The sequence below is a fragment of the Leucopleurus acutus genome, assembly GCF_964270905.1.
Source record: "Leucopleurus acutus genome assembly, chromosome: 4".
NCBI classification, from domain to species: domain Eukaryota; kingdom Metazoa; phylum Chordata; class Mammalia; order Artiodactyla; family Delphinidae; genus Leucopleurus; species Leucopleurus acutus.
The window spans coordinates 132,724,767-132,868,945 of record NC_139146.1 but is presented as its reverse complement, the minus strand read 5'-3'; the positions used below and the strand labels follow the sequence as shown (position 1 = coordinate 132,868,945).

The 144,179-nt window shown below is 40.9% G+C and overlaps 1 protein-coding gene across 3 annotated transcripts; it reads left to right on the top strand.

Annotated features, from left to right (window-relative positions):
* The first annotated feature begins 41,254 nt into the window (after positions 1–41,254).
* SMAD1 (SMAD family member 1) lies at positions 41,255–118,272 on the top strand. Of its 3 annotated transcripts, none has more exons than XM_082838765.1 (7): positions 41,255–41,274; positions 71,221–71,798; positions 99,840–100,097; positions 102,953–103,069; positions 106,184–106,405; positions 112,750–113,006; positions 116,915–118,272. In XM_082838765.1, the coding sequence occupies exons 2-7, from the start codon at positions 71,399–71,401 to the stop codon at positions 117,056–117,058; spliced, it is 1,398 nt and encodes a 465-aa protein (XP_082694891.1). In that variant the 5' UTR covers positions 41,255–41,274; positions 71,221–71,398; the 3' UTR covers positions 117,059–118,272. The 3 variants fall into 3 exon arrangements, with proteins under 3 accessions (XP_082694891.1, XP_082694892.1, XP_082694890.1); XM_082838766.1 differs by lacking the exon at positions 41,255–41,274 and adding an exon at positions 41,289–41,450 and having other exon boundaries at positions 71,277–71,798; XM_082838764.1 differs by lacking the exon at positions 41,255–41,274 and adding an exon at positions 41,289–41,450.
* Positions 118,273–144,179: the final 25,907 nt, after the last annotated feature.

Below are 144,179 nucleotides of genomic sequence, written 5' to 3'. Positions count from 1 at the left end.
TCCAACTATAATTGTGGGGTCATTATTTTTCTTTATCATTCTATCAGGTTTTGTTTCAAGCACTTTAAAACTCTTACTAGATTAAATATTTAGAAATTTTAAGTCTTAATGAATTGATTATCTTTATGAAATGACTCTTGATCCCTGGTGATTTTGTTTGTCCTGAAATCTACTTTGTCTGAAATTAATTATAGCCTCTCAGTCTTCATAAAATTTATGTTAGCATGGTGTATATTTTTCTATCCTTGTACTTTAATTTACATGTCTTTATTTTTAAAGTGGGTTTCTGGTAGACATTGTATAGTTGGGTCTTGCTTTTCATCCAAGCTGACAATCTTTGCCTTTTAAATTGGGTATTTAGCCTAGTTATACTTAATGTAGTTATCAATATTGTTGGTTTTAAATCTACCATTGTCTTGGTTTGGACTGCTATAACAAAATACTGTAGACTAAGTGACTTACAAGCTACATGAATTTATTTCTCACAGTTCTGGAGGCTGGGAAGTCCAGGATTAAAGTATCTGGTGAGGACCTACTTCCTGGTTCAAAGACTACTGTCTTTTCACTGTGACCTCACATGGTGGAAGGGGGCAAGGAAGCTGTCTGGGGCCTCTTTTATAAGGACACTAATCACATTTACAAGGGCTCCACCCTCATAATCTAGTTGATCACCTCCCAAAGGTCTCAACTCTAAATATTATCATATTGGGGATTAAATTGCAACATATGAATTTTGGGGGGACACAAACATTCAATCTATAGTAACCATGTTCCTATTTGGGGTGTTTTTTTTTTCTGTTTTTTGTTACCTTTTTCTTCTTTTCCTTCCTTCTTTTGGATTGTGTGTGTGTGTGTGTGTGTGTGTGTGTGTATGTGTGTTTATGGTTTGATTTTATCTCTATTATTGGCTTGTTTCTTCGTTTGGCTTTTTTCTGGGTTTTGTGGGGGTTTTGCTTTTGTTTTTTGTTTAGTGATTTTTCTGGGATTTACAGTGTACATCTTTCACTTATTAGAGTTTACTTTCAAATATGTAATTTTTATACATAGTATAAGAACTTTATAGCAGTATATGTCCATTCCATACCTCAACCTCTGTGCTATTATTATAATACATTTCACTTTTTCTTATGTTATAAACCCCACAATACATTACTACTTTTACTAATTATCATTTAAAGAGATTTAAAAATTAGGAAAGAAAGCTAGTATACTTATTCATATATTTGCCATGTCTGGTGTTCTCCATTCATTAATTTGTAAGATCCACATTTCCATCTGAAATAATTTTTTCCTTCTGCTTGAAGGACTTCCTTTCTTATTTCTTGTAGTGATAATGTGTTAGTAATAAATTCTCTCAGATTTTATATATATGAAGTCTTTTGAAAGATCTTTTTGCTGAGCTTGTAATTTTTTTCCTTTGAATACTTTAAAGATGTCAATCATATTCTTTTTTTTTAATGAGAAGACTACTGTTATTCTTTTTTTGCTATAGACTGAATTGTGTGGTTCCCCCACCCTCCAAGTTCATATATTGAAGCCAAATGTCACTGTATTTGAAGATAGAGCATTTAGGAGGTAATTAAGGTTAAATGAGGTCACAGGGGTGGAGTCCTTATCCCACAGGATTGGTGGCATTATAAGAAGAGGGATATCTCTCTTTTTCTCTCTCCCCTTCCCCACGTGTATGTACAGGGGAATGGCCATGTGAGCACACAGCTAGGAAGCTGTCATCTGCTAATCAGGAAGAGATCCCTCACCAGAACTCAACTATGCTGGCATGTGATCTCAAACTTCCAGCCTCCAGAACTGGGAGAAAATAAATTTCTGTGGTATAAGCTACCTAGTCTATGGCATTTTATTACGGCAGCTAGAGCCGACTAATATATCCTAATTCTTCTATATGTGATATTTCTGTTTTCTCTCTATTAGGAGTTTCCAGAAATTCGATTATGATATGCCTTAATGTAGTTTCCTTCATGTTTTCTGCTTGGGGTTGATTGAGCTTCTTGGATCTTTGGGTTTATACTTTTCATCAAATTTAGAAAATTGTGGCCATTATTTTTTCAAATAACTTTTTTCTTCCCCTCCCCAACCTACCTTTTCTGGGACTTTGATCACAAATATGGTAGGCTGCTTGACCTTGTTCTACAACTTACTGGTACCCTGTTTGCTGTATTCCAGTCTTTTTTCTCTGTTTTATTTGAATAGTTTCTATTTCTAGGTCTCCAAGTTCACTGTTTTCTTTTCTTCTGAAGTATCTAATCTGCTGTTCATTCTGTCCATGTTGTTTTTTGCCTCAGGTATTGTATATTTCATCTCTAAAAGTTCCATTTGGGTCTTTTTTTATATCTTCCCTTTTTCCCTTCTTATGTTTATGATTTCCTCTACCTTCTTGAATATAGGTAGTATTTTTATAGATAGTTTGATGTCCTTTTCTACTAATTCTATCATCTGTGTAATTATATTTTATAAATATATTTTGTCCAGTTTTATATTTATTTAAGATGGGGAAGTAAATTTGATGCTTATTATACTATTGTGTTTAGAAGCTGAAGTCTCTAATGTTGTTGGGACAACTGTTGAAGGGAGTTATCTGTTTTATGTCCTCAGGGTATGGGCAATAACTAACCAACTAGGAAAATATTAAAACTTATCATTGATTTCATTCCAACATGGTGAAAACTGATGCTTGCTAGAATTGAGAAAAAGCTATGATTAAATGATTAGAAAGCAGAAATTGATTATGTTTTGAGGGCTCTAAATTTTTGCCTTAAATACAATAAAACATTTTTATGTCACCATTTTTCTTCTCACTTTATACACCACCACAGTCACTAAATTCCCATAAGGTTGATGCCATTTCCTACATTTGTACTCTTGCGTGCCTCAGAAATACGCCTGTACCACTAGAAGAAGTCTTACTGTTAGCTGCTAGGTGTTCAGGTCTTCATTTGCAAATGCCTAGCATAGTTTCCCTACTGAAATCCCACAGATAGAGTTTCCGAACTCTGGTTAGTAGGTATATCCCCAAATTGATAAATGAAAAGAGAGCTGTAAAAATCTTCCCCTTTTGCACAAAGCTCTATTACTTGGTTATTTGAGATTAAAGTACTTGCTTATTACTTGCTATATGGTAACTTCTTTGGGGAAAGGAATATGTCTTGTGCATGGCTGTATCCACAGAGACCACACTGGGCACATGGTAAGTGCTGTGAATATTTGTGGAAATAAGTGACTAGACTGCTGTTTATACTGGATGATGACAAGAAGCACCCTGATTGTTTTGCTATTATCTCTCAGAGTCTACACAGTTGTTAATTCCTACATTTTCAGCTGAGCATCCAGAATACTGAAAGGCAATAAAAATGACAAAGTACAACCTTAGGTATTGAAGGTTATAACCAAAATGTGTTAGGGGCCCATCTGCAGTGGCCTATGAAAGCCTTGATGCAAAATTTTAAAAGACCAGGTTACTAGCACAAGAATGAATTCCCAGAGGTGAATTCTTACTTAAAAGTAAAACTTGACTCTGGTAGTATGAATTTTCATGGAAGCATACAAATTTAGCTCATCTTAGTTAAGATTATATTCCATAATTGAGTCTTCCTGTTACATTTTGTGATTCTATATTTCACAATTAAATTTTACAGAGCAAGAGGTAGTAAATATTTTGGCACAGTCTTAAAATGTTTGTGGAATTTTACTTGTCAGCAGCTGGCCATTGCTGTGTACTTTGTGTTCTTTGAGCCAAGCCCAAATTTGAAGGAAAATAACAGATGTCAGTTAATTATTTTCCCGCATGCGTGCGCGCACGCGTGCGCGTGTGTGTGGTGTGGCTGCCTTCAAAAGACATCAAACATAGGCATTGCTCTTTTTTTTTCAAATTTATTTATTTATTTTTAACATCTTTATTGGAATATAATTGCTTTACAATGGTGTGTTAGTTTCTGCTTTATAACAAAGTGAATCAGTTATACATACACATATGTCCCCATATTTCTTGCATCTCCCTCCCTCCCACCCTCCCTATCCCACCCCTCTACGTGGTCACAAAGCACCGAGCTGATCTCCCTGTGCTATGAGGCTGCTTCCCACTAGCTATCTGTTTTACATTTGGTAGTGTATATATGTCCATAGGCATTGCTTATTGATGATCATCTTGTTTGGTTCCAGACTACTTGATGGAAAATAAAATAAAAAATAAAAAGAATCCTACACAGGACATTTGGAAAACAGTTTATGACAAAAATTCCAACAGCAATGTTCATCAGTAACCAGACCATACTTTGTATTGCATGCTTTGGGAATAAACAATGAAGCTAGGTAGTTACGTGAATCTTAAATGACTAACATTAATATGCTGGATGACGTAGGAAGTTGGCCAATTGTTCTTTCACTTTTGAAAGCTTGGTTCCACTATATTCTGTAGGTCATAGGTGTAAATAAACAGAATGCTTTCTGCATTCAATTTATTACAATTGTCTGTAATTCTAGATTCTACAGTTACATTCATTAGAATAACTATGTAACAAACAGTTATTTTTTCTTTTTCAGTTTTAGAGACTTGCATGGTAAATATGTAACAGATTTTTAAATCAGTATTTCAAATTGGTATTCAAAGACAACTAACTAGCTGATAACTCAACAATACACTTAACTATAATATTTATATACGCAAAGCTACCTTAAATGATTTGCCACCCTTGATTCACAACTTGAAACAGGGCAGGATCAAGGCTAAATGAGCTACGACTGTGACATGACGAGTTTTATATTTTTCAAGTAAGCATCAGATGTTACTAAAATTAGTGTGTTCTACTTTAAAGTGGGCACCATAAAAGACTACACACTTATTTTAATTGATACCACCATTATTTAATGCATTTTTGACACTCCTTCTTTGAAATTGTGTTTTTAAACTACAAAAAAGCAATATTAGTATTATCATTTTACTTTTACCTCAAGTATAAGTACATAGGTTAGTCACTCACGCCCATGTATTTAATGTGTTTGGCTATTTTCCTTAACCATATTCATCTTAAAATTTGGCCACAGTGAGCACATAAAAAGGAATGAACTACAGATTCCAAAGAAATTTCTATTTTAAAAATTTGAGCACAGACATCATAAGTAAATGTCTTCTCTAGAGAACCCCTTCACACTCTGTATATTTATGTTGTAGTGTCTTTTAAAGTCATATGTTAAATACCAATTAATCAGAAAATATTTATTAACTACGCTAGAAAAATAATATGGCATGCTGTAAAGTATTTGGTCTTTTGAGTCAGATTAACTACTTTGCCACCTATTCTGTTATCTTGATAAATTTAACCTTCAAATTTCAGTTTCTTAGTTTGTGAAATGAGAGTAATAATGCCCACTTTGCAAGGTTGTCCTGAAGATTAATAAAGATGAATTACCCCAAAACATCTAGAACTCAAAATGTATTATAGGTCAGTTGCTTTAAGAAGGCATCTAATTTTAGCCTTAAAACAACCCTTTCTAGAGATTATGTAATGATCAAGGGATCAATCCAAGAAGAAAATATAACAATAGTAAATATATATACACCCAAATAGGAGTACCTAAATACATAAAGTAAATATTAATAGGCATAAAGGGAGAAATTAATAGCAACACAATGTAACATCCTATCAATGAACAGTTCATCCAGACAGAAAATCAATAAGGAAACACTAGCCTTAAATGACACATTGGATAGGATGGACTTAACAGATTATATGTAGAACATTTCATCCAAAAGCATCAGAACACATTTTTTTCCAGTGCCCATGAAACATTCTCCAGGATAGATCATATGCTAAGCCACAAAACAAGTCTCAGTACATTTAAAAAAAACTGAAATTATATCAAGTATATTTTCTGACCACAATGCTATGAGACTAAAAATCAACTACAAGAAAAAACTGCAAAATACACAAAAACGTGGAGACTACACAATATAATACTAAGAAACCAATGGTCACTGAAGAAATCAAAGAAGAAATAGAAAAATACCTGGAGACAAAAGAAAACAAAAATACAATAACCCAAAATCCATGGGATGCAGCAAAAACAGTTCTAAGAGGAAGGTTTAGAGTAATACAAGCCTACCTCAGGAAATAAGAAAAATATCAAATAAATAACCTAACCTGACACTTAAAGGAACTTAAAAGAATAAAACCCAAAGTTAGTAGAAGGAAAGAAATCATAAAGATCAGAGCAGAAATAAATGAAATAGAGCTTAAAAAACAATAGAAAAGTTCAATGAAACTAAGAATGTGTTCTTTGAAAAGATAAACAAAATTGATAAACCTTTAGCCAGATTTATCAAGAAAAAAAGAGAGGACCTAAATTAATAAAATCTGAATGAAAAAGGAGAAGTTACAATTGACACTCCAGAAATACAAAGGATTATAAGAAATTACTACAAACAACTATCCACCAAAAAAAGAAAAGGACAACCTACAAGAAATGGGCAAAATCCCAGAAACAAACAATCTCCCAAGACTAAACCAGGAAGAAATAGAAAATATGAAAAGACCAACTACCAGTAATGAAATTGAATCAGTAATAATAATCATAATAAACCAACTTTCAACAAACAAAAGTCCAGGACCAGATGGCTTCACAGGTGAATTCTACCAAACATTTAGAAAAGAGTTAACACCTATCCTTCTCAAAATATTTCCAAAAATTGCAGAGGAATGAATACTTCCAAAGACCATCATCATCCTGATACCAAAATCAGACAGATATTAAAAAAAGAAAATTACAGGCCAATATCACTAATAAACATAGATTAAAAAATCCTCAGCAAAATATTAGCAAACCAAATCCAACAATACATTACAAGGATCATACATCATGTAAACTGGAAGTTACCTCAGGGATGAAAGGATGGTTCAATAGCCACAAATCAATGTGATACACTGCATTAACAAATTGAAGAATAAAAATCATACAGTCATCTCAATAGATGTAGAAAAAGATTTTGACAAAATTTAACATCCATTTATGATTAAAAACTCTCCACAAAGCAGGTATAGAGGGAACATACCTTAACATAATAAAGGTCATATATAAGTCCACAACTAACATACTCAACAGTGAAAAGCTAAAAGCGTTTCCTTTAAGATCAGAATAAGACAAGGATGCCCACTCTTGCCATTTTTATTTAAATAGTATTGGAAATCCTAGCCATAGCAATCAGACAAGAAATAAAAGGAATCCAAATTGGAAAAGAAGAAGTAAAACTGTCACTGTTTGCAAATGACATGATACTATACGTAGAAAATCCTCAAGACGATACCAAAAAACTACTAGAGGTCATCAATGAATTCAGCAAAGTTGCAGGATATAAAATGAATATACAGAAATCTGTGGCATTTCTATACACTAAGAACAAACTATCAGAAAGAGTTATTAAGGAAACAATCCCACTTATCATTGCATCAAAAAAAAATACCTATGAATAAATCTAAGGAGGTAAAAAACCTATACTCGGATAACTATAAGAGGCTGATGAAAGAAATTGAAGACAACACAAACAGATGGAAAGATATACCGCGTTCATGATTTGGAAGAAGTAATATTGTTACAGTGACCATACTACCCAAGGCCATTTAAAGATTCAATGCTATCTGTATTAAAATACCAACAGGGCTTCCCTGGTGGCGCAGTGGTTGAGAGTCCGCCTGCCGATGCAGGGAACACGGGTTCGTGCCCCGGTCCGGGAGGATCCCACATGCTGCGGAGCGGCTGGGCCCGTGAGCCATGGCCGCTGAGCCTGCGCGTCCGGAGCCTGTGCTCCGCAACGGGAGAGGCCACAGCAGTGAGGGGCCCGCATACAGCAAAAAAAAAATAAAAATAAAAAAATACCAACAGCATTTTTCACAGAACTAGAACAAATAATTCTAAAATTCGTATGGAAAAAAAACAGACCCTAATAGTCGAAGTAATCTTGAGAAAGAAGAACAGAGCTGGGCTTCCCTGGTGGCGTAGTGGTTGAGAGTCCGCCTACCGATGCAGGGAACGCGGGTTCGTGCCCCGGTCCGGGAAGATCCCACATGCCGCAGAGCGGCTGGGCCCGTGAGCCATGGCCGTTGAGCCTGCGCGTCTGGAGCCTGTGCTCCGCAACGGGAGAGGCCACAACAGTGAGAGGCTCGCGTACCGCCAAAAAAAAAAAAAGTTTCTTCCTGCTCCTTTTCTAGTCTGTACTCCCCCTTCCCCCAAACACTCACTGAACTGCTTTCTGACACTATGGGTTCCTTCGTATCTTTTGGAAATTAATACACATGAATATGTATATTATATATATTCCCTGGGGGGGAGGGTTGGAGGTCTATTCATGTTGTTGCATGTATCAAGAGTTTATTACTTTTTGTTGCAGTGTAGTGCTCCAGTGCATGACTGTACCATAACTTGTTCATCCATTTCCCTTTTCATGGACTCTGTGGTCTTTTCAGCTTTTGGCTATTACAAATAAAGCTGCCATGAACAGTTATGTACAAGTGGGCAGAATGCTCTCTCTAAGAATGTCCTCTCATTTCAGAATGGACACATGCTTTCATGTCTCTTGGATAAATACCTGAGAGTAGAAGAGCTAAATCATATGATAGGTGTCTGTTTAATTTCTAAACTGCTTTGCAAAGTGGTTGTACAATTTTACATTCCCATCAGCAGTCTCTGAGAGTTTCAGTTATTCCGTATCCCCACCAATAGTTTATATGGTCAAACCTCTTAGTTTTAGCTATTTGAAAACGTGTCAGACTAATAATGATGAACATGATTTCATGTACTTATTTGCCTAATATGTTAAGTGCATCTGTTTCAAATCTGTGCAAATCTTTTGTTCAGTTTTTAATCTGATTGTGTGTTTTCTTACTGTTGAGTCTTGACAGTGCTTTATATATTCTGGTTACAAGTCCTTTATTAGATGTTAGACCCCACAAAGATGCCCATGTCTCAATCCCCAGCATCTGTGAACATATTACCTCCTATGGCAAAAAGGACTTTGCTGATGTGATTAAGGTTAAGGACCTTGAGACAGGGAGCTTACCCTGGATTATCTGGGGGACCACCAGGTACTGTTTCCTCTGATCTTTTCAGGTGGTTCTTTCCCCAGCCTTGATTGGTTTCCTCACATGCATTCATGCAGTCTCTGGAGTTTTCTCTCTGCCCCATTTCTCTCTTCTCTGTTTCTCTGTCTTATGAACTCTAACCATCTTGATGTACCTGGACCCTCAACTCCATCTCCTCAGCTCAGAGAGTGCCAGGCTCCACAGACATGGGCTTGCACTTCCTGCCCCGCAACCTGGAATTTCTCTTAAATCAGTAAACCAACGCAATCGCAAGGCCCACCTTTTTGTTTTCTGTGTTTCAATGACCATCTCCAGCGTTCTGAAAAATCACTGTTTCATATATTTTGTCTGGTTTTTTGCTTGTTTCAAGCGGGAGGGAAATTTGATCCCTTTTTCTTCATTTTGGCCAACAGTTGAAATCCAGTTTCTAGTGTTTCAAAGGTACAGTGTCACAGCAGAACTGCAGCCTACTTCAAAGTGTGTATATTTACCTTATTAGTCCAGAATAACAAAGAGGTACCTAAGATAAGTATGTAAACCCCAGCAATTATGTCTTATTCACTGTTGCATACTTAAGCATCTATCACAGTTTCTGGCCCATAGCACATAGCAACTGCTGAATAAATATTTTAGAAATTAACCATGATCAAAGTAAAGTGAAAAGATATTGTAGGAACACTGTATTCAGATGTTGCCTCACTGACTTCTGAATTCTCTGTTTTTGTATACGCTTGACTGTTAGTCTTTCTTACAGAGCCAGGCTTTCTCCATGTATCAGGGAAGATATTTCCAAGCAGCTATATTTGCACATCCTTCCAGCTATGTGACTCTAGAGATAGGACCCCTTCTCTTTCAGTTCCAAATGGAAAAATCCTAGGGAAGAACCATAAGCAGCCCAGATTGGATCATATGCCCATCCATTTGCCAAGGGAGAGCAGAATACTGTATTTTTTTTAACAAAGCACTTTTCATATTAAAATATATGTCATTTACAAAAATTGTAGAAATGTTAGACAAGTAGAAAAAAGAGAATATAAGTATCTCATCCTCTCTAGAGAGACAGTATTAAACTTCGAAAACATTCCTTTTGGGAATTCCCTGGCGGTCCAGTGGTTGGACTCCACGGTCTCACTGCTGAGGGCCCAGGTTCAGTCCATGGTGGGGGAACTAAGATCCCACAAATCGCGGGTCGTGGCCTAAATAAATTAATCAAACATTTCCTTCCTTTTTACAGATAATTTTTTTGGAAAGTGGGGGAGGGTCAGCAGGTTATTTAATGTGTCATTTCAGTTTCTGCTTCTGAATGCTTGGTTTCATTCTTTCTGAGGAAGGTTAGACGGAATTGGAGACCAGTCAGACCCCATAATTTACCTGTAAACACCATAAGTCTATGCTTTAGTTAAACACTAGAAAATAAGGAAAGAGGAGAGGAACAAGTCAACCCCTTTGCCTGTATTGAGAAATGCTGTCTCTTTAAGAAACTCACAAACTATTTTGTTCCCATTGCCACTCTTGACTCACCTGTGTTAAGAAACACCTGTATACCTTCAGGGTAGTCTCTTCTGAACACTTGTATAAATTAAGATTTGCCTTTAGGGACTCCAAAGTTCTGGGTCAAAAGTTACATTGAAAAGGAGAGTCTCAGCGAATCAGCTCTAGCAATTCTCAAATGGCATACACCTTATGATACGGGTTTTAAAACAAACTCCCCATTTCATCTGGATGAGCCATCCACCAATGCTTATTGAATATCTACTTTGGGCTTAAGACTCTACATGCTGCTTTGGGGAACATAAAGAAAATGGATATGTGATTCTCACTCTTAAAAAGGAAACCAGCCATGTAGCTGGGCAGTCAGGTAAAATGGATTCATCGGCTTCACTGTGAGTGTACTCTTGGAGACAGGCGCTAGGATTTTAAAGCCACACATCCCAGTCTGACAAGCATTCAGTTCAACAGACTTGTATTTTATTGCCAATCACCATGTTATTCACTGCACTTTTCACAGAGGGCTAAGATATGACTGGCACAATGTCTCTCCCCCCAGGGCTGTTCCTAGAACATAAAGTACCCCTTAACAGAGGAGATGGAAATCTCATCCAAATCCCTCCAGGTGGGGCTTTAAAAAATGTGTCGCCTTTTGACTGACCAATTAGAAAAAGGTGCCCCTCTGGTTGGACTAAATAGAAAAATGTGCCCCTTCTCTTAGAGCCCTGGGCTGAGCAGAGGGGAGGTTGGAATTTGGACACTGCCTGTTCTCCAGTGGTACAATCTACATGAGGAACCTGCAGTTCCTTATTCTTTGCCCCTTACATTTTTAAATAATAAGCAGTCCTAATTCTTTGAACCAGGTAAATAAGGGTCGCTCTTAGAGCTGTAGAACGCTGTTACCTTAAGTTGTTACTGTGACTTCTTGTTAACCCCTTGGATTTCCTTTAGATTCCCCAGCCTTGATGCTGTGCTTGTTATTTCAAGAGAGATAGGTACCTCTTCTTTTTCCACATGTTGTTGGATATGATGGCAGAAGATCTAAAGGGCTTGTCATAAGCATTCCGGGGCAGCTGGAGTAGTTTTTGCCAATACATGCATTTCAATGCTATGACTTATGGGCAAAGACAAGAGGGTTAGAGTATCTTTGAGCAAATACACAATCCTCCAGTGACCCCTCTGGCAATACATCAGAGGTTCTGCAATATAGCTCCAGGCAACAAACTGAGGCCAGCCAGAATGGATGGGGGAGTCTCCGCTGTGCTCAGCTTTTAAAAATACCTGCACTTCAGTGCAGCACAACTGGCTTCTGCTTGAGTGCCTGTGATGACTCCAAACTGGGCCTGATTGTTATTCAGGCTGGGCAGTCCTCAGGAGTGCTTTGGGGAGATCGCTATTGTCTGTAAAACTTTCTTTTGAGTCAGGGTTGTCTCAAGGGTGTAACAAGCGTGTTCCCATAACTGATTCCAAATAAATGAAAGCTTATTCAGCCTTTTTACAAGCCTTGTTATAAATTACCTGGGATTTGTCAAGACTACTAATTTTACTAAATTTGTATCTTGAAAATAAATATTGTTTTGTAGTGCTATCATCTTTAGTTAGGAAATAATGGGGTTCCTGGCCTCCTACAGGTCTGGTATCCAACAGCTTTTTGGAAAGCATGAGATTTTTCCCTCTTTCATCTATACTTGTTTACTCTACTCAACCTTCACTAAATAAATGATAATCTCACCAAATGAGAAAGATAATTTGGGCTCCTAGAAAGAGGATTATGTTGTCTGTTGCTGCAGTATTTGTACTGGTGGGAAGTTGGAGGTAACCTCAGGATCTACTGCTGGGTAGTGAATGTGCACCAAAGAATACTGTGCAAGGGTTAGAAGCAATGACTTACATGTACACGTAGCAACATGAGTGGGCCTAAACCACATACTACGTCATGGAAAAATGAAAAGCAGCGGCATGTATCATCAAAAAGTCTACAAATAGGGCTTCCCTGGTGGCGCAGTGGTTGGGAGTCCGCCTGCCGATGAAGGGGACGTGGGTTCGTGCCCCGGTCTGGGAAGATCCCACATGCCACGGAGCGGCTGGGCCCGTGAGCCATGGCCGCTGAGCCTGCGTGTCCGGAGCCTGTGCTCCGCAACGGGAGAGGCCACAGCAGTGAGAGGCCCGCGTACCGCAAAAAAAAAAAAAGTCTACAAATAATAAATGCTGGAGAAAAAGGAACCCTCCTACACTGCTGGTTGGCATGTAAATTGGTGCAGCCACTATGGAGAACAGTATGGAGATTCCTTAAAAAACTAAAAATAGAACTACCATATGATCCTGCAATCCCACTCCTGGGCATATATTGGGAAAAAAACATAATTCAAAAAGATACATGCACCCCAATATTCATTACAGCACTATTTACAATAGCCAAGACATGGATGCAACCTAAATGTCCATCAACAGATGAATGGATAAAGAAGATGTGGTATATACACACAATGGAATATTACTCAGCCATAAAAACGAATGAAATAATGCCATTTGCAGCAACATGGATGGACCTAGAGATTGTCATACTAAGTGAAGTAAGCCAGAGAGAGAAAGACAAATATCATATCGCTTATATGTGGAATCTAAAAAAAAAAAAAAAGATACAAAGGAACTTATATCAAAAACAGAAGTAGACCCACAGACATAGAAAACAAACCAATGGTTACCAAAGGGGAAAGGGGTTTGGGTTTAATACATACACATTACTATATGTAAAATAGATAACCTACTGTAGAGCACAGGGAACTATACTCAATATTTTGTAATAACCTATAAGGGAAAAGAATCTAAAAAAGAATATATATATATATTATATAATATATATAACTGAATCACTTTGTTGTACACCTGAAACTAACACAACATTGTAAGTCAACTATACTTCAATAAAAATATAAAAATTTACAAAAAGAAAAGAAAAGCAGAGGCATGTATAGCACAATAACATTTACATAAATTAAAAATACGTGCATACAATACAACAATACCTGTAATTCAAAAATACATGCAATAAAAAAGGTAATATCCCACAGACATTAAGAGGGAGGCCTATGAGGACAGGAGAGGAAAGGAATAGGGAATGAGAAAGGATAAATAGCATAAGAGCAGGACCTGGCATTGGCCAAAGACTAGCTCAACCTTCTGTTCTTAATGATCAAGAACCATGACATAATGCGATTTCTACTTTTCTCCCCTTGGGAGTTTCAGAAGAATAAGTTGGGATTCCATGAATCTGTATTTAATAAGCATTATCTTTATGTCTTCTGATCAGAAAAGTTTAAATATTTTAAGCAGGAGATTTGTTTCTTATCAAGGCCTAATCAAAACTGAAGTTCTCTTCTGTTAGTAATGTACTTACTAATATATTTATGCAATTTGAAATGGACCATGAAGTTTTTTGCTTTTTAATTTGGTACTCATATGTCGCGACCATGAAAATACACTACAGCCTTGACAAACCTCTGGAACTGCACTGCAGTCCAAGGCTCTTCTTCCCTTCTCTTCCCTCTTTTCAATTCCCTTCCCTTCCCTTCCCTCCATCTCCTTGCTACCCTCTCTCCTTCCACAGATATCAGACCCGCATCACGGTCTGAAGGCTCTCCCTGCCTTCTCCTGCTACCTCTTCCAATACATTGCATGTACATCCAACCTCATCTTAGCATTCGTTTCCCAGTGGACCTGAACCAAGGCAAGTGATCGTGGGAGTGGTCCAAAAAACAGGCAGTCAGATGGAGATTTGGGGCTGGTTTACTCACTGCCCAGCAGGCAAAGAGGATATCATCCCAAATGACAGGTGGGGCACCCTGGCCCAGGGTGGAGGCTCAATTGTTAAAGATGTTAGTGGTGATGACCTGGGGAAATGTTCCAATGTAGGGAAACAAATATGCAGGGCAATGATTCAGACAGGCATGGAATCTGACAGAGCATAGCGTACAAGCAAGAGGCCCTCTTCACAGGGAAGGATGTGAGAGTGGGCCTATGGTCCACTAGTCCATGCATACCATCATCCCCAAGCAGCCAGCCTTATGGAACACTGGACCAGCTCTAAGACAATACTCTGGAAGGGTTAGGTACCATTCTCCAGGATATAACATATGTATTTAATCAAAGAGCTGTGCTATGTCCCCACTAGGAAGAAGACATGGTCCTAGAAACCAGGGGGTGGAAGCATAATGACTTTATCATTGTTCCCAATGACCCACCTGGGATTTTTTTCCTTCTCATCCCCACAATTCTGGGCTCTACAAGGTTGGAAGATCCTAAAAGAGACCACTCTTGGAATCCCATTCTTGCAGGGGACACAGGAAGGTCCTATTGAACTACAAATTTTGACTACCCTGAGTGCCCTTTGTACTCCTTTGACTAGGGACTGGCAGGCGATAGGTCATTTGGCAGGTAATTGACACCAATTAGAAGGAGAGGAAGGCTGCTCTCCTACACGCTTACCCTTTGGTAACTGTGATCAGATATATGCAGCAAACCTAGTCTGGGAAAGGTATGATTGCCAAGAGTTCAGACACCTCAGGAATGAAGGTTTGGATAATCACTATCAGGTAAGCCACAAATATCAGCTGAGGTGATAGTGGAGAGTGAGGGGAATTGGGAATGGATAGTAGAGCAGGTTGAGGATGAGCCCCATTATGGCCCTGAGTCCCCCTACAGTGATGGAGGCTGTAGTTCATCTCACTAACCAATCACTTCTATGTTTGCCCCAGAAAGAAAGGCTCATGGAAACCCTGGAGGAATTTCTTTCTGAACTTGCATGGAGAAGTAGATCTGTGTGGCACAAGGGGTGACTGTGGCAGTCTGAGAATTTTGCTACAGGGAGCATCAATGACGGACACCCCAGCTCCTGCCCCTCTGGACTCAGCACTATGTTTGTTCTGAGGCAACACTTAGTGCAGACCGTTCACAGCCAATGACTGAGCACAGTGAGCCCTAATGTGGACTAATTCTGGTGAGATATGGGGCTCTTCCAATGGGTCTCTCGGCTTAAGGGCTCCGCATCAGCCTGGCTGAACCTCCTTGGAACTGCACTGGAGTCTGAGAGTCCTTCTATCTTCCTTCCTTCCCTCTCTTCTCCCAGAACTACATCACAGTCCAAGGCTCTCCCCTCCTTCTCCTGCTCCCCCACCCCCAAATAAATCTTTTCACATCTACCTGGCATCTGTTTCTCAGTGAACCTTAACTACACGCAATGGAATAAAACTGATCAAAATTCCTATCTTTGTAAGCGATGCCACAAACTATACAACTACGTGAAGCTGTACATTTTATGCATCTCATCTTCCTGACACATCTGGTCTTGTGGCAGATCTAGAAGTTACAGATGAAAATTGTCACTGGTAAATGGCCTGGTAAAATGGCCTGAAGATATAAGTATTCCAACGATGAAAGAGTTTCTCATATTCATAATTGTCAATGTACATATTGTAAAATTAATTTGATTATATATTGTAAAAGTAAAAAACAATTATAGCCCAACATAGTATGGTAGCAATTTTAAAATACATTAAAAATTCTCTTATGTATGCCTTAATTTCTGATTATTTACACTTTCCAGAAATATTGATCACGCCAAAATACAAATATGATGGGAAGTACCCTAGAGAAAACCCCAAATAATTATTTTATTATTCTCTTATAAATATCATAGCAAAACTAAAATCTTTCGTAATCAAAATCACATGGAGAAAGAAAAGTAACAAAATAGACAAGAAAATATAAGTAATGAAAATGACAACAATAAAGATGAAGATGACTAGGAGAATGAGAATCCAGACACTCCTAAAGGGAAAAAAAATTGGAAAGAAGATAAAAGTAGTAGTAAAGAAAAAACAATTTCTTAGTTAACAGGGAACATGCAAAGATCAGCGGCAGCTTTATTTTGTTGAGAGACATGATCTTTCAATTTGGTGATATAGCGATTAGTTAATCAATAGTGAATGAAATTATTAGAGACACTTCCCCCCCCCAAAAAAAATCAAGATCCCAATAATATTTTTAGACAGTCATATAGGACATACAGTGAACAAAAGGAATGCTTCTCAAACAGGTATTATTTGCAAACATTTTAGAAGTGATAAAACTGTTGTGAGATCCTGGCTTCCTCTAAGACTAAAAATTAAATGTTTTGTTTTGTTCACAAACGTTTTTCAACAATATGGATATACTTACATCTGACACATTTTTCTGACTGAATGTTATATGGAGAACCCCCTCAAAAGTCATTTGGGTTTCACAGAGCAGAAGGAAGCAAGTTCACCTGGATTGCACATAAATCAAATAAAGATGTACTGAACAGATGAACAGACCAGGAAGAATAGCCAGTTTTATTTTCAAATAAAAAGAGTAGCTGTGGTTATTTAATTTTAAGTGAAAGAAGTTTGCCTTTCAGACATCATGAAGTAACCTGGTGTACTTTGAACAATGGAAATTTCGTGGACTACATTAAACAAATGGCTAAACTCGATCCTTTTTCCCCATGGTCACATGGAAATGTCAAAATTAAAAACTCAAGTGATCTATTTATCCAAAATAATTTATGAAGAATTCGTAAAAACAGTGTGGAAACATGTACAAAATGAAACAGCAAATTCAATAAATTAACCAGACAACAGATACTATTCCATTCTTGTAGATGCCACAACAGATGTGACAAATACCAATCAGATGGTAATTGTGTGACACAGTTAAGATGGGAAACCCTAAAAACTATTTTTAATCTTTTTTGCCAACTGAAAATCATCTTTCTGTTATTTTATTCAACAAGGTAGGATTCTGAACGATTATAACCTGCCGTTGAACAACAGCCATTGTCAGTCTTAGGACAACACTTCTATTAAGCACGACTTAAAACATTAATATGTTTGCATATATGCCATGTAAGGCTCATTCCTTTTACATCATTTGTGTTTTGCAAAGTTATGTCTTTCCAATTTGCCCCAAAGATGGAGTGTTTTAAATATGTAGGCTGTTATGGAACTGTGTCCCCGCCCCCCAAATTCATATGTTGAGCCCCTAACCCTCAGAATGAGGCTGTATTTGGAAATAGGGTCTTTAAAGAAGTGATTAAGTTAAAATGAGACTGTTAGGGTGGGCCCTAATCCAACTGACTAACGTCTGTATAAGAAGAAGCAATTAGGACACACACACACACAGAGGGAGGATCATGTGAGGACACAAGGAGAAGACAGCATCTGCAAGCATGGAGAGAGGTCTCATCAGAAACCTTCTCTGCCAAACACCTTGATCTTGGACTCCAATACTGTGAGAAAATAAATTCTGTTGTTTCAGCTACCTAGTCTGTGGTATTTTGTTACGGCACCCCTAACAAACTAATGTATATGCTAACCTGGATTTTTCTTTAAAGAAACTAAATGTAATCATATGGTCTACCTCCTATAGGGTTGTTCAAGTCTTGCATTTTAAGGAAATGAATAAAACAAACATAACTTGCGGAGTGAGGTAAAAATGACCCTTCAAATGAGGGAGTGTTGTAGAAAAGAAGAGTGATTGAAAATGAATGTGTTAAATGTCCAACTAACAAGTTAGAAAAAACAGGATAAGCCTGCAGGAAGGAGATAATCATGATAAGAGCAGAAATGAACAAATTAGAAAACAATTACAAGAGAGAAAATCAATAAAACCAAAGTTGGTTCTTTAAAAATATTTATCAAAAGGTCAACCTCTTGTAAAATTGAGCAAGGGAGAGAAAGAGAAGGTGCGCCCAAGTGATCAATACTAACATTGAAAAGATTGTATCTCTGTTGTATGCATGGTTATCATATTAAAAGTACTATGAACAAGCTTATATTAATATAAACTTGAAAATAAAGACAAAATGCAGAAATCCTTAAAAAAATATATCCCAAAAAGTGACTCAAAATAAGTATGTACCTATTATATATGCAATAGGCAAGTTTTACCAAACTTTATGAAATAAATAATTCTAGTCTCATACAAACTTAGACAGAAATGTAAAACGGGGGAAAACTTAAGAATGCATTCCATGGGGCATTTTAACTTTGATACTAAAACTGGAAAAGAATGGTATAAGAAGATTATAGGTCAATCTAACTTGGGAACATGATGCAAAATTTTTAAATAAAACATTAGCAAACTGAATCTAGCATGTACAGAAAAACAAAACATACCATGACCAAGTTGTATGTTTATCCCAAGAATGCAAGAGTGCTTTAATATTATAAAATCTATATATGTCAGTTACCACATAAAATATATTAAAGGAAAAAAGCCATGTGATCATTTCAACAGATGTAGAATAAAAATTGTATAACAGTATCACTCATTTTTATTAAAATCCCTATCAGATTAGAAACAGAAGAGAATTTTCTCACACGAATAAAGGATAACTACCAAAATTTTGTATAAACTATCAGTTTAAGTGGGAAACATTGAAAATATTCCCTTTAAAATCAGGAACAACACAAAAAGTTCCACTGCTATTCAACATTGTGGTAGAAAACCAAGCCAGTACAATAAATCGAGAGAAAAAAATGGGATACAAGGAATGGAAAGAAAGGAAGAAAAACAGTCATTTTTCACAGATGCTATACAGACATAGAAAACCCAAAAAATCTATAGATAAATTATTGGAATTATGAGTTTGATGAGGTAGCTGGCCAAAAGATCAATACACGAAAATCAATTGCATTTATATATACCAGCCCACAAAGAGCAAATGGACTCTGAATACCCATTTACCATGGCAACAACAAGAACCAAAAATACTGAAGAAAAAATCTCACTCCAAAAAATGTTTACAATCCTTATGGATAAACTGTAAAATGTTATTGAACGACATTAAAGAACTAAAAAAATAAGATCCCGTATTCATGAACAGGAAGATGCAAATATTCTAAATATGTAAATATGCCCCCAAGTTGATCTATAGTTTCCATTTTTAGCACAATTAAAATCCCTATATTGCTTTTGGTGGAACTTGACGATCTGATTCTAAAATGCATACAGAAGAGCAACATGCTAGGAATCATCAATACTTCTGATGAAGAGGAATGAGGTGGATGTACTTGCCCACCAGATATTAAGACATCATCAAACTTTAATAATTAACACAGTAACGTCTTGGTGCAAGAATAGACCAATTGACCAGTGGAACAGAATAGACAGTTCAAAAACAGGACATCTACTACATGGCAGAGGTTCTAAAGCAGTTCTGTGGGGAGAAGATGTGACTGTCAGTAAACACGTTACCTGGTTATCTGTAAGTAAGGCTGGTCATCTATAAATAAAGTTAGATATTTGTCTTTGTCTGCTAGGGCTGCCACAAAAAAATACCACAAACTGGGTGGCTTAAACAAGAGAAATGTGTTTTCTCATAATTTGGAGTCCAAGATCAAGGGGTCAGCTGGTTTGGTTTCTGATGAGACCCACCCCCCCTTGGCTTGCAGGTGACACTTTGTCCCTGTGTCCTCACATGGCCTTTCTTCTGTGTGTGCATGCTTTCCTGGTGTCCCTTCTTCATCTTATAAGGACACCAGTCGTATTGGATTAGGGCCCCACCCTTATGACTTCATTTAACCTTAATTACCTCCTGAAAGGCCCCATCTCCAACACAGTCACATGGTGTGGCGGGGGGAGGTGTTAGGGCTTCAACATATGAATTCGGAGGGGACATAATTCAGTCCATAACACCTTCTATGTACTATTAGAAAGAAAAATCTGTTCCAGATTGATTGAGGACTTAAATGTGAAAAACAAAACTTTAAAACTTATTAAAAGTGAACATAGGTGTGAAGTAACAGTTTTCAGACATTGGACATCAGGCGGCACAGGTCCACCATCCCTGAGAAAATGGAAATTAACAAAGTAAGCCCTGGAACTGTCCCAATTTAGTGCCTAAAGAAAGTTTCCAGGTCACAGTGCAGGAAGGAGGAACCCAAACAGAGCTCCTAGAGTTAAGGAGACAGCGTTGAGGATTGAGGGAGGCCAAGGCAGCTGGGATTTATGGGTAGAGTGCCAGAAAGATGGTTGCAAAGAGAGCTCTGGAGATGCACAGAGGTTTCACCTTGAACATTCAGCTGATTATTGATCAGCTCATGCATGTGCTGAGAACCAGGGAAAGAATACCAGAAAGGAGCAGTTGGAAAAATTCCCGAGATCACACAGGGCAAATGCAGCCCAAATGGAAAAACCTCGTACTACACAGGACAACAGAGTACTCAGAAAAGTACTGCTTCAGTAATGGGGTTAAATTAACCACAGACTAAAGGCTGCTTTGGTCCCACCTAGACAAGCTTAAACGCAAGCTTTGAAAAGACAAAACTATTTCCAAGTAGCTTAACTGCATCCCAGAATAAAGTTCAAGACTGCCCAAAGGAATATAAAGATATAATATGTCTGGCTTGCACAATATGAAATTCACAATGTCTGGCATCTAATAGCAAATTTCCAGGCATGCAAAGAAGAAAAATATGCCAAAGAAGAAGGAAAATATGATCTATAGTGAGAAGAAAAACCAATTAATAAAAACAGACCCAATGAAATGAAATACAGAATTAGTGGATAAGGATGTTAAAACAGCTATCATAATATATTCCAAATATTCTAGAAAGTAGAGGAAATCATGAGATGTTAAGAAAAGGCATGAAAGAGGTTTTTTGAAAGACCCAAATAAAACTGCTACAGATGAAAAATACAAAATCTGAGATGAAAAATACACTGGATGGGATTTTAAAACAATAGACATATTTTAAGAAAAGATTAGTAAATTTGAAGACATGGCAATAAAAACTATCCAAAATGCAACACAGAGAGAAAAAAGGCAAAAAACAAACAAACAAAAAACCCCACAGAACATCACAGGTGTGTGACAATATGTAATCAGAGTCCTGCAGGAGAGGAGAGAGGACAGAAAGGGGACCATCAACAGGAAGTGAAGAAATAATGGCTGAAATTATCCCAGATTTCATGAACTATATCAAAAAATTATTCCAAATTTAATCCAAATACCTTCAATTTAAGAAACTCATTGTGTCCATGAATGAATGCATGGATAAAGAAAATGTGATGTATTAATACAGTGGAATATTATTCAGCTATGAGGAAGAAGGGAATCCTACCATTTGCGACAACATGGACAAAACTTGAGGATATTATGCTAAGTGAAATAAGACAGAGAAAGACAAATACTGCACGGTATCACTTGTATGTGGAATCTAAAAGAAACCAAAAAAAAAAAAAAAAAAAAAAACCCCAAAAAGAAAAACGAACTCACAAATATAGAAAATAGATTGGTGGAGGTGGGTAGTGGGCAGAATGGGTGAAGGTGGTCAAAAGGTACAAAACCTTGTTTGTTTTAGAAGCACAAAAATAGGTATTTCAAAATTTAAGTCCTGGGAATATAATGTATAGTACAGTGACTATAGTTAATAATACTGTATTGTATATTTGAAAGTTGCTAAGTGTAAATCTTAAAAGTTCTCATCATAAGAAAAAACATTTGTAATTATGTGTGGTGATGGATGGTAACTAGACTTATTGTGATGATCATTTTGCAATATATACAAATATTGAATCATGCTGTACACCTGCAACTAGTATAATGTTATCTGTCAATTATATCTTAATATTAAAAAAAGGAAAAATTCAACAAAGGTTCCAGTGGGTTCTTTCTTGAAACCCTTCAAGACAATCATTAGAGGGCTTCCCTGGTGGCGCAGTGGTTGAGAGTCCGCCTGCCGATGCAGGGGACGCGGGTTCGTGCCCCGGTCCGGGAAGATCCCACGTGCCGCGGAGCGGCTGGGCCCGTGAGCTATGGCCGCTGAGCCTGCGCTTCCGGAGCCTGTGCTCCGCAACGGGAGAGGCCACAACGGTGAGAGGCCCGTGTACCGCAAAAAAAAAAAAAAAGACAATCATTAGAAACTGCAAACACAGAGAACCTGATTTTTTTATGCATTCATAAAAAGACAGCAGTTCGTAGTTAACTGAGGGCGGGGATATACAGAAGATTGGAAATGGCGGTGTTTCCTACTTCTTCAGGATAGACTGCAGGTGATTTAATTCCAGATCATTGATGATTTTAGACTTGGAACAACTCCCAGACATCATTTTATCTGTGTCCTCTGGTTACACATATAAGAACTGAGAACCAAGGCGTTGACCAAGTTAAATGACTTGTCCAAGGTGACGTAAAATGTTAGTTACAGAATTGCCACTAGCATTTAAGTTCCTTGATTCCCAGTCTTGAGTACTTTCCAGTAAGTCAGAGAAAAAATCTTTTTCTTTTTTTTGTTTTTTACTAAATCCCGGTACCCTGGCAAACCACAGGGTACTCCCAATAAACAAACAAATATTTTTGACCGAAATACTTCCAGAGACGAGCCATGAAAATGTGAATATGTTTGGGGGTAAAGAATAGTTTAACTGGAGTGTGAGGTTGATTGAGGAGACATGAGGGAGAAGACATAGTGTGGTTCTCAATGCATGTTCTGGGGACCTGGGGCACTTTCATAGGGTCTGTGAGGTCAAAACTATTCCCCATTCATACTTACATGTTATTTCCCTTCTCACTCTCCTTCTCTCTAAGTATACAGTAGAATTTTCCAGGGGCTACATGACCTGTGATATCACGACAGATTGAATGCAGAAGCAGATAGGAGAATACAGCTGCCTTCTATTAAGTCAGACACTCGAGAGATTTACAAAAATGTGAAACAATGCCACTTTTCTCACTATTTTTTTTAAAAAGTTATTTTTTTCATAAAATGTGTTATGTTAACATTATGTTACCATGTTTGTTACTATTATTTTTACATATATAAGTAAATATTTAAAAATTTTTTCAGTCTTAACTTCCAATAACAATAAATAGTGACAGATGTAGCCCGTGTAAATGAAAGCTCTTTGGGGTTTTCAAGAATTTTTAAGAGTGAAAAGGGATCCTAAAACAAAAAAGCTTGAGAATCACTGTTATAGAGGATTTCTAAAACTATGTTGAAGAATTTGTCTTTCATTCACAGGCAGTGGCTTTCACTGAAGGGTTTTGAACAGGGAAGTACAAGGTTAGAGTCAGGCTTTGGGGAAGACTTATTTGACTTATCTGTGGGTAGATGGACAATAAAGGGGGGCGGTGAAGATAAAACAATCAGGAGGCCATAAAGATGCTGTTGAGAAGCAGTGAGATGGTGGGATTAGGTAGAAGAAGCAGGCAAAGGGATATAGCAGTAGGATTCATGAGCGAGACAACTGATGGGATGCCAGGGGCACTGGAGAGGAAAATGACCAATGTGTCCCCTAGTTGACCAAGAGAGTGGTGGTACCATTAACAGAAGTAAGGAAGTGGGGAAGAGGCTGTGTTTTTAGGTGGTGTGAGTTTAAGCTCTGACACTTTAGCCCTGGGGCAAAATTGTGAATCTGACGAGCAGATAGCTGGAAATGTGGAACTGGTATTTGAGAGAGGTCAGTTCACGTTGGACATGTGGAGTTGAGTTGTGTTTGAGATTATGAAGACATTCCCCAGGGAGACTCTGGGAGAGATAGAGATCGGGAGCAAAAGACCCAGAGGGGCAACAATAAGGTGAGGGAAGCTCGGATCCTAAAGGCAGAGGAAGAACTTGGATTTTGCAATGTCTCAGAAGCCAGGAAGGGAGTGCTTCCAAAAGAGAGTAAATGACACCCAGAAGCCTATAGGGTTGCGGGCCTAAGGGAATTTCTCTGATTAAGAGATGTCTCCGGAAATTTGAAATGTCATTTTATTGGAGTGGTGGATGTGGGTCAGATCACAAGAGGATGCGTGTGGGCTGAGAAAGTCTGAAAAGAAGTTTAGCAGCAAGAGAAGACAGTGAGAGAAGATGGTAGCCCACTCAGAGAATGGAGAAACTCTCTGAGGATGAAGATATTCCGAGAAAGAGCAGAGATCCCAGATAAGCTCACTCTTCGGAGTCGGAAAGCAGTCTAAAAAAGAGGAAAAGTGTTGATTCGTGTCTAGAAAATGAGTGGCTAGGATGTGAAAAAAGAAAGAATGCGTGACAGTGTCAAAGGCAGCAGAAATCTAGGGATTCTATTCCTGCCAACAGCAAAAACAAAACACAAAAAGCATCTAGGTAGAGAAAAACTTCGGGAGCTTTAACAGTAGTAAACTTTCAAGAGCAGTTTCCTCTGAAAAGTAGGACTTAGGGAGATTTTATTTTTGCATATTCTTCTGTACAGTTGGAAAGCTTTCAATTTTTAAATTATGAGTTTGTATTTCATTTATAATGAAAAATATTCATGCCTCATCTAAATGAATGTGGTGTCCTGGATTGCATGGGACAGCCAGAGGACATTAGCAGGAAAACTGTTATTTAGTTAAGAGTAACATATTGATGTTGTTTTCTTAATTTGGAAAAATGGACCATGATAATGTAAGATGTTAACATTAAGGGAAACTAGGTGAGGAGTATAGTCGTTCATCAGAATCCCAGGGAGATTGGTTCCAGAACACCTGTGGATACCAAAATCTGCAGATGCTCAAGTTCCTTATATAAAATGACGTAATATTTGCACATAGCATGTGCACATCCTCCCATATACTTTAAATCATTTCTAGGTTACTTGTAATACCTCATCTAATGGAAGTACTATGTACATAGTTGCCAGCTTGTGACAAATTCAAGTTTTGCTTTTGGGAAGTTTTCGGAATTTTTTTAAAAAATATTTCCATCCACGGGTGGTTGAATCCACGGTCGCAGAACCCCCAGATTCAATGGGTGAACCATATTATAGGAACTCTCTCTACCATCTCTGCAGCTTTTCTGTAAATCTAAAATTATTCCAAATGAAAGTTTATCTTTCAAAATGAGTTCATGAAACCATGAGTAAACAAATATAACCGAGGCACAGAATTCTGTTAGGAAAATAGTGGCGAACTAAGATGAATGGGTGGGAAAGGGGCCAAGTCGTAGAAGACGTTGCATGCCTGGCTAGAGATTTTGGACTTGGATTCTGCGGTCCATGTAATGTCACTGAATGTAGGAGGATGGTAAGGTGTTTGAAGGAGAAAGGAACAGAGCAGAGCCTTGAAATGGGTGCTCTGTCCCCAGAGAGGCTTGAATGTCATCATTCGTTTGTTCTTGTTCAACACCCGGCTCCCTGAAAAGCAATTCAAATAACACAGTAACATTTTCCCTATCATACTTTCCTCAGTCATTAAAATGCTAATGCTGGGTTAAAGGGAACCAGAGAGCACAGAACCTTCCAGAGTCCATGGAGCAAACTCTAAATTAAATGGAACCAGAACTCACAGAACCTTCTGGAGTCCACTGAGCAAACTGAATTAAATGGAACCAGAACTCACCGGGAGGCTCCAGGCTCAAAGAACCTTCAGGAGTCCACCATGCATCTTTCCCCCGTCAGGCTTGGCACTCAGGTTGGTCACCGCCGTTGTGCTGGGCTGTGCTCACCCGTCCTCACAGCCTGGCTGCTCTGACCCCTGCTGCAGCCCTTGGGCTGCTGACTCTGCACTGTTTTGCGTTGCTGCCTCTCACTGCAGTGCAGTCAGGAGACGAATTCTCCTCCTCACTGTGGACCACTTGCTGGGCCACTGGCATCACCTGGATCTTGTTAAAGTGCCGAATCCTAGCCTTCGGCAGTGGATGGTTAGAGAATCTGCATTTGACAAGGTTTCTCAATAATCTGCAGCTACATAACCAATCGCTCTAGACTGTAGGTGCTAAAAACAGTAAATATTTATGATCTCATGCCCTTTCTTGTTATTTTCATTTATTTTTTAATTGAAGTATAGTTGATTTACAGTGTTGTGCCTATCTCTGCTGTATGGCAAATGACTCAGTTATACACATACAGAAATTCTTTTTTTTACTGTTCTTTTCCATTATGGTTTATCCCAGGATATTGAATATAGCTGCCCGTGCTCTACAGTAGGACCTTGTCGTTTACCCATCCTATATGTGTGAGTTTACCTCTGCTCACCCCACACTCCCAATCCTTCCTTCCCACACCGCCCACCCGTCCACACCCTTTCTGAGGGTCAGGGAGCAGCTTCACTGGACGGCTGCGGCTCAGTCTTTCCTAAGGCTGCAGTAAGACTTGGCCGAGGCCTGCCTGGGGCCCGAGGGCCCACCCACTGCCCGGCCAGTTAATGCTGATGTGGCCAGAGGTGACAGCTCCTCGTCATGGGGCCTCTCCAACCCACGGGACAACTCGAGGGTCCTGACAACATGGCAGCTGGGGTCCCACAGCAAGTGGTCCAGGAGAAACAGGAGGAAGTCCCAGTGCCTCCAAAGTCACCTGTGTCGTTACACAGGTTGGCCTCGCTCAGACGGGGAGGGACAACTGAGGCCCTGACTGCCATTGGGCAGGCTCACTGGGACCGACGTGAGGCTGCCCACCATGCCCGTTACAGTTGTGCAAGCCCTAGCTTCCCCCCGAGCTCACAGCCCTGATGCATGGAGGCTGGGAAAGTTTTTGAGATTCATTGGTGTTGGTGGCATGGGGCCTCCTCAGGGCAGTGGGCTGCTCGCTCCGGCCAGTCCTGGAAAGGCCTCGCTGGCCCCCTGCTGCAGACGCCCGTCGGATGAACACACCGCAGCTCACTGACCCACTGACACTTGGGGCTAATTGAACACCATGGTGCCCCGTGAGCGCCACTGTCTCCCCAAGGTGTTGAAGTGACTCCCTCTCCCACCAGCATCTCCATTCCTCCACATGCCATCAGCACTTGGTTTTGTCCAATTTCTATTTTTTTTACCCCTTGGGTGGGTGTGAAATGGATCTCGTAGTTTTCCTGTGAATTTCCAAGGTTACTAATAAAGGCTTGTTAGCCATTAGTTTGCCAGTGAAATGCCCATTTTTCTACTACACTGTTTCTTTCTTGACCATTGGTGTCCTTTGTATATTTTGGATATGAATCCTTTGCAGTTACATGTGTTAGAAAAAAATTCTAATGCTTGGTAAAACTACCAGATACTGGGGGAGATGCAAATGGCTGATTAACTCTCCCCCAATGAGCCTTCGAGCCCTGAATGATGATTACTTGGCCTCACTCTATAGCCACAGTCTTGGAGCAGACTTTTTATGAAAAATTAGTATTGGAATGGGGTGCCCCTTCTACTCTAGCGCCAAGAACAGTCCCTTGGAGGTTATTGCTTCATTGTAGAGAAGGATTTAAAAGACCCTCAAAGTTATGAAAATGTAAGCAAACAGGCAATCCTTGCCAGTGAAAGTTTGGGTGTAGGCGTAGGTGTAGGTGTGGTTATGTAAAATAGGTGTGTATTTGTTGCTTAGCAACATTTGCCTTTCTCTTTTAGGTGCAAGGGGGAGATCCCTCGTTGGGATGTGCTGAGGTGATCCCATGCAGGGGGAGCGAACCAGGCACCGCAGGGAGGCTGGCACTGGGTTCTTCTCCAGCATGGCCCACCTGGCACTGTTCTAAGCATTAGGGGGAAATGGCTGAGCGTGTGAGAAAAGAGAAGTGTCCTCAGAGCTCAGGGGGACGCTGCTGGGGTGATGGGAAGAAAAGAGCTGAATCAATAGGAGTATCTTAGCAACCATGAACAAGTTTCCTACCATCAGAATGTGCAGGACCACATGTAATCTCATGTGGCAGAGTCCCAAGCCATGGCATTAGTGAACTGGTCACGTTTCCTGGTTTTCTCTCTCTTCCTGGCTTCTTGCAGTAGCACCGATCTTCTTTGAACTAAGTCTGTAGTATTCCTGCCCAAGGAGGGTGTTTGGGGGAGGCCTTGGGGAATAAGAGGACCTCCCGTCACTGTGGGCAGGTGGGTGCTTGAGCAATACACTGAATAAATAAAAGTGAGGTGACTGTGTTTGTACTCCAAGCTAGTAGCTGTGGATCATTCCAGATACACCGTTGACAAGGATTTTTACCAAGTGAGTCATTTCCCTTACGGTCTTTCTCTACATTTCTTAAATGTATTCCCACAACACCTGCAGTTAAGCCCAGTGTTTCTTGGAATATAAGAAGCAAAGTACACAGCCTATCTCTGAGAAAAATGGACCCCGAGGGTAATAGTGAGGACTTTGAGAAAGGAAATCTGCATGTGCTAGTCTGATTCTTTATGCTTCTTCTTCCTTACGTCCCAGCATGCTGCCTGTTTGAAGCCATCTCACAAGGACATTTGCAGGATCTGCTAGGTTGGCCATTCCACGAAAGCAAGAGTCCTGCTTTGCTTATTGACCTATAAGAGGGACAGGTAGAAGCTCAGTAAATATTTACTGAACAAACATGCATCTAGTGAGCTAAGGGGCATGGAAGTATCTAAACACTACTATGTACAATTGAAGATGGATGAGTGTTAATTTCTGTCCATTGAAAACACTACTAGGGAGGGAGAAGTTTCCTCAGGGAGGATTGGTGAGAGGAAGGAACACATTAATACAAGCACACTGGGTAGAAAGCTTGTGTGATGGGGGGCTTCAGTCTATGTCCCTCAGAGCTAAATTGAGCCAGAGAACATTTGTTTACTGATGAGTATCCCTACCAAGAGGAAATAGAGAGCTTCAAAGAAGGGGAAGTAAATCTCAATACCCTGGGCCTGATGCCAGATATTCCAGCACATTAAAGATGACAGACAAAGGAGACAACACCTTAAGACCTATTCCAGACTGTATATTTTCCTCCCTTTGTGGGTTAGCCGGCGTTCAGTAATGTGTGTCCAGGAAGTAATAGAGAATGTGGGGAAAGATGTTTTCTGCTGTTCTCTCTGTAATTCTAGGAGCCACACTGTGAGGCTTGAGGTCTAAGTCATGTTGTGATGTCTAGACTATGTGAGAAGAAATGGGACGATGGTAAGATGTAACTTATCCAAGGATGCTTGTGGCTGAATGTGTACACGTGTACTAATGGTTTGATTCCCCCCGGAGTGGCTGAAAAGGTCAGGGTAGCCTCTACTTACTGGGAAAGAAGAATATTTTATCTTTGATTTTTAAAAATTTTTTAACTTTGTTAGGAAACTCTATTGTTGCAGGTTTCCTGGGACCTTGTACCATGCTTTTTTCGTTTTGCTAATGTAGAAAATGATCTAGTAAATCATCTGTGTCTTGCTACTTGTAGCATGGGAAGAGTTTTGAAAAATGTAGAATTTTGAAAAGGCACAAGGTTTCTCTGGCCTGAAAAGCTTATACCTAATTCAGACAAAAGGGCTTTCTGCAAAAGTTAGAATTTCAAAGCATGACAGTTTGAAAGACTGAAACAGCTACAGGTTCCAGAAATCTTGAGTGGAAAAACAAACACATTTTGAAAACTTACTCATGCAGGGCTGGGTTCTCATTACTGTAAAATTAGAGGTAAGACAGTGGGCAACAAAGTTTTACAATTTATATGCATTTCCTTGTCAGTGAAAGGACCATTTGCTTTATAACTAGGTAAAACATTTCCATGGTTCCAAAACCAAATTCACAAATAGGTTATTTTCAGAGAAATCTAATTTATATCCCTGTTTTTACCACCTTATTCTTTCTCTCTCTTATATGTAACTTAAAAAAACAATAAAAAACCCCAAACTTTTGGTTTATCCTTGCATTATTGCTTTGTTATGAGGAAATATCTATAAATACATATTCATAGCTCTCCACTTTCTTGAAATAGAGATACTATACATAATTTTCTCCACCTTACTACTTATTTATTTATTTTTTGCGGTACACGGGCCTCTCACTGCTGTGGCCTCTCCCGTTGCGGAGCACAGGCTCCGGACGCGCAGGCTCAGAGGCCATGACTCACAGGCCCAGCCGCTCCGCGGCATGTGGGAACTTCCCGGACCGGGGCACGAACCCGTGTCCCCTGCATCGGTAGGCGGACTCTCAACCACTGTGCCACCAGGGAAGCCTACTTATTTATTTCTAAATTTTATTATTTTTTTGGCCACACCGTGTGGCATACAGAATCTTACTTCCCTGACCAGGGATCGAACCCATGCCCTCTGCAGTGGAAGCGCAGAATCCTAACCACTGGAAAACCAGGGAATTCCCTCCACCTTACTTTTTCACTTAACCAGATATCCTGGAGATTTCCCCATGTAGCATATAAAAAGTAGTCCTGATTCCTTATTTCAGCTCCAAAGTATTCCATTATGTTAATTCAACTAGTCCTTGAAGAACAGATATTTGGGTTGTTTCCGATCTTTTACAAAGCCAAAGTTTTTGAGAATGAAGCAATGACTAGTTGTGTCCAATGAATCTGAGCCATCCAATAGAAGATATTAAAGTATTCACTGGATTTGGCAATGAAGGCAATGAAGGTCAATGAAATCTTAACCAGGGCTAAGATGTATACACACAACCTACCCAGCAGCATGCAGAACCTAGCTTAGCAAGGATAGTTTCAATGTCATGGTGCAAACTGAAATCAGATTATAGTGGGTCACTGGGTGAATGTGAGAAAAAGGAGACAACAGGTAGTATAAACTTCTCTTTGAGGAAGTTGGACAAGAAGGGACACAGAAGTGTAACTAGATAAGTATTTGGAAACAAGAGGGGTTTTATTTGGGGGGGGGGTCTATTTTATATGTTTATGAATGTTTGTGCAAATGTGTTTGTAGAATAGAAGATATCACAGCATGTTTATTGTTTGGGGAAGAAGCCACAAAGAGAAAGAGTTAAAATGAGAGGAAAAGAAGGTGTTGATTGCAGAGAGATGTTGTCATTCTTCATTTTTGAAGAGAAGGCTCTTAAGGTTGTTGGAAGTATGGTTAGAAAATATAACATGTAACAAGCATCTTTTTAAAAATACATTTCCTGAAGTTTATAGGAACTCAACTCACCATGAAAAGGCAACTTTCACTGGCCTCATCCTTGTCCCCTTGAAGCTTATAGTATAAGAGGCATTTATCCTTATTACAGCATTCTATCCTTTTTGGTCCATCACTACCACTACTGCCTAGTCCAAGCCACCATCGTCTCTTGGGACCACTGCAGTAGCCTCCAAACTGGCCTACCTGCTTTCACTCGTAACCTTTCTGTGGTTCCCACTTTTCTACAGAGAAGCCAGGAAAATATAACTCAGATCCTGTCTCTCCCCTGCTTTAAACCAGTCAATGACTCCTTATGGCAGTTAGAAAAGATTCCAAAGTCCTTATGAGGGTCTGCAAATGATGATCTGTAACTTCTTCAGCCTCCTTCTCATTGTTCATAACTTGGCTCAAAGGCACCTTTTCTGGCTGCCCTGCCTAAAACAGAACACTGCCTACCCCTTAAAGTCACTGTCTGTCACAGCACCCTGTTTGATTGTCCTCATAGCTTAAATGATCACATCTTCACTTATCTTGTGTTCCTTAGTTCATTGTCTCCCCAATTAAAATATGTGCCAACTGAAAGGAAAACTTCTTGTTCACTGTAGTAAACCCAGTGCCTTAAACAATGCCCAGCACACAGTAGCCACTCAATATATATTTGGTAACTGTATTAATATTGTTCTTTGACTTTTGCAAGGACCTGCTATAGTAATCTTCACATCCTTTTACCTCTTGTTTTCTCTCCTTTTATTTTACACAAAGCATTTCAGTTTAACAGTTATGACTTTGGGGAATAAATACAATGGCAGAAACTTTGAAACGGACAAAATTTGAGTTGGAACTCCTTAACAACAAAATGCAAATTTCAGGAGCTTTATGTAGGCAAAGTGGAGTATCCCTGAGTTAACTGGAAAAAAACCTGATCACCTTGTCTCAAGTGGAAAAGTGCAACATTAGCCTTTCTTTTGAAAGATGAGATAACTCAGTGTATGTGCTGATGCAGAGTGGAAGAATCCTTTAGGAAACCAGAAGGGTATTTTTTGTGAGGGAGTGACCCCTTCTATCTAGTCGTACAAATAAATTGCAGCCTGTGGCTGTTCCACTATGGTAGTGCCTAAGACTGTCTAATTTGGAGGTAAAGTATTAGCAAGCCAGTTTGGCCACAGATCTATGGCTAAATATTCCAAGCTACTTTATAGATAATAAAGATGGTGTTTTGAATTCCATCTGCCTGACTTTGGGGTTTGGTTATTATTTGTCTCCATACTCAGGAGGCAAAGGAAGTGTTATTCGTCAACCATCCTCCAAAAACTCCTGAACAGACAGTGGCTCAAATGTGGTTGATTCAGTTGGATACCCAAGCCTTAGAGATAGATCACTACTGATCATTGTTTTTATTTTCAAATAAGATTCTTCATCATAACCGCTACAGTCAGATAACATTAGCTAAAGCAAATCATAAAAAGCAAGATTTTTAAAAGAAAAATGTCTTGTACAAGAAAAAACTTTATTATGTTTATACAATGGACTCTAAAGGTGATAAACAACACTAAAAATTCCAGTCATAAAAGATATCATCCAAAGAAATAAAAAATTAAAGGAAAGTTTAATGCAAAATTTCAAAGGCTTCTCTTTGTCAGTCTTGTTAGTTTATCACAAGAAAAAGATAAAGAAAAATCTAAAGGTACATTTGGCAACTCTAATTTATATGTGACTTTGTTTCTGGTTTTCATTTCTAAATACCCTAAGTCTTATTTTGGAGGTGAAACCCCTTAGATGGGGTCGTGTTCACAAGCCCTTGAGATTTACTTTTCAGTTTCTGGCTCAACTCCTGAAATCATTCTTCTTATTTTATCCCTCCAGAGGGAAGGCACTCTTTGTCCCTTCAGTGCTGTGTTTTCAAGTGTCTGGTTGTGTTCAAAAGAAAAGCAAAACCAAAACAAACCAAAACAAAACCTACCAAGGAGTCTCCTCCTTAAGAGTGAAAAACTATCAATTCCTCCTTATAATCAGGAGAAGAAAATGTTCCACTGTACACTTTTTCCAGGAATACATTTTGGAAGAAGAAATTTTTTATATCTCAGGAAAGTTATACCTTAACTTAGAAAAGCTGGTCAGTCTTAGCGACAGCTTGATATGACAATTGCCTCAAATACAAAATGCAGGGGCTGTTTCTGCACATGTATGAGTCTTACCAGAACAGAATATTTTTACATAAAACTTTTTCAAGTTCCAGGACAGAAATTTGATTGTTTTATGACATCCCTAGCTTAACACCAAAGAACAACTTTTACAGTCTCTGGGAAAATACTAAAACCCAATATAAATGGATACGCTTAACATCTTTACAGAACAAAAAGAGGGAGATTGTTAATATACCAAGTACTTCAAAAGATTACCTGCCTAAGTGTTCACAAGCCTCAACCATTACGGTCAGAGATAAATGACAAGTGTAGTAAGGAAGATGAAAAGCCTTCTGTAGCACGGTCTTTTAGCTACTTATCCAATATTCAGTGGTATGGTATATGTCTAACAACTGGCTCTAGAAAAAAAAAAAAAAGAAAGCCTAAACTTTTTGGTGTTTGCCAATTTTTGTGCTGTGAATGCTCCCATTGTGACAAATTTCAGGCTACCAATGTGTTTAACAACCACCTTATAAAAAAAAAACCCTGAAAATTTAACCATTGGTTCTCACAAGCCAGAGTGAGCCATCTGGAGCACATCACTGCATTCATCCTCCTCCTCTTCATCACCAGCAGAAATTCCATTTGGTTGCACTGGCAATTTTCTATGATTAAAAAGAAAAGAAAGGCATTTCTTAGTCATTCTTGCAAATAGGCCATAAGACAGCATGTGCTGATGAGAAGTAGGCACAAGTCATGGTGGGAGCTGTGCTCGTGATGTGTTCCTTAAAGGAGCTTCAGACTCAGCTAACCCTTTTTACCCTTAACGTTTTCTTTTTCCTGGCTGGAATGCATATATGATGACTGGAGCTGCAGCAGCCATTTTATGATCAACAATTAAGGAGAGAGGACAAGGAACTCACAGAGATCTTGGCCCTGACATCTTTGAGTTGCCTTACCACCTCTGGAGTTCTTATTTCTGACTTTTTTAAAAATAAGAAATAAAATATATTCCTATATTGCTTAAACCGCTGTCATTTAGGTTTTGTGTCAAAGGCAGCCAAAGCCAGCCTTTCACCTTGGGCAAACTCACCAATAGATGCAGACCTAGTAAAGAGAAATTGCTACCAGAAGCAAAACTGTTTAAAATTTTTTTTCTGGAAATCACATAGTCATTAAAACTTTAAAAAACTGCCCAATGAGGGCTTCCCTGGTGGCACAGTTGTTAAGAATCTGCCTGCCAATGCAAGGAACATGGGTTCGAGCCCTGGCCCAGGAAGATCCCACTTGCTACCGAGCAACTAAGCCCATGCACCCCAACTACTGAGCCTGCGCTCAAAAGCCTGCAAGCCACAACTACTGAGCCCACGTGCCACAACTACTGAAGCCTGCGTGCCTAGAGCCTGTGCTCCGCTACAAGGAAAGCCACCGCAATGAGAAGCCCGTGCACCTCAACGAAGAGTAGCCCCCGCTTGCCACGAGAGAAAGCCCACATGCAGCAATGAAGACCCAACACAGCCAAAAATAAAAACAAACAAATAAATAAATAAATTTATATATATATATATATATATATATATATAAATATTTTGTTGGAATGAATCTACCTAAAATACTTGACTCTAGAGGCAGAAATTGTATTCTCAGCACAGCACTATGAACCACCAGTGAAGAGAATTTTGGCCACTGTTACCGAACACATGCAATGTACCAGATACTGTGTGTGCTAAGCACTGTAGAGACATCAGCACACTTGCTGTGTAACCTTGAGCAGCTCAACATCTTGGTGCTTCATCTATTTATACGACGGAGATAACATAATAGTTATATAATAGAGGGGTTTTGAAAAATAAAGGAGTTAATAGTATATATGTAAGGTGGTCAAAACAATGCCTGGCAAATAGGAAACACTAAGTGTTAGTTATTATTACCATGATTATTATTCCCCACAAACCCTATTGGTTAGGCACTGCTATTACCAGCAGATGAGGGTAAGAACATCTATCTCATAGGGAGGTTCTGAGACTATGAGATGATTCCTCTCAAGTGTTTTGCATTGTGCCAGGTAAATGCTTAGTAAGCTCTGGCTATTATGAGTTCGATACAGAACAGCAGTCAGATGAAGCCCTTTAGTGAGATCTGTGTCACTAATTTAGTGAAATATTGTGTCAGTGTGGAGAAAAAATTAGCTTTTTTTGTGGGAGAGAAGGCTAGTATTATTCATCCATCCCTACAATGTACTTATGGTGCCTTGTGATATATAATTAATATGTCAAAGGATGAGTGATATTTGACATGCAATAGATAAAAACCAAGTATATGGGGCACGGCAAGAGCTAAGGAACAGAGAACGCCTTGGGATGGGACTTTGGTATAGAGGAGAGAGAACTCTGGCCCAGGAGACATGGAGTTGGACCTGATTCTGCCATTTACTAGTTTTTTGACCTTGGGCAAATAACTTAACTTTTCATTTCCCTCATTTGTTAAAATGAGAATTCTGAGTTCAATACATCATCTATCCCAACTTTAAAAAGTAATTTTGTTTGTTTGTTTAATATCCAAGGTTTGATGTTGGACCTTAAAGAATAGGTCAGATTTTGAAAACTGGAGCTTCCGGTTCATACACCAACGCTGAACACAGGAGATACTATTTAGATGCTTTGGGGGAATACCATTGCAAATTTGCCCACGTCTGTGTGAGAGTATGAGTGAGACCAGGCAGGAAATGTGAGTCAGGGTCATACTTTGAGAACCTTGGGTACCAGGCCTTGAAGTTAGAAGTTTGTTGGGAGGCACTGCTAAGCCATTGAACTTTTCTGAGCAGGGGAATGACATGCTCAAACCACTCCCCCCGGGAGATTATTTCAGCGACGAGAATGATATAAGGGTTAACTGAGGCACGGAGGAGGGTTGCGGGACCACCCTAGACGTCTAGGCATGAGATCAAAGTAACTAGGAGCATGGGAAAGGAAGGACATGAGAGGGTTTCAAGAGGGAAGTGAATATCTCACGGAAGGGATGAACCGGTGGAAATTCTCCCATATGATTTAATTGGCAAGGAGTAGATGTGACAGTTCAGCAGTTTAGTGCAGAGCCATTCATTCCTGGCAGAAACTGGGGGTCTGAACATTTGTTAGGTGAATTTGGAAACAGTTTGAATGGTAGGTAGTAAGCTCACAAAATTGGGGATCAGCCTTGTTAATAATGGTTGAATTAATAGACGTCAGATAAGCAAAAAGAATGCTGTCGATTTATTACAGTTTAGGAGTTCAGTAGCTTGAATATTCACTGTGAGTTTTGGGGAATAACAACATTGAAGTTCTGTGTGGCAGGAAAACGGAGGAGGGAACAGTCCTCAAAGGCTTGTGTCTACATGCTGCAAATTCTACCTGACCCTGACTGGAAACGTGGTCTCAGAGAATAATTCTAAGCAAGGATTATAGAATGCCCTACAGACTTCAGAAACTGTTGAAATTCATCTAAAATTCTACTGTCACCATGACATTTACCATCAAATGTTCACATAGAACTTTTTACATAGTATACAGACTGTTTTGAAACTCTTAGAAAAAAGGCTAACAACTTTTTGCAAATTCTTAGAATTATAATTAGATCTGAAATTTAGACTTGAGGGTGAGGATAATAATGGGAAAGAACCATTACTGTGAAGTATTGTCTACTTTAAGAAAGACACCAATTGGAATTTTCACAGCCATTCTATTAGAGATTTATTGCTTCAGCAAATATTTGAGTGTCTACTGTGATAGGTCTGTGCAAACTTTGGGGATGTAGTGGGAAACAAACTAGATAGAGCTCCCACCCACACACAACTTAGAAGGCTGATAGGGTCTTCCCACAAATAGTCAACAACATGCCTAAATACGTCTATAATTACAAACAGTTCAAAGTTCTATGGAGGAAAGGGTGTGATGAGAGAATAAAGGGATTTCAACATCAAAAATATATAATTCCCCCACCACAGTTATCACAGGAACAACCCCCCCTTTTTTTTGCCTCCTGCCTTTTTTTTCTTTCTAGTTTTAATGAGATGTAAGTGACATCCAACACTGTATAAGTTTCAGATGTACAGCATAATGACTTGACCTACATACATCATGAAATGATGACCATGATAAGTTTAGTGAACATCTATCCTCTCACCTAGATACAAAATAAAAGGAGTACCCCTTTTTAATGTGAAGAATACCACACCAGTGATCCTTCGCAGCCTTGTTCCAGGGAAACTAATTCACTTAAATTCATTTAAGGAGCTGATACACAAACTCTACGTTGCATTTATTTTTCTGAGTAGAACCATCTCTTAAAATAAGTTTTTGGGTTCACAGTTTGCATCTATAAAATTTGCAGCCAATTTTAAGGGCTCACTTTATTGTAAATGATTAGTAATTGATTTTGGGCAGGGGGAGACACACTGCTTAAATAGCATAATTAATTTGCTTTTGGTCCCTTGATACCTCCTTTTCTCTGAGGATCCTGTCCTCCTCCCTAGCTCAGCCCATCCACTTTCTCTGATCACACTGCTAGATCTTGGCATTATCCCACACTGTCCCAGCTCCATGATTTTAATCTCCAGCATCCCATTCTCAGACTGTTCCCCAGCTTTTGGGAGTGGTTCCCTGCTCCAGCAATTCTTGGATTCCCCTCCTCCCACCTTCATTCCTTTGATCTTCTCATCTTTCCATCATCATCACACTCTCCCGTGTCCTCACCTCTCTGCTTATCACAGTTCCCCAGAGTCACTCCCCTGCCTACACCCTCTGCTCTCTGACCCTCTTTTCCTCCATCACACCCACCAGCTCTGCCCCTTTAGGTCGACCGAGGCTGGAGGAAAAGCCACAGCCATGCTGACTGGCCTTGCTTTAAATTCATGACCACTAACCTCAAATGGGCACTTAATAGTGCTGCCTGGCAATCCTACCACATTTCCATGGTTCATTTGCTCTCAAACTCTCCCCAAAGATAACCGTTTCATATGTGCTCCTCTCTTTTCCAACCTCCAGCATCTCTTCCACCCTCACCATTTCTCCGGAAGTAGGGTTCATGGCTATTTCACCAAGAAAAGAGAAGCAGAGAGAAGAGAAGGTCCCTGTGTTCCCAGCTCCTCAGCCACCAGCCCTCGTGCATCTGGGCCCAAACACTGCCTTCCTTTCTGTGCTAGCTTCTCCCTGCTTCAGGGCTCTGGCCCCCAGCTCTTCTGTGAAAAGGGGAAGAAGACTCAGCCTCAGGGTCTTTGCACTTGGCAACCCTCCCTGCAGATCATGTGATATGCTCCCTCTTCCTCTAGGACCTCTTGTCAATAAGGTTTTCCCTACCCGCATGGACACAGCAACCACCCCCATTCCCCATCTCTGTTACCCTTTGGCTTCCATCCCATGTATAGCCACCTGGCATATTTGTGTATTTATTCATTATTTGTCCCCCCTGAGGGATTTGTATCTGTTTGCACCATATCTCTTGTGACCTGAACAGTGCTAGATTGATTCATTCACTCATTCCTTTATTCAACAGGTGCCGGACTCTGCTCCAGGCACTGAGGGTACAGCGATGCACAGATCCAGGGAGGAAACAGCCGGTGCACAGGTCCTGAGGTGGGAGTGTGCCCCAGTGGTCCCAGGACTTGTGAGGAGGCCACAGAGACTTGAGGAAAGAGCAAGGGAGAGAGCAGACCAGGTCAGAGTGGTAAAGAAAGACGGGAAGGGAAGTTCATGTAGGGTCTTGTACACATTGTGAGAACTTCTATTTTGAGTGAAATGGGGAACCAAGGGAGGATTTTTTTGGATACAATGATATTAATATGCAACCCACATTCAAGTTTTCACAACTGTCCCAATAATGTCCTTTTGAAAACAGTCCAATTTTCTATTACCATTGAAAGAAATAACTGGCACGAGTGGCAAGATCAAATATCACAGCATGTGTAGTATTAGTAATTATCATTTGGGGCTACTAGGCTGCACTGGGAAAGGTCATCTATAGATTTAAAAAAATGAACAGTTCTACGTCTTTTTATGGCTTTTCCCCCCATCCAGAATCCAAACAAGGATTAGTTGTCATGTCTTTTTTTTTTTAATTGCTTTATTGAAATAAAATTCACACGTTGGACAATTTGACCACAAAGTGTACAATTCGATGGGCTTTAGTATATCCACAGAGCTGGGCAACCATCACCACAAACTAATTTTAGAACATTTTTGTCACCCCCAAAAGAAACCCCATAACCTTTAGCTATCACTCCACCCCCACCCCAGCCTTTCCAATTCCCCCAAACAAAGGCAACCACCATTCTCCTTTCTCTCTCTATAGGTTTGCCTATTAGGGATATTTTGTATAAATGGAAGCTTACAACTTGCGGTCTTTGGTGTCTGGCTTCTTTCACTTAGCATAGCGTTTTCAGATTTCATCCATGTAGCATGTGTCAGTACTTCATTCCTTTTTATGACTGAATAATGTTCCAGTGTATGGATATAGCACATTCTATTTATCAAAGGAGGGTTTGAGCAGAGGAGTGATCTGATGGGAGTGGCATTTAACAAGGCTCACTCCAACTGCTGTTGTGAGGAGCAGAGAATGAATAACTATATCAGAAGTTGATTTTTTGGGAAAATAAGATGAGGCCCAAGCATTGACCTGTAAGTGCTCAAATATTTAATGAAGAAATTAGCAGAAATATTCTGACCTATATATAAATAGTATTTTATGTGTTTTGGGGGACTTGTTGCATTTCCTTAGAATAATTAAACATGGAATGCAGAAACTAAAAAATAGTTAATAAATAAGAATTTTAAATGGAATGTGCACGTGTAAAATTACATGAAAAATTGGAGAGTACCATTAATTGGATTTTTAAAAAATTATTGCTGGTAATGGTTCTTTTGGTACATGTGAAATTTATTCCTCAGAATAATTATTCGCCTCTAAACATAACTCAACATTATGGTAATTATCCAAGATTTCATGCCGGCTTCCAGAGAGCTGGCCAAGAGAAAAATGAAATCTTATAAAAAAATATTTTCAATGTCTACGCAGATCAGGTATCTGGGAGCTAGTTCGGTTTTATTTTGGGAAGTTGGTGTCATCTAAAAGATTGTAGAAACTGGATCAAAAAAATTTAAAGTTCTATTGTGGCATCTGTCATTATTTGGAGCAGCGAGGTAACCAACTGGAATCATTAGATCCCGGATTGGCATAAAACACACATATTGATTCAGGGTTTGTTACAAGCACATGCAATAGTTACTAGGTTATCCTTTTTGGGTACGTGCAACTTCTGGGGCTTGCAAATCATTGAGGAGTAAGCGAGGGGCAATGAAACTAGACATAAAAAGGCGAGGCTCGAAAGGTAATTGTCAAAACGCACTCCACGTTTATAGAACGGTTGGGTGGGCCCGGTGGACTTGTTCTAGGAACATTTCAAAAAAATAAACATTGAACGCGGAACTTCACCGGCAGGCAAGGTACCGAGACCGCTCCCCCGGGACTAAAGGAGGCAGGGGCTGTGGTGTTTTCTCCTTGGAACCAGCAGGGCGTGGGGCTGGAGGCGCGGGAGGCGGCGCGGGCCCAGCGCTCGCGCCGGTGGGGCCGGGAATTTGGAGAGGATCCCTGGTCGCGCAGCCGCGGCGGGAGCGGCGGCGCGCCCAAGTGCGCGTGAGAGCGAGCTAGAGAGCAGGCGGGCGGGCGAGTGCGCCGGGTATTGGCAGCTGAGGAGTGGAGGCTGGGCGGCTCCGACTCCCTGACGCCAGCGCGACCAGATCAATCCAGGCTCCGGGAGCGAGCGAGCGAGCGAGTGTGCGAGCGGGCGGGCGGGCGGGAGGAGGAAGGAGAGGCCGAGCCGCTGAGCCCGGGCCGAGGCGCGGGGAGGGACCCTGCGAGCGCAGCGCCCGGCCGGCCGGACCGGGGCCGCGGGGGACCCCGCTCGCCCGGTCAACTCGTGCGCCCGCGTGGACAGGCGCGCAGCCAACCCGGTAAAACGAAACAGACCCGAACCCAACTTTCCCCTCCGTTGCGTCCTCGCCCTCCCCTCGGCGCTCCGGGCTTCCCAGCGCCGCCGCCGCTGCCGCCGCGGGCTGGGGCGGGCGCGGCCCGGCCGGGTGGCCACGATCGCGCGCGGGGCCGGCGGCGCGGGCTGCGGCGGGGAGGGGGCTCTTCCCCGCGTGGGGCGGACCGGGGATTCTCCCCCCCCATGATGGCGCCTCCCGGCCGCTCGGAGGAGCAAGCCTGCCACCTCCTCCTCTCCTAGCGCCTGGCCAGCCGGGCAAGGCTCGGGCCCGTGTGCCCCCCGCGTCTTTGTTGGCCCTGCGGTGGGGAAGCCGCGTTCCTCGGTCCCCGGCCCTGCCTGCGGCCGGCCCTCCGCGGCCACCCTCCCCCTCCGCCCGCTGCCCGTTTCCCTTTCCCTTCCTGCAGCCGAGCCTGGGCCGTCGGCGCGGCCCGCGGGCCCATTGTGTCCCGCGCCGGCCCGGGCGACCCCTGCGGGAGTCGGAGGGCGGTCGCCGGCGCTGCCCTCTCCGCGGAGCGGGGCTGTTGTAAAGGGGACACCCGGTGCCCTGGGTCCTTCTGCGTCCGGGGCGGGCTCCTTCCTGTGCCCCCTACCAGCGTCTTGGGGGTCGAGGTCAAGGAAAGTTCGTACTGAAATTCCCTCTCATTTATTCAAAGGTTTGGCGGCGGCGGCGCGCGTATTTTTTTGTTTTTTCTCTTCCGCCTACACCCCCCGGAGTCTCCGAGTGTCGTCTCATTCCTTTCCCTTTCCCGGATTCGATTGCCTCACTGCATGTGTATTTGTGAGTTCGCTGTGCAGCAACTGTTCATTTACTCTGCGCCCGGTCTTTGTTAGTGTTTCTCGGGGTTGTTTCTGCAGGAAGGGGGGGGGGTGTTGGGTGTGAGAGAGACAGACGTGGGCTTGTTTTTCTAGTTGCTTAATAAATATGAAGGCTTCCAGGGAGAGCGTTTGCCTGATGTACTTTGGGAAGGGAGGGGGAACAAATGCCTGCCGGATCTTACAACTACCGTAGCTGCGGCTTTTGTTTATTTTGCGGCGCGGACGATGTTTCAGTGCACTTGCAAGGTCCCCGGCCGGGCGCTTCCCTTCTGAAAATCGAGGCGCGTCTCCGAACCCTCTCCCGAGAAAACATCGTTGTCGTGAGTGCTGTGACAGCCGGCCTCTTGCTTTCCCCTGAGGTTCTCTTGCTGAAATTTCAGAGTAGGTGGAATGATACAGAAGTTGCCTGATCTCTGTGTGTGCTTCCTCTTACTGAAACTCCTAGCAGGCAGCTCAATCGCAAAATGCCTTTATTTCAGAACGTTTCTCGCTTTCATTACCTGCCGTGGATAACATGCCTGCATTCAGTAGCACAAGGAGAAAACTGTTCTCTGCCCGTGTTGATGTTTCATCTCGTTTCTCATTACCTCTTGACGCTTTACTGGAGGTAGCTGAGCTGTATTGGAACCACGATTTAAAAAGAATCAGGGCAGAATCAATGTGCACTGCCCCGGATTTTCAATTAGTATAAATATTTTGCATCAGTGTTAATTCTGATGGAGGTGCCAGGCCTAAATATGCTGTAACTGATTTAAGTGTTTGTCCTCCCCTCTCTCTCCCTCTTTCCCATTTGCAGTTATTTGATATTTCTGTGCAGGTGGTGTACATTTGTGTAATATTGCAGTTCTTAGGAAACTGTAACCAGGGTAGTGGGAGATGATTTTCTAGAGGTGGGCGATGTCAGAGCCTCTGGAGGATCCAGGCAGGATCAGGTTTCTTCTGAGGGTAGGGATTTGTCCTTGATTTAGTTTTGACCCCTCCAAGCATAGGTATGTAACCAAATACATTTTTCCTTTTTGCAGTATCCTTTGGTTTTATACCCTTGAAGAGCTGATGACCTTTGCATTTTAGAGAAACGACAGTTTTTAGGCAATTTAAAATATGAACTTCTTACACCTCTTGGAATTTAATTTTTTTTCCTACTAAGTTCATTAAAGCATTAAGAGGAAGTAAGTCTCATTTTTCCAAATACATTTATTAGTTGAAAACTAAATTGCAGTTTGTAATTTTGATTTCTAGTAAGTCTGGGTTTAGTAACTTGGCTAGAGTGGAAAAAGAATAAACTTGAGTGTAATGAGATGAGTATATTTAAGCTGCAGTCGCCTACATAATCAGGGCCAAGTTGTGTGTGTATAAAAGATCTCATTTGTGTAGTCTTACAAGGCTAATGGAAGCATCATTGAGGCTTTATAAATAATGTAAGTTGTGTATAATGTAGAGTCTCCAGAGATGGCAGAGAAAGCATCATTCCCAGCCTTTTCAACCTGCTGGAGATCTTAAACTGATTTACAGCACTGAACTGGTGCAAAATGATACATCAGGATGACATGGGGTCAGCCTGTAAAAGTCTATGATGTCAGCCTATTAGTTCAGTCATCATAATTAAACCATATTACAGGGGCAGCTAAGCAGGAGTCTGGCGTTATCCTTCAGATATGGGTGGTACATGGATTTTGTTTATAGTGGAAAGGCCAAACTGGCAAGGAATGCTAGTGTTTCTGAAAAGGGGAAAGGCTTACAGAACTCTGAATTTCTGACAAAATTGAAGCTAAATTAAGGCATGTTCAGTCTGCATTGTCTAAGTAGCTTTCCATTTGGTAGTGGAGAAACAGATGCTTTGAGGGTGCCGATAAGGACCCTCAAAGCAGCTCTGATCCATGCACTGAATCATGCTTCATGTGAGCTTGAATTTAACTTGGCCTTAGGGACCTTATAAAATATCAGAGGACCACATATTTCACATCTCTGATCCTTTTATTAACACTGAGTTGCACTGTATTGATGCAAATGCTGATAACGTTATTTCTTTAAGCATAGTTACCAGGTCTCCACTGGAAACAGAGATATTTGAATTGAACATATAAACAATTCAGGAAAAGAAGATTCTTAGTTTTTGCTTAAATTTCTGGCAATCCTTATTCAATTTATGGGTCATCTAGGGCTGTGCCGTCTAATTAGGTAGCCATAATCATGTGTGGTTATTTAAGTTGAAATTAATTAAAATTAAATGAAAATGAAATTCATCTCAGTAGCACTAGCCACAGTTCACGTGTTCAGTAGCTAATGTGGCTAGTGGCTACCACCTTGGAGAATGTATACATAGAACATTCCCATCATCACAGAAGGTTCTATTGGACAGTGCTGCTCTAGACCTTTCGCCTCTGCTCATCCACACTTTCTACTCACCTTTCAGCTGCTTCTCTACTTGGTACCTCTGTGAATGAGTTTGTGAGGTCGAAGGGAGAAAGAAATATGTCAATTAATTTTGCTGCTTCCTAGTTGCTCTTGTTAAAAGAGTTTGGAAGTGACAGTTGAAGCTACTGCATAAAACAAGGTTGACTTTTGTGTCAATCATATTTATCATTGGTGTCATGGCTTCTAATTTGATTTAGAGCTTTGGGTAGGAGAAATAATTGTAGCTGATTTTTTTTCTGTGTTCTGTCTTTAATACTCATATCTCATTTAAGCATCAAAAGTTCCCTAAGTACTGTCGTTGTCACCTTTTTACAGGTAAGGAAACTGAGTTCTGAGTGATTCATTGTCTTGCCTCAGGCTACGTAACTAGTGATTATATTCTTAGCCATGAAGTGAACAAGGCAAGCTCACTCTAGAGCCTCACTTTTCTAAAAAATTAATTAATTAATTTTTGGCTGTGTTGGGTCTTCGTTGCTGCGCTCGGGCTTTCTCTAGTTGCGGCGAGCAGGGGCTACTCTTCATTGCAGTGCGCGGGCTTCTCATTGCGGTGGCTTCTCTTGTTGCGGAGCACGGGCTCTAGGCGCACGGGCTTCAGTAGTCCCGGTGCATGGGCTCAGTAGTTGTGGCTCGTGGGCTCTAGAGCGCAGGCTCAGTAGTTGTGGTGCAGAGGCTTAGTTGCTCTGCGGCATGTGGGATCTTCTCAGACCTGGGCTCGAACCCGTGTTCCCTGCATTGGCAGGCGGATTCTTAACCACTGCACCACCAGGGAAGTCCCCTCACTTTTATACATATATATATATATATATATCTAGAATACCTGAATAATCATTGTTCTGCTGGGCTTTATTATTCTGGTATAGATATGACTTTGCTTTTATTTTTTAGTCTTTTAGACAACTTTGCCTTCTATTGTGCTTTTCTGGGCCATCTTCTGTTGTCTTCCTTTAAGTGCTTAAGAAAGGAAACATAATGTTAACACCTCTCTAAGCAGAACGTAATTGGAAGACTAAATCTGACATAAAAGTAATGCATTTCAAAGCCAAATTGGTTTTATCTCTGCTTTTCTGGATAATTCCTGTCACTTTCCCTTTGCTTTTTTCTTGTATTATCACAAGCTGATGGTACTAAAAAAGAAAGTTCTAGTAGTTCAGTTTATCTCATTAAAATTCGTCTTCTTTAGCTGGTAAACACTGCACTTTGAGATGCAAATAGTTCATTGCAAATTCCTTGGAATTTATTTTTTTACATTTATGTCTATTTTTGTATAGTCTTACAGTTCAGTCAGTTTTATTTTTTTTTTTTTCGTCAGGGCTATTTAAGAATTTGATGAAACCCTGGATCCCCTATCACGCTCCCATCCTCCAATCCAAAAATGCTTATATGCCCTGAAGCTTGTGTGTGCACAGAAGTACCCAAATTTCAGGTGAAGGACATCCATGGGACTGCCTTGCCAAGTGTGTTCATAAACACTGATTTGTAATTTCCTTTACAAAGAATAGAGATATTGAGTGTTAAAAGCTACTTTGATGTTCCTATCAAGTTGAGCAATCCGAGGCCCAGGGAAGATAGCGGACTTGCCTGAAGTCACCCATCCAGTGATTGGAGGAGGGAAAGCCTGCACCTGGATCACTGTCATTGTCAAGTTCCCATTTGTTTGTTCTTTCCTTCCTCACTCGCTGTGCTCCTGGGCCTTTGGTCGGAGCATATCCAGTGTTAATTGGGGAGGGGAGGAAAGGAGAATTTTTTGGCATGATGTTAACTTTTTGTACCCAACATTATTTGAGCTGAGTATGAATCAAGTCTGACAACCTCAGATGTTTTTTACAGATTAAAATTGATTTTTTTTTTTTTAATTTTAGAGATGGAAAAGAAACGACTTATGCCTGATTTAGTCAATGGGACCTTACTAGAAAATGGTAGATCCGAGATTCTACGAAGTTCAGATTAAATCAGGCAAGTCTGCTGTACAAATCTCCTCGTTTGGCTCTCAAAAACAAATCATATTCCTAACCAAAAGTCAGAGATTGGGGTATTTAGGGAAGGAGTTAGGAGGTACTAGGGAGAGAATTGGAAAGGTCTAAGGAGAAAAGGGATAATTTAAATATAAAAATTTAGAAATGAAATATAAAGTTATAAAATGACATTGAGGCTGATGAAGTGTTCTGTGTAATTGTACTTCTGTATGTGGTTTTTCTTTTCTTTTTTAAAAGCTTACTATTACCGGTTTATTATGAAAGGATATAACTCAGGAACAGCCAGATGGAAGAGATGCACAGGGCAAGGTATGGGGGAAGGGCGCCATGAGCTCCATGCCCTCTCCAGGCGCCCCACCCGCATAGCACCTTGATGTGTTCACCAGCCTGGAGGCTCTGGTCTTAATTTTTGGTACCAAGATTAGCAGGAAGTGCTTTGGTAACAAATAGAGGCATCTCCATTTTGCCTCGAATTGAAATCTCTTGACTCTTTATCCCCCTTTTCTGCTATTACGTCGTATTGGAACTATTTAGGCTAATCTGGTGACCTGTCATCTGATTTGCTGCAAAAATACCTGAAGTATTTTTAATACTGCTGGAGTTACTGCCTTAAAAAAAAAAAAAAAAAACAAAACTAAGTTGCATGAATGTACTTACTTAAAATCTAAGTCAAAATCTTCACTATGGTGTTCATTATTAAAATAATGTCAGTTTTAGAGATGTACTACTAGTCCTAGGCAAAAAAGTAACATTTACAGCTATTGCTGGCTGATTTGCAGAAATGAGCGGGCCCTGTAGAACATTCATTTGCATAAGGAAAGCTGTCTTTCAGATGGGAAAAGCCCATCTTTCAAAAACAGTTCAACTCCAATGACTGCATCGGGCTTTTAGGCTGATACTGGGAACTGCAGTATTTGAGCAGTTTAATCTAACATCTTTGTGATTTTTTAAAAATTAATTTATTATTTTATTTTTGGCTGCGTTGGGTCTTCGTTGCTGCGCGCGGGTTTCTCTAGCTGTGGCAAGCGGGGACTCCTCTTCGTTGTGGTGCGCGGTCTTCTCATTGCGGTGGCTTCTCGTTGCAGAGCACGGGCTCTAGGGCTCACGGGCTTCAGTAGTTGTGGTGCAAGGGCTCAGTAGTTGTGGCTTGCGGGCTCCAGAGCGCAGGCTCAGTAGTTGTGGCACACGGGCTTAGTTGCTCCGCAGCATGTGGGATCTTCCTGGACGAGGGCTCGAACCCGTGTCCCCTGCATTGGCAGGTGGATTCTTAACCACTGCGCCACCAGGGAAGCCCCCTGTGATTTTTTAATAAGCTAAAATCAGAACTTTAGAGAACATTCCCTCTTGAAGATAAAGCATCAAACTCTCTAAGGTTTGAGGGAATCCATACCTGGCAGTTCTCCCAAATCTCTCTGCTTGGTTCCTAGCGTTCACATAGGAGCCTTATATAGAACCCAGGTCTATGGTTGGTGGATTGATTTCTTAACTAATTTTCTTGAGACAAGCCTGGATTTCAAGGAACACATACAACATACACAGCAGTTACTTATGCATCTATATGCTTTTGAGCTCACGGTGAAAATAAATATTCACTATGTCATGTTTGCGAAAAGGAGGATAGAGGGGTCTAGCTTTTGATTCAAAAATATATTTATACGTGTAATTTTTTAATGCTTTATTTGTAGTTTCCCCTTAATTTTAGGGCAGCTGTACTATATTTTTTCCTACAATTCCAGATAGTTAGGGTATAGTTACTCAAACTATTCATTCATTTTCCTCTCCGTGTCTATCTTTTGTGGTTTCTTTGCGGTGTGCTTATGCAAAGTGGAAGTATTTCAGACCTTTATAGTTTTTTTCTTTCAGTTTCGAATACCACAAGAAGAAAAGGGAACTCATTATCTTTCAAGTATTATAATTAGGCATTAAATTAAGTCATTAGTTAGCTAAATGCAAGATCTTTTGTTTAGATTGAAGGAAAACATGTCTTTTTAATGGAGGAGAGGGGTATTAAATATCTCCTTATTTGATAATTTTGATGCAGTGTGGTAATGAGCATATGCTTCACTTAGTGAATCTGTTAGTTCAGAGTGGCTCAGTAATTAGTGAGGAGACCCACAAAAATGAAGAATTAAATGCAACATCACAAGAGTTGCTGCAGGGTAATATCGGGGTAAGTTGTACAGACGGTTCACATGAGGCCCACTGTGATGTGGAAGGATGTGTGGGTTTGCACTGGGAGAAGGAAGAGACATTTGGGCAGAGTAGCGGCGTGGAAGACTCAAGGTAAGAGGAGCAGCGCTGTCCGATAGAACTCTGCAGTGATGGAAATGCGCTGTATCTGTGCTGTCCAGCACTATAGCCACTAGCCGCGAGTGGCTGTTGTGCATTTAAAATGTGGCTAGTGCAACTGAGCACTGCATTTTAAATTTTCATTAATTTATGTTTAAATAGCCACCTGTTTAACGATGAGCTATCACGTTGGACAGCACAGATCTTGGAGGCCAGTCTGCAGCTCTGACTGACCACAGAGGGTATTCCTGATGCGGTCCCGTGTGGTGAGCTGGGAGAGGTGTTTGGAAAGGTTAAGTTGAGGATGAGGGTTTGAGGACCTCAGCGTGCCAGAATAAGGAAGCACTGGGAAGTCACAGAAGGTGTTTGAACTTGCAGTTTGGGTTGGAGAGGAGGGTAGAGTCCATATGCCAGGAGATTGATAAGAAAGCGCTTTGAGTTCTCTCTCTCTGATGGGGTGGGTTTTGTGAGTGAAAAGACACCTGGTGGTTATTTGGCTATAGAGTAATGGGAAAGAGGGGTGTCAGATTATCCTTAAGTTTCCAACCTGAGTGGCTGGAAAATTAATAAAGCCTTTACTTAAGAATAGAGAAGAACTGGTTCTGGAAGGAATAAAAATTGTGTGAATGATAAATTAGAATTGACAAGTTGAATTTAAGGTGGGGTATCTAAGTATTCTACAGGCAAGTTGGAGATACATAACTAAGCTAAAGCCTAGGGGAGGGCTCGGAGCTTTACGTAGATGCCAAGTAGTGATCTGTTGGGAATGATGGTGGAACGTCCGGGAATGGATGGGTATTTGGAGAGGATCATGTACAGAGAAACAGAGAGCTGGTGGGTTGAATCTTCCATTGATGCCCACAATTAGGAAGTGGTAGAAAGGAGAGGCATGTTTGAAGTAGACAAAAGAAGGAACTGAAAGAAAGGTGTGGGGTCAGAGGAGAAGTTAAACCAGGAAGCCAAGGGAAGAGAGATTCCAGAGGAAGGTTCAAAGGGGGACATGTATGGTTCAGGGTGAAGGAGAGAAGGTCAGGGTAATCAAGTGAATGCAGCTGAGGTGAAGAGACTGAGTATATTGAGAAATAAGAAACAGAGTCTTCTATGCCCTCGAGTGACTTATGTTTCAAAATTGATGAGACGACTTCTTATTTGAAGGTTGAGGGAAAGAAGTTAATGGACAGAGAGCAATCAGAGATGAGATGATGGAGGTAGTGATCTGGAGCGCAGGTGACAAAGTATTAGTCATGGTAAGGAGGGAGATTGTCTGAGAAGGAAGCAGGGTGGGGTCCGAGAGAGGAAAGCGGATGGCACAGAGCTCATGTCAGCTTGCGCTGGTTTTCCCAGTAGTGTGGGAGGCAAGTCAGTCCCTTCATTGGGATGGTGAGCCGGGAGAATCAGAAAATGGTGCTGGAAGTTTAAGAATAATGGAGAAGGTTTGGAAGAACCATTGTAGGTGATGTGCCAGGAAATCTGTGGCGAATTCAGAGTCTGAGCAGTCGGAGGAAGCCTGGGGTGAGGTTTGACGTGGCTGTAGAGTAGACTAGTAATTGCTGCTTTTTAGTGTAACTTGGTGCCTGAAAGTAAGATTGGAGAGGAATGTTGGCAGAGATGATTCTGGCTGAGGGATAGAAAATAGGCTAAGAAATGAGGTTCTAGAGTCAGGTTGCCTGGGTTTAAGTCCCAGCCCCCAACACTGACTTGCTTTTTTATAACTTTGGGAAAGCTGCCATTAACTTTTTTTTTCTAATTTTTTTAAATTGAACTATAGTTGATTTACAATGTTGTGACCATTAACTTTTTGAACCTCACTTTCCTCATCTGAAAAATAGAGATAATAGTATCAGCCTCAGGATTGATAGAAAGATGAGATGAGTTATCCTTCCATATTTCATCTAAGATGCTGTTAATCATAAGATGTTATTTCATGTACTACTGAGGAAAAAACCATCATTTAGGCACAGCATACCCCTGACTGTAAATTTCCTGGTTAGGAGAGGGTACATCTTGCAGTCAGTGAAGTACAGGATACATAAGGGACTTAGCCTAGGACCTGGCACATAATTAGCATTTGGAAAATGTTAGCTATTTAATATTTGTAAGAGTCAATGTGATTGTAGAGTCTAGAATGTTAATGAGAGCAATATCGAATCCAACCTAGATAAGGGGTTACAGGTTATAAGGAGTGTAATGGATTAAATGAACTGAGAAGGGTTAAGCAATGGGAATCCTGATAATGAAATTGTGGAATATCAAGTTTGGGAATTTGTAGATGGAGCGTTTCCCTGACAATGCCAGCTAAAGTTTTTTAAGAAAAGTATAGTAATTGAACTAAGAGAAGAATGCCCTTTATTGATTTTAAAAAGCTATTTAAAGTTGCCCAGAGCTTTTAAAAGTAAGTATTGTGAATTTATCTATGGATTTTTCTTACACTATTCATTAGTGTTAAAAAATTTTTTTTTCGTTAGAGAATACACACTCAGTGAAGAAAGATTCCGGCGTGGATTCTGGTCATAGTGTCAGAAGGCAAGGGGGAGATGGATTCTCGATTATCACTGATTGAGTGAATTGTCATTTTCAAGAGATGGGGGTATGGGGGCGGGGGTAGTACTAATAGCTGTTTGTAGAGCTCTTTTGTTTTTGTTTTTTTGTTTTGGCCACGCTGTGTGGCATGCGGGATCTTAGTTCCCCCACCAGGGATCGAACCCGTGCCCCCTCCGTTGGGAGTGTGGAGTCTTAACCACTGGACCACCAGGGAAGTCCCTGTAGAGCTCTTTTAAACATGGCTCAGAAAGCAGAAACCATAAAGGAAAAATTTATAGATTTGACAACATTTATGTGACCAAACACACACTCTTGAATGACCACGCACAAAAATACAACCGTTCAAATTTGCAGCAAGTTACTCTTCTTGTAAAAAACTTTTAAAATAATAGGAAATTCCACCCCTACAGAAAAATTGGTACATGGACCTGGAGAGTATCATACTAGGTGAAGTCAGGCAGACAAAGACAAGTATCATAGGATATCACTTATAGGCGGAATCTAAAAACATGATACAATGAACTTATTTACAGAAGACTCACAGACGTAGAAAACAAATTTATGGTCACCAAGGGGGAAAGCGGGGGAGGGATGAATTTGGGATTAACAGATACACACTACTCTATGTAAAATAGATAAACTACAAGGATCTACTGTATAGCACAGGGAACTATACTTAATATCTTGGAATAACCTATAATGGAAAAGAATCTGAAAAAGAATGTGTGTGTGTGTGTACATACACCTGAAACGTAAATCAAGTATGCTTCAATTAAAAAAAAATAAATGAAATTCTGGGCTCCTAAAAAAATTGGTAAAGGACAGGAACAATTCACAAATGAATGAAATGCAAACTACTAATAGACATGAACTGTTCTGCCGTGTCCTGGATGAGACTCTTCACTGGAATGGGGACGATGTCTTCTCTTTTACTTTATTGTATCATTCTTTGTGGACCAGGAAGGATCAGTCTGGGGAAACTGGGCTTTTCTCACTGAAGGAAAGGAAGCCAAAATTTCCCTAAGAGAAGCTGGGGTCACAATGAATGTAAGCTGGAGTTATAAGAGACAGGCCATCTCCATCCCATTTCCTTGATGTTGCCCCACTACCCTCATGACATTGGGCTAGGAGTCTCCTCATTGGAATGTGAGGTGTTCCCAGTGCTTTAGGGGCTCTCAGTTCTATGCAGGTTCTCAACCAGCTGGCATGATGGGTGAACTTTTTTTTTTTTTTTTTTGCCGTACGCGGGCCTCTCACTGCCGTGGCCTCTCCCGCCGCGGAGCACAGGCTCCGGACGCGCAGGCTCAGCGGCCATGACTCACGGGCCCAGCCGCTCCGCGGCATGTGGGATCCTCCCGGACCGGGGCACGAACCCGCGTCCCCTGCACCAGCAGGCGGACTCCCAACCTATCAGTGAACTTTTAAGGATACCAGTGCTCCATAGAGCACATCGAAATGGGCCTCTTGCTCTCCCACCTGAGTTGCAGTATTAGATTTGATTTGTAGTGGCATTTTCTTATTCATATGAGACACAGTGATGGCCTTAGAACATGGTTTTTCTTATTGAGCTAGACTGGTTCATAAGGTATTGAAATAAGAAGTTCTCCCACATAGTAAAACCTCTTATAAAGTGAAGAAAATTTGAAGTTAGGCATTAGCATTTGATTTCCCAGATTGTCTCTTGAGGGTAATAGTTAATGTCATGGGCGTAAGAAAGGCTTCTCATGTGCTGTCCGTAAGGTGGTTATTGGTAGGGTCCTTACCTAACCGAAGTACGCTCAGTCTTACCTCAGCCTTGAGTTTTTACCTGGCCACTCGACAGAAGAGGATTCATCAGCATCCTCTGACCCACCATCTCCTCTCTCTTAAGTGATCTGCAAATATTTCAGAGTTGGGGGAAAAAAAAGGCTTTTGAATTTCACCCACAGGCTTACCACGAATTTCAGCCACAGGGCAGTTACCCACGCCTCTTCTTTCGTTAAGTCCTTTCAGAGGACGGTGCCTGGGAGTAGGGGGCCGGAACTGGTATGCATTGGTCAGAGCCATCCTTCAAACTCTTTAAGCCAAGTTGGGGAGGGAGGGTGAATGCCGGCAACACGAGTCTTAATTTTATCAAAAAGGGTCCTTAATTTTATGGGTAGCTTTGTGTGGAAGGGAGTGGTAATGCTACAGTGAGTGTTGCTTTAGGAATTACACCTTTAGCCCTGTGACAGCTCAGCACAGCTGCCTGTACATAGCTTGCCATCCCATCTGTTATGGCTTCCTGTTTTGCTTTGTGTCCGTTGCTGGCTTTGCAGTCTGCATAATTAATAACAACCTATTTATTTTCCCAGTGTTCGTGTTTGTGTGCTCAGGACTTCTATTCAGTTTGTTCAAGCTCGAGAGAACGAGAGAACGTTTGATTGGTTTCAAATGGCCTTCTGTTAAACTGTGAGCAAAATTAATTTGATTACCCTTGAAATGATTGGCATCCAAGCTGTATTTATAGCATTTATTTGCATGGAAACACTGAAGAGTTCTGTCTTGTCATAATGTGCAGGCTGAGATGTTGATCTGTATTCCAGGAAAGCCTCCATTAAAAGCGGTGCATCCTCACTGAGCAGTTCTGCTTTTTGTTGAGCCAATATTAATCAATTCAGCAAATGTTTCATGCATCCAGTGCTGGGCTCTGTTTCGGGGAGGGAGAGAGAAACATCTAAGTCAGTTTTTGCTGTGCAGAAGCAATCTTACTGGTAAGAGGAGACTACGATTATATGAAAAGCTAAATAACAAGCCATCGTTATTCATGTTATAGCGTCTTATTTTGAGTGTATTTCTTCAGTAATTGGGATAGCCTTTCAGAATCAAGGGATTAGGAAAGAAATCTAATGTAGTTGGTAGAGCTCCTGCACTGTGCCCACCTCCAGCTTAGTGGATTCTTTCAGCAAGTTTTTGAGCATCTCTACCTATATTTCTGTTCATAGTGTCTCTTATAGAGCTTGATAAAGTTGGGATAAGGGGTCATAAATGTAGGCTTTGCACTGAGATTGTAACTTTGAGGAAAAATGCAAATGTGCTTGTCTAATGCAGCTTCTGTTTTAATAGCGTTTATTACAGTTATGTTATTCATTCTTTAGACTGAGTTCCTTGAGGGTATGTGGACAGTATCTTTACGGTCTTGATGTTAGCACAGTGGTTCTCACTTTGCACATCAGAATCCTGTGAATGACAACCACCGCAGAAATGCCAGGGCCCGCCCCTGGGGGGGCTCTGATTCCAGGGTTTCGGTTGGGGAGCTTTTAAAGAAGCACCACAGGTGAGTCTAATGTACAATAGCATTGAGAACTGTCGGCTTGACACATGGTAGTGATGAGTGAATTTTTTCATTTTGATGTGTTTAAAAACATGTCGGGAAATAGGACGTGTGGTATGCTGTAGGTCTGTTGTGAACATGAACTATGTCTTTGATCTCCAGCAGCACTTGGTGCCGGGTGATACCTGTTCTAGGTGCTCCAGACGACCCAGGTAGTTCTGAGGGTTAACTTTTGCTCCCCCTTTTTTAATTTGAGGAGAGAAGAGATAGAAAGAAAGGATATGTGTGTTTGAGAGCTTTCGCTTTTCCCTTCTTGAAGGAATCGGCAATTCCTTGTGTCCTAGAGTCTAGAAGTAGAGCTAATAAATAAAGCTGTTGCGGCCTGGGGCACCAAGAGCACAAAGAGAAAAGGAGAGAAGAGTGTTAGCGGAGGTTATCCGGCAGAGTCCGGAGGAGTGTTTGGGTGTCACAGCTGGGGGCAGGGCAGGGCTGTTTCCGCCAGCAAGGATGCTGCCAAATGTCCTGTAATGCCGAGGTTGAGAAACCCTGGAATAGGGGATAAGGAAGGGGCCTGGAAGGCGGATAGGATACTGAAGTGGTCGTGTCACAGATGGCTGTTCCTGCCACACCCGCATGCTGCTTGCTGTGTTAGCCCCTCTCCCAAATCCTCTAGAGTCAAGAGCACTGTTTTTTGCCCTTATCTGTAGATAGGATTGTGACTGCCAGCTGTGTATGAGCCGTTAAAAATGAACATTTTAATATTTTACCTATAATAAAATATGATACTTGAAGGAGTCCTTCAGTTATTTTCCATCTGTACATTTGCTTGAACGGGACAGTATTAATTCACATGCAAAAAAATAAGCCAGTAATTTTTGTTCTGTTTTGCTTACGTTTTCAGTAAAGGATACTAAGAACGAGCAGTAAAACGGGGAAAAAAACATTACAAAAATAAACCCAGTAAAGCAATCAATCAATCCACCTCTGAGAGAACCAGAATAAAAGGAAAATTTCCAATCTTAACAAAGGCTATCTACTAACATCTTACTTTTTAAACTGCTGTTTCTTAACAGCATCATTTATAAAGGAGGAGTTGGAGGCAGCGCCAGCGTCTCCCTTTTAGGAATGGATAAGAAAATACAGTCTATACGTCTTTCTTTTTTTAAACCACTACACAGTAAGTGGGAAAAATAAACTAGATTTAAAAAAAAGAACAGTCAGTGGGAATGTAAAGAAAATGAATTTCTTAAAAGGAGTTTAATTTTAATATTCCACAGCCTCATCGTAAGAAAAGAGTATTAAGAGTTGAACACATACGTGGGCTGTTGGTGTGAGGTAATGGTGCCAGTTTCCTTGTGTCTTTGTTCAGTTATCGCTTACAACTACTTATCCCTATTCTAGGCTGTTCAGATGAAAATGAATTTAATTTTGTCATCGCTGCCCTGATAAAACTCTTGGTTTTTTCATGTTCTAGGAAAGTGGCAAGATGCCAAGAAGGAAAGCAACAACGAAAACAAAAATAAGTTGGGGAGAGAAGGAACCAGGGGGATTAAAGTAAAACCATAAGCACATCCTTGCTTGTCAGTCCCTCTAGTTTATGCATGAGACAAAGGAGGAGGTTATTCAGGAGAAGCAGGGTGGTGAGGGGTTGCCTTGGCAAGCCCTTAACCTTTCTGCACCACGGTTTCATCATCTCTAAAATAGTCTCTACATCACAGGACCCCATAAGGATTAAAGAGAGTGAATAGGTATGAAGTGTTCAGCACAGTGTTTGGTGTTTCACTGTGGTGGTGATGGTGATGATGACGACGATATGAGAATGATCTTTTATTCCCTCTGAATACTTGAGCTGTGTTGGAAACTGACAGAGACCATGGATACACTCTTGTGTGATGTCTCCCACAGAGCCACCTGCGTGACAGCCCTCTCTCCCTTTGAAGTGGGTGGTGATGAAGCTGAGAGCTTATGGAGTCCTCAAACTGGGGTGTTTCAGACGTTCTGTAAAGACTGTTGCCAATAGAATGAATTTCCAGAGGAGGATAGAGTGATTTATGTGACGAAATATGTTTTTTAGTTTTTATAACATAATAAAACCATCATAGTTAAGTCTGTCATCCACGTATAGATTTTCCACAGCAATATTTGAATCTTGAGCAGGCATTTCTTTAGAAGTTACTATGTTCTCAGAGTATATAACAGTTTTATGGTTAGTGTAAGCAACATGTGGTAAGGAATTAAAAGCGTTCTTTGATAAAAGCATAATACATATTCGAAAAGCAATGGTTACGTTTTATTAAGGCTGCTTTGGATTATCCATTCCGTGCTTCATCCCCACTCATGCAAGTGGTTGATAGTCAGCTGGACTCGTTTGGATTTCCACATCAGGGCAGGCAACACAAAGCCCCAGATGCACAGGAGATGTAGTTGTGGTAAAGAAATGGCACAGGTTTTTGGCCTCTGTCCCTTAGATAAACAGCCTGAACACGTCCTGTGACTCTATCACGATCAACCTGATAATATGGTTCTTCAACCCCCCGCCCCCCATAACGGTGAGCAGGGTGATGCTGGGAACTGTTTCATACCCATTTTCTTCCTACTGCACCTTTGTGTTGGGGATAAGCACTTAAAGTACTGTTCAGTTAAATAGTGAATTGGTGGAGACTAACGCCTCTTAGTAGTTGAACGTACAAAGGAGGAGAACTTGTGTTCTGAAGCCTTCTAAGGGCACTCTGTTTATTAGGTTTTTCCATCTCGATTGGTCAGTAACTCACTGAGGGGAGGTTAATGGATAGAAACTGGACTGAACAAGTGATCTGAGGCAGAAGAGACCTAGATCGGTGGTGCTGGTCTCACCTAATTCTCTAGGTGACGCTTGCTTGTATCCACAGCATGGTTTCCCTAACCAGTGAAAGACGGAGCATCTGCTGCTTTTCGCTCTCAGTTGGAGGGAGCTCTCACTGTTCTGGAAGAGGGTTGCTGCCCTTTGTTCAAATTCTCCTCTGAGGTGGCCAAGCGAATGTAAGTCCAGCTTCGTTTTTGGCAGATTGAGAACAGGATGTCATTGATCATGGAGGAGAGTGAAATCTGGCTGATCTCAATGTTTGTTTCGGTGGTTATGTAAACTTTGATTTTGAGAAGTCATTTTATTCTTCCAGATAACAGATTTACATACTGGAAAAGGGACAGGACCAAATTGCTCTTGAGATATTTGAGTAATACAAAACATTTCTTTGGTAAGAAATTCATGCCCTGAAAAATTGGAAGGAGATTTGAATTGTTAATGGAAAGGGGACTAGGAACTAGAACGGAGAGGAAACTGAATTTTTTGTTATAGTATGCCATTTTGTAAAATTGAATTTTTTGATCATGTGGCTGAATTGTATAATAAAAAAGTACATTCCCACCCATATCATATTCACCCAGAATTAGGTCATATGTCCCAACCCCACACATTGGAATACATTTCTCTGAAAATCCTAGTTCAGTGATAATTCCACTCTGGGCAGAGACACTTTCTGTTATTTTTTCCTTCGTAAAACGATAAATCTTGTCACCTGTTGGTCATAATACTGTCTCCTGGAGCCGTGTAGAATAAACCTCTTACCTACTTTCAGTTTTTATTTGTTTTTATTGTTAGAGTCTTAAAATTGAAAACCGTAATTGGTTGTAAATAAAAATGGTCTGCTTTCCTGAACTCCCCTCCTGCCAGCTCACTCCTAAAGGCAACCACTTGTTCAGATTTGTTTATTTCCTTCCAGGCTTTTAAAGGTGTGCATATATTATACACGTGCAGGTTTCATTTCTATTTGTGTTTTTAAAATGGGATTGTACTATGTGTATGGTTCTCTAGCTTTTTTTAACTGAACAATTACCGTACGGTTTTCTTTCCATGTTAGACATGAAAGGCTGTCCTCCCCCCCGCCTTTTTTTTGACAGTTACATCATTGTCGGATGTACTATAATTTATTTAATCGTTCCATTATTGTTAGATACCTGGGTTATGTGGAACATGGATGATCTTGAACACAGATCAAACGCATCTGAGGATACTGCTTCCCTTGTAGCTGTTTCTGCGGCTGTTTTCTCTCATCACCCTCATACCACCGGGCCTGCTGGAGGTAGGGGCCTCCTAATTGTCTCCTCCAGACCATTCTCCCACCATCCTCCATGAGAACACCCACCTTTGACCATCCTGTCAGGTTATACCACACTTCCCCTCCTTGTTACTCACTCACTGCCTCACTCCCCACCCTCCACCCTAATTCCTACAGGATTTCAGTGTCTTTATTCCCTTCCTGCTGCTCCTATGATCATTCTCGGTCTACTTCTCCAGTGACCTTTGACCCCAGCTCAGGTACTCAGTCTCATAGGCCCATAATACGGGATTTTGCACTTCTAAAAATTAAACAGATTTCACCAACTTAATGGTTAATTATTTTCCTCATTTACTTAAGCAATAAAGTGTTATTTGTTCATAGCTTACCTTCAGAATACGCAGTAGCTGGGATCTGACCACTTCTACTGGGCTGATCCAAACCTTTATCATCTTTTTTTTTTTTTGCGGTACGCGGGCCTCTCACTGCTGTGGCCTCTCCTGTTGTGGAGCGCAGGCTCTGGATGCGCAGGCTCAGCGGCCATGGCTCACGGGCCCAGCCGCTCCGCGGCATGTGGGAGCTTCCTGGACCGGGGCACGAACCCGCGTCCCCTGCATCGGCAGGCGGACTCTCAACCAGTGCGCCACCAGGGAAGCCCCTAAACCTTTATCATCTTGAGCTGTAACAATTGCCATAGCTTTGTAGCTGGTCTCTTTCCTCCTTCCCACTACTATCACTCCTCCTCCTTCCATGCCTTCAGACAGTTCTCAGCCCAGCCATACCATAGTCAGCCTGTTAAGCTAGAAGTCAGATCACGTTGGCATCTCTGCTCCCAGCTCGCAGCGGTTCTCGTCTCAGTTCAGAGGGAAAGCTACAGAATCCTTGTGGCGTTCCTGTCTGTCTGCTTCGACCTCCCCTCCCCTCGCTCTCTCCATCCCAGTCACATTGGACTCCTTGCTGCCCCTGGAACATTTCAGGCATATTCTTGCCTCTTGGCCTCTGCCGTTGCTCCCCCTCTGCTTACGACGTGCTTCCCTAGATATCCACGTGGCTCCGTCCCTCACCTTTTCAGGCTTCTGTTGGAATATCACCTTCTCAGTGAGGCCTTCCCTGACCACAAGAATGTAGGTCCCATGAAGGCATGATCGTTTTGAAAAAGAGAAAAAGCTGTTTCTGTCTCTTGTTCAGCCCTGTGTCCCAGTGCTTAGAATAGTGACTGGCATGTTGTGGGTGTTTGTCGAATGAGTCGAATGACTGTAGTGGTTATCAGCCTTTCTTTTTATCGTTTTCTTTCCTTTTTTGGACAAAGTTAGAACTTCACTGGACAGACAAAAGCTAGGACACAAACTTTGTTTTTTTTGTATAAACAAAATATTAGAATTAGCTTATTGTGAACCAGCTCTGTAAATATGTTACATTTTCCAGCATGTTATAATTTTCAAATCAACTTTACGTATCCCTATTTAAGGCTGATGCCAGCCCAGCGGGGGGTAGGTGGTGGAATCAAAATTTCATGGAAGAGCAAATTGAGGCTCAGAGAGGTGTTTTGTTCAGAGAGCAGCTGCGAAGTGGAAAGCTGCTCTTCAGACCTATCTTCTTTCATTCCAAGTGAAGGGCTCCTGCTCTCTCATTCAGAAGCATCTCAAAATGACAGAAACATGGTGGGGGTCTTATTTGAAAGCCTGGAGACTGCCCTGATTGCTTACTCTAGATTTCGCCTGCCTTTTGTTTCCATTTGGAAAGCACATAAAATAAATGGTTCACTTTAAAATTCCTGACAATGACAGAGCAACAAGTTTTATTTCTCTCACCTGTGGAGGAAGTGGCCTCCACCCAGTTTTACTGAATTAGGAGGGAAGTGATTTTTTCAAGTGATAAAAAGAAAGAAAATTCCATGCTCTTCCCAGAGGAGGAGTTCAACAATTGGGAGAATGGCGTGAGACCATATGTTGGTTTGTAAAAGGATATAACTTGTAAAGATGTTTCCTTTGATGCCTGTGATGAATATGGATGTGTTTCCCTTCTAGAGGGTCCTGATTAAATTATTCAATTAAGCCCGGAGCTGGAGGATCTAAATATAGGGAGAGGGTTCAGGCTGTCCTGCCTTGTGGGTGTCAGCTCACCCCTACAGATGTGCGTGTTTGTTGTCATAAATAACACCTGCCAGATGAGTGGAGAAGGAGAAATGTTCCAAAAAATGAAATACAGCAGAGTATTTTTCTTTTTTAAATAAAAGGGACAGTTTTTTTCCGCCCTTCGGCCTATTCCATTTTCATTTGTGAATTTGGCATTTGAATTACTGATTTTCTTTTTTTTTTTCTTAACCTGATTCATAGACTTTAGTATCTGTTCTGGTTTCAAGTGTAAATCTACCACTTACTAGAATATGATCTTGAAACAGTTACTTAACCTCTGATCCTTAGGTTTATTACTAAAACTGAGAGAATGCTATACATCTTGAAAGATTGCTATAAGAAGTCAATACGATCGTGTTTGTAAAAACGACCAGTATAATCCTTGCATAAGGTAATAGCTCAATTAAAATAATTTCATTTGTTAACGTTTGAATCATTCCTCACTGGTCGCTTATGGGAATTTACTGCATTTAGCATGCTTTGCAATCAGTAAAATTGCTATACTACGATAACAATGACTCAAAATGAGTTTTTTCTAAGAGACGACTGTATACTTTTTCCACTCATAGTCTGTACAGTTGAGCTTGCAAATGTCCCTGCTCTGCAGTTCCCAGTGTTTGAGGAGTAAGCACTTGCAAGCCAAATAAGTCTATACAATTTTTGAGTTGAGGTGACTGCAGATGAGATTTATCAGAGTGAGGCCTTTAGGACCTGGATATCTTGAAAGGCTACCACGTGCTGAAGGACAGCTTTCCATTACTCTATAAGGGAAGCTCTGTGACTAAGAAAAATTGACCAGGTGCCGTCAGCAGCCAGAATTTGTCAGGATGGAAGGACTTGTGTATGCAGAGCAGAACCAGAAAGAGTTCTTGTCTTGAAGAATTTTCTAACACAACGAACATATATTAAATAGCATACTTGGTGCAACTAAACGCATAAACTACGGCCCTGTCTTTAGAGACGCCTCTAAGTGCGACATCCCTAAACTCCTTGCTTCATTGTCATCAAGGGGATGCTGCTTTTGGTCGAAATGTCACCACTCACGATGAACTTCCAACTGGTAGGTGGTGAGCTCTTCTTTTTGATTCCTAAGATTCCTACTCACTTAACACTGTTGAGAGACCACATCACGGCAGCCCTTGCCAGCATGTCCCTCAGGTCACACCTGAGAGACTGGTAGACTGGCTGTTAGTGCCTGTGTTTTAAAGGCACCGGTACCTGCGTGACTTCATTATGAAAAATAGCTTTCAAGAGCTGGTCCACTCTTCCACCTTCACCCCCTAGTTTCTCCAGACTTGGAAAATTAACCTTGAAAACAATTTTTTAATGAAAAAGAGGCAAACTAGCTATTCTGTGTCATCAAACTGACATTTGGAAAGTTGGGAAATGTTTGGAAGTAACCGAAACAAGGCTTTATAGTAAGAGGCTCAGGACAGTGAAGTCTGCCTTCTGAATGTTTGTGACGGCAGGACTTTGCTGTAAGACCAGCAGAATTCTGCAATTGCCAGTGGATCTTTCTTTTTTTGTAAAAAGTATTATTTAAAAAATGTTTTCTAATTTTTTTAGTCTTTTTTCAAATTCCTTTCCCATTTAGATTATTACAGAATATTGAGCACAGTTCCCTCTGCAATACAGTTAGGTCCTTGTAGGTTATCCATTTTAAACACTGCAGTGTGTACATGTCAATCCCAGACTCCCAATCTGTCCCTACCCGCCAGTGGATCTTCGTATCGCTTTCTTGTGTAGGGACTTGGTTTAAATATATTTTCTTTTTCTGAGGATTCAATCAGAGTAGAGTTCCTGTTAGCCCAACTTCTCAGCAAAGAAGTAGGTAGTTTAAAAAGCGCTTTCAAGTCTAAAAGAAATGGTGAGAGGTTTTATTCATCCTCACTTTCTTCTTGTTCTAGGATTTTTTTTTTTCCCCTTTATTTTGGTTAGTGGTGAGCTTTATTTAGCTACATTTGACCCGTTTGAAATTGAGAAATGTTGAGTGAAGGTCCAGGACTAACTGCTAGTTTAAAACAGGAAAAGGAAATGCAGAGGGACTTCACCTGTTTTCTCCTTCAAGACAAGTATCCCAAAGCCAAATGAGTTCCTAATTGCAGTAACCGGGGAATAGAAACATTTGAACAGGTTATTTGTTGAAACGACGTCACAGAATCACAGACCATCGTTGCTTTGGGATATTTTCTGAGACTGAAATAGCTGGAGAAAACCCATCTCCGTTTTTATTTTCATTGTGATGGCATTATACTTGTGTAGCAAATTTTAACTCGTTTTTTCCCCTGTTTCCCCTGGTATGTTAACTTTCTGACACTTCTTGATGTTTTAATTTAGCTAAGCATCTCGGGGGAGGCAAGAGTTCTCATCAGGCCTTGAATCCTATCTGAAATCGGATGTTAGGCTAGATGACACATACCTTTCCACAGAACTAATTAATATTGCCGCCAGTCACTTTATACAACACACCTCTGATGTACTTTACACCTCCATGGCATTCTGGTGAGGTATTTGGTGAAATAATTTAGATACAACTACCGAACTACAGAAATCATATAGTTTGCTTGTGATTTCTCTAAAGCCGCACAGTAGCTCTTCTTTAGGAGCTAGTCTTACTTTTTCTGTTTCTTCACAAGATCATCTGTTTAAGAAGAGCTAGTGGTATAAGTCAGGAAATATGCCTACAGTTTATTTAGTCACTTGGAAATACTTGTTTCCCCCGCAAAATGGATCAGGCATTTTTTTACAGAAAGATAATTTTTGTAAAGTTTTCGTTTTTCTTAAGTAACACATCCAACAGTTACACAGTTCCAAAGCGAAGTTAATCAATACCCCTGCGTTTAGTTCCTTGATTCTTTTGATCTTTATGCCTTGATGTTTTACCATTAGAGTTGAGACAGTAATGAACCAAAGAACAAGAAGTCGGGGGTGGGGGAGAGTTGCTTGCTTCATTGATGGTAGACCATTTATCTCCTTTTTTTTTAAGGTACTAGCAGGGAGTCTTTGATGTTTTTCCCCCCAGTCACTTTTTTGGAGCCTGTATTTCATGCTGATTTTATTGAATCATTTCATTATTCCCTCAGTATTTAAAGGAATCAGTCGTTTTGTCTAGTTCACTGAATTGCGTGCCAGTGCAGGAACTGTAACAGCACTGGTCTGAAGCTGTAGAGGGCGACTGGCCATTGTCTGTCTCCTCTCCTCCTCCTTCTGTTAAAGGTACTTGGTTTGTAGCACTTGGCAACTCCCCCCTCCCGCCTTTTTATTGTGCTTCAGATACAAATTAGAATAATTTCCTTTTAAAACTTTCAGTGGGAATCTGGGATCTGAGGCATGGCAGAGAGTGTATTTTGTTGATATTCACACAGTTGGATAATTACATGTTTCTTTGCTAGATGAAGATGAAGAAAATGCCGTTGTTGTGCAATTGGCTAATGAGGTTTTCTTTCAGTATAGAGCGAGTCTCACAGCAGTTAAAGGTATTTTACAACTTCTTCCTTTTTTCCTTTTAACATTAAGGAATACCACATAAGCTAAAGAATTCAAGAGCCATGTTGAAAGGAGCATTGTAAGTATTCTTCTCATTTGGTTCCGGCATTGCTAATAGAAATCTTTCCCGTGGGCGAGACTCCATAGGGAAAGGGCCTGACTTTAGAACCCTGTTTTAAACTGCATTTTTTTTTTCTTTTTTTTTTTTTTGGGTACGCGGGCATCTCACTGTTGTGGCCTCTCCCGCTGCGGAGCACAGGCTCCGGATGCGCAGGTTCAGCGGCCACGGCTCACGGGCCCAGCCGCTCCGCGGTATGTGGGATCTTCCGGGAACGGGGCATGAACCCGTGTCCCCTGCATCGGCAGGCGGACTCTCAACCACTGCGCCACCAGGGAAGCCCTAAACTGCATTTTTATTACTTCCCAAATCGGGTCACACTGTAAATGCAACCTGATTTATAAGTAGACTTTGTATGTGTCTTGAGTTAATGAATTGAGGTTTTGTTTTTTTGTGTGTAATTTGCAAATATTTGTGTATAGAGGCTTTTAAAAATTTTCAAAGTAACAGTTTTTTATTAAAGAATGTTTGAAAAGTTTTAACAAGTAGGGGAGAGAGAGAGATTATTACCCTTCCAGACCCGGCCACCGTTACATGCTTTGGTATATTTACATAGTTGTTCATGTTATGTATACCGTTATTTTGGTATATTTACATAGTTGTTCATGCTGTATATACCATTTTACATTCTGCTTAAGGTGTTTTCCCAGTTATTTTTATGAACGTAATTTTTTAAGGGTTACATAATATCCCGTTGAGTGGATTATACTACATCTTACTTATTTTCCAACTTTTAGATACTTCTTTTTTTCCTTATAATAAAGAATGCTCTAATGAAAATCATTATGCAAAAACTTTTTTACCTTTCCAGTGCAGAGTGTTTCCTTAGAGTAAATTTCTAGAAGTGAAGTTGCCGGAACAAAGATCTCCCTATTTTTTAAGGCTTCAAGGGGGTTCTTTACCAGATGAATGCTTTTGCTTCTCTGTCATTTTGAAATGTTTGTATTTGGAGAAGAGGGAAGGAAATCTCTGTTTGCTGACTCATGTTTTTATTTTGCACTTTAAACTGATAACGCCACTTAGCTTTTGACATAAACTAAAGCAGGAAGTACCAAAAGGGGCAGAAAAAGAATGAGTTGCCTTGCCAAGGCCATAGTGTCATGGACACGTTTGAGTTCCTGATGGGAGGTAGGTTACTTGTTTGACTTGAATATAAAAAAATGCTTAACTCAAGTAGGCAAAAATCAGTCATCAGCCTGTATTTTGTTTCATATGCACATTTATATGCAAGAGTTTCTGATCTTGTCACTTTAAAGTTTTTAGTGGCATCAGACCCCCCAACTGGCCCTGTGGTGTTTGGAGAACATAGGGGTTTTTTTTTTCATTTTTTGTTCCCTGTGCGGAGAAGCCTTTTGTATTGAGGATATCACCTTAGCTGTCTAAAACATAAATCTAATCACACTGATGCCCTGATTTAAAGCCTTCCATTTGTCCACAGGATGAGATGTGTGACAGGCCCTTCACAGTCTTGCCCTGCCTTTATCAGCCTTGTATCGTCTACAGCAACCGTGAACCCTAGCATTTCTCTGATGTTGGTGAGAATGAGTAATTTACAAAAGTGGTTTAAAAGTTGAGGCTCTAGAGCCAGACAACATAGGTTCACTCTGGCCCCACCACTTACAACTGTGCGCATGAAACCTCGGACAAGTTATTTAACTTTTCTATTGTATATTTCACTTTCCTTACCTGTAAAATGAGGAAAATAAGAGTGTTCACTAAAGAGAGTTTGTCACAAAGATTAAACTAGTTAGTAGATATAAAGTGCTTGGAACAGTGTCTATCAAGTAACGATCACTCAGAATATTAGCTCTGTTGTTTTGCAAAATTCTACTCATCCTTTAATGCTTGTCTGATAGTTCTTCTTTGGGAAAACTTCCTGAAATCCCTGGAATTAACTGTTCTCTCCTTTTCTGCTTTTATTCGTTATCGTTTATACCTGTCGTATAGCTTTTGCACACAGTGTTATTGTTGGTTCAGGGTGGGCAGATGCATGGTACATGGGCCGCCTCTTCTATTCCTGCACTCAGGGTTCACCTTGCTACAGTCCTGGCATTCCTTCCTGCTGAGGTCTGCACTTGACCCAAGACTCCGCAGTACAGTCCTTTAGCTTGGCATGCAGGGGAACCAGTTTGCTTCAAGAGAGTTCACTGTTTACACACTGGCTCCTCAGGATGGAGACATCTTTGCTTCCATCCTCTGTGGATACCGTAGGTACTTAGCAGGCACTCGGTGCAGCTTTGCTGAATGAATGTCACTTTGAGCAGTTAAAGCAAAGGTCTGCAATGGTGGTCCTTAATCTCCCCAACTCCCCACATACTTACCTTCTATAACAAACCCATCAGTGCTAGAGTTTGAAACAGCCCCAGGTGATTTTGATATAAACTCACCCCCTCTATTTGAAAACCATTGACCAAAATATAAAAAAGCAGTTTTTGGAGTTGAAGAAAAGGACATACAGAATAAGAAGAAATGTATTCCTTTTATAAATTGTTGCTAGAGAACAAGGAAAAGAAGTTTTCTTTCTTGTTCTTTGGCACAATTAACCTTTAGTTAAAAGTAAATGATCATTTCAGGAGGTACACTCTGACCAAGTGTGACTTTTGATGGTAGCATAGTTTTATTTTCTCTTTTTCTGTTCAACGAAAATAACGCCAGCTTCAAAGCACTGGTAAAACTCTTTACCTTACAAAAGGAAACAACGGACCCCCTACAGCCTGTTGAATAAGTAAAGCTCCACACTTGGCCTTCTGATTCCTTCAGGGAGCTAAATCATTCATCAAACATTTATTGAGACTCTGATATGTGCCAGCTACAGGGCTAGGTTCCAAAGCTAGGAAGACAGTAAGAATTCCTGAGTCATTTTCCTCTAGTGAAGAAGTAGCTATAGACATGCACAGCTGTATGTCTATACCACAAAGTAGCTATAGACATGCACAGTTTGCTATGATAGCTGTTCATAATTATTATCCCTTTGAGCTGAGGGTCAGTAATGATTTCCCCCTTTTATTCCTGTTATTGGTAATTTGTGCCTTCTCTTTTATTGATTTATAGGTTTTTTTAGAGGAATATCTGATTTTATTCGTATTTTCAAAGAGCCAACTTTGATTTTATAGGTTTTCTCTCTTGTATATATATATTTAATTTTTGCTCTCATTTCCTTTTACTGTCTTTAGGTTTAATTTGCTGTTCCTTTTTTTTTCTTTTGATAGATACACAGAAAATCAGTTTTCAGCTTTTTTTCTTTTCTAATACATGCATTTAAGACAACCCATTTCCTGCTAAGCATGGATTGAGCTACATCTTACAAGTTTTGATGTGTCACATTTTTATAATCATTCAGTTTAAAATATTTTCTCATTTCTCCTGTAGTTTCTTTTTTGACCCATGCATTATTTAAAAGTGTCATTATTTTCAATAACAATACTTTTGGCATTTATTCTTAGTTATACTGTGATCAAAGGACATACTCTGTATGGTTTTATTCCTTCGATATGTGTTGAGATTTGCTTAGTGGCTCATTATATGGTCAGTTTGGATAAGCATTCCATGTGTTTTTGAAAGTAGTACGTATGTTATAGTTGTTGGGTGCATACACGAATTGAGTCAAGTTTTTAAACATGTTGTTAATCTTCTGTATCTGTTGATTTCTGTTTACTTGTTTAGTCATTTACTGTGTTAATCTCCCACTAAGATTGTTAGTCATTTTAATTCTGTCAGTTTCTGCTTTATGTGTTTTAAAACTGTGATTACTTGGATAAAAAATTGGGATTGTGATGTATTTGTGGTGGATCAACTCTTAACATTATGAAATGTCCCTCTTTTATCCTTGGTGATGCTTCTTACTTTACAGCTTCTTTTGCGTGATACGATAGCTGTGTGAGCTTTTTTGGTTAGAATATGAATAGTATATTTCTTTCCATATTTTTTTTTCTTTTGGCCATTCTCTGTCTTTATATTCGACGATATGTGTCTCTTGTAAGTACAGTATAGTTAAGTGGTGTCTCCACCCCTACCCCAGTCTTTTGCTTGGCAAATTTAGTCTCTTGATATTTAAGTAATTCTTGAGACTTTGAGGATTAACTGTGAATCTTACTGTTTTCTATTTTTCCCATCTATTATGTGCTCTTTTTTCCTTTTTCTTAAGTTATTTTGGATTAAACATATTTAAAAAAATAATTCCATATTTTTAACTCCTCTATTACCTTTTTATGGTTTTTAAATTCTTTCAGCTGTTGCTTTATTATGACATGAATTCATAACATATCAACAATACTTTAATGCTTTACCACAACCTGGGTAGACAAGGACCTTAGAAATCTGACTTCATTTACCCCTTCTGCTTTATTTGTTATGCGTTGTAATTCTGTATTTTAAACACCACAAGACATTCCTATAATTGTTCTGTAAAGTCAGTACCCTTTTGGAGCTCTTCGTTCTTTCCTGCAGTTCCTTGCTTTTCCCTTGTGCCTGAAAATTCCTGCTGGAAGCCAGTTCTCTCAGATTTTGTTTGTTGGAGAGCATATTTATTTCACAGTCATTTTGAATGATTTTTCTCCACTAAGTATAGAATTCTGAGTTTCCAGCTTTTTATTTGTAGGCTAAAGATGTCATTTCACTGTCATCTGGTTTCCATTGTTTCTGTTGAAATGTCAGCTGTCAGCCTTATTGTACTCATTTTGAAAGTATTGTGTCTTTTTAAAGACTTTTGTGGTAGGGTTTTAGCAATTATACTGTGATATGACGCATTAAAACTTGTGGATACCTTTCCGTCTCTCCTTCTTTGGATTTGTAGGCCTTCATGAATCTGTGGCTAGACATCTGTTGTCACTTTTGGAAAATCTGTGGCCAGTATCTACAAATATTTCCTCTCTCGCAGTTTTTCTCTCCTCTTTTCCCATCATCTTGTTCCAGTCTAGTATTAAGATGATTCTATTAAGATGATTCTAGGCTGTGTTTCAGTGTTTGTAAACACTGGTCCATTTCAGTTTTACCCTTGCACACTAGGGCATACCTCTTCAGGGGTCTCAACTGAAAGTCTGGTATGTTTACCAGGCCCTCAACTCCATTTTTCTTTTTTCTTTTTTTTTTTTTTTCCTCTCCTCAGCACTATGAGACTACTGAAATCTCTGTTTGGTTCTTTAGCCTCTTTCTGCTTGGCTACTCACAGCACAGGCATTGGCAACTAAACGCCTTGAGAAGAAAAGCAATGAAGAGTGTTCAGCTTATTATTTCATTGCTTTTCACACCTCTCCAGCATCTTGGCCCCTCATGTCCTGCGTACTTCGGTTGCTCTTTGATACATTTAAAAAGTTGGGGGGTTTTCCCCCTGATTTGTTCATTTGTATTTTATTCAGCTTTTATAGTTACTCTGGGGAGGAGATTGGTTTGATACCTGCTACTGAATCTTAGCCGGACTTGGTACAAAGTTATCATCTTTAATCTTTTTCACCGTTTGTGTTTTTATCTGGTGAAGAGTAACTGGAAAGTTTAAATGAGACAACTTGACAAAAGCATTTGGTACAGTATGTGTTCACGTGCTTCATTCCTTTCATGTAAATAAAAAGCAAATTTGAAAAAGTAGGGGGTAAATTTCCTACCTTACTTGCCTGATAGCCCATAGGCATAGGCTTGTTTACTGGTTTACTGAATAAATACCTTAAAATGTTGCTACATTTACATAGTGTAAATATAACTACCTTTTTTATAGCGTAAGACATACTTGAGGAACAGCCCAAAATGGATGTTAAGACTATTGCATTTTTATTTTTTCCTTTTGCTTTCAGTTTTTGTTGATTGAGGTGTATTTTGAAATATATATCTTAGAGCCTATAAATGAATCTAAATATAAAACATCACAATATCTGTTGAGAACTTGAACTTTTTTTGCACTAAGGGGTCTGTTGTTTCTATCTCAGAACTCATGTAAACAGTAACATACTCCTTTTTAAAGCTGCATCTCAGTTTATTCATCTATAAAATGGCAATGATGGTACTACCTAGTTGAAAGAATTATTTAAAGAATTAAATACTGTGTTAGTCAGCTTGGGCTGCCATAACAAAATACCACTGACCGAGTGGCTTAAACAGTAGAAATGTATTTCTCACAGTTCTGGAGGCTAGGAAGTCCAAGATGAAGGCTCCAGCCAGTTTGGTTTCTGGTGAGGGCTCCCTTCCAGGCTTGCAGACACCTGCCTTCTCTCTATGAAGAAGGCCTTTCCTCAGTGGGTGCACATGTAGGGAGGGAGAGAGAAATCTCTCCCTTCTTCTTATAAGGCCACCATAGGGAGGGAGAGAGAAATCTCTCCCTTCTTCTTATAAGGCCACCAATCCAATTAGATCAGGGCCCCATCCTCATGACCTCATTTAATGTTAATTACTTCCTTAGAGGCCCCATCTCCAAATACAGTCACACTGGGGGTGAGGGCTTCAACGTGAGTTTTAGGGGGGGACATAATTCAGCCCATAGCATACTGTAATACATAAAAGTGCTTAAAATAGTATCTGGCCCGTGGTAATTGTTTAATAAATTGTGATTTTGTGCTAGAGATGATTTTAAACATCTTTTTTCTTTTCTAGGTGCTGACTTTGGGTTACTTTTGAAAACACTAGGAATGGTGATTTCTACTTTTCAGGACCTCAGCACGAAGAAGCTAAGGAGAATCCTATGTAAATAAAGTGAAACCTCTTCTGCTCTCCTTTCACATTTGGGGACGTCTTTCTTTCTCCATCCACAAGGAGTGTACGTGGTGCCATCATGAACGTGACAAGTTTGTTTTCCTTCACAAGTCCGGCTGTGAAGAGACTGCTTGGGTGGAAACAGGGTGATGAAGAAGAAAAATGGGCAGAGAAAGCTGTTGACGCTTTGGTGAAAAAACTGAAGAAAAAGAAAGGTGCCATGGAGGAACTGGAAAAGGCCTTGAGCTGTCCGGGGCAGCCCAGTAACTGTGTCACCATTCCCCGCTCCCTGGACGGCAGGCTGCAAGTTTCCCACCGGAAGGGGCTGCCTCACGTCATTTACTGCCGTGTGTGGCGCTGGCCCGACCTTCAGAGCCACCATGAACTAAAACCACTGGAATGCTGTGAGTTTCCTTTTGGTTCCAAGCAGAAGGAGGTGTGCATCAATCCCTACCACTATAAGCGAGTAGAAAGCCCTGGTAAGTGAGCCCTTTTATGTTGATGCGTTTAGCAGATTTGTATTGTTTCTCAAAGTCATTCCTTTCCATGTTTTCAGTTGTAATTTTCAAATATTAGGGGAAAAGTTACATTTGTCCACCCTTGAATATGTCATACGTTCTAACAGCATAGTCTCTAGTTAATCTTATTTCTTAGGAGCGGGGCTGTGAAAACTGTTATCCCGGTACTAATACCTCTAACTTGTAATAAATTGTTTTCTTTCTAAATTTATTCTTTATGTTTCCCTTTGGCTCTGTGCATTTCTCTAGACAAATTTAGCTATGATTTTATTGTGAGGGACAGGAAAGGAGAGAAGCATGGCATTACTGTCTACCTACTTGAGGGCAGTTGCCAGTGACTTGGCAACTTTATCCTTAAAAATAGCAATTTTTATCATCTCCAGTGGAATTTCACTATGGCATCTTCCCTGTAGAGGATATGAAGGAATTATGTTCTGCTGTGGAATCATTTGATACTATTACTTTATAAGATATTTCTTAGTTTTTACATATATGACCTTGGCCGGTGGGCAGGGGGAGAAGCACAGTAAAGGATATACTTCAAAATTTACTTGGTTTTGCCCTCAAATTAGAGTCCACATTCTAGACAGTTGCATCAGTTGGAAAGTGATCAGGCAATCTCAAGACCCTAAGTATCTCATTGTCAGATTGGAACCAATTTTGTTGATGGATTAGTTATTAATAGCTGTTGGTTACCAAGGGTTCCCAAATGAGGCTGTGCGTTAGCTTCACGTGGCTCCCCCCCCGGAAATTCTGATTCTGGCCTAGCCTGGTAATCCGTGTTTTTAACAGGTACTCCAGGTGGGGCTGATGGGAGCTGTTGGATTGGTGTTTGGGAACTACTAAGCTAGATACTGTAATAACATGGCTCTCAAATAAAAGGCATTCTGGTTTCTTACGGAATATTGAAGAAGAGTTTAAGGACTAGGGAATAATAATAATAAACATCTTTGTATCCACCACCCAGTTGCCTTCAGTAACTACTGTCCTGAATTTGATGGTTAAGTTTGAAGTTCATCATTCCCATGCGTGCTTTTATACAGCAATTCTGTATGTGTCTGAATCCTTGACAGTATGTACTGTCAATTTTGTATATTTAAAGGTATTATATAATGATATTGGAGTATCCTTCTACAATTTGCTGTATTCATTCAACATCATTGATGTGTGATTTCTATATTACACACTTTAGGATTACCTTGTCAAGGCCTGTGAAAAATCCTCTGGAGATTTTATTGGAATTTCATTGATTTCATTTGGGGAAGGATTGATATAGTTCTCTTCTTGAGTGCAGTATTTTTCTAAATTTATTTAGGTTTTTTTTTTTTTTTCCTGCGGTACGCGGGCCTCTCACTGTTGTGGCCTCTCCCGCTGCGGAGCACAGGCTCCAGACACGCAGGCTCAGCGGCCATGGCTCATGGGCCCAGCCACTCCACGGCATGTGGGATCTTCCCAGACCGGGGCACGAACCCGTGTCCCCTGCATCGGCAGGCGGACTCTCAACCACTGCGCCACCAGGGAAGCCCTATTTAGGTATTTTAAGTTTCTTCCATAAAGTTCTTGGACATCTTTTCTTAGATTTATTTCTAGGTAACTGTTTGGATTTTATTGTATCCTTTTAAAAGTTACATCTTGTTACAGTTGTTCATGGCTAGGACTATACTTGCTTTTTTCCAGCCATCTTGCAGAATTGTCCTTGTTGTAATCTAGGCATTCTTTACTGCTTGTCACACCCACTGTGATGTAAATTTTAGTGTGTAATATGTACAAACAGGATTGCTTAGGTACTTGGTTTTTAGATCCCCATAGTAACTTTAAGAGGTACGTGGGGAAGATTCTAATCCCACTTCACAAATGGTAAAACTGAGGTCCCTATAAATTAAGTGACCTGTGTGTCAGACACCCAAGGTTCAGTATTGAGAAAACACTGTGGATACATTTTCTCCCGCCACCCCTTCCTCCACTCTGCTCCATTTCATCTTACGCTGCGGCAGCTGGGGACCAGCGCACTACAGAGAGTGTTCTTTGAAGATGCGCGCTGTGGCCGTGTAATCTTCCTGCTTCCCATTGCTCTTACACACAGCTCTGTGTTCTGGTCTTCACCCACCTCGCCAGCTTCTTTTCCCACCTTCCATGCTTCTTGTGCTTGAGCCATATGGGGACACTCAGTGCACTCTTCCTCTGTACCTCGTTTCTCCTCCCTCTTTGCCTAGTTCACTCTTCTTTATCCTTCAGGCCTAAGCTTAATGGAGGCCCACTTTGCTGAGAAGCCTTTGTTGATACCTCCTCCCCCCGCCCCCCTTACCCCCCTCACCCCCCGCCCCCTCCCCCCGCATGCCTGTCTGTGTTTCCCATAGTAGCAATTTGAATTTCTTCCTGATGTTCTTCACACTTATATTTGCCACTGTTAGTCTTCCTTGCAGGATAGTAAATCAGGCTCCATGATGGCAAGGACCATGTTTATTATTAACATCTCTACATTTAGTAGTGAGCATGGTTAAATACATTTTTGCTGTTAAATGAAAATACTTCTTTTAGTTTCTCTGTATGGTCTTTTTGTTTGTTTGTTTAGAGATGAGCTTTCAATTTGTTTATGTCCTCCAACCATCATCTTCCCTTTCGTGTCCATTTCATTGCCGTTACTATCTGACATAGATGGAAAGGATTTTTTAAAAGTTAACGCTGAGGTGATTTTGTTGCTCTTAATAATTTACTTGATAGGGAGGAGGTGGGAAACCAGCTAAAACAGGGCATTCTGAGACTCCACAAGTATCATTCCATCCTCCCCTTTAGCCAGGAATCTGGTGAGCCGTGCACAGACCAGTTCTCAAAAACCGTGAGGCCAATATCTGTTGAATTTGAACATATCAGGATTTTCCTTATATTTTTTATATTGTGAAGTGAAAATATGGTGGGAATGAGTAACTGGACTTCTTCCAGAGACCACCGTGAAGCAGCCCCTGCACCTCATGGGGAGAAGCCCCTCTAAATCAAAATGCAGTGGGGCCTCAGCCCCTCACAGTCCCAGAGTTAAGTAGGCATTTTCCCTCTGTAATGCAGCATGGAGCACACCTGGTTGTTGCTTCTGTGAAATAGGAAAAAAGGGGTCTGGAAGTCTAAGCTGCAGACATTGCAGCTCAACACTGAATTACTCTGAACTCTGTAACTATTTTACCTCAGATAAAGTATTTCAAAGAGCAATTTAACAGTTTAAGCATAAGATAGGTCTCCCAAACTTGTTATTTTCTGCTAAGGCCCCTTTTGGGATCTCTAGAGAAAACTTCCGCAGAAATTGGGAGGGAGTCTCTCGATTTAGAGCAGTGGTTTTCAAAGTGTGTGGTCCTCAGACTAGCAGCATCAGCATCACCTGGGAACTTTGTAGAAACGAATATTGTTAGATCCTTCCACAGACCTACTGAATCAAACTCTGGGGATGGAGCCAGCAATCCGTTTGGACAAACTCTCCAGGTGATTCTGATTCAGGCTAAAGTGTGAGAACCACTGGTTTAAGGTATCCAGGCAGGTCACGTCCAGCTGACAAGATGAAGTCTCTTATTGAAAAGAGATGCTAATGAGTTACAGTTCGAAATCCTTCATCATTTTTAACTTAGCATCTTGTTAGGGGTATAAAACTGACTTGCTCTTTCCAGAATTTCCCTTCCTGTTGATATTCATTAAGATTAGCATTCTGATACAGTGTGATAAAGGTGTCTTAAAGGGTGTGGAGGAGTGAGGGGAGGAAGGAATGCTTTGTTGTTTGGCCCAGTGGAAGTTTTATAATTGTTCTCTGGGGTATCTTTTACTGTCTCTGTTTCTTTGACCAAAAATAATTTTAATGGATTTAAGTAAACGTAGTTTTTCTTTACCTGTGCCATTAATTTTGTTATAAATAAAAGAGTCTAAACATTGTGGTGGGGAAAAAACCGAAAGTTACAGAAACACTGCAACAACTTGTGCTCATCATAGGCAATGATGGGAGAGAGTGTGAGAGGGACGAACCTTCCTTTTGGTGAAAGGTAGTAAAGTACCTTGGCCATTACTGAAAAATGCATCTTTGGGAAAGTAGAAAGTGGTAAGAATTTCTTTTTCTGCAAGTGTGTGGATAGTTACAGGAAAGAGGAAGTGTGTGCAGTTTCTGAAGACCGTGCCCCTGCTGATGATGTAACAGGTGACTGTTTACTTGGACTTTGGGTAGCCTTTAGAGTCCAGGCTACTTATTAGTGGTTGGGTTAAATGGCGGTTTTCTTTTTCTTTACCAAAGCAAATGCTGACAGGGTAAAGTCAGTCATCTCAATGTGGTATGAGAAGGCTATTCAGTTGCTATCTGCCGCCATTAAAATGTCTTCATGGAGACTTCCTGTCATTTGGCCTTTTTTTTTCTTTTAATGTTTTTCACGTGGTTCCTGAGAATTATCATCTGTACTTTGAACTTCATCCACTTGCAAGGCCGTATTGATCCTGAGCTTGAAATTCTGAGATTTCAGTTTGATCTTTAAAGTAATACCCTGCTGTTCACTTCCTGGTGCTTCTTCCATTTTCAGCAGCATGGCTCCCAGCTGTTTAAAATACACCTAAAATCCTCTTCACCAGTTGACCGAATGCAAGTTTTGCCCCTTTGGCTGCCTCAGTCACCAGGTAATTCCTGGCTTGGTAAATTTTACCTTAAGAAGAAGGCCTTAAAATCATAGAAATGGAGAATGAGTTGGTGGTTGCTGGGGGCAGGAGGGGAGTAGGTGTGGCTATAAAAGGGCAACATTGGGGAGGGACCCTTGGGTTGATGGAAGTGTTCTGTATCTTGGCTGTGTCAGTGTCGTGATTGTGATGACGGTCTATAGTTTTGCAGGATATTACCATTTGAGGAAACTGGGTAAGAGGGTAGGCAGGATTTCTCTTGTTACTTCTTACAGCTGCATGTGAATCTGCCATTATTTGAATTTTAAAAATGGTGATTCCCTGAAAAAGCAGCTAGTGCAGCCCGCGACTCAGTCACATTGAGTGCTTTTCCTCAACAACCATTGTGTTTTGGCATGTAGCAGAGGTGCTCTGTGAGTACTTTTATATTGTCACACAGAATATTAGACGGACATATACTCAAGGATCAAGATTTAATAAAATTAATACTTAAAAATTTAAATCAAAAAATTTTAATGTGTTTCTTCATGTTGTGAATGTGTTTTTACATGAGCCAAGGATGACAAAAACCTCTATCTAATTAAAGTGCCTTTTTGTTTTTTTTTAAGTCTTTGTATTAGTACATCCATTCGGAAGATGGTGATGGGTGGGGGGACGTATTGACTTTTCCTTCAAGTTTATCTGAGTGGCTGTATCTAGGAGTCTGGTGACTGACGCTGTAAACCAGATACCAGGATACGATGGTGACAAGTGTTTTGAAGATTTAGGATTAATTAGCAACAATATCAACTATAAAAATTAAAATAAAGCATTATGACCTGTATTTTATAGTCAGAGTTCTCCAGAGCAACAGAACCAATAGGATCGATCGATCGATCTATCTATCTATCTATATATACATACACATATATATTATATATATAGATCTTATATATTATATATATATACATATATATATTTTATACCTAGATCCTATATATTTAATAGGATCCTACAAAATTTAAATTAATTTATTAATTATCCTATTAATAAGTCTACTATTGGGATTTCCCTGGCGGTCCAGTGGTTAGGACTCGGCGCTTTCCCTGCTGAGGGGCCGGGTTCAATCCCTAGTCTGGGAACTCAGACCCCATAAGCCTCACAGCCCAGCCAAAAAAAAAAAGAGTTTTTAAAAAAGTCTATTATATATTATAGATTTATTATGGGAGCTGGCTCATATGAGTATGGAGGCCGAGAGGTCCTATGATCTGCTGTCTGCAAGCTGTAGAACCAGCAAGTCTGATGGTGGAAGTCCCAGTCTTAGTCCAAAGGCCTGGGAAGCAGGAGCACCGTATCCGAGGGCAGGAGAAGATAGGTGATCCAGCCTTTTTGTTCTGTTGAGGTGCTCAGCAATTGGGTGATGTCCACTTACAGTGGTGAGGGTGATCTTCCTTCCTCAGTCTACCAATTCAGATGCTTATCTCCTCTGGAGATACCCTCACAGACACAACCAGAAATATTGTTTTACCAGCTCTCTGAGCATCCCTCACCTCAGCCCACTCAGGTTGACACATAAAATTAACCGTCACACCCTGTGTTCATCATCTACATCTAAATTCAGACATCTGGGGCCCATGTACAACTCCTCAGGAACTGGGTCTGCCAGAGAAAGATGAGCATGTGAGTACAGCACAGTGTGCTAAATTGGATAGAAGTGTGGACGGGAGATGCAGCCAACTCTTACAAGCCTGAGAGTGGCCACAGAAAAGCTCGCTGGACTCCAACGCATCTGGACATTGTGTTCCAGCCTGTGTGGTGGTTCAGTTATATAAGTATATAGTATATTTCATCGTACAAAGGATTTAAATTGGTTTATAAGAAGACTTACAGTAAAGTAGAAAGTATAACTAATAAGGTAGGCCAGGGAAAGCAAATTCAAAAGGAAGGTCAAGACTAAGAGGAAAATTAGCACATATGCGTCCCATGACTCACGATGATACAGATGTACTGCTGTGCATAGTTACTTTAAGTTTGTGATCCTAGTCTGGATGGTTCTCTCCTGCTTTTGGTGTGGGAGAGAGATGTGTATGACATTGAAAAGAAGGAAGAAGGCTTTGAAAGCTGTAAAAGGTAGTTCAGAACATTTGTGCCTGAGGGTGGGTGGTGGGTAGAGCCACCGAGGCAGTTTGCAGAGACTTCCTGCGGGAGGGATCCTTGGGGCGAGGGCAATGTCCCCTGACTTTGCAGTTGCTTTTCCATAGTCCACTCAGGGCCCCGTTCTCCTGTCCATGTGGAAGTTTTGTTGTGCAAGAGCATTTGGTTACTACTTTTGCTTCTGTCCAAGTTCAAGGGACAGCCAAGTGGACGTGGAGTTTAGATGTTGAACTTATTTCCCAAATATTATCTTGGGCATTTGGCTTGTGTTTGATAATTTCATCAGTGTCATCTCAAATATTATTAGAAACAGATGAAGTGATGTAATCATGTGTGGGATTTTATACCCAGATCTCTTAGTGGATTCCATTTTCTCAAATCCAAGGCAAAACGTGAAGTTTATTATTCCGATCTTTTTTTCCCCCGAGCAACTGTGCCTAGTACATGATTTGGGCAACTGGTTTTGTGTTATTTATTAATTGATGAGCACATGGTACGTTTTAGCAGTTACTATATGTTACTTTTACATAAATTGTAGAAGTACATACATTTCATAAGTTGAAGCAGACATGGAGACCATAATTCTGTGATTTGTTTCTGGGTAGCATTTCTCTATTGCCAGGTCTACTCCAATCTGAAATTTTAAGACCATACTCCATAGATTATACAAAGTATCTTGCTCATACTTTTGCTTTCCTGACCATGATCCTCCACGTCATTCCTTTCCTATCTCTGCAACATTAGGTGGGCCAGAGAAGATATTTTCAGACCTTCTGGATTCACGTAAAGCTCAGCACCCTTCTCTCTACCCCTGCTAGTTTATAGGGCTGAAGGAACACTAGCCGGCCGGCAGCTGTTGGAAACAAAGCACACACACACACAAAACCATGGCTGATGAAAAAGCAATTTTGAAAACCACAGAAAAACATTTGTCGTAATAAAGTAGTTCACTGATTGCAATTGTGTGGAAATAATGTTTCAAATCAAAAGGGAAAGCCTGGCTCATAACTTCCAAGACTAGCTTTGGGTGAGATAATACGGAGACCCGTGAGTACTGCTTTTTGGCTTTGTATCCCCGCGTGTGGAAAATCCTCAGTGATGTCTTGTTGGGGGAATGTTCTGTGTGATTGTGGTGGGGAGCCACAGTTGACTTGCCCCAGGTTGGTAGTGCCCTAGGCTCTTGACAGACACGGAAAGTGAGAGAAATGGAGGGGAAGTTGGCTTTTGTAATGATCTGACTGATTTTCTCGGTTTTACTTTCAGCCTCCTTGGTACTAGCTGTTCAAAGGCTCAAGGAAAAGCCTGGGCATTTCTTTCCCAAAATGTAGGTCCCATCCCTTTGTCTTTTTCCACTTCGAGATGCAAATATTCTCTTGAAAGACCCAGCATCATGCCTGATAATCATGAATTAGCCAAATCGTCAGACCTCTGCCCTGTTATTTGGAAGAAGGAGATTTGTTTGGGGAGGAGATGGGGAAACAGAGTGGATATTTATTTAATTTAAAGAGCAGAGCTGGGGGACTTTGGGCAGCTGGAGGCTACCCTGAGCACTGTGTTAAAAATTGCAGAGGGCCTGGAGAAGGGGAGGACTAAAAAACCCCCAAATTTTGTTAATTTGCTAGCTTGGCTGGGGATTCGTTGCTCTCAGATACTGGTCTCAGGACTGCTTGGAAAGGCTGCATGCAGACTTGCTTCCCCTGCATTTAGTCTGGTCTGGGCTTCCACCGTGTCAACAGCAGCTCTTCCCCGTGGGTGGGAGATGGGGAGGTGACGCTGAACTTGCCACTTACCCATTTCACTTACCTAATTACCAGTGCCTCAACTGGACTTCTTCATTCCCATGACCTTTAGCACCGAAGCCAGCCAGTAACACTCCACCCCGTCTGCTCTTCCTAAAACTGCAATGCAGGGGTTCCCAACCCCCGGGCCGTGAACCGTGGTCCGAGGCCTGTTAGGAACCGGGCCGCGCGGCAGGAGGTGAGCGGCGGGCGGGCGAGCAAGGTTTCATCTGACCCGTCGCTCCCCACCGCTCGCATTACCGCCTGAACCATCCCCCTAACCCCGTCCATGGAAGAACTGTCTTCCACAAAACTGGCCACTGGTGCCAGAAGGGCTGGGGACGGCTGTGCTGCGAGCCACATGGGTTGTGTAACTAGAAGTAACGGTAATCTTCCCGAGAAAAGAATGAGAATCTGTAAACAGAGACTATGTTTAAATAAAGAGATTTAGGTCCACAAAGGACTGTTTGGCACTTTTTCCCCCGGTTCTTTTTTCTTTTTTTTTTTTTTTTGCGGTACACGGGCCTCTCACTGTTGTGGCCTCTCCCGTTGCGGAGCACAGGCTCCGGACGCGCAGGCTCAGAGGCCATGCATGGCTCACGGGCCCAGCCGCTCCGCGGCATGTGGGATCCTCCCGGACCGGGGCAGGAACCAGTGTCCCCTGCATCGGCAGGCGGGCTCTCAACCACTGCGCTACCAGGGAAGCCCACCCCCCGGTTCTTTAAATGGGCGTTTTTATACTCTGGCATTTTAGCAGACCTTACAATGGAAGATGAGGTTTACGTTCTACTGCATCACTACGTCAGTTGTAAAACAGCTCTCCGAGATGCTGCTGTTCTTAGTTCTCCGCTCTCACATGAAACAAGCCATTTCCTGTCTAAGCGAGAGTGTCTGGCTTACGTAGTCATACGTCACCTGACCACCTCCCACTTGCTCCTGTATGGGATCTTAAGTCAGAAGAAGGCAAAAGGAGAGCCTATGCTTTTTTTTTTAATATATAAATTTATTTATTTTTAGCTGCGTTGGGTCTTCGTTGCTGTGCTCGGGCTTTCTCTAGTTGCGGCGAGCGGGGGCTCCTCTTCGTTGCGGTGCGCGGGCTTCTCAATGCGGTGGCTTCTCTTGTTGCGGAGCACGGGCTCTAGAGTGCACGGGCTTCAGTAGTTGCGGTGCAGGGGCTCAGTAGTTCTGGCTCGCGGGCTCTAGAGCGCAGGCTCAGTAGTTGTGGCGCACGGGCTTAGTTGCTCCACGGCATGGGGATCTTCCTGGACCAGGGCTCGAACCCGTGTCCCCTGCACTGGCAGGAGGATTCTTAACCACTGCGCCACCAGGGAAGCCCCCAGCCTATGATTTTTTGAGTGGTATTTCGGCAGCTTTTTGTAAACTGAAAGTAAACATATATATGACAACAGAGTGGAATTCCTTTGTATGTTTTTTCCTGTATGTTTCCCTATAAATTCCTGACAATTACATCTGACCAGCTCTGTAGCAGATTCAGCAGTATTTTTTGTGACAGTACCCTTTCTTTGAGCATCTAAAAAGTGTTTCCAGGGTATGGTGGTGTACCGGGACAGGTATTTAAGTACGATGGTCAAGTTGGGAAACAGTTGTGGGTAAACGCTTTTGAAATATCAAACTTAACAGCTTTTAAACAGAAAAAAAGAACAGCTGATTTTACAATGAGTTATTTTTAAAAGAGAAAACTGGTGGGAGCATGTCACAGGGACACAGAGGTCAGCTTGAAGGGGCTGCTTCTAGCTAAATCAGACAATTTGATCAACAAGATATTTAAGGGCAGAAATGAATTATCAGCCATGGGGGGATAAAAACGGGGATCCATGCTGGTAGTATTCTTTCTACTCTTACAGTAGAATGCTGATTGCTGACTGGTAGATGTGGAGTGGAGTTCTTCAGGAAAATCAGGACAAATGGGGACTATTAAAGGAGATACTTCTCTGTAGCTGTAAGGTTAAAATACGGTGGGGCGGAAGCTCAGGTGAGAAGGCCTGGACTAAAATTTTGGCACTTGGTATATTTGACCTTGGGCCAGTTGCGTGTCCTCTTTGAGCTTGTGTTTGCTAACCTGTGAAATGGGGAGCGATGGTATTTACCCTCCAAGGTCATGCTGAGGCTTAAGTTAAACAGTGCACATGAAAAGGCTTTGTGCATTCTGGAAACACAATGTGGCTGAAACAGTGAGACAAAGAGCATAACTTTTGTGCACATCTTCTTTAGAATAAAAACAAAATTTGTAATGTTAAGTTTTCACTAAACAGATCTTCAGGAAACTGTAATACAGTTGACCCATGAACAACTCGGAGGTTAGCGGCACAAACCCTCCCTGCAGTGGAAAATCCACGTGTAAATATATAGTCGGCCCTCCATATCTGTGGTTCTGCATCCTTGGATTCAGTCACCTGTGGATCGGGTAGTACTGTAGTACATATTTAGTGGGAAAAAATCCGTGTGTATGGGTCTGTGCAGTTCAAACCCATGTTATTCAAGGGTCAATTTTTACAGTATTAATAATAGTAACAATAGAAATTAAAATAGCTACTTTTATGCTTACTGTGTGCCAGGCACTGTGCTTATGGATTCACGTGCATTCTCATTTCATCCTGACCGAGCTGTGAAAGGTAGAGAGAGGTACCCACCGACAGGGCCACTTAGCTGCAGTTTAAGTAAGTTGTCCCATGGCTTGTAAGGGGAGAGGGTGGATTCAAATTGAAGTCTAAATGCAAAGTCCATGCTGCTACCCACCACACTACTGCTTCCCAAAAGAAGTCGTTCCCCCCACCCACCCTGATCAGTTTTCTCTCCCTGACAGAGGGAAAAGGTATCCACAGTTTTCAGTGGTAGAACGTTGGATCTGAAATGCATATGAGCAGCAGCTGCTTGAATTTGGGGTTGCTAATGGTAAATTCGAAAGCACACCTGTGCTTTAGATGCTTCTGGAAGCTTTATTTGTGTTTATTTCCCATCGGTCAGTCTTCATCATTAGATAATAAGTGTCTGTTTCCTAGAATATATTTGAACTCTGAAAGAGAACTAATTACATTCAGCTGCAATTAGAAATGAAACCAAGCTGCCTGGTGTGACACCTGGGGATGGTCATTTCCATATCAATAGCGTCTGATAGATGATTAGACGCGCTAGGCCGAGGGCTGACCAGAGCCCAGGAACTTGCTAAAGCTAACTGCGTCACATTGAGAGACACCTGCCTCCCCCCACTGGTTCCTGGTTGTATACTTATCGGCAAGTCACTTAATCTCTCTCTACCTCAGTATCCACCCTAGGTCGGAGTTGTTATGAGGATCAGATGAGTGAACATTTGGTACAGCCCTTGGCATATGTAAGCACAGTGTAAATGTTAAATGAAAAGGAAATCTGGGAGAAGTACTACTCTTCCCATTTTACTAGTAAGAAGTTCAGTGTAAAGAGTAAGTTCCCTGTTAATCGTCTGGTAAATAACTGGACAAGACTTCTATCCAGAAGTCCAGAACTAAAGCCCGCCTCTAACTGTTCCTAAACTTCCGGTGTACCTTATGAAGGACTTTTTCCTCTCCTGGTATTTTTAGCTGACACCCTGAAGTTTTTCTACCTCTAACAAACTATGAAGTCTCCAATAATATAGCATCTTCCTTCTGTGGTAGTTAAGCAAATAAGTATTTGGCAAAGGAAAGGAACCTGGGGTAAGGATGGGAAAGGGACCTGGAGGGAGGAACCAGCATTTGAGAGGCTGCCACATGCCACCTGCCAGAGCTTGGCCACTAGCCCTGCAGGGGGACAAAGGCCTGTGCTGTCTGATTCATGCCACTAGGACCCTGGGCTTCTTGGTCCAAAGACAGTGCTTTTTCCTTGGCACCAAGACACCTGACCAGAAAAACTGGACACTTTGTGAATTTTCTTGTCAACTTGGTATAATAAGGCCATGCTGGTCTTTTCTGTATCATTCTAATTTAATCTGCATACCTGAGAACTGGGACTGAAGCTGTATGGAGTTTTAGAGTTGAAAGGGATGATTTCTAGAAATCTGACTAAAGGTGAGAAAATTGAGGTTCAAGCTCCACAGCTAGTTAGAGACGTCGACAGGTCAAGAGGCCTGGGGCTGTGTTGCCCACAAATATGGTAACCCCTCATCTTCCCCACCCAGGCTGCATTCAGCCAGACTCCAGGAGGCCTGATTTATTGTGTCTGGGATGAGGCACAGGAATCTGCCTTTAAACAAGTGTCCTGCTAGGTCACCGAGGACTATACTTTGAGCAAGGCTGGTCTGTATTAATCAGGTTATAATAAGCAATCTAAGAACAGTCATATAATTCACAAACATACATTAATTGAAAAAACACTTATTAAGGATCTATTATATGCCAGGCACTGGATGATACAGCGAAAGAAAACTCAATTCTGCCCCCAAGGGGCTTATGGTCTGGGTGAGGTAAAGTCAAATTAGCAATAAAATGTTACAGATGCCATGATGATCTAAGCCACAGTGGGGCACAAAGAAAAGAGGAATTCATTTCTCCTGGAGGTGAGCAGAAAAACCAAGAAAGATACCATAAAAGAGACGGCATTAGAACTGAGATTAGAAGGATGTCAAGTGAGCAGAGGTACAGGAGTATGAAAGCAGCAGGTGGAAACTGCCGGAAGCTCCGGGTGGCTGGGTGAAGTGACAGGGCAGTTACCCAAAAGATAGGTTGGACCCTGAATCTGCACTAGATCGTGGAGTCTTAAAGGACGTACTGTGGGCACGTAATCTCTCAGATGAGATGTATTTCAAAGGAATCACCCATGGCGTACAAAAAAAGAGAGAATCCCAAGCCTGGAATTATCTAGGAGGTTGGGTTCTGAGAAGTTGATTTCAATTCAGGCTCTTTTTAAGTCAATTTCATGTTGTTTTGCAGATACTTTTATTGAATATAGTTCATTTCTCTGTTTATATTTAAATTGTGTTCACATATTCATCTTCTGTTCATGTATTTGTACTCGAGTAATTGATACATTCCTAGAAAACAAATACTACAAAGTTGCTATCGTTAAGCAAAATCGTCTTAACTTTTAAAAAGATGTTCCCTCAATAAACTAAACAGAAGAATGGAAAGAGAATTTTAAATCCACAGTCTTTTTACAGTTTGGCAGTACTGAGTAGCATAGTCTGGTGGTTATTATGTACAGACCTTGATTCAAACCCTGGCCCTCCGCTTAGCAGCTGTGTGACCTTGGACGTGTCATGGAGCTGGACTGAGCCTGCTTCCTCATCTGCTGTGAGGGTTCAGGGATCTGTTATAAACTCCGTGTGGGCAGGGACAGTGGCCGTCCCGCTGACGTCTGCACCTGCCATGTCCCACCCAGAGCCTGGCCCTGAGGTCAGTATTCGATGGGCATGTATGTAGTGCCCAGTGAACAGTATCTAATTTTACTTCAAACCCTCCCTTCTGCCGCCTGACCACCAATAAGCACGCAAAAAGATAAAGGGCCACCACTCAGGGATTTGGGGCTATATTTGCATTAAAATTTAACCTCGATTAAAGGTTATGAGAATCTTTTTTTCAGTGTAGTTTCCCTGATATATCCTGAGGTTAGGAATTTTATTTCATAAATGCATATACTATTAACTTTTAAGTAGTCTTACCCTCTCCTCCACTCTCTCCTGGAAACGCTTCTATTTAGAAAGTCATGAACACACACCATATTTAGGGACATCTGTCTAGTTTAGATATTATACTGGGCACAGCTGCTCTGGCAGCTTGGCTGCCTTCCCCCTTTCCCCTTCCCTCGCGCCCCCCCCCCCACCCGTTTTCAGATGAGAATTGTGGCCGCTGGACCAGCTCTCAGGCTGTTCTCCCATTAGCCCTGGGCCACCTTCCTGCTCTTGGGTGGCCTCACTGGCTGTCCTGAGACCCGAGTGAGATGTGGTCTGACACTTGTGCACCGCGACGCTCCAGATTTCCACAAGCAGCAGCGGCAGACTCACACAGTTTAGGGCAGGGAGGGCCCTCGGGATTCAGACCCCTTGCTCTTCGGAGTGAGAAGATTGAGACCCTGGGAAATTAAGTGACTTGCTCAAAGTCACAGAACTAATAATTATCATAGCTAGGCTAGAACTCAGGCGTCTCGACTGTTACCTCGATTCATTTTCCACGTCTTCGGAACTAAGGGACGTTTATGTACCACTGGGTCACAGCCAGCTTATTTGCCATTATGTCTGTGTGGACAAACATAGGCGACAGCCTGGCAGCTTTGTTATCAGAACTCGCTTGTGTGTTTAAAAAAAAAAAAAAAAATTCTCGTCCACGAGCATTTGGCAGGTCACAACCTCGTCAGCCTTGGTCTGGTCACTAGACTACTTTACACTGATGACTTGGTGATAGAATTTCAAACAACACTTCAGAATCTTGAAGATGTTCACAAATCTGGAGGGTGTACAGGAGTACTTTTCACAACTCAGCCCCTCTCTGCAATGTTAGCTGTTTCTTTTTCATTCCTTTTCCTTGTGCCCTGGTAACACAGAAAAGCTGAGTCCAGTAGCAGAATCGCAAATGTCTTCTGAAACTCGCTTCCTGAAATGAAAATACCTCCTGAAACTTTCTTAGTTTGGTTTCCCTATTGACTGGAAAAGGGATTTTATTTATTTTTTAACTAAAAGGGACACATAAATACTTTGAAAAGCAGAGATATACATCACTAAGAAAAGGCAGAAATCTGACCTTTTTCCTCCTGGGAGGTCAGGAAAAGACGGGAAGAAAGCTCCCTCCTTTTAAAGACATACCGCAATTATTAGAGATTTTCAAGTAGGTGGAGGGAGGTGTAGTGAAATTACCTAGGAGCCTTGCCCTCACCCCCTACTAGAACACACCTGAAGAGGTGGTGTGCAACCAGCTCAGGCTTTTTCTGTTTTGTTTTGTTCTTTAACCAGGGGTACAACTCCTAGAATACAGGAATGACACAGCACAATCTGATTTTTCAGTGATTCAAATCAAAAAGAAATTCATGTGTGTAAAGAAAGTGTTTTAACACTGAGCCCCTCTTTCAAAGGAGATTCTTGTCATTCAAATTAGCCAGTAGGAGCAGCCCTTAAAGGGAAGCTGCAGACTTCTCTCAAGTTGCCAAGTAGGAGTAACCTTATCAGTTGCCAAGGAAAAGGGTCCCCAGGAGCGTCAGTGCTCCCATAGTTCTGTTTTCCATAAAATGGAGTAGACTGAAACATGGAAAGAAATATGAAGAGGAAGGCATTCCTCACCCTCTCTCCCTTCCTATTTCTGACCTGAGTCAAGCATAGCGTTTGCAAATCCTACTTCTTTCAGCTGGGTAATCATCCTCTCACCCAAGAAATAAGAATTGCACATAGGGGGACTTCCCTGGTGGCTCAGTGGTTAAGAATCTGTCTGCCGATGCAGAGGACACGGGTTCCAGCCCTGGCCCCAGGAAGATCCCACAGGCCGCGGAGCAACTAAGCCTGTGTGCCACAGCTACTGAGCCTGTGCTCTAGAGTCCGTGAGCTACAACTACTGAACCCACGTGCTGCAACTACTGAAGCCCACACACTCTAGGGCCCGCGCACTGCCACTACTGAACCCATGCGCCACAACTACTGAAGCCCGCGCGCCTAGAGCCCGTGCTCCACAACGAAGAGTAGCCCCTGCTCACCGCAACTAGGGAAATCCCGCGCACAGCAACAAAGACCCAACACAGACCAAAAAAAAAAGAATTGCACATAGGTTTACTTACACATAGATAATTGGTCTGGATGTTTATTCTTTCCTTTTCCCCCAGTAGAAAACATACCTTAACATTGAAATATTGCTGAAATGAAAGGAACAAGGACTGGGGATGGGGGGTGGGGAAGACAGCTGGGAGGGAAGTGCACTGTCCTTCAGGATCCCACACAGGCGAGGTGCCTGGGCCTTGTTGTTTTCGAGCAATTTGTGTATATAGGCCTAACCCTGCCTAGCTAGCTCCCCCCCCCGCCCCCCGCCCCATCTCTTCTCTTCCACATTAATACTTCTTTCTAGGACTAGCAGCTGTTCCACACCCCAGAACCATTTCATTCCTCTCCTTAATTTAATCAGTTATTGTTTATAGTTTGGATGACCATAAAACTTATTGTCTAAACCAGAACACTTTTGAGAGTGACAGAGTCACCTATTAATAATTCCATCGGACAACAGGTACAGACTGGGATTGTCCAAGGCAGGCCAGAATATACAGATACTCTACTTACAATCTTCAACTGCACAAATCAGTTTTGATAATGATTCATCTCTTAGCATCATCAAGGAGTTAGAAGTGTCTCATAACTGGACTCACTCAACTGGACTGGAGTTTTCTCCTTTCAATTGAGCGGACCTTTAATTTGTCCAGAAACACTTTTAGACTTTATTCTACTCACCCATCCCTTAAACTGTATCAGACATAATTTAACATTCTTGGAAGTTAGTAATCGAGACAGCAGAACCTCAGTGGTTGACAGTGCTCATTGCCTTTGTCTCAACTCTCGCCCCTTTCTCTGTGACCTTAGGTGAGTTATCCCTCTAGAACTCTTATTTGCAAAGTGTGATAATGTGATCGGCATGGTTCCAGGCTTAAAGTAAATATTAGTGGTGGTAATCTGAATTTTGTAGATTCTGGTGATCACCTGAAAACCAATTTGATGAACATCTCCTTGCTTCTACGTAAATGCTCTTAGTTCTAGAGTCTAGCTTTACATCTTATCTGCCTCCCTCCTTGCTGTGACCAGTCTTTTTGCTGTAATTTTCTGAGAAATTAGTAACTTATTAGAATTGTGATGCTGAGTAAATAGGAAATCCACACATTCAAACCACCCCAGCACAGTGTCCCACACCAGCTACTCAAAGCCATAGGTAACATGGCAAGCACATCTTCCTGGAGGATCAGTTTTACTAGATTGTAAATTATTTACGATATCACTTTTATATTTGATAAATAGTGAAGAGCAGAGTGTAAAATGTATATGAGTTGGTTAAGATAAATCAACATGTCGATGTAATTTCAGTTCCAGTGGTGCTGCTGGGACCCCGGATGAATTCACTCTCCTCTGTCACTGATGCTTACCTTGCTGGAATGTTGAGAAATACTGGGAAAATGTCTTTCAGAAACATTCTATGGGTAATTTGAGAGGCTTTGAAGCACTGGTTGCTGCTATCGTTAGAGGGTTAAGTTGAACTTCAGGTAAATTTGACAGAAATGCCTTCATCCTAGAGTGTATAGGAGGATATCCGTTCATATTTTTTATGTTGCAGTTCTGCTTATTAACTTTGAACAGCCCGTAGAAGATGTATGTCTTAAAGATTATCACCCCCTTCAGCATAAGACTTCCTTGCAGCTCTTTCCTTTTGGTATCTTCAGTTGGTTTTCCCTGTAGGATCGGGTGTATCTGTGATAGCAAACTGGAATTCCTTTCCTGAATGGGGATTCTGAATTGGGAGATGTACATCTTATATATAGCCCCAGAAGCAGAGGTGGTAGGATAAAACTGTGTTAATTGGGGATGTGGTACTGTTGAGAGCTCAGAATAATGGTTTGCAAACCTTGAAGATGGGATTGGGAAAGGAATAAATAATAGAAAATTTTAGCCGTTTTTTTAGGTTAGCAAAAGACAATTTTAAATTGCCTCTTCACATTCATTTTTTGAACGGCTTTATTGAGGATTAATTGGCTTAGAATATACTGCACATTTTTAAAATGTACAATATGATTAGTTTTGACATACATGGGAAAGAATCACCACAATCAAGATAATGAACATACTCATCACCCACAAAAGTGTACTCCTGCACCTTTTCAGTCTCTCCCCCCAGCCCGAACTGTCATCCCCAGGCCACTACTGACCTGCTTTCTGTCACCATACATTGGTTTGCATCTTCTAGATTTTGTTTGCGTGGAATCATACAGCATACACTCTTTTTCTGTCCGCCTTCTCTCAGCATATTATTTTGAGACCGATCCATGTTGCTGTGTGAATCAATATTTCATTCCTTTTTATTACTGAGTAGTGTTCCAGTGTATGGATGTACCATATTTGTTTATTCATTCATGTGTTGATGGACATTTGGTTTGTTTCTAGTTTTTGGCTGTCACAAATAAAGTATACACGTCTTTGTAGATACATGTTTTCATTTCTCTTGGGTAAATACCTAGAAGTAGAATGGCTGGGTCATATGGTAAGTGCGTGTTCAACTTTACAAGAAACTGCCAAAATATTGTCCAAAGTGGTTGTGCCATTTTACATTCCAGCCAACAATGTGTGAGAAAATCCCTGCTGCCATTACTTGATATGGTTAAGCCTTTTAATTAAAAAATTTTATTGTGGTAAAATACACATAATGTAATACTTATCATTTTAACCCTTTATAAGTGTACAACTTCATGGCATTAAATACATTCACAGTGTTGTGCAACCATCATCCAAAACTTTGTCATCATCCCCAACAAAAACTTGGTTCCCATTAAACAATAACTGCATCTTTTCCCTTTCCCCCAGCCCCTGGTAACCTCTATTCCACTTTTTGTCTGTGAATTTTTCTATTCTAAGTCCCTCATATAAGTAAGATATTTTTCCTTCTGTGTTTGATTTACTTCAATAAGCATAGTACTTTTAAGGATTTCTCTGATGAAGGGTGTGTTCACATCTTTTACCTAATTTTTAATTGGATTATTTGGATTTTTATTAATGAGTTTTGAGAGTTCATTATATATTCAAGACACAAGTCCTTTATCAGATATGTGATTGCAAATATTTCCTTTGAGTCTGTGGCTTCAATGTGTTAAGTGTAAGACAATACTTCAAAATAAATATCCTTAAACCAGCATTTGTGGGGAAAAAATCGGAAATTCAGAAACGGATAAAAATTGGAAGAAAATCAAAGAGAATTGATGGAATTCAGTAAATAAATTTAAAAGAAAAACATTTCATAAATAAAGAATAAATTTCAATGTGCCAAAGAACAGTAGATTTGTATTAAAATGTAGTAAGGTTCATTGAAGAAAGTCAGGAAAAAAACTAAATGAGTGAATAAGAAATTTAAAATGAGATGAAAAGGGTCTAAGAGAAAGTGATTGGAAAGGACAACAAAGAAGATCCAAAATATGTATAACTGGAGCTCCAAAGTACCCAGAGCCAGTAGAACAGGGCTAATACTTAAAACTTTCCAGAAGTTAGAGAAGACCTAAATCTACATATTGAAAGAACTCAGCTTACACTTGGGAAAATTCACCTAAAATGATCAACTTTGAGACATATCCTAGTAAAACTATTAGACTTTAAAGATAAAGGAAAGTCCTCAGGGCTTCCAGGTAAAAAGAGCACATTACTTGTAAAGGCAAGAAAGTAAAGCTAAAATCAAACTTCTCAAAAGCATCATCTAGAAATAGGCAACAGTGAAAAAGCATTTCAAGAAACAAGGAAATCAAGGACAAGCCAAGCTCTCCTTCAAGCATCAGGGCTATAGAAAGTTTTAAATGTGCAACAAGTCAGGGAATACTGTAACAATGAGCTAGCTCTTCCTGAGGCATCTGCTGGGGTCATTTTATTCAACTAAGATATGACTGGGGGAGGTTTGGCAAAAGGACAGGTGGTGAGCATTTAATATATTCAGTCATAGAGATAAGGCTAAAATAAGTGTAGTGTTATGGATGAAAGAATAGTATATAAACTTTATTCTGACAAAGTAGAAAGAGTACAACTATAAAAATGGAATAGAAGAATAGGGAAAGGGGGAAAGTAAAATAAGATCATTGATTGTATAGGTGATAGATGAGAATTAAAAGATACCATTTAAAACTGACCAACTAGACGGTATGAGGTTGAGCAAGGAAAAAAAACAGAGATGGAAGACCTTAATAGATACAAATAGAAAAATAACCATAGCACAGCAATATAAAACTATCTTTAGAGTTTCCTTTTAAAAAAATCGAAGACAAATAATTACATCACGTAGAGAAATATAGTAAATATAATATTACAATAACTCTAATAAAAAATAACATGACAGAGTTGAGACCAAACATCAGTCATAGCAATAAATGTAAATGGGCAGGAATTCCCTGCTGGTCCAATGGTTAGGACTCCATGCTCTCACTGCTGAGGGCCTGGGTTCAATCCCTGGTCAGGGAACTAAGATCCCACAGGCCGTGCGGCATGGCCCAAGATAAAAATATACATCATGTGTGTGTGTGTGTGTATATATATATATATATATATGTGTATATATATATAAAAAAATGGGTTTAATCACCTATTAAAATTAAAAGGTTTTCAAGTTGGTTCGTAAAGCAAAACTTTATGCTGTATTCAGAAGACCCATCCGCCCCCCCCGCCAAAGTGATTAAAAAGCTAAAAATCAAGGAATTGGCAAAGGTATATCAGGCACTTGTAAACAACAGGAAATAGGGGATTGTGATTCTAGTATCACACAAAATAGAATTCAGAAGACCAAAAAGCACTGACACAGAGAGCACTTTAAAGTGAACATATATGTACCAAACATCACAGCAACCTCCTGTATAAAGCAGGATATGGCAGGGAAGATGAATAGAAACACAACAATAATGGAAACTTTAATACACCAGTCTAAATACAAGACAGGTCATGTGGGAAAAAACGTAAGTAACATAGCAGCCAGAGGTTGGGAAACTGCACACAGGCCAAGTCAAGTCTGTTACTTGTTTCTGTAGATAAAGCTTTTTAACACACAGACACATCCACTTGTTTACATATTGTCTATGGGTTTCTTACTACAACAGCAGAGTTGAATAGTTGTGACAGAGGCCCTGTAGTGCACAAAACCTCAAACGTTTACTCTCCGATCCTTTACAGAAGAAGTTCACTGACACACACACACACACACCCCCCGCCCCCGATGCTGGAGACCTAAGCAACATTATTAATTAGGTAGTTTTTACGGAAACGTATTAAACACTGCATCCTAATAATAGAAAATATACCTTCTCAAGTGTGCAAGGAACACTCACAAAAATGTATAATATTGTAGGTCATAAAGAAAATATCAAGTTCCATAAGTTAGAAATACTGCAGTCAGCATTCTTATCACAATGCCATAAACCTAGAAATTTGAAGCAAATAAGCTCTTCTCTCTGGGAATTTTAAAACTTTTCTACTAAATGACCTATTGGCAAATGAGAAAATATAAATTACATAATTTCTGGAAAATAATGATCAAACAGCTACATATTAGAATCTGTGGGATGCATTTAAACCAGTGATCAGAGAAAAATTCATAGCGTTGAACACCTATATCAGTAAAAATGAAAGAATAAAAATAAATTTTAAATTCCCAATCAAAAGGCTAGGAAAAGAACGCTGAAGTAAGCCAAAGAAAAAGCAAAAGTATGAGGACAAAGAGAATAAAGATAAAAGCAAAAAATAATGAAATAGTAAAAAAAAAAAAAAACAGATCAAGTCAACAAATCCAAATCCTGGTTTGAAAAAAAAACAACCCAAGGGTCAATTTAATAAAGGAAGAAAAAGGTGTTGCAAGAAGAAAGCACAAATATAAAATAAGAAATAAGAGGGAAATAGATATTGATAAAGAGAATACAAAATTTTACTGTAAGGTTACTTAGCATACCTTTATGCAAGTAAATTTAAAAACCTAGGTGAAATGGATAATTTTCTAGAAGAAAGTATAATTTACCAAAATTATCCTCAGTAGACATAGAAAGCTTACATTTATTTACAGAGGACAAATAGAGAAAGTTTTAAGGAACTACTCCACAGGAAAGCACCAATCCCAGAGAGTTTAAGAGAGGGAGTCTACCAACAATTTAGAGTCTGTTTAGAAACATAAACTGTTTCTGAGCACACAAACATTTATGAAGCAGGTGTAACAGTGACATGACAACCTGCTAAAGATAGCACACAAAGAAACTTACAGATCAATATAGTTTATGAATATTAATATAAACTGAAATAAAATATTAGTTATAAGACTCTAATGCCCCACATTAAGAAAATAATACATCATCACCAAGCAGGTCTTATGCCAGAATGCAGGGATAATTCACCATATTAATAAGTATAAGAAGAAAATCATAATATCTTTAGAAATGCTGAACAATCTTCTGACAAAAATTCAACACCTATTCCTAGTAAAAACACTCAACTATAGGAATGGATGGATACTTCCTTAACATAATTTATATATGTCAGTCCTAAAGTCAGCATCTTACTTAATGGGGAAACACTAGAGGCATTCTCACCAAGGTCAAGAATAAGTCATGGAAATTCACTGTCTCCATTACTTTTTAACATTGTATTGGCACTACTAGCCAGTGCAATCAGACAAGAGAAAACAATTCAAAAGGAAAAAGTAAAACTAGTTGGAGACGTGATCATTTGCTGGAGAACTCACTCTATAATGAGTCAATGATAAAAATAACTCAGACAACAAAAGAACTCAGCCAGGTAGTAATATATAAAATAGCATGGAAATATCAATAACCATATATATAAATAACTACCAGATAGAAGATATAATGGAATAGAAAACTCCATTTAAAATAGCAACGGAAAAGATAAAATACTTAATTTTATAAGAAATGTTTAAAACCTAATGCAGTGTTATAGATTGAATTATGTCCCCCGCAAAATGTATCTGTTGAAGCCCTAATCATAAGTATAATACCTAAGAATGTGACTGTGTTTGGAAGTAGGGTCTTTAGAAAGTTAAAATGAGGCCATTGGTCTGGACCCTAAACTGACTGGTGTCCTTATAAGAAGAGGAGATTAGGACATACAGAGGAACACCAGGGAAGTAAGCTACGGGAGAACGTAGCAAGAAAGTGGCCATCTGCAAACCAAGAAGAGAGGCCTCAGGAGAAACCAACCTGCCAACACCTTGGTCTCAGATTTCTAGCCACCAGAACTTTGAGTAAATAAATTTCTGTTGTTTAAGTCCCCCAGTTCTGTGGTACTTTGTTATGGACAGGCCTGGCAAATTAATACAGACAGTAGCTATGGGGCAGTCCTGAAAGATGCAAAAGTAGAGTTGACAGACCTTCCTAGTTCTTGAATAGAATATTTTAACATCATCAACATATTCTTACTAAATTAATGGGTTTTTTTGTTGTTTTTTTTTTATTTTTGCGGTGCGCGGGCCTAACTGTTGTGGCCTCTCCCATTGCGGAGCACAGGCTCCGGACGCACAGGCTCAGCGGCCATGGCTCACGGGCCCAGCCGCTCCGTGACATGTGGGATCTTCCCGGACCGGGGCACGAGCCCGTGTCCCCTGCATCGGCAGGCGGACTCTCAACCACTGCGCCACCAGGGAAGCCCAATTAATGTTTAAATATAATGTGATCCCACTAAAAGTACCAGTAATCTTTTTTTCTGGAGGTCGACAAGGTGATAACCAAAGTTCATATGGAAAAGTCAGCGTATGAGTAAAACACTGAAAAGGAAGAACTGTGAGAGAGGACTAGCCCTACAGATACTAGCATGTACTATAAAGTCTCTATAATTAAAGCAGAGTGATACTGGGACACAGACTAGAATGGAATGGGATGGAATGGGATGGAATGTCTAAAGATAGACCCTATCATACATGGACATTTATGAGAAAGGTGGTGTCTCCAACCACTAGGATGGGTGGGCTTTTTTTTTTTTTTGGCCTCGCCACGTGGCTTGGAGGATCTTAGTTCTCCCACCGGGGATCGAACCCGCGCCCCCTGCAATGGAAGCATGGCGTCTTAACCACTGGGCCGCCAGGGAATTCCCCAGAGTTGGGCTTTTTAATTAATGGTATTGGGGCAGCTGGCTAACCATTTGGAAAAAGATAAAGTTAGATCTGTTCCTCATACTATAAATAAACTGAACTCCAAATGGATCAGAGGTTTAAGTAAAATATGAAACTTTATATGCACTGGAAGAATGCATGGATGAATTCCTCCTTACAGTCTGGGTGTAGAAGAAGGCTTTTTATCACTCAAAATCCATATGCCATAAAAGAAAACATTGATAAATTTGACTACCAAAAAATAAAAAGTAAACTTGCACATAAGCAGAGCCAAAAGACAAATTGACAGATTGTGATATTTGTAACGTAATATATCATGGGCTAATATCATATATATATATATATATATATAAATGAAAAATGGGAAGATGAAAAATGGGCAAAAGGCACAAGCAGGCAATTCACCAAAAAAAGATAAAAATACATCTTCTGAAATACATGGAAAGATGATCAACTTTCACCATAATAGAAATATAAATTAGAATTGCACCACAATACCTACCATCTTCCACCCATCAGATTATCAGAAAAATTTTTTAAAAACCTGTCAGCATAGTCTGTTCAGGAGGCTTTGAGGGAAAAGTCACTTTCATTTGTTGCTGGTAGCAATGCAAAATGGTACAACCCCTATGTAGGGATACTTGACGATAACAAAATTATACCTGCATTTACCCTTTCACCCAGTATTTCCACTTCTAGGAATTTACCCTGAAGATACACCTTTAACAGTACTGCAGTATATGCCTGGAGTTATTCATTGCAATATAGTATGTAATGGTAGAATATTGTAAACTACTTAAATGCCCAGGCATTGGAGATTGGTTGAATAAACTATGGTGCTATTAGCTGTAAAACAAATAAGGTCGATCTCTACAAACTAATATGAAGTTAATCCTAAGATACAGTTGAAAAAGCTAAGTGCAAAGGCTGTATAGGAGGCTGCCTTTCCTTTTAGTAATAAAGATGAAATAAGAAAGCAAACATTTATCTGTTTAATTTCTTCAAGAAGAAACACAGAAAGGATAAAACAGAAAAAAATGAAATTGATTATCCTCTGAGGAGGTTAGATGGGCTGACTGATAAATTGTAATGTATACATATGATGAGATGCTACACACATTGGATGAATCAATCATACAGACATAATGTTGAACTTAAGAAGCCAGACACAAGAGTATATACGATTTCATTTATAAAAAGATTTCTGCATTTTATTATAGGTGTGTGATACCTCAGTACCTTTTTTAAGTTCATTAAAATATACCTGTACCTGTATCAGCAGCAGCAGAATCATCTCATCTTAATAATCAGAGGTGAGAAAAAGGTATCAGTCTCGCCAAGTTCATCTATAGAGTGCTGCTTTGTTGTAGTCGGTGGCTCACATCCCAGGTCATGTACAAAAGCTGATTGATCTCACCTGTGGTGTACACTAAGGGCAGCCCGGTGCTTTAGAGCCAGACCACTGCACACCACGCAACAGTTACACAGGAACACGTGTGTGCGTAGTATCAGCCGGAGGTATAGAAATACATTGCCTTCTGCTGCCACTGTCATCTGCAAGCAGTGGGAAGAAGTAAATTCCCAGTTCTAAAACTCTGTTAGGCAATAAGAGTCTCTAAAACAGGGGCTCCAGTAAGGGGGTGTGGGTGGGAGAGAGGAAGGGAGAGAGAAGAGAGATGGAGAACTGTTTTAAGTTGCTGTCTGGTGCTGTAGTTGGCACGAGGGATTTAGAAGCCAGTATTTTCCACCTTTTAAAGGTACGGATCAGAATGGAGGCTGTAGCTAGATGACCATAAAAGGCAAGCTGGGAAGCGGTAATTCAGGCTGCAACAGTTGAAAGAAAAAGAAAAGTGTTTGATTGCATAGGTAATTTAAAGATATTGCACTATTTCAGAGCATGTATTTATTTTGGAATATAGATTTCTCTTGGTGTTGGGGGAGCCTTTGTGACAGTTGGGAACTTTGTCGACAACAAAGCACAGTGGTTTACATTTCAAATGACTACTGAAAGGTAGGAGGAATTAGGCCTTCTTTTCCCTTCCCCCCACTTTTTTCCTTCTTGGGTTTTTTTTGGGGGAGGGCGTTGGGTGTTTTGGAGTGTAATTGATTTACAACGTTGGGTTAGTTTCAGGCATACAACAAAGTAATTCTGATATATATATATGTATTTATTCTTTTTCCACTATAGGTAGGAATCATGCTTTTGATGACTTGATTTGGACAGATTCCATCACTGTGTGAAAAAGGAAATACATTTATTCTACTAAAAAGATTTGTTTCTAAGGGATCAAATAGTAGGGGAATCAGCAAATCTTATTGCTACAGGATTACGGAGAAATCTACGATACAGCACATGAGAACTTTTAATACCTTCAAAAACTTTTTTTTTTCCTTAAACAATTTTCAGCTCATAAATTAGTGATAATCCAAGCATTAAGAGTACTTTTTCCTGTAGAAATGGTATCAGTCATGGATAGATTCCCTGGAAAGCCCTCAAAAATCTACTTAATTCCTAATGCCACTAAATATGGTTTCTTTGGGAAAATGTATTCTGAGGCCTAACTCCCAACAACAATAACAGATTTTAAATCTCCTCTTCCCTCCCATGTAGTTTACCAGATGGGTTGTTTTTCTCCTTCCAGCCAAGGCCACAAGAGCAGTAGGGATTCCAAGGACCTTGATTATGGGGAGGAGCCATCTGGTGACCCTGGCAAGAAGCTGCTAACCCCAGTTAGGGCTCTGGAAGCCAGCCTGCCCTTCCCTTTATCATTGCCTTTGTAGTGGCTTTGCCCCTGGAGGTTTCTGGAGGTTGAGGACCATGCTAATCATTAACTCCTTAGGTTCCTAACATACGGAGCTTTTAGGAATGGCTCAAGTTGTTTTATTTCCTTCTCTCCTGGTGTGTATGTTTTTTGGCCTTTGTACCTTGAGTATTCATTCAGTTAGCAAAATGTGGATTGTATGACCTGTTTCTTCCTTTGCCTATCAGGTAGTGATAAGGATTACTGAGACGTGGGTAAATACATTAAGATCCTTAGAGGAAAAATGTTCATAAAGTATGACTGCTAGGACACAACATAAAGTCTGTCCCACAGAAAATCACATTTTATCTAATTAGCTGTCTTCATTGGCGTTTGGATTTTATACAGCTCATTGTATTTACCCTCTCAACTTTATTTACTACACTTCCTTTGGTTTAAAGTGAGTTAATGTGTCCATTTAAAGCATTTGTGGTGAATAACTCATAGCATTCAATAAATATTATTAACTCTTAAATGTGAAATCTTACCAGCCAGAGATGTAAACTGGAATTGTCAGTGGCGATATATGTTCCTAGTTGTGCTTTGGTTTTTAGTGAATGAAAAAATTAAGAATAAGGGAACCTTAACATTTTTGACCTAAAAGAATGTATTTTGCAGACTTTCCTTGGGTAGTTTGTCAATGCTGCAGGTCCAGGCATAGGCCATCAGTGATTCTAAGGAGACCGTAGAGTTTACTGCATTTATTCCTGAGTGAAAACTGTCTTTTCATTTGAATGGTGCCTTTTAGTTGGCAGCATGACAGTGTTCGAATAATTTGTTGTTACTTACAGATTAGGTTTCAACTTTATTGTGTTTTATTGTGACGTTATTAACAATTTTCATCATTCTCATTTTTGTCCCTCTTTTCTTTTCTTTCCCTTTTTCCAGTTCTTCCTCCAGTACTGGTTCCAAGACACAGTGAATATAATCCTCAGCACAGCCTCTTAGCTCAGTTCCGGAACTTAGGACAAAATGAGCCTCACATGCCACTCAACGCCACTTTCCCGGATTCTTTCCAGCAACCCAGCAGCCATCCGTTTCCTCATTCTCCCAATAGCAGTTACCCAAACTCTCCTGGGAGCAGCAGTAGCACCTACCCTCACTCTCCGACCAGCTCAGACCCAGGAAGCCCCTTTCAGATGCCAGGTAGGTTGCAGTGTTCAGTGATGTTCTGTGGTCAGATCAGATTTGACCACAGAACAGTGATGTTCTGTGGTCAAATTGTCATCACAGTGTTAAGGCGAAGCTGGGTTCCCTGGAATGGAGAAAGTTTCCAGCCCTGGTACGTGGCACTGCGCCTCTAGAACTCAGGATGCAACTTTGAATGAAAGGGGACTTCTAGCCAAGTAAGCCAGTGTTTTATTTGTCTGGCACAGATGCTTGAATACATTTTTGATTTTTGAAAGGTTTTAAAACAGCTGCATCCTTCTGGGAGTGGCATAGTTGTTCTAGCCTTTGCGCTTGATAAAAGAACGAGGAAAAAAATAGCATGCTGCACACATTTGCTGTTCCCATGCAAGGAAAAATCCCTGTCGTAAGTGCAGCCTCAGAAAAGATATTTCCTGGGGGATCACACCCCACCACACAACTTAATTAGATTTGTTTAAGTGGTGATGTAATCCCAAGAAACATATACTTTAACAACAAAAGACTTGCATCAGGAGTACTGGAAACCATCTGCTTGTTTAACAAAGACAAAAAAACCATTATCCTTCATTTTTAGACTTCTCTGGTGGTGTAATGTTTGTCAAATTAAATGATTAATTAGGACATTATATTTTTCGAGTTATAGGTTCATAAGCGAGCACCTCAAAAAATGATTAGTGCCCAATTTCTTGCCAGCAGACCTCACAAAGGATACGCCAAGCAAAGATACACTTGACATCTATTAACGTTGCAGGAAGGGAAAATGAGTGGGCGAGCATGTTTAATGTATCACTTGAAATGTTTTTGGGCAGATTTGAATTCGACAGCAGAGCTGGTGTGTCCTCAAAAATTGAAAAGTGGTCCACACTTGATATTCCTATCTTTTATTTATATATTTATTGCTTTTTTACATTTTTAGCCTATTATTTTGCACTTTTTTTTTTGCGGTACGCGGGCCTCTCACTGTTGTGGCCTCTCCCGTTGCGGAGCACAGGCTCTGGACACGCAGGCTCAGCGGCCATGGCTCACGGGCCCAGCCGCTCCGCGGCATGTGGGGTCTTCCCGGACTGGGGCACGAACCCGTGTCCCCTGCATCGGCAGGCGGACTCTCAACCACTGCGCCACCAGGGAAGCCCCTGCACTGTTTGTTTTTCGGTCGAAAATGGTTTAAGATGAGGGTGAGGGATAGACTTGTTTCAAAATCAAACTAGTATCATCTGGTAATCTGCTATCCACCGCACTCCCTCCTGGACCCGCTGGGTTTGAGGAACAGGTTAGTGGTAAGGAGATTGTTTTGGAAGGCTGTGGAGCAGTGGCAGACCCAGGGTGGGCCCAAGAGTGAAAAAACTGAAGATTATTGCTTGAATTTACACCTTGTCCCCAGCTGTCAGGGATTAAGGCACAGGCCAAGTAGAGGAAATATGGAGCAGAGAAAGCTGAAGGGGTGGGAGGAGGACCTTGTGGGGAGAGCAGAGCATCACCCAGAGTATCTGGTGCCTCCCAGGGACGCTGATGCCTTAAGTCGTTGATGAAGTTTTCACCAGCTTGTTTGCAGAAATGGTATTGGATTTGGTCTCAGAGGAGGCTCTTTGTCTTCATTCCTGGCTGGAAGTAAAGCAGAGGCAGTGTTACAGCTGCAGGGAAGAAGCTGAATTTTAAAAAGCTGGAGAAAGGGTGGAAAATACATCCAGATCAGGTCCTCATAGTCCTGTCTTTGTGCTCTGAGGCCTGGCTTGTTAGCACCTGGACGGTAGAAGTGGCCAGGTTGTGATTCAGCTGGAAAGTCAGTCTGGGAAATCTCTTGAGAAACTCTGAAAGAGTAGTGTTCGCTTTTTCTATTTGATGGTTGCCCTGAGTGGTCTAGAGTACCTGTCCAAGCTATTGGTGGTTCTTTGAGGTGAAGCTTTGTTCCCTGCTCTGTTGTATGTGCTAAGTGGTATGAGGTGAGCTCACCATAGCCCATGAGGAACTTGTTTTTCCACCACAAAGGATTGTTTGTGGGAAATCCTTATTTAAGAAAGCACAAGACTTGTGTTAGTGTTCTTTGTTTCAAAAATCACACTCTTTGCCTCTTATTTGCCAGTTAGCTGTGAGCTTTCCAGGAGAAACATGTATGCAAATTCTGAAATAGAAGATAGTTGCGACAAACTGATTTCTTTCCTATTATTCTGCTACTAGGGATTTTGAAACTCGTGATTATTATTTTTTTTAATATGGGTACAGAAGATTTTTAAAAAATTTTTATTGGGGTATAGTTTATTTACAACATTGTGTTAGTTTCAGGTGTACAGCAAAGTGAATCTGTTATATATATTTAAGTGGGTAGGGAGAAGGTAGTCCCAGCAGATTTCTTGAAGTCATGGGAAATTCACAGTTGGAGTCAGTAAGTTGGCTGTAATGAAACTCAGTTGATAAATCCTTAAGAGCCCATAGATTTAATGCAAGACACCCTGAAGCTCCTTTTCTTAAGAAGTCCTGCGTAGCTTTCGAAGGTTTTCCGTCCACCAGGGAAATGATGAAATGCAGAGGCCCTTTTAAGGTGGGTTGGGTGAAAGCATGTTTAAATGCCCTTCTGATTGTTTTAAAATGGCATGATCCTCGATAGGCAGACAACTTCTAGAACTGGCATACGGTGCTTTCATCCCACTGAATCTTCACTACAATTGTGTAAGATTATTTATTGCATAAGATGGTAGTAATTTTCAAAAAGTGTACACCCGGTCCAGCGCCTGTAGCCTCTAATCTTCCGATGGGGAGGTTGAAATGGCAACTTAATCTCTTAAGAATTTCGGCACCGAAGAGAATATATGTTTTAAGCACGTGTGTTTACCAGAGCTTTTTTCCAAATTTTGTAGCCGATACACCTCCACCTGCGTATCTGCCTCCTGAAGATCCCATAACCCAGGATGGCTCTCAGCCCATGGACACAAATATAATGGCGCCTTCACTGCCCTCAGAAGTCAACAGAGGAGGTAAAACGAATTGCTGCTCATTCCCTTTCAGAGTCTGAAGTTTATCTGTCCAAGTGTTGCTTTCTCTCACAGATTTTTATTAGTCTTTAAAAAGATAGCTATTTGAAAAAGATAAGCACTTATAGTAAGAGAAGCTCAATGGAAAGACTTCTTTGGATTACAGATAAGCCTTTTATGTGAAGAACAGGCGCACTGATTTAACTAATGAAGGCCTAGATACAATTGTGCAGTCATCTGTTTATAACTTCAATACTCAATACTTTTGAATTGGTGATAAAAGAGTATTTTTATGTGAAAGACAAAGGACGTTGAGGGAGAAAAAAGAACGTAAAACTAGAGTTTTCACTGGTGATTTCCAAAATTTAAAGTTCGTATAACAAGGCTTTCCAAAAGGTTCTTTGGTCGTTGGAATAGATATTCATAAGCCCCATCTATTTTCTAGGCCTCATCTATGTATAGCTGCAGCTGAAACAAACTAATAGCTTTTGTTCCCTTCTTGCTCTATTTGTTTGTTTCTTACCTTGTTACAAGAAGGGGTGGGAGGCGCATGTTTTTCCTTTTCTTAACCCTGAGGAGCTGACTTCTTTTCCTCTCTAATAGAGGGTGGGTCTTTGTGATCCCTGGCAGTGTCTGAGAGGAGGATGCCATCATTCTGCCAGGTCTGCAGAGGCTTAAGCGAGCAGGGAACTCGGGTAAATAAGCGTTGGGAGAATCCCTGAGCATCTGTAAGAAGTCATGACCACACATTGAGTGAAACTGTCCCCAGGTAACCTCCCCTGGAGGAAAGTGCTTCGCTGGCCCGCTCAGCAGCGGCAGAGATGGCTCATTCAATTTGTATTCATTTAATGCAAATTGAAGTTAAAAAGCCATTTCATTGCTAGGTATGTCTTATCTCATTCCTATCACTTTTTCAGTAAAGGTCTGCAGATACCTCAGACCTTGTCAGAGTTGCTGATATCTTTTAACTTCTTAAAAGTTGTGGATGAACTCAAAGAACCTTCCTTCAGTGTGCAGTGTAATAAATTGGAATTTACACCTTTTTAATCTGTAAACATTTCTTATATCTTTTTTATTGGCTGTCTGTCATCTTTTTATTAGTTCTGTATTTTGATAATCTCTAGAATATACTCTCAAACATAAAATTATGAGTTGACAAAGATTTTGGTTGGGGAAAATAACTCTTGTCTCACACATCCTTGGAATGTGTATTTGGGGAACAGAATAGCAGGAGAGAATGGGCACAGCACTGTGAAACAGTTATAAGCCTGTGGACCTGCAGCCATGGTGGCTAAGCCCAAAATGTCTGATTTCAGGAAACAGACCTTCAATTTGCTTTAAAATTTTTCCTTTAAATGGCTTAAAATTCTTTCCCCATTAGAATAAGTTTACACTTAATATTTTCATGAGGACGGGCTATTGGCCTTGTGGTTGTTATACTTTGGTGGTTTTCCTGGAGCAGGGGTCAGCAGACTGCAGCCCACGGGCCACTTCAGCCTGCTCCCTGTTTTTGTAAATAAAGCTTTATTGGGACACAGCTGTGTTCATTTATTACATATTATCTGTGGCTGCTTTTGCACAGCTAGGGCACAGTTGAATAGGGGCCATAGAGACCACGTGGCCCCCAAGACCTTTCTGGCCTTTTACAGAAAAAACAATTGTCAGCCTCCAACCTGGATGAATAGGCCTGTGAGCAATCCTGATAGCTGATTCAAGCCCTCTCTTAGACTTCCCTGATGGTCCAGTGGTTAAGACTCCGAGCTTCCAGTGCAGGGGGTGCGCGTTTGATCCGTGGTCGGGGAAGTTCCGCCTGCCGTGCGGCACAGCCGGAAAAAAAAAAAAAAGCCTTCTCTTTATGATGTTGCAGTCTTCTTTAAGATTTGGCACCTGTAAATCACTAAAACTTTGCTCTTTGAAATACAGCTTATTGACATGGGATAACACTTAGCAAACAGGGAAGATGGTGTGTGTTTGTGTTCAGCTTACCTGCTTAAGTGTATAAAGCAGTTACTGTATGTGTGGATTTTCTTAATGATCATTTTCTTTACCGAATTCTACAGTAAAGCTCATTTTAATATTCGTGGAGGTTGATGTGAAGAACGCAGAGGTCATTCTCCCTTAACAGTTAGAGTTCGTGCTTCCAATGTGGATTTTCTCTTTTTTTTTTTTTTTAAGATTGTACACTCAAGTCTTCATAAACCTCAGATCATTACATATTGGCATACTAGATACATATGGTTTGTATTCCTGGAATTGCTAAAGCACTGGTATAAGAGGTTTTACTACAGAAGGAACTTATCTTTAGAACTTTTTAGTTGCAAATGTTTAGAAGCATGTTCTGTTTGGAGATTTGTTAGTCTTAAGAGATTTGACTTAACAAGCTGCATCCTGTCAGTAAAGCTGGGTAATTTCCATTGTTGGCCCATTCTGGGAATGGAGAGACAAAACACACCTGCTCTGCATGACTTAAAGCAAATATAAGGAAGTTAGCATGAAATCTGGATGAGAGAGATATGATTCATCCTGTAAGAATGGCCAGCTGGCAGGATTTCTTCCTGAGCTTGAGGACTGGAGCAAAGCTGTAGCTGTGAGAGTTATTGGCAACCGAATGTGAAGTAAGGTAACTTCTTATCAATAATTAGAAACTGATTTTCATTGCTTTGAAAAAGCGTCAGCATACTGAGGCGTTGTCCAAAGTAATTCCTCTTTGTGCCAGCACCTTTGGCACATTTCCTGTCCTCTATTGTTCTCTCCGCACTTGTTTTTTCACTTGCCACTTGTTGCGTCTCTTTAGATGGTGAGCCAGGGTCGGTGGTGGGGTCATTTCCATTTTGGTGAATTACAGAGCGTTCAGCACATGCTGCTCGTCTGCTTGCTCAGCCAGTGTCTTGGTTATCTGATGGCCACTGGAGAAAATATCTTCCAGTGAAAGGTGAATGTCGCACTTAGCAAGGAGTACCTGCTTCTGAGATCAGAGATGAACTCTATACATCATCATAGCAGTGGCTTCTTCACATCTTCATTCCACGACCCTGAGCCAACTTCACCACACAAGTTTCAGTTTTTGAGAGCCCAGGGCACTCACCGTGGTTGACTCTCAGCTTTTCTTTCTTAAAGATGTTCAAGCAGTTGCTTATGAGGAACCAAAACACTGGTGCTCTATTGTCTACTACGAGCTCAATAATCGTGTGGGCGAAGCTTTCCATGCCTCCTCCACGAGCGTGCTGGTGGATGGCTTCACCGATCCTTCCAACAACAAGAACCGTTTCTGCCTTGGGCTGCTCTCCAACGTCAACCGGAATTCCACTATCGAAAACACGAGGCGACATATCGGGAAAGGTGAGCTTTCACTGGAACCTCTCTCAAATGTTTGTCTGTCGTGTCCCTCTTCCCCCACAACTCACCAGTCGTTCCTGGAGTCAGTACCAGATGATATACACTTGCCGGTACGGTTTATAAATATTTTTTCAATTTGTATTATCAGGAAGTTCTTCATTTTCCAATCAGCGATTTTTGCGGTCTCCTGACTCATAATAATTATAGCTGGAATAGTGATTTGCTATCCGGGGACACCATTCTATCACGTGTTTTGCCAAAGAATGAAATAGCTGTTAAAAAATTCTTTACAACCTAAAACTAAAAGCAAAAAGCAAATGAAAACAAGTAAACCAAATGTATTTCAAATGAATACCATGACCCACTGGGGGAAAAAAAAAAGAACTAATTCAAAATAACTTATGAATATATAGTATTTGGCTATAGAACCTCAGCCTGAGCCAGGTAAGGTAGAGCGACTGCAAACAAGTCCTGAACTCTTTTTTTTTTTTTTTTTTTTTTTTTTTGCGGTATGCGTGCCTCTCACTGTTGTGGCCTCTCCCTTTGCGGAGCACAGGCTCCGGACGCGCAGGCTCAGCGGCCATGGCTCACGGGCCCAGCCGCTCCGCGGCACGTGGGATCCTCCCGGACCGGGGCACGAACCCATGTCCCCTGCATCGGTAGGCGGACTCTCAACCACTGCGCCACCAGGGAAGCCCCTGAACTCTTTTTAATAGACTTGATTATTTAGTGACAGTATGAAGGAGACAGTTATGAAATTTTAAGATGTATTATAATATTAAGCAAATGACTAAATGTGTGGTTGTTGGGGTAAACCTGGGTTTTCACTGTGGAATAAGAAGAGACATACAGGGCTTCCCTGGTGGCGCAGTGTTTGAGAGTCCGCCTGCCGATGCAGGGGACACAGGTTCGTGCGCCAGTCCAGGAAGATCCCACGTGCCGTGGAGCGGCTGGGCCCGCGAGCCACGGCCGCTGAGCCTGCGTGTCCGGAGCCTGTGTTCCGCAACGGGAGAGGCCACAACAGTGAGAGGCACACGTACCACAAAAAAAAAAAAAAAAAAAAAGAAGAGACATACAAGTGTGGAGAAGGGTAAAAAATAAACCGTGTGGAGGTAGCAGTGTGAGATCGTGATTTTAATAATGTGTACATGCATGTTTATGTACTCCTGTACACGTGTATGAAGGCATATGTGGATGTGTCTCTGCATGCATATAGTTTCTGATCTGTCTGCTGAGAGGGCCAAGAGGCAAAGATACCCAGTAGTAATAAGCACATACAGTGCTCAGACCATCATCTCTTAACTCCATGGCTGCTAAGAGGAACCAGGGCTTTTGGAGAAAGGGCTGACTCCAAGGCTGAGACAGGTAGATGGAAGATGAGCCGAAACGTTCTGTTATGTCCGAAAGTAAACAAATACTTATGCACATGATGGAGGCATTTCCCAGGAGCCAACTTGGAGGGGCTTCCACTGGCCAACTCTGTGATAGTTCGAGCACCAAAATAATTAAATACAGTAGTGAGTTTTAAACCACTGGAAACCCATAGTAATCCATAAGTCCATGCCAATAACAGATAAATAAATGAATGGGGAAGGCTGACTGGTAAATGCAGGGTGAGTTGGTGGAGTTAGAAAGTCCCCATTTTGCAGTAACTATTTAGTGGAGAAATTGGACAACATCTTGACTAGGCGATGAGAATTATCATCGCCAGTGAGAGGCAGATGGAGGTCGTGAACCTCCAGCTGTGGTGCTCTGAGGAGGGAGTAACATCACCTACACAGAAATCCAACTGAGCATGCAGATCTGAATCGAATCTCAGGGTGCCTTCAGACAGACCCCAGACACAAAGGGTGAGAAGGGACTGTATTCTTCCAAAATACTGATGTCGAAAGACAAAGGTGTGAGAATGTTCCACATTAAAACGGCTAAAGAAACATGACAGCTCTATGTAATAATCTGCCCCTGGACGTGATCCTGCAGCAGACAGGGGAAAAGTACTACAAAGAGCATTATTGGGGTCAGCAGACAGAATTAGAATATGAGTGGTAGATAAGATAGAAGTATTACATCAGTGTTAAATGCAGTGGCATTGCTGATTATGCTGTGGCTTGTAAGAGAAGACCCCTATTCTTAGGAAATACACACTTAAGTATGTAGGGGTAAAGGACCATGATGAAATGGTTCAGGAGGAAATTATATATGTATCTTATGCTTATAGATAGAGATATCTATCCACCTAAAACAATCCTGTGTCCGAATGTATACATGTATGTACCTATGTGTGTGTATATGAGGGTGTGTGTGGAAGAATAGAGAGGACAGAGGTACCCATGATGAAGCATATGGAGTGAACTGTCCCAACAGGTGAATCTGGAGAATGGTTGTGTGGGTGTTCTTTGTTCTGTTTTTCTTTGTTGTTTGTTCTATTTCTGTAAGTTTTGAAATTATTTCCAGAGTAAAAGTTTTTTTAAATGACCTACTATGAAATTTAGAACAAATTAAAAGGTTATTCAATAGGTGCTTAAAAGACATTTGAGATGAAGTTTAACATTGAATCCTGGAAACAAAAACAACAACTCTTAAAACAGGAACTGATAGATAATTCCGTAGTAGGCTTCAGGAAAAAATATAAGCCTAAACTACACATCTAATGATGAAATGTCAGAACTCAGGTTCATATCGTATGGGTATCTTTCTGTGGTCTGTAAACCCCTGAAATTGTATATAAACACAGTTTTGCATACATTTGGAACAGAGGGACATAGTTTTCATTATATTCTAAAGTTGACCATTACTCCAATGTAGTAAAAAGCCATTGTACTCTGGAACATTCCTATTAACAATTAGGAAGAAAATAAGGATTCTGGGAATGCTGTTATTTCAAATTGTTCCAGACGCCTCGACTCTAGTTTTAGAAATTATATATCAGTTTTCTTTAATCTGGCAATAACCAGTTAGCAAATATAATGGAGAGGAAAATTACATTCTCAGTAGCAGCAGAATGGGTAAATAATCTGAACCAGCAACATATGAGAATTATGTAAAGAAAACCAAATTTCACTGAGAGCGAAAGAAAATTTGAATAATAAATAGGTAGTCTGTGTTCCTTAAAGAAAAGGCTTAATATTGTGAGAACAGTTTAAGGATATTCATTCTTCCTAATTTAATTCATAGTTTAAACAATCCATGTCAGAATCACAATGTTTTGTTTTTGAAAGTTGGAAGATGTATTCTGCATATTACCCAGAAGGATAAATAAGTGAAAATAGCTAAAATTTTTTAATGGAAGAGTAAAGAAAAAATTCTCAAGGTGACGATTAATGAAAGATTATGAAACTACAATTAAATCGGTGTGTAGAGAGAACAATAGAATAAAGTAAACTCAGACTATACTGTATTTAAAAATTTAATGTATGATAAGTGAAGCATAACAAATTAGTAGAGTCTTCCAGTGGTCCTGCAATAACAAAGTTAGCTTTGGGGGGAGGCTGGGGGTAGAAACCCTGCCCCATTCCACATATGCAAATGGATTAGTGAGTTGAATTATTTTTTAAGGCAAGCTATTGAAAAACTAGAAGAACATATATTGATCAAGAGTGGCAGAGAGGACTTCCCTGGTGGTGCAGTGGTTGAGAGTCTGCCTGCCGATGCAGGGGACGTGGGTTCGTGCCCCGGTCCGGGAGGATCTCACGTGCTGCGGAGCAGCTGAGTCTGCGTGCCATAACTACTCCGCAGTAAGCCCATGCACCACAATGAAGAGTGGCCCCCGCTCTCTGCAACTGGAGAAAAGCCCGTGCACCGCAGGGAAGACCCAACACAGACAAAAATTAAATAAATTAAAAAAAAGAAAAGGATGAGATAGACTGGAAAATGCTTTAAAAAAAAAAAAGAGTGGCAGAGATTTTCTAAGCATAAAAAGCAACAGAAAGATCGCAAGAGATTTGTCTACTTAAAGATTTCAAACTTCTGTAGGTTAAAGAAAAACGGTACCGTGAACAAAATTAAAAGACAAAGGACTAACGGGGAAACAAATAAGAAATAAATTATTTATATCTTTCCCACATGCGCAGCTCATTAAAAAAATAATAAAAATACTAGAACCCCAGAGGAATAAATAAGTAAGAAATATGAACAGTAAATCCATAAGAGAAACACAGATGGCTAGTAAACAGAGGAGAGTGTATCAAGGCTCACGTGCAAATTAAAACAATATTGTTTTCCAGCTATAAATTAGGGGAATTTTGTTGTTGTTTTAAACTCAGACTCAGTACTGGCACGGGTGAAGTGAGAAAGGCACTCATCTGCTGCTGGAGAGAGTGTATATTGATACAAGTGCTCCGGCAAAGTGAATCAAGAGCCTTCGATCCAATGACATAACTTCCAGGAATTGCTCCTAACGATATTATCAAAAATTATGCTGAGACATTCATCATGGCATTGTTATCATAGCAGAAAATTAGTATCAGCAGAATGGTCCAATGATGGGAGAATCCTTTAAATAAATTGTTGTAGTCATTCAATGGTGGAGATATGTTAGATGTTTGCAAAGAAAGTTTAATGATACTCAAGACCGAATACGATGTGTATTCACAGTTACTGCCTCTGGACCTCTAAAGGAGTGATAATGTTTTCTGCTTCTTTATATTTTGCTTTACTTTCTCAATTTTCTAAAATGAAAATTCCTCATTTTTATAATCAGGAAAAAAGTAGCAAACAGACACACACCCTTAAATTGTTTTCTCTACATCAGACAGAAAAATGGGCTTCTGCTCCAGCAGCTATTTAATTGTTACAGCAGTCTTAGCCATTGTGTATACATATCAACACAGCACATAGTATTTTTTTTTCATTTTTCTAAAATACTTTAGTTCACTCAAATCATGACAGCCCTGTAGACACAGCCATCAGCTCGACTTGCATTTTTTTCCTTCTTTCTTTCTTTAATATCTTTATGGGAGTATAATCGCTTTCCACTGTTGTATTAGTTTCTGCTGTACAACAAAGTGAATCAGCTATACGTATACATATATCCCCATATCCCCTCTCTCGAGTCTCCCTCCCACCCTCCCTATCCCACCCCTCTAGGTGGTCACAAAGCACTGAGCTGATCTCCCTGTGCCATGCAGCAGCTTCCCACTAGCCATCCATTTTACATTTGGTAGTGTATGTATGTCCATGCCACTCTCTCACTTTGTCCCAGCTTCCCTTTCCCCCCACTGTGTCCTCAAGTCCGTTCTCTACGTCTGCGTCTTTTATTCCTGCCCTGCCCCTAGGTTCATCAGTACTACTGGTTTTTTTGGATTCCACATATGAGCACATAGTATTTTGGATGAGACAATAGGTTCTTGCATTGACTAAGCTTTGCCAGAGTTACCTGCAAGGTCCATCACTGAAAGCCACACGGGATGTGACTGTTTGCTGGGTGGCCTATAATGGTGTGGGGTTTTGTCAGAGTGGTTTTTTCCCCTTTCGTTTTTTTAAAGGCTGGGTAAGATCAATTTCCTACACTCCTGGCACTCTAGGTCTCACAGGAAGAAGTTTGGAGCAGATAATAGTTGAGTGAGATCAGATTCCACACAGTATGAATTACTTTTTCTAGGTTTTTTCCCCCCTGGGCCTTACATCTTTTTTTTTTTTTTTTTTTTTTTTTTTTGCGATACGTGGGCCTCTCACTGCTGTGGCCTCTCCCGTTGCACAGGCTCCGGACGCGCAGGCTCAGCGGCCATGGCTCACGGGCCCAGCCGCTCCGTGGCATGTGGGATCCTCCCGGACCGGGGCACGAACCCGCGTCCTCTGCATCGGCAGGCGGACTGTCAACCACTGCGCCACCAGGGAAGCCCTGGACCTTACATCTTACACTTCTCAGCAGTACTTCCTCCACCTGGGGTTTTCTAGTTCTTTTACTCCTCTCGCTCCTCCCTTCCCCTACCCTAAAATTTTTTGAAAAGCTTAGCTGCAAAATAAATACAAGAGAGCTTATGTAAAGAATATGCGTAGGATCCCATGATCAAGTTCAGCTTTATTGTGCTATGTTTTTAAAGTGAGAATTTGCTCTCAATTCATGGCCAAATAGGCATTAAGTGCTTTTCAAAATGAAATTGCTGCACTCTGTTACTTATTTTTAAGAGACTTTGTTGTGTTATTTCCTACAACCTTCTAGACATGCATGTTGACATATGGACATTGTATTAACTAATACAGTTAACTAAGATTTTATCAATTGTGCAAGACTTGGAGAATGTCTGTTTATCGAATCAACCACGTAAATTTACATTCTGAAGCTACACGGATGCTTTTCAGCTGTGAAAAGCGATAATGACCACACTCTATGCTTTGTCTCCCTGCAGGAGTTCATCTTTATTATGTCGGAGGCGAGGTATATGCTGAATGCCTCAGTGACAGTAGTATCTTTGTGCAGAGTCGGAACTGCAACTACCATCATGGATTTCATCCCACTACTGTTTGCAAGATCCCTAGTGGGTGTAGTTTGAAAATTTTTAACAACCAAGAATTTGCTCAGTTACTGGCACAGTCTGTGAACCATGGCTTCGAGACAGTCTATGAGCTCACAAAAATGTGTACTATTCGCATGAGCTTTGTGAAGGTAAGTGAGCTCTGATTCCTCTAGTCAGGGTTTAATGCACTTCCGTGTTATATGTAAATCTATATCCTCTTGATATGTGTCCATAGACACCAACTTATTATCTAGACATTTTTAACCTTTAACAAGGATGTCAACTATGCGGAAAGTATCATTGGAATATAGGAGTGTTTGTGTTAAATGTTAGTAGTAGCAGGCTTTAATAACTTTTCCTTATTCAAGTAGCACTATTTTAGCTATTGTAATACTATTAGAATATGTTATTATGTATATATATATATATAAAGTATATGCTTTAAATGCATGGTTGTCTTATGAGATCAGTTCTTTTAATTTTTTTGTTTATTTATTTTTTGGCTGTGCCACGTGGCTTCAGGGATCTTAGTTCCCTGACTAGGGGTTGAACCTTCACCCTTGGCAGTGAAAGCGCAGAGTCCTAACCCCTGGGCCGCCAGGGAATTCCCAGAGATCAGTTCTATAAACGCACCCCTCTTTTTTTTTAATGCTATGCTTGTTAGTACTTTTAGGACGGTGACACTTGTTACTTTTGTTTCAGCAATAAGCAAGTGGTCTTTTTTGTGTGTGAGAGTAAAAGTTCATCACACTGAGATTTATTTTTGATTGGTCAGTTTTTTAGTGGTTCCAGTAAAGCTTGTGATTTTCTGTTTTTTTTTTTTTTCCCAAAAAACAATAATTTATTCTCAGGTACATATGGGTGGGCAAGGGATGCACTGATCTAGTATGAGTGCCACTGGGGGTGGCTCTGTCCCATATGACACTCATCCTTTTTTTTTTTAAATACATCTTTATTAGAGTATAACTGCTTTACAATGTTGTGTTAGTTTCTGCTATACAACACAGTGAATCAGCTGTACGTATACATATAGCCCCATATCCCCTCCCTCTTGCGTCTCCCTCCCACCCTCCTTATCCCACCCCTCTAGGTGGTCAGAGCACCGAGCTGATCTCCCTGTGCTATGCAGCTGTTTCCCACTAGCTATCCATTTACGTTTGGTAGTGTGTATATGGCAAAGCTACTCTCTCACTACATCCCAGCCCCCCCTTCCCCCGATTTTCTTATATTCAAGAGTTAATAAGGCCCTTGCCTCAGCGCTAGGGTTGTGCTGTGAGGTTCGAGGAGGGTGAAGGTTACAGACATCGCTCACAAGAATTGATCTCTTTTTTGCCTCCTCTTCTGCCTCTGAGAAATAAAAAGTTTTAAGATGCCATCGAAATGGAAAAAAGAAACTCATATGTCTGATTAAATTTATGAGTCAGAAACTTATTCTAGTGGCTGACTGACTTGGCTCTGAATCCTCAAAGACAGATTTTCCTCCTCTGTTACTCTGAGAAACAAAACTAATTATATATTTGGGCGAGGCAGTCACCTTTCATATCCTCTCTTCAGAAGCTCACAGAACTTGTTGTTAAACCTGTTCTGTGCTGTATTTATTACAGAGGGTAACTTTGGAACCTTACTTGGTTAATCATCCTTTACGTCAAAGGTATCTTTCCCTGAATATCATTTTTTCCCCTACTTCTTTGAGTCACATTAGCAGGTTTTCAGTGTGTTTTCTTGAAACACAATTCAACAGTTTCTTATAGCTGAGTCCAGAACTTTTTAGTATTGAAGGAGGTTTTTTTTTACCTTTTCAAGAGGTTTACCTCTATGCTATGTACCTATGAGACTACAAAGAGCTTTCTCATCCATTAGTAATGTGCACGGTTTAATTGTTGACTTAGCATTTTGACTGAAATGAATTTTAAAATGAGGACAGTGAGTTGCCAGCATTGTTTGTGTTTGTTGTTTTTATTGATATGGAGGAAAGAAGACCTCTTGAGAGTCAGGAGATCCAGGTTCTAGTTCTGTGTGTGTGTGATTAAGGACCCGCGATTCCTTCCTGATCCCCACGTTCATTATTTTTAAAATGGGTGGCTGCGGGCTTCCCTGGTGGCGCAGTGGTTGGGAGTCTGCCTGCCGATGCAGGGGACACGGGTTAGTGCCCCGATCTGGGAAGATCCCACATGCCGTGGAGCGGCTAGGCCCGTGAGCCATGGCCGCTGGGCCTGCGCATCCGGAGCCTGTGCTCCGCAACGGGAGAGGCCACAACAGTGAGAGGCCCGCGTACCGCAAAAAAAAAAAAAAAAAAAGTGTGGCTGCAGTTGGGGAACTGTGGTGATCATTACTGAGGTCCCTTGATAAGTCTATTGTTATTGAAGGACCACTCTAGGAGAATTTATGACTCCAATGCTCTAATTGGCTTTCTCCTCAAACTTATTTCTTATGGATTACCCAATCAATTTTAATGATTTTACTTTTACACATTTTTAAGTATTGACTTTTACACAAGTAAAAACCACCGTTACGCTGATAAAAAGTGTTTATAATGCAGAGATATGCATTAAAAATGTATTAGATTTCATTTATTCAGCAAACATTTTTAGCACCATTCCAGAGAATTAATACAGAGATGAAAAAGCACCTAAAGTGTCTAGCTTCAAGATGCTGATGGCCCAGTCTGTGTTTAATTATAATATAAAGTGGTAAGTATTGGAATGAAGGGTTATACAGGCTATAATGGACATAGCTAGGAAGCTGGATTTGGAGAGTTAAAGATAAACATCTTATTTTAATCCCCCTGCTGACATGACAAAGGGCAGCTACTTTATTATACATTAGCAACAAAAAATTTACACATGGTACAACATTGTTCTTTATTATCATAAGGACTGCATACTTTGCCCTCTCACACTTAGCATCCTAGAGAAAGGATATAGAACGTTTTACTAATATTAATAGCCAATTTTGTACTATTTTTTAAAGATGATCATTTTTGGACTTTAATATAAAACACATACTTTATAAATTAGTTGCATAGTAAACTCCGCATAGCTGAAAACTCCAAGTCATTTCAGCTGAACAAGTGTTCCTGGAGCTTCTGCTTTGTGCCAGTCACTGTGCTAGATGTTTGAGATCAAAGATAAATAAGATCTGGTCTCTGCCTTCAAAGAACTTACTATCTAATGTAGGAAACATGCACATAAATCTTCTGATTAAACTTAGCAGTTTGTTGATATATGTACAAATGCATGGATGTTTATACATATGCAGTTCATGTATCACAACTTTCTCTTGAAAGTTCTGATATTCAGATACGTTTCTTGAAATTCCTGGGGTAGGTAGATAGCAGAGATAAATAGAACCTGGCCTTGTCTGACATCCCTCAGGAAACAAGGGTTTATCAGGCCCTTGTATGCCATCATCCACCATACCAGTGAGGTTTTGATCTTTGCAATGGCAAAACTATTTTTCTCTTTTGTACAGGGACTTGCTTCTGTCAGCTTTCATGTCTTAATTCAGTAATCCTGAAGCTGCCTGGCAAGCTACCCTCTCGTACAGATGATTCAGGGCAATGGCTAGGTGTTACTAATAGATTTTTGGATACTTACATGCTCCTGCCAGTTTTGCTTAGAGATTGAAAGGTCAAGCTCTGTGTTTATAGAGACTTCAGTGGCTAAATAGGAAGAAACAGAATGTCAGTTTGTCTTACATGCCTTTTTCCTTATTTCCTTGATGATGAAATGAGAATTTAACAACATCTGTCACAATATTATCGGTGAGATAATGGGCAATAAAAATGAAAGTTAGAAAGTATCTTTATTACAACAGGCTTATAATGTAGTTTGAAACTTTCATTCCCCAAGACCAGTACTTCTTAATCTGGAACCCATGGATGGCCTCTGGGGAGCTGTGAAATTGCCTGCCAAATCGTGTGTGCACATTTGTGCACGTTTGTCTTGTGGAGAGAACCGGATCTTTAATCGGAGTGTCTGATTATGGGAGCTCTTTTTACTTCATAAGTTGAACCACTGAGTCAAACAAGTTAAATGACCTCCCATGTTGTTTCTAGGGTTGGGGAGCAGAATACCACCGCCAGGATGTTACTAGCACCCCCTGCTGGATTGAGATCCATCTGCATGGCCCCCTCCAGTGGCTGGATAAAGTTCTTACCCAGATGGGTTCACCTCATAATCCTATTTCATCTGTGTCTTAAAACGGCCTCGGGCTTCTGCCTCTTGAAAACTATTGAGCCTTGCATGTACTTGAAGGATGGATGAGTCAGACACCATCTGAACTGACAAAGGAGCCTTGATAATACTTGACCTCTGTGACCAACTGTTGGATTCAGAAATTTAAAAACCTGGGTAACATACTGTTGATATAAGAACCTGTTTAGTTTACATTGTAACATTCTGTTGTAAAATCAACTAAAATGCATACTTTTAGCAGGACTTCGTGTATAGTTAAAGGAGAGATGGCCAAGCCAGGGACAAATCATCTATTGGAAAAACGGTCCTAAGAGATTCTGTTGTGTTTGGCACTTTAAGGTCATCGTTTGGCAGAAGCTGAGCATTAATAGTCTTTCTGACGTGTGTTTTTATCAGGTTTAGAGCCCATGTGGAGTCTTCTCACATGGGTTTTCATAATATTTTAAAACTATTTGTTTAGTAATGGTTTTTGTTTGTTCGTTTTTTTAAGTAAAGGTTAATCTTGGTGATATACATAGTAATCTTTCTAAAATTGTATGCTGACCATAATGCTGTCAGAATAATGTTAGGCATATGCTCTTTGCTAAATATATATGTACAGAATATTTGGAAGTTAAGAATTGATTAGACTAGTGGATTTAGGAGTATTGGAGGGGGCGGGGGGAGAGGGAAATGACAAATGTAGAATATACTGTAAAAATTCAGTTTGTTGCTTTAAAGAAACAAACTGATGTCTGAATTTTGCTGTGTTTCAATTTTTTAGAGATTTTATCCTACCTTTTTTTTTTTCATCTTCTGTCCCATCCTCTCCAAAAAACAGTTATGCAGCTGGTTAATTCATATAACTGTGAGAGCAAATGAATAATTCCTACTATTCTGAAATTGACTGCCTGTATGTTTCAGTACCAATTGTATGGAGTGCTTGAATTTAATAAGGAGTTTTTATGGAGTTTACAATACAGAAATAGGCTTTAATTTTCAAGTGAATTGTTTGCCAAACCTAGTAACTCTGTTAAATATTTGGAGGATTTAAGGAACATCTCAGTTTAAATCCATTTCAAACTTTTTAAGTTTTTTTGTACTGTGTTTGGTTTTATTTTTCTTCTGCTAATCTTTTATATTCACTTACGCTCTCGTACATTGAGTACTTTTATTCCAAAACTAGTGGGTTTTCTCTACTGGAAATTTTAAATAAACCTGTCATTATTGCTTACTTTGATTAAAACTTTGTTGTTTCCTTTCTTCACACACAAGATTTTAAAATTAATAAAGTTCACCACTCTCTTGAGAGATTTTTCTCAAATATTCTTTGCCAAACATAACAAACTAGATGACTGAAAACCTAAATTGCAGAGACAGGGAGACTGAATCATGAAAAGAGCAGAGTCACTTTAAATCAGAAAAGAAAAGACATATGGAACTTTAGAAATTAAGAAAAAGCTAACTTGCACAACCTGGAATTCCAGATCTAAACATACCTTCTCGTGTGAGCAGTGTCTGTAGCGGCCATTATTGGTGGATGCCTCTCAGTCCACCAAAAGTCCCAGTTTCTAAACTTCAGATGAAGATGCAAGGATGAATGTGAAAGGACGTAACATTGGGGGAAGAAGGAGAACTAAAACTGCAGCGAGACAGGATGATCGCTTCTGCCATCTACTTGTGACTGGGATGAGCCCATCCTCTCTCTCTCTCTCAGCCCCACCTCACCCCCAAAATGGAGTTTGCCCACGAAGGACACAGATTTGGGGAGACTCAGATTCTTCCCTGGCCAAATAGATGCCACTGTTTCTCCTGTACATTTTTGTACCTCTTTCCCAGAGGTATTTATCAGCCCCTTCTATTCCCCAAACTAGGACCAAGCAGAAATTTCTGCTGCATCTTGCTGTCTCCAAAAGCATCATGGTGTAAGTGTAGAAAGCCCTGAATGGAAGACCTCTGTTATAACACACATTCATGCTTTGCTAGGGCATTTCACTTCTGTGAACCTCTGTGTCCTTATCTGTCAAATGGAGATAATGTCGTCGTGTCCTCATCACAGGACAGGTTGAGGGGAGGATCTATGGGAAGAAAAATGTGTTTGAATATACCTGGCAAACATAACTGCCATGCAAGTATGGGCTCACTCTTTTCTTAGACCCCCCCCCGTACTCTGTTTTCTCACTTACCTGCTATCATTCCTGGCACAGGTGATCTGGATACACAGTGGTGATTGGTGAGCTGTAATAAAAGGAGATTAATAAAACTATCAGCCTTCAGCTATGAAGTATAACTGGAAATTGTCTAAGAATAAAGAACTCAGGTCAGGATTTCTCACCTTGTTCCTAGTGGACAGCTATTTTTTGCTTTCCCCGAGTTCCTGGGGCTGCCTGCTAGGACAGTTATGCAAGGGGTTAAGTGGTGTAGCTATGCTGGCAGCCAGCTTGGAGATCTACCAGGTGAAACCCCCAGATTGTCCAGGAGATTGAAATGTACTGGGTCCACGACCCTAGGAGTTGGCAGTGTGGCCCTCATACAACTGCAATTATTTGTATTTTTGGTGAAATCCTAGGACTGTTGTCATCAGCCATAGGAGGCTTTTAAGTCTCCAGGAAGTTTTTAACTAAAGGAATGAAAAAGTCAAAGCAACCATTTGTTTGGATTACTAGAAAAAATTTAAGCTAGTTCAAACAAACAAGGCAATGTGAACTGTTTTATAGTAGACATGTTTTCTGCCCTAAGAAAGCACTAGGTGGGATGATTAGAAGTGGAGGGCCCTGAAGCCCTGCTTCACTTCACTACTTCATAGAATTAGACCTCCAGCAAGTTTCTGAACTTTTCTGCACCTATTTCCTCATCTGTCAAAACAGGCAATGGGACTTCCCTGGTGGCTCAGTGGTTAAGAATCCGCCTGCTAACGCAGGGAACATGGGTTCGAGCCCTGGGCCAGGAAGATCCCACACGCTGTGGAGCAACTAAGCCCGTGCACCACAGCTACTGAGCCTGCGCTCTAGAGCCCGCTAGCCACAACTACTGAGCCCACGTGCCACAACTACTGAAGCCCGTGCGCCTAGAGCCCATGCTCTGCAACAAGAGAAGCCACTGCAATGAGAAGCCCATGCACCGCAACAAAGAGTAGCCCCCGCTCGCTGCAACTAGAGAAAGCCCGCGCACAGCAACGAAGACCCAACACAGCCAAAAATAAATGAATGAATAAAAATTTTTAAAAAATATAAAATAAGATAAGGCAAAATGAAAAGCATAGAGGAGAACAGAGGAAAGAAAAATGTTCGGACTCGGCTGAGTGGAGATCAATGAAGGTTTTAGAGAGAAAGTGGTGTTTAAGGTTGAACCTTGAAAGATGGAAGCATTTTGAAACTTTGAGGCAAGAGAACAGTCTGAGTAGAAGTGTGTGTGACAGTCACCCAGCATCTGCCCACCAATTTCTAAAGACCCGTCTCCAACCCACAGGGTTGCTGTGGGATTTACCATACAGTATAATGTGATGTCCCTTCTGGCTACTGTCACGTGGTCCAGGCAGGGGCCTGTTCTGGGACTGGAAATAGGGAAGCGGGTTTTTCTGTGCCTTGCTGAAGCTATGATAAACCTTGGGAGTTGTTTCCTGCCATCTCTTCTGCTACCTGTGCCGGAGACAAAAAGTGAGAGAGATAGGGTTCTCAGGGAATCCTGGTTCCTGGGTCTAGGATTTCCCAAGTGCTGCCATGTTCCTGTTCTTGGCTATCCTGGGACACACCAGAATCTTTAGGGAGAATCCCCTCTTCTGCTTCATGTAGTTTGATTTGTGTTTTTGTTACCTGCAAGCAAATGTGACTTAAGCAATACAAGTAAGAACACATTTGACTTTTTAGAGATCATTTTTATAGGTAATTTTAACCAAAGCAGTTCTTGTTCATGCAAGATTTTAAAAGTCCAAGAAAAACAAAAAGAAGAAACAAAGTCACCCGTACTAACCCTTGATAAGTAAGGTTATCCTTGAACTAGGTGATTATGATAACCTGGCAGAGATATACTCAGCAGGCTATAGGAAATTCAGGTCTAAAGGTTGGTCTTATTAGAGAGATGATGATTGGCTCCATTTGTTAAGCAGTTACTGGCACCAGTCCTGTGCCAGCCACCGTGCAGGATGATAAAAGTAAACAAATCCTCGGCCCTGCCTCAAGGAACCTGCACTCTATTGATAGAGGCAGACAAGTGAATAGGCAATGACACAGTGCTGTGACAGCGAGGGGCCCAGAAGGGGATATAAACGGGACCAGAAGTGTAAGGGAAGACATAACAGGAGATGGTGCCTGCAGGCTCAGTCTTAGTGTGCTGGCTAGGAATGATATGGGCATGGGATGGCCGGGGAAGGATGTGAGCCAGGCAGGAGGGGCAGAGTGTGGGAGAGCCTGGCACCTTTGGGGGCAAAACTGCAGTGTAGCTGGAGTGTAGGGCAATTTGCAATGGTAAAGGAAGGAATGGAGGGGAAAGAAGGGGCCAGGTCATTAAAGATCTTGTATATGTAATACTAAAAAGGGACTAGGGACTAGGGAAGTCTAGGGACTTCCCCCCTAGAATTTTAGCTCCTAGACATCTCAACCTAGAAGTGGTTATGACAGTCCAGAGTCCAGGAGAGAATCTACGGTGAGGCATATACACAAGGAGCAGAGAGGAGCTAACGACATAGAAAAGAATCGTAGAAACCAAGGGGAGCGTGTCAATAAGGAGGATTTAAAGAACGACATGAAGAGAACAGATGCAGAAAGGTGAGAACTTAGAAAAGGTTTACGCTTGGTACTTAGGAAGTCTCTGGCGACCTTAGAAGTTTTGGGGGGTGGTGCATAAAGCCAACAGATAAGGGTTAGAGAGTCTGGACTAAAAAAGTGGAGGCAAAGAGCATTGAATCTAGAAACGTTTAGTGGTGCGGAGAAGACAAGGAAGTGAATATGGTGGCTGGAGAGAGGACGATATGAGGAAGGCTGTGTTAGAACAGAGCTATCGCACGCCTGTGAGATGATGTGTGCCTCTTCGGTGAGGTCATCCACCACAAGAGGATAAGGCTGGGCTGAGGAAGAGTGGAAAGGCCACGGCAGGTGCTGAAGAGAGGACTCAACCAGCAATAAGCTCGAGCCCGGGGAGAGCATCATTGGCAAAGCTGAGGTGGGGGACATGGCCTGGAAGTCGATCCCATCCTCATGGTTGGGCTCTGGAATCGGGGGCAGGATTAGAGAAAAAGACTGTGGTAAGATTCCTAGAGTCGATTATTGACAAGGCAGCCCTGGGGAAACTCAAGGGGACTAATGACCATCAATGGAACGGTGGCCTAGGTGGTCCAGGCTAAGAAGCAAATGAGGAACGAGAAACCAAGCAGGAGTCGCTGGGAAACTGGGATGAGAACAGAGAGCATGTTTGGTGTGAATGACCACAGCCTGCTCTCCTTCCGTCACTCAGAGAAATTTGAACATGCTGCATCTCAGACAATAAATCCTGAACCAAGGCCCTTCATAAAGCGTGCTTTGTGGTGTAGAGTTGTGAAAGTGGTTGGAAGAAAGAAAATCAAGGAACCAAGAAGTAGGCTGAGAGGAGTTAAGTGTGTCATAGGGAAGAACAACTCTGACTCCATATTGGATCTGTTTCTTTGACTTTGTATTCTGTTGCTGTTGCTAGGAGTTAAGAATGTTGCCTAGAGCCTGAAATATACAGGATAGCTCATCCTCAAGGCTCTGACCTTTAAACGGATAACACTTTTCTATTCACATAGAGAGAAAAAGTTGCAGAGCAGAGAATAATATTTGTCTTGCTGCAGGTTTATAGGAACATCATGACCTGACCTACATGGACAGCTGCAAGAACAAAGGATTCCGGCACCAAGAAGTTTGTAACAACCAGCCACAGCCCCTCCCCTTTGAGTATAAAAGAAGCCTGAGTTCTAACTTGGGGAAGATGGTTCTTTGGGACACTAGTCCACCATCTTCTTGGTCTGCTGGCTTTCCGACTAAAGTCACTATTCCTTGCTACACCTCGTCTCTGGATTTACTGGCCTGTCGTGGGGTGAGCAATTAAGAGCTTGGACTAGGTAACAAGTGTTTTTGCCCATCATTGTGTCACCAGATAGTGCTTAACCCGTGATAGGTACTCTGTAAAAAAATGAATGAATGAATGATATGGTCTAACAGCATGGATACTGAGGTCATTTAGGGTGATGGAGGAGACAGTGTAGGGGCTTACAGTGGAATTAGGGCAAGGGACCAGCAGAACTACTGTAGTGAGAAAAAAGACTCCAGAAGAACATCAGTCTTCAAGGGAAGACAAATGGGAAAGAAAGCCAGAGAGACTTAGGAGCGTCTATCGTTTCATCTCAGGATCCGAGAGGGAGCAAAGTGAAAGGTGAAAAGCTTCCTTCTCCCCAGTGCTTGGCATACTTCACACACACTAATTTACGTCATCTGTGTCTTTTAAAGATTCCCTGTGCCTGAGGTTTTGGAAAGGATTTCTGAAGAATTTCTTGCTCAGTTCATAGGGTTCGTGATACAGTTAAATAAAATAGGAACGCAAGAAAGAGGAAACAGGTGTGGGGAGGAGTGACGTTGATGAAGCTCATGGGATAGAATTCTGGGCTCCTGGGAGTCTTATTTCTTATATTTCAGGTTATAGACTAGCTGCTTCCCCAGATGATACGATGTCAACGATAATGTACATAATAAGAGCAGGGTCAGCAAGCGGAATGAATGGAAGACAGTGGGACGGACACAATAGCAGGACAGGAAGATGGTGATCCAAGCTGCTCTGGAACGTGAGGGCAGTCTCCTCCACTTCCCAAAGCACACCAGATTTCCAGCAGGCGAAAGAAGAGTAAAGTAGAAGAGCTGCTTGCCCACTGCCAGCTCTAGGGACCATGGGTGTGGAAACTTCAGGTGATTTCTGGGCTGATACAATACCAGCTGAATCATTTAGAGCAGTAGGTTTTTCTTAAAAGAATATGTTTTGTATATTGCCTGCATTGGGTCTGCAGTGTTTTCTTACACTAGCAGAACTTATTAAAAAGAAATAATTTGCCCAAGCCTTGCAAGTTATTGTACTAGATTTAGATTTCATTACTAGGTTTCCCCCAACATAGTAGATGAGCTGTTAGCCTCCATGTTAGTTGATTTATTTGTTCCATATACATTTCTTATTTTTTTCTGGGAGAAGTGGGATTGGAAAAATTGTAGGTGGTTTACTGAAAAGTCTATTTTTATTGAATCTGTTGACTTTTATCATTCTTAAATGGTTTTCAAGGCAGTGGTCCCCAAAGAGGGTGCTGTAGGGAATCCTGAGGGCTACGGTTTCCAAGCAGTGGAACTGAAAACCTCTTCGGCAGATCTGGAAGCTCGGTCCCGGCAACTGAGAGGCCATAATCCACTCCAGTTGAAACGTAACCTGATATTAAACAGGCAGGGCTGTATTATATTTAAAAGGTCGGGACTGACTTCTCTAAGGAAGACTTTGTGAAAAGCTGACAATGTGTAAATTCCCCCCTTGATCAGAAAACCAAATAAATCCAAGTAACACAGCTCTGCTTTCTTTATCCCTTAACAAAGAGTAAGTTTTAAAAAGGAGAAAAAGAGAGAAGAAAAAAATTGAAATTGAGCTGCTGTTACCCTTTAGGACTAGATACCCTTTGAGAACCTGAGGAAGAAAATATTCTTCTTTCCCTTGGTCTTGGGTCCGAGTCGCCTCCACCTTATTTCCATCCCCTGTGGATGTGATTGTTGAGTCAGGGCACCTGAGTTATAGGGACCTGTTTTTAATGCCGGCTCCATCACTTTCGAGCTTTGTCATTTCAGGCAAGTGAATGAATGTCTGCGCTTCAGTCTCACTGTCTGTAAAATGGGAACATAATAGCCATGTTCTCGTAGGTTGTGTGATTCACACTGAACGCTTGGTGCAGAGCCAGGCACGCTGTGAACGCTTAGTAGTGGCTTGGTGGCATTGGTGATGCTGACCCAGTGGGCTTCATAAATGCAGGCCTCTCAATAAAGGGGGAGGGTAGGCTCTTTGGTACCTCTGGGAGTTGGTAGATGACCTGAAACCCGTAAGAATCTTTCAAATCCCCATAACAATAATAAACATTCTAGTAAAGAAAAATGCAGTGAGTTCTGGCGGAGGAAAAGAAAAAAAAAAAAAAAGAAATGCCCAGTGTGTAGCATAACTAATGTTAATAAAACATAAATCTTGTCCATTTTCCCCTGATGCTTCCAACAAGAATCCCATCTGTGGAGTCTTTGTTTTGTTTTGTTTTTCTGCATTTTTCTTCTCTTTTTTAATTGAATGAAAGATTCTTTAAATTCTATAGTGCTTTACAATTTTCAAAAGTTTCACACACATGATTTCGTATAATCCCATAATGACCCCCTTTTCTCCTCCACCCCTATGTTGCCTCTCCCCCCTCCCCACTGGTAACCGCTAGTTTGTTCTCTGTATCTATGAATCTGCTTCTTTTTTGATGTATTCACTAGTTTGTTGTATTTTTTAGATTCCAAATGAGTGATATCCATCTGTGGATTCTTGACTGAAGAAGCTTGAGGTGACTATATTGAAAGTTTTATCCTATTTGCTAAATACTTGTGCTGTCGAGGTGCTTATAAATATTGATTTTCATTTACATCACTCCCTACGTCACCCTAATTTAGAGACTAACTCCTTGGTAGGACATCTCTTAGCCTGGTGACTTCTAATTCTAAAAACCTTTCTTTATTCCCGGTTCCATTTCTACTTGAATGTTTGCCACACCTGATCTCAGACCTGTAACTTTCACCACCAGTCTTAGGCTACTGCTAACTCCAAAGGATTCAAGCCACTCTTCCGTGCTTGCTTTCACCCAGATTCTACTTCATCTGCTGAAAGAACGCACCACTGGGAATTCTCATCCTAGGTACATTCTCATCCTTTGCCACAACTTGAGCCATCGTCCTTCTGTGTAGTGCCACATTCCAGATTCTTGTTTATCCCTTTGTAGGCAAGGATTTATTCTGGTAGTGTAATTTTGTCTCCGCTGGTCGGGACACGGAAGGCTCGTGTTCTACTTCTGGAAGGGTATGATTCCTAACTGGGTGAAGTGGCAGCCACTCTGCCCTGGGTGTCTGCCTAAGTACACAGCAGATTCTACCCTGACCAGTCATCAGATATTAATAGCTCACTTGTATCTAGTAAAATCCATTAACTCAGGGCCCTACGAATTTTCCTACCCCACCCCCTTGCTTGCCTAAATATATTTAGAAACTTCAATTAACATAGGTCCTTTTGAGAGGAAGGAGACAAGATTAACCAATTTAACCTTTATAGGATATGTAATTCTACTTAAGCATAAGGCATTAAAGGTAACACCATTAAGAAATGTCTCTGAAGCTAATCCCCGTAGGACACTAAAACGCTTTAAAATTTGAGCCCTTGAGAAGCCAGTCCCGATGGGGTGTGACATTGATCTATGCTTAAAATGGGTGGAGGATTTCTATATATATATTCCAGCCTCTGTTTTTTAGCTTCTGTTTTTGGGGAGACTGGGTGCAGGATGGAGTAAGGGAGAGAGAAAAGCTTTGAGTCAGAGAATGGCATCTTGATCCTGGCCCCAGAGCTCCCTTCGTGGTGACCTCTGTGAAGTTCTCCAGATCCTCTGAGGCCAGATTTTCTCTCTGTAAAGTGGGAAACAAACTCTTCAGGGATGTCGTAAAGATTAGGAATGATTATGTAAAGTGCTGCTTGCCGTGCCTGTCACCTGAGTTGATGCCCAATAAACAGTAGTTACCATTGTTATGTTTGGTTGAGTCGGCGGGGTGATTTATTTGTTAATTTATTTAAATTTGTTTGAAAATTCACTGTAACTGCCTTCAAATTCAAAAATATTAAAGTTGTATGGTATGAAAATTGTATATACATCTCAATAAAGGTAAAAAAAGGAAAAAAAAAAGGAAGATTTTTAAAATTTAGAAAAGGGGATCTATCAAATCCCCTTAGAAAACATTCAAGTGATTTTTCTTTAATAAATTTATTTATTTATTTATTTGGCTGCGTTGGGTCTTCGTTGCTGCGCGCGGGCTTTCTCTAGTTGCGGTGAGCGGGGGCTACTCTTCGTTGCCCTGAGCGGGCTTCTCATTGCAGTGGCCTCTCTTGTTGCGGAGCACGGGCACTAGGGCACACGGGCTTCAGTAGTTGTGACACACAGGCTCAGTGGTTGTGGGGCACAGGCTTAGTTGCTCCGCGGCATGTGGCATCTTCCCGAACCAGGGCTCGAACCCATGTCCCCTGCGTTGGCAGGCGGATTCTTAACTGCTGTGCCACCAGGGAAGCCCACAAGTGATTTTTAAACCAAAAAATCTCAGGGCCTATTCTGTAGGTGACCAGTAAATATTGATTAATGGACTTCGTCTGTAGTTTTTCATGAGAACAGGAGCCCAAGTTGTCCCTTAGGTATCCTGCCCTTAATGCAAACATTAATTGCTACTTTTATGATACAAAAGTAGTACTTTGTTATAAACTTCTTTTTAAAATTATTCCTTTAGCATGAATTAGTCATTGGTTGATGACCCCAGTCCAGGCTTAAGAGTAAAAATTTTGGACTAATTATATTCATCCATTGAGGGATGAGATGAGGGCCCTTGGATATGAAGCACAAATTATTTCCCAATGCATGGAGTATGGTTGTCATAACAACCTTATAACAGAATAACCAATAACTGACATGGGCCACGTAGGAGGGGCCTTACTCTTCTCATGAGAAAAACTGTGGACGAGGTCCATTAATTTACGGACCACCCACAAACTCGGGGCTGGAATTCCAGTTTTAACATCGCTTTTGTTTCCTAGGAGAATTAGATAGCTTTTGCCTTCTTAATATGTTTTTAAATTTAAAAACAGTTAAGGTGGAAAAAAACCCATATTGTCTGAGAACTTCATTTTAGGCAGGAGGAAGGGCACTATAAAGTATATTTTTTTAAGGAGGCATTGGGTCTCGAGTTTGAGAGCCAATGTCCTGTATGCACTGGCTTCTGCTTACGTCTCCCAGCTCACTCCATCCCACCCCAATCCAAATCCTCAAACGCACCAAGCTCCTTCCCCCTGAGCTCCTCCGCACCAGCCCCTCCTCTTCCGCGAACGCTCCGTGCCCCCGTCTTGCTCGCTGCTGTTTGCAGGATGACGCCTCCTTGAGTTTTACTTCCAGGGCCCTTGCTGACCTCTCTGGCAGGCGTGGCCCCGAGGCACTCGCTGTCACACCACCTACTTGAATTCTCTTTAGCCCTTGTCACCACCTGATTAGGGACCTTTTCTGTCTACGCCGCAGTGTATCCTCCGTGCCTTGAACATTGCCTGGGATATGGTAGGGGCCCAGCAAACATTTGTGGAATGAAAGAATGAATAAGATAAGGCAAGGTAAAGCATCTTGTTGGTGATAGATAAAGAGCATTCATCATTTGATCATATCTAAAACTGTAAGGTTTTGCCTTATGAAATAAAATATTAAGACACTTGAACCAATACTGTGGCAGGGGTGGCACCCACGCTCACCATTTCAGAGTCTGCAAATTAGCGCTAACTGAAAGTGATGTTCACAATATTTTGCAAGCTCTTTTTTTTCCGATTAGGTGTGGTGTTTTAGTTAAACTATTATATATTTGTGGGCATGTGTGTAGGGCATAAAAGCTCAGAAAAGTGAGATCTTGTTCAAACTGGGGTTAAAACCAAATGATAATGAATGAACATGAGGTCAGATGACTCCCAGCAAACTATTACTAACAAGCAAATGATCAGCATCAATAATTGGAGTAAAAGCATCGGGCTTAGATGAGCAAAATTTATCCAGAGAGTTAGCAAAGAGAGATGTGTGTGAAGGGTGGTAATTAACTTGCCTCCAGCCTCCCTCACCTCCAATCCATCCTTACACCCTCTTTCTAAAATACCAATGTTACCTCTCTACTCTGACGGAAATCCTCCGGTAAGTCCTTATTGCCATATATGATGTGCATACTCACGAAAGCAATAAAGTGTCACTATTTGCAGAGCAGGCAAAGACCCTTCATAGTCCGGCTCCTCCCATCCCCTTGTATGTCCCCACACAGGCCCTAAGCTCCAGTCACACTGGAACACTTGTCATCCTCACTCATGACAGTGGCTTGCTCTTACACAGCCCCTCCCTGAGAGGCCCTTCTGCTGCCTGGAAAATCCTAACTCATCATCAAGAAATACTGAGGCATCACCTCTTCTGTGTAGCCTCCCTGATGTCTGTCTCAGGCAGTGTTGGGTGCCCCTCTCTTATTCTCCCATTGCACTACCCTCAACAGACCCCCATTTTAAGCAGTAAACATTTCTAGTGTAATTTTCATCATACTTCTCCACTCATCTAGCTGCTGTTTGCTTACAGGACTGTATCTTACTTACATTAGGCCTCCCGGTGCTACTATCCCCAGGCTTGCAATATAATAGCCACTCAGTACGTGCTTGTCTGAATGAAAGAATGCATTCACTGAAAGCTTCATAACTCTTCTTGCTGGAGTAAACTGATATCCCAGAAGCTGCTATTTTAAATATCATTTTTATCCTTTGAGAATTGAACATGATTCCCTTGGGAAAGCTCACTGAGTCTGAATGTGAGAGCTGGACTTTCTTTCCTTGGGATTCAAATGTTCCACCTCTTTCGAATATTGTTTAGTAAAAAGATGAATGGAGGCAAGTGAATATTTATGTATGTTGAAGTCAACAAGCTTTTACGGAGGGTGTTTGTGACCATAACACTATAATGAGGTTTCCAAGAGTGGAGGCTGCGGCCCAGCCTGGTTCACAGCTAAGCTGAGGCGGCCCAGCAGACAGTCACAGGGGAGAGAGCTCGAGGGACCAGGAGATCATGTAGCCCCCAGGCCCTCAGATGGTCTAAGTATGGGCTTTAGGTGTACAGTGATGAACCCCTGAAATCGCGTAGAAAATGCTTTGTGTATGCACCAACATATATTTTTCCTGGAAGGGTGTATTTTCCCTGGGGGTAGATGGGCTTGTAGATTTCACTACATTCTCAAAACCATCTGTGACCAGTAAAAGGTTAAGATACAGCCCACTATCAACCCCTCTCCCTTTAGGAAATAAACTGAGGCCTGAGCAGTTGGGTGATTTGTCCAAGGCCTCAAGCACCTTGGTGTCATACCTGCATCTAGAACCCAGTCTCTGGGATCTTCCCTCCCCTTAGCCATATTGCCATCCCTTCAGAGAGGCCTGATGCTCTGACAGTTTCCTTAGCAATGCTTCACCAACTGATGGCAGGCTCTCATTTGTCCTAAATTAAATATAATATCAAGGGGTACCACTTTAAAACTGAGGGTAAATAATATGTTCATTACATTTGGTCTCGGTTTTTCACCAAGATTGTATAACTGTACTACCATTAAGTGCTATTGGATACCTCCATTTTTTTCCCCACACAAACTTTGGAGGCACTTTTAAATTTCATTTTTATTTGTCCTACAGGTCAGAATGCAAATTTTGTAATAAAATTACTGAGCTGTGCTTGAGCTTTTAAAATTGCGGTTTCATAGGCTCTTGGTTTCTAAAACTGTGATGACTTGCTTTATTTATACATGAGCCAAGCTATTTAACTCCTTTAAAGGGACTATGGATTTTATTACTTGTTTTCTCTGTTGGAAATTACCATGAGAAGTTCCCAGGAAAATTCTTGTTTTGACTCCATTTTTATGCTTTTAGAAAGAGGAGCATCATGGCTCTTTGGCTGGGGATGGTAAAAAAGAGGTTCTGTGTTTCTGTTCCTCGTGGAATGGGACCCTCTTTAGAATTACTGCCCTGGTGCAATTGCTGTGAAAAGCAGCAAGAATGGTCTATCGTCACATGCTGGTTTTCTTGGCTTTTTTTTTTTTTTATTATTGAAGTATAGTTGATTCACAATGTTGTTTAATTTCTGCTGTCCAGCAAAGTGATTCAGTTATACATACATGCATATATGTGTGTGTGTATATATATATATATATATATATACACATTCTTTTACATTATGTTTTATCATAGGATATCGAGTATAGCACCCTGTGCTATACAGGAGGACCTTGTTGTTTATCCATTCTCTATATAACAGCTTACATCTGCTAACCCCAACCTCCCACTCCATCCCTCCCCCAACCCCATTTCCCTTGGCTTTTAAATAATACTGAAGAACAGGAGTTCTTCCCGGGTTGCACAACTGCCTGTGGTGATTCTACTGAAAACTTGGAATTATTGCTAAAAAAGTCTCACTCAGAGGGCTCAAATCAATCAGGGGAGGGAGAGAGAGGGGGAGAAAAAGCTCTCAGGTGCCGAAGAGCTCAATGAGATATGTCACTATCATTCTTAAACACCTGTCCTCTCTCTCTAGGGATTTCTAAAAATGACTAGATGTTTCGGAAGAAGAAAGGCCAGAAAGGAAATGATAGGAACCTTATGTAAATATGGAGAAACAAAGTTAGCATCACATATGTAAGAGGGACAGCTGCGTGTACATTGGAAATGCAGAGCAGAATGGAGTAGAACACGAGGGGGGCCCTGGAAGCCCAGGCCAGGGACAAAGCCACCCAAGGCAGGAGAGAAACAGGAGCTGAGTTCAGAGCTGACAGCAAAAAGGAAAAGGAGAAGACTGTTGTCTGCCCCCAACTCCCTGTTCCCTACGGTACGTGCCTCACGAGCCCACCAGGTACCCACAGCCTCAAAGAGACTCACTTTCCCACTTGCTACCCTGCTTGTTTCAAAACCCCTCTTGCAAGCTTCTTCCTCTAGCTCCTAATCAATCATTCATTCATTCATGTATGCGAGCGTTTATCCAGCAAATGTTTACTGAAAATGGCTTCTGGCAAGAGTCAAGGTTTCATCCAGCCTTGGAGCAGGGCTGCCGGGAAATTGCAAAGAGGAAGTAAAACCTGGGACAGTTTTAAGGAGAGCCTTAATCACCTGCAGTGTGGGGTGACACGCTAATAGAATTGAGGTCACTACCAAAATGGCCCCCTCTCCCCAGGTTCCTTCACACGGTAGTCCAGTAGTCGTTTGCTCCGAGGTAACCGTATGTGTGAGCAGATGGCCTGAGAAGCCGGGAGATTGGAGAAACGCCCTCTGATACTGGTTAGGGGTCAGATATTATGTTATTACCACATTATACTTGACTTATTCTCTGGTGTTCTTCCCCATTCTCCAGGCTGGGTGTGTGCACCACCGTGCTGAACCTTCACCCCCAAATACCAATCCTCGGGGGCTTCATTGAGGACACAGGCAATAGAAGACTGGGAGGTCATCCTGGATTCCTGTTATAAATACTGTGATCACCACAGCGCTCTCTTGTGTCTAATTTCATCTCTTACAAACCTCACATGGCCCTTTGTTTTGGTTTGAGATTCTGTTTACAGATACAATTGTTTAAATTTTTCATAAAGCTAAAATGTACATGATTAATTAAAAATCAAAGAGTCCAGAGGACTCATCATTGCAAAGCAACTATCCTGGACTCTGCCCTCCCCTTTCTTGATCTTGCTGCCCAGTCGTAACCATTGTTCCATCTGTTGTTTTCTTTTGGTTGCCATCTCCACAGCTCTACATAGTCAGCTTCTACTTCTATGTCTTGATTTATCAATTCTAGACCTCGTTGGTTGATTCCCTCCCGTTGAAACTCATGTAACTTAGATTGGGACTTGAACCCATGGTCTTTTCATTAGAATCACTCACCTGATGTCTGGACCTGCTGAGGCTTAGGCTCTCTGTGTCGCAGCGCAGAAAGAATTCAGCGAGAGGCAAAGTGGATAAGAAGTGATTTATTAGAATAGGATGATTGTGAGGTTTGCAAGCGGGCAGGCAAGCATTGCACTGCCCCCGAGTACTTAGTGGGTTACATTTTTATAATAAAGGAAGAGAGGGGAGGGGGAGAGGACCTTCTTTGTCTTTCTTTTTTTTTTTTTTTTTTTGCAGTATGCGGGCCTCTCACTGTTGTGGCATCTCCTGTTGCGGAGCACAGGCTCCGGACGCGCAGGCTCAGCGGCCATGGCTCACGGGCCCAGCCGCTCCGCGGCATGTGGGATCTTTGCGGACCGGGGCACAAACCCGCATCCCCTGCATTGGCAGGCGGACTGTCAAACACTGCGCCACCAGGGAAGCCCTGTCTTTCTTGCGTAGACATCATGCTTTCAACATCAGCTCCTCCTCCAGGCTGGGTTTTTTGTCCCTACATGGTCAGGCCAGGACTGTCATGCCACTTTGGAAAAATGATTTCAGGTCTCAGTGCAACGAGGGTCTTTCACTTTGAAATGTCACCTTTCCATAAGTGATTGTTTTTTGTGTGCACAGAGCATGTCCTGGGGGTCATTAACTTGATGACACCACTGGGCAGGTTGCAGGCCTTATTCTTCACTGTTGTTTTATTGTTTTTAGGACGCTGTGCAAAGAGCATGTCCTAGGGGTCAAAGAGCATGTTTTGGGGGTCATTAACTTACTGAGCTCACTGGGCAGGATGTAGGCCTCATGCCACCATTGTCTTATTGTTTGGGGGCATGTCTCGTGCTTCTGTTGTGCGATTTTGTTGCTAATCAAGTTAGCTTTATTTTGTTGTTAAGCAAGCCAATCTGGCTTTGATGCTAAGCGACTTGTTCTGCCTTATGAGTCAAGCCAGCCCACATTGTTTCAGGATTTTTCCATTACTTTCTTGAGTGATCATTAATCTTACTGTGGTCTCCCAAAGCCCCCTAAAACTCCCTCCCTATCTGCAGTCCCCTAATGGGGTTTCCAAGGTGACTATTTGATTATCCTACTGAATCCCTCTCACTGCGATAGAGGACTTAGCTAGTCTACACGGCTCCCACATCCCCTTCCTGCCTCCTCCTGTTACTGAGTCCAAGCTTGTACTGCTCGCCCACACGACAGGCTGATAAATTGAGAGACAAGTTGCTGGGGCAAGGAATAGCGACATTATTGGGAAAGCCAGCAGACCGAGAACATGGTGGAATAGTGTCCCAAAGAACCATCTCGACCAGGTTTGGCTACTAGTTTCTCTTATAGAGCAAAGAGAGGGAAGCCAGGAGGTAAAGTAAACAAGGTGCTAAGCTGTTGCAAATGTTTCCTGGCTCTGGTCAGACTCAGGAGGGGATGTGTTAATTTCTTCTTTCCTGCAGCCGTTCCAAGGTGAGCCTGGTGAGGATGTTTCCTGTGAGCTTAAACAAAGATATTTTAGCTTAATGCTCAGGCACGGGGAGGAAGGGTTCCAGGAGATGGGCCATTATGTATACTTTAAATTATAGGCAACATCCACTTAGTGATTAACTTGTAGCAAAAGCAATAGAATACAAAGGTTAAAGTAAAAGAAATGGATCCAATATGGAGTCAGATTTGTTCTTCCCTGTTACAGTCCCAGTGTAGAAATTTCACGATTCTTGTTTCCTTCACTTTGCACACTTAACTTCTCCCAGCCTTGTTACCTGAACCTCTGTTGGTAAAATGTCAAGGTTGATGGCATTTACACTGTGTTCCTTAAACAGAGTCCAGTCTCCTGTGATTTGCCCACAGGTTGATTCTATATGTTCGAAGCTAATAAACAATGTTTACTATCATAACTAGGTAAATAGTATCCATGCAGAGACAAGTGGTGAGCCGAGATCACCAGGCTTCCTCCAGTATCACAACACCTGTGCCCCTGAATGGAAAATGTTTCTACAGTCAAGTTCAAATGGATTTTCCTTTTCTGTGTTCTACCGTGTAATCAAAATAACAGTTAATATTAGTTTGCTTTTTACTTGGACCATAACTTTCTTTGTTTTTTTTTAGATAATCAAAATTTTATTTTATTTTTAAATTTTTATTGGAGTATAGTTGATTTACAATGATGTGTTCGTTTCAGGTGCACAGCAAAGCGATTCAGTTTTATATATATACATATATCCCTTCTTTTTCAGATTCTTTTCCCATATAGGTTAATATAGAAAATTGAGTGTAGTTCCCTGTGCTGTCCAGTAGAAGACCATAACTTTCTGATGATGTGAATTTTTTTCTTGTAGTTTCTGATTCCTTTCCTTCTCTTTTATTTTGCCCACATGGAATGAGGTTTTTGATATGTCAGCTTGTCTAGGCTAGAGTTCTGTTATTCAGACTCTAATCTAGGTGTTGCTCTGAAGGGATTTTGATCATTAAAGTCCCCAATTAGTTGATTCTAAGTAAGGGAGGTTAAAGTGGGTGGGGTGACGTTTCCCTCAGAGAAAAAGAATTTCTTTGGACCTATGGACAACAGGTTCAGTCTGCGCCTATGGTTTCGAGCCTGCCATGATATCTTCTTCCCGATAACCTGGCCTATGGATTTGAGACTTCTGTAACCAGCCCCCACAATCATGTAAGCCAATTCCTTTGTAATCAGTCTATCTATCCATCTCTCTATCTCTCTATCTATCCATCTCTATCTATCTATCTATCTATCTATCTATCTATCTATCTATCTGTCTGTCTAATCTGTCATCTGTCAATCTTCTATCATCTCAAACTGGTTCTGCTTTTCTACTTGAACCCTTCTGTTCCTTTATCACAATTTCAAAATTTACCAGTGTTTTCATCAGACTGTTTAGTCCACCAAATGCCGTGTTTTCTGGAGCCCTCCCTCCTGGAGCTGTTTCGCTCCCCTTCCAATCCACAGACATCACTCTCTAACTCCTAACGGACAGTCGCTTTCTCAGGACTTCCCCTCACTGCTCTCTCAAGTTGAACTTACGTTTCCTGGATTCACACCATCCTGTCTATTGGTTTATTTCCTCAATTTGTTGGAGTTCTACTACAAGTTATTTCCTTTTAAAAAAATGAAGGTAAACTTTGAGAAAATGTTTTACATTTTGCTCTCCCCCTTGATGGACAGTTTGGGTACAGAATTCCAGGTTGAAAATAATGTCCCCCTAAAAACTTTGAAAGCACTGATAGAGTATTTCCTTGTTATCTAGGACTGCAGGTGAGAAACTGGTACCAGCCTGATTATCAATCTTTTTTAGATGACCTGTTATTTTTCGCCACTGGAAGCCTTTGGAATCTTTGTGGGGTTTTTTTTGCGGTACGCGGGCCTCTCACTGTTGTGGCCTCTCCCGTTGCGGAGCATAGGCTCCAGACACGCAGGCTCAGCGGCCATGGCTCACGGGCCCAGTCACTCTGCGGCATGTGGGATCCTCCCGGATCGGGGCACGAACCCATATCCCCTGCATCGGCAGGCGTACTCTCAACCACTGCGCCACCAGGGAAGCCCCGATCTTATCATTTTGAGGCCTTATTACATAGTCAGGGTTGATTAAATCATTGGCCATTGACAACTGATGCAATCTCTAGAAGTCAAGAGGTGGGCCTGAAAACATGATATACTGCCATTTGCAGCCACGTGGATGAGGCGAAGTGAGGCGAGAATGAGGTGAAGTGAGTAAGAGAAAGGCAAATACTCTATGGTATCACTTACATGTGGACTCTAAAATAATAATACAAATGAATGGTTCTACAAAACAGAAACAGACTCACAGCTACAGGAAACAAATTTGTGGTTACCAAAGGGGAGAGAGAAGGTGGAGAGGGACAAATTAGGGATATGGGATTAACAGGTGCAAACTTCTGTATATAAAATAAATAAAATAGGTAAGTAACAAGGATATACTGTATAGCACAGGGAATTATACCCATTATCTTATGATAACCTATAATGGAGTATAATCTGCAAAAGAACTGAATCACTGTGCTGTACACCTGCAACTAACACAACATTGTACATCAACTGCACTTAAGTTTTTAAAAAGACACCTTTATCATTCTTATCACTTAGAAAATACCAGGGGCTTTAAGAGCTCTGTGCCAGAAATGGGGAGGAAAGCCAAATACATATTTCTGATCACAGTATCACAATTCCTTAGGGCCAACCTTCCCCAGGGTGTGTTCCCCAGAACACACGTGCCACAAAATACCCTGTGAAAAAAATAAAGGAGGTCGACTTTAAGACCTACCACAATGTCAGCAACATTTAAGAAAGGGCTAACCTGGAGTGGGAGGTACAAACTATCGGGTGTAAGATAGTCTCAAGGATGTATTGTACAACATGGGGAATATAGCTAATACTTTGTAAAACTGTAAATGGAAAGTAACCTTTAAAAATTGCATAAAAATTTTAAAAACAAAAAGGACTAACCCTTTTGTCAATTCAAAGACCACTTTGGAAAGTTCTGCAGTGGAGAAACCTGCAGCAGCAATTCCTTACTGGACCACAGATACCTGTTTTCATGGAACACTTATTAGCATTCCATGGCTCACTCTAGGAGCCTGTCTTCCAGTAAAGGCCTAGGAGATGCTCCTCTTTAAGTCTCAAAGGCCTCTTGTTTCCATTACTGCAGTTGCCTAAAGAAGAAATTCCACAGCCAAAGGCGTTCAGTTGAATATGCTTAATGAGTTAAAGTGCAAAATAAACTATCAAACAAACAGCAACAAGTGTGCTTCTGTTGCCTGACATTGCACAGAATTCCCAGTGGGGAGGAAACCAAACGTTTATCTTCTCTTTGGACTCCAGAGGAGAGTGGATTCTCCGCAGCAAACTACCCGGGGCTCCAACTTTCACCTCCGGGCCTTCATTCTTCAAGGCCGCCTCCTCCTGGCCTTTGTCAATCAGTTCTCACTTCCTTTAGACTGTGGCATTGATGCTTCAAAAGGCATCAATAGTGGGAATGTCCAGAGCTGGCTTCCGGCAGGTACGGGCTGCTCGTTGGGCGTTTGCTCCTCGCAAGACTAACCATGTGCGGTATGTTGAAATGCATTTTTATTCCAGTTTTAAAATAGTAATAAGGGAATTCCCTGGTGGTCCAGTGGTCTGACTCTGTGCTCTCACTGCAGGGGCTGCGGGTTCGATCCCTGGTCGGGGAACTAAGATCCCACAAGCCGTGCGGTGTGGCAAAAAAAAAAAAAAAAAAAAAGATCTAAAATAGTAATAAACCATTGTTTTTCACTGTGGTAAAATACACACAACATAATATTTACCATTTTAACCATTTCGAGTGTACAGTTCAGTGGTATTAAGTACATTCACTTTGTTATGCAACCATCATTCCCATCCGCTTCTAGAACTTTTCAATCACCCAACACAGAAACTCTGAAACCTTAAACACGAGCTCTCCACTGCTGTCCCCCCACCCCTGCATCCCTGGTAACTTCTAATTTACCTTCTGTCTCTATAAATTATTCTAGGTACTTCATATAAGCGGAATCATACAATATTTGTCCTTTTGGCGTCTGGCTTATTTCACTTCACATAATGTTTGCAAGGTTCATCTGAAACAAAATAGTTTCAGTGAACAATAATAATTATTGTATCAGGGAAAGGGACAATACTGTTTGTAATCTTTCACCAAGGTTTCGTTAACCCTCTGAAAGAGGGAGCACGGGAGGCACAGGTTAGAGCCCACATCCAGTCAGATTCTTTTTTTTTTTTGGCCACACTGTGAGGCTTGCAAGATCTCAGTTCCCTAGTCAGGGATTGAACCCCGGGCCACGGAAGTGAAAGCCCAGAATCCTAACCACGAGGCCACCAGGGAACGCTCCAGATTTTTTTCTTACTCATTTCTACTGAAATAGAAAATCCTAACCATAATTACTGGTCATCAGAATTTGCAAAATTGTTCACGACCTCTGTCTGATACTTCTAAATCTACGGCTCAAACATATACCCAGAAAGTATGTTGTGGTTTCTCTCTCAGCAGTAAGTCAGTCATCAGGATAAAAAAAATTTTTAGGATAAAAAAACAACAACAACACATGTAATACCTGGAACGTTCTCTGTTGCAACGTCAGAGATGATGATAAATGGAGTAGGTCTCCACTTTGATTTCATTTGGTTCTGCAAAGTGTTTCACCAGGCTTGGGGACAGCATTTGAATTAGTTTCTTTTATTTATCTTATTTTTATGGATATAACACAGAAGCACATCCCATAATGTCTTGGATTTCTCCGATGAATGAAAAAATCACGTGTTAAAATCAAACTTGTTGATTAAGATATTTATACCATAGTTTGATCTTCTTAAGACATCCTGAGCGCCACAATATTTAAAATGATAAAAATTTATACTCTGACATGATAGACTAAGGCTCTTAAAAACAGAATGTATCGTTGAAATATACTACTTGAAAAAACTACTTAAAAAATGTCATTTCTAGTGTCATGAAGAAATGCTTTTATTGCTTCCCTGATTTTAAAAGCTCGTTTAAACACCTTCATCTTGATAAACAGTTTATTTCTGTGTGGAAAAGAAGGCTTGTACTTACTGCCAATTTCTACACAAAGCACGCTTAAAAGATAAACACTTGGTGACCACAGTTTAAACGTATTAACTACTTTCACCAACTATGTTCTGGGGAGGAAACAAGGGATAAGGATACAAGCATTTTATCCAAATAGGTAAGCACTTCCTCCTTGAATTCATAACTGGCGCTGGCAGTATCCTTCCAGCCTACATCATGGTTCACAAAATAATTGTCAACTACATGAAAAAATCTCTAGCATGGGGGTGGAGCAGTAAACTAACCAGTAGGTCACTGAGCACTTCCCTTTTATATATTTCTGCACATTTCTGCCAAGCATTGACTGATACTCAGGACATCTGATCCTTCCCAAATGTAGGCCAAATATCTACCAGCATGCACTCATGATAGACATGACCCTTCTTTGCTGAATGCCATTAATATTATACAATGTTCAACAGTCCACTTGGATTATGAAATTCCCAGTAGCTAATTAAAATTTCTTCCTGAGCATGGTAATTATCATTAGCCTTCTAGCTGGATTTGTAAACTTTTTAGCAATATGTGACTTCTATATTTGTTTTTTTGTTTGTTTGTTGGTTGGTGTGTTTTGTGTTACTTGGTGTACAACTTTGATGAATGTTTCTTTAGTTTTGGTCCCTTCTCCACCTTTAAATGACAAAATTTATCAATTTCATATTAGAAAGCATTATTTTGTGCTTGTTCAGGAAAAACTCAATTGGTTTATCAGAAAGGTCATGATACTTTGAAAGCAATGCAAAAGCCTCTGTGGCTTCTTGCCATTCTTTAACAAAGTTTTGTAAGAGACAATGTAATAGAAACTAGAGGCAAATTGATTGCTGGTCTGATAAAATCCAATTTTCACATATTCATCAAGATTCACTTGTTCTAACGTATACAGCCTCACATTCGATATTTGCATTGGACTCCTGTTCACTGTTTACATTTACACTGTTTTTCTATTACATTACCATTTTTATCACTACCTTTATATTTTACTTAACTACCTCTAAGCACGTGATTTATTTCAGTGAATTGCCTATCATAACACACAATAAAAATGTAAAGTTAGATGTAAATAGCATTTAAATATATAAAATTTAATAGTCAAGGCAAAAGTGCACTATTAACTGAATGTTAGTTGAGATGAACAAATTGTAGTGACGATTAAGCATGCAGCTAGATTCCTATCCAAATGATAAATTAATCTTAACTTTCAGATTTACAAAATGAACATGAACTAAATTGTTTCCTTGCTCTTTCCTTCTATAGATAGCCTGGAACACTGATGATCCACAGTCCGCCTATGACCAGCAGTTCCCTGTGGGGTGGGATTTCGGGGTGTTGGGAGGGCTGCCTGCCTTCCAGAATAGCTCATCCTCCAACTAGGCTGATATCCAAAGTCCTCATGTCATTAGTGATTTCTCCTAGGAGCAAGATAGATGCAGCTCATAAAATTCAAGGCGATTTTTATTAAATATCATGAAGCCCACAGCATACAGGTGGGCTATAGATACAGGTGATGTATGAAACGGACACAGTCCCTGCCTTCCGTAGCTTATGATTCAGACCTTAAAAAAATAAACACATATAAATTGCAAACTACGCATTACGGTAAGTGCTGAAGGAAAAGAAGGATGAGAGAGAGAATAATAAAGGAGTGGGAGGGGACGGGAAGTCTAATTTAAATTGATTGTTCAAGGGCAAATGCTCTGTGAGTTATTCTCTTTGAGATCCTCAAAAAGTAGAATAAGCCATGGGTACTTAGTATATCCTCTTTTTTCTAACAACATTTGTGTAGTGTAAGAACACCTCAGAGACAACAGGCTTTGTTCTTTCAATTATTATTATCATTGTTAGTGTTTACTATGTTCCAGGCACTGTTCTAGGCTCTGGGTGTAGAGTTGTGACTGAGACAGACAAGGTTTCTGTTCTCATGCTCCTCAGAATATGAAAAGATAAAAATATAGCTAAACTCTGGAGTAAACTATTGGGTTGGCCAAAAAGTTCGTTTGGGTTTTTCCATAAGATATTATGGGAGAACCGAACGAACTTTTTTGTGTGTGTGTGATACGCGGGCCTCTCACTGCTGTGGCCTCTCCCATTGCGGAGCACAGGCTCCGGACGCGCAGGCTCAGCGGCCATGGCTCACGGGCCCAGCCGCTCCACGGCATGTGGGATCTTCCCGGACCGGGGCACGAACCTGTGTCCCCTGCATCGGCGGGCAGACTCTCAACCACTGTGCCACCAGGGAAGTCCCTATGTTATATTTTTATAACCGATCAATAAATTGGCTTTCTGGTCACACACATTAATCTGTAAGAGTGTGTTTAACCTGAGTCTTTACCTGAGAGATTATAAATCAAGTCTGTGAGGTCAAGGGCTGGCTCTGGATGGAGTGTTGAGCACTCGCCCCAGGTGGTGCCCCAGTACCTACCCATCAGGGTGGCCCCAGGCTTTTTCCATGAGACCACCAGTTTTAGGGTAAATTCTCTTTCCAAACCGCAGTTTGCATTACCAATGATCATGAGATATTTGGAAGACACCTCATCAACTATCCCTAGGGAGGAAATAATGATTTAGGATGTGAGATAGGAAGTGGTTATTTCAAGGTTTATAATAAACCATTTTCAACAAAATTGACTGATATTCCCAAGAACTGTCAATAGAATAGTTGAAGGAGCAATTGAATTCACAACTTTTGATCCTTTTGTAAGTGTAGTTGCCCACACTTAGCAGTAGGAAGACAGGCTAACACAGACAATGGAATGCAGACGTTTCTCATTTATTCCAACAAGCTGAAATAGTACATAAGATCCAAAAAGAAACATTCAGCAGTTCAGTCTTGTCTTCCTTTCTTGTGAAATTGAAAGAAAAAAAAATAAGCACGCTTGAATTTTGTGTAAATGGGACTAAGAATATTTATCATAGACAGTTGGATATTAGTCATGAGACCAAAGCTACTCTTTCCAAGCTCAGCAGAAATAAACAAAGAATTTGATAAATATTGAATTATGCTAGAATTATGCTAGAAGGCAAGGGCTCATACTTTTAACATAATCTGCTTTTTATAAATTTCTTTCCTTCTCCTTTGAAATAAAAGTCTGTCATTATTAAATGTCATTATTAAATGTTACATTATTAAATGTCATTATTAAATGTTACTTTTCATTGAAAAAAGTAAAAAAGTGCTCTTTGCTTATTAAGTGAAAATATTATGAAACTGGGAGATAGCCACTGCTAACACTGTGTATTCCCTTCCAACCTTTAAATAACTAAACCAGATAGATGTAGATCTAGGAATCACACACTACTGGGAGATTTGATAACTGAGGCAGAAGACTCAAATCTGCCGTGCTTGGGAATGTAAATTGATACAGCCACTATGGAGAACAATATGGAGTTTCCTTAACTAAAAATAGAACTACCATATGACTCAGCAATCCGACTCCTGGGCACATACCCTGAGAAAACCATAATTCAAAAAGATACATGCACCCCAATGTTCATTGCAGCACTATTTACAATAGCCAGGACATGGAATCAACCTAAGTGTCCATCAACAGAGGAATGGATAAAGAAGTTGTGGTACATATATACAGTGGAATGTTACTTAGCCATAAAAAAGAACAAAATAATGCCATTTGCAGCAACATGGATGGACCTAGAGATTGTCATACTGAGTGAAGTAAGTCAGACACAGAAAGACCAATATCATAGGGTATTGCTTATCTGTGGAATCTAAAAAAAAAGGGTACAAATGAATTTATTTACAAAAGAGAAGTAGAGTCATGGATATAGAAAACAAACTTATGGTTAGCAGGGGATAAGGGGGGAGGGATAAATTGGGAGATTGGGACTGACATATACACACTATTATATGTAAAATAGATAACAAATAAGAACCTGCTGTATAGTACAGGGAACTCTACTCAATACTCTGTAATGGCCTATATGGGGAAAGAGTCTAAAAAAAGAGTGGATATATGTATATGTATAACTGATTCACTTTGCTGTACACCTGAAACTAACATAACATTGTAAATCAACTATATTCCAATAAAAATTAAAACAAAAAATCTGCCGTCTTCTCTGTTTTCTCCCGTGGACCAGCAGTGACAACCCAGCTTCACATAATGCCTTGCTATTTCTTCCTTTCCTAATTAACCAATTTTCCCTAAACCATTGATTACTTAATGCTTCCTTTCCCCATTTATTTGTGATGCCATCTTTATTATGGACAATTTTTTTTGATATTGTGAATAAGGCATTTTTTATTGTGCCTAATAACTAGTTTTGCTGTTATAAAGGAAAGTTATCAATGTTTATCAATTTGTTTTATTTTGGCTTTCTTAGTAAAGTTTCTAGGTAAAAAGCTTGTCAGACTTACCAACTGCTACCCCTTCTTTGGTGAGGCCTTACTCCAGCTCTAAAATCTGGTCACAGTGTGTGGAAATTTTATGACACCAAGAAATGGAGACCAATCAAGGGATTCTGGTCCCCTTTTGTTCCTCATCAAATACGATCAGCATGTTCAGACAATCCCCTTCTTGCTTCCAGTCCTCTTGTGAAGAAGCGGTTTCTTAGGACCACTGCCTTACTCATCACAAAAAGGGGTTGTGCCGACCCCTGTTACTACGTCCTCTGGGTCAGAACCTGTGTGCTCAAGGTATCCTTCAGTCTCAAGACTTTTACCAGTGAAACGTGTTCAGCGGTGATTTCCAAAAACAACTTTAACCTCATTAGGGTTCTAACTTGTATACCTAAACTATAAGTGTTAAATAGCAAGACGCATAATTTCTAGACAAATGAAATGTTTAACAAGAATATTTTAAACATTAAATGATCTTCTCGTGTT

Coding starts and splice junctions, on each gene's coding strand:
- SMAD1 (XM_082838765.1), top strand. CDS start 71,399: ATGAACGTGACAAGTTTGTTTTCCTTCACAAGTCCGGCTGTGAAGAGA. Junction 100,098..102,952: donor AAGCCCCTTTCAGATGCCAG/GTAGGTTGCAGT, acceptor CAAATTTTGTAG/CCGATACACCTCCACCTGCG. Junction 113,007..116,914: donor TTCGCATGAGCTTTGTGAAG/GTAAGTGAGCTC, acceptor TGTTGTTTCTAG/GGTTGGGGAGCAGAATACCA.